The 101,511-nt window shown below is 46.0% G+C and overlaps 8 protein-coding genes across 10 annotated transcripts; 6 read left to right on the forward strand and 2 right to left on the reverse strand.

The window, feature by feature from the left end:
- Positions 1 to 5,062: 5,062 nt before the first annotated feature.
- Positions 5,063 to 29,349, forward strand: baiap2l1b (BAR/IMD domain containing adaptor protein 2 like 1b). Of its 2 annotated transcripts, XM_076024146.1 has the most exons (14): positions 5,063 to 5,435; positions 7,361 to 7,436; positions 7,627 to 7,713; positions 12,209 to 12,270; positions 13,648 to 13,719; positions 14,378 to 14,512; positions 18,540 to 18,692; positions 19,005 to 19,160; positions 19,819 to 19,933; positions 20,747 to 20,963; positions 22,866 to 22,928; positions 23,731 to 23,962; positions 28,392 to 28,438; positions 28,519 to 29,349. In XM_076024146.1, the coding sequence occupies exons 1-14, from the start codon at positions 5,385 to 5,387 to the stop codon at positions 28,589 to 28,591; spliced, it is 1,539 nt and encodes a 512-aa protein (XP_075880261.1). In that variant the 5' UTR covers positions 5,063 to 5,384; the 3' UTR covers positions 28,592 to 29,349. The 2 variants fall into 2 exon arrangements, with proteins under 2 accessions (XP_075880261.1, XP_075880263.1); XM_076024148.1 differs by lacking the exons at positions 7,361 to 7,436; positions 7,627 to 7,713.
- A 50-nt stretch (positions 29,350 to 29,399) lies between these two features.
- Positions 29,400 to 35,462, reverse strand: bri3 (brain protein I3). The gene is made up of 3 exons (XM_076024153.1): positions 34,777 to 35,462; positions 33,105 to 33,216; positions 29,400 to 30,975 (listed from the first exon to the last, which is right to left on the reverse strand). The coding sequence occupies exons 1-3, from the start codon at positions 34,937 to 34,939 to the stop codon at positions 30,843 to 30,845; spliced, it is 408 nt and encodes a 135-aa protein (XP_075880268.1). The 5' UTR covers positions 34,940 to 35,462; the 3' UTR covers positions 29,400 to 30,842.
- Positions 35,463 to 36,597: 1,135 nt separating this feature from the next.
- tecpr1b (tectonin beta-propeller repeat containing 1b) lies at positions 36,598 to 54,289 on the forward strand. The gene is made up of 26 exons (XM_076024131.1): positions 36,598 to 37,113; positions 37,303 to 37,416; positions 38,124 to 38,360; positions 38,804 to 38,983; positions 39,087 to 39,209; positions 39,372 to 39,494; positions 40,028 to 40,202; positions 40,288 to 40,388; positions 40,475 to 40,576; positions 45,265 to 45,392; positions 46,132 to 46,688; positions 47,316 to 47,431; positions 47,530 to 47,685; positions 47,766 to 47,915; positions 48,143 to 48,300; positions 48,480 to 48,607; positions 49,500 to 49,593; positions 49,719 to 49,815; positions 50,093 to 50,172; positions 50,259 to 50,315; positions 50,630 to 50,804; positions 51,175 to 51,310; positions 51,416 to 51,508; positions 51,608 to 51,714; positions 52,033 to 52,152; positions 52,886 to 54,289. The coding sequence occupies exons 3-26, from the start codon at positions 38,136 to 38,138 to the stop codon at positions 53,024 to 53,026; spliced, it is 3,522 nt and encodes a 1,173-aa protein (XP_075880246.1). The 5' UTR covers positions 36,598 to 37,113; positions 37,303 to 37,416; positions 38,124 to 38,135; the 3' UTR covers positions 53,027 to 54,289.
- Positions 54,290 to 54,551: 262 nt separating this feature from the next.
- lmtk2 (lemur tyrosine kinase 2) lies at positions 54,552 to 78,637 on the reverse strand. 2 transcript variants are annotated; one of them, XM_076024129.1, is made up of 14 exons: positions 78,114 to 78,637; positions 72,914 to 73,047; positions 72,585 to 72,738; positions 72,310 to 72,383; positions 72,023 to 72,141; positions 71,824 to 71,911; positions 66,394 to 66,524; positions 63,707 to 63,791; positions 62,994 to 63,115; positions 62,219 to 62,368; positions 58,872 to 61,917; positions 58,095 to 58,224; positions 57,497 to 57,736; positions 54,552 to 57,212 (listed from the first exon to the last, which is right to left on the reverse strand). In XM_076024129.1, exons 1-14 carry the CDS (start codon positions 78,214 to 78,216, stop codon positions 57,184 to 57,186), a joined length of 4,605 nt encoding a protein of 1,534 aa, XP_075880244.1. In that variant the 5' UTR covers positions 78,217 to 78,637; the 3' UTR covers positions 54,552 to 57,183. The 2 variants fall into 2 exon arrangements, with proteins under 2 accessions (XP_075880244.1, XP_075880243.1); XM_076024128.1 differs by having other exon boundaries at positions 72,310 to 72,386.
- Positions 78,638 to 80,399: 1,762 nt separating this feature from the next.
- pvalb5 (parvalbumin 5) lies at positions 80,400 to 83,535 on the forward strand. The gene is made up of 5 exons (XM_076024123.1): positions 80,400 to 80,528; positions 80,981 to 81,057; positions 82,542 to 82,674; positions 82,771 to 82,880; positions 83,119 to 83,535. The coding sequence occupies exons 2-5, from the start codon at positions 80,997 to 80,999 to the stop codon at positions 83,139 to 83,141; spliced, it is 327 nt and encodes a 108-aa protein (XP_075880238.1). The 5' UTR covers positions 80,400 to 80,528; positions 80,981 to 80,996; the 3' UTR covers positions 83,142 to 83,535.
- A 1,422-nt stretch (positions 83,536 to 84,957) lies between these two features.
- LOC142886882 (parvalbumin beta-like) lies at positions 84,958 to 86,941 on the forward strand. The gene is made up of 5 exons (XM_076024124.1): positions 84,958 to 85,035; positions 85,864 to 85,937; positions 86,048 to 86,180; positions 86,265 to 86,374; positions 86,629 to 86,941. Exons 2-5 carry the CDS (start codon positions 85,877 to 85,879, stop codon positions 86,652 to 86,654), a joined length of 330 nt encoding a protein of 109 aa, XP_075880239.1. The 5' UTR covers positions 84,958 to 85,035; positions 85,864 to 85,876; the 3' UTR covers positions 86,655 to 86,941.
- A 1,492-nt stretch (positions 86,942 to 88,433) lies between these two features.
- Positions 88,434 to 90,214, forward strand: LOC142886883 (parvalbumin beta-like). The gene is made up of 5 exons (XM_076024126.1): positions 88,434 to 88,566; positions 89,070 to 89,133; positions 89,236 to 89,368; positions 89,521 to 89,630; positions 89,908 to 90,214. The coding sequence occupies exons 2-5, from the start codon at positions 89,076 to 89,078 to the stop codon at positions 89,931 to 89,933; spliced, it is 327 nt and encodes a 108-aa protein (XP_075880241.1). The 5' UTR covers positions 88,434 to 88,566; positions 89,070 to 89,075; the 3' UTR covers positions 89,934 to 90,214.
- A 4,104-nt stretch (positions 90,215 to 94,318) lies between these two features.
- Positions 94,319 to 96,326, forward strand: pvalb8 (parvalbumin 8). Its single transcript, XM_076024154.1, has 5 exons — positions 94,319 to 94,450; positions 94,805 to 94,872; positions 95,258 to 95,390; positions 95,739 to 95,848; positions 96,022 to 96,326. The coding sequence occupies exons 2-5, from the start codon at positions 94,812 to 94,814 to the stop codon at positions 96,045 to 96,047; spliced, it is 330 nt and encodes a 109-aa protein (XP_075880269.1). The 5' UTR covers positions 94,319 to 94,450; positions 94,805 to 94,811; the 3' UTR covers positions 96,048 to 96,326.
- Positions 96,327 to 101,511: the final 5,185 nt, after the last annotated feature.

The raw sequence follows: 101,511 nt of genomic DNA on the forward strand, positions 1-101,511 counted from the left end.
GCCTCGGGCAAGTGGTGCTCGCCCCCGCCCACCCTCACTCGTGCGTCTCGTGTTAAACATGCGACTGGTGGCAGAAACACAGGTTGTTGTGATCGCGCCGCCAACATCAAAGGTGAGCGACTCTCTTCAGCTGCCGCTCAAGTGTCTGCCCAGCACTGCATGTTAGCGACAATTGTCGCCGTAACATGTTTTTGCAGTCGACTGCCCTCCACACCTGTCAAATCAATAGATTAAAATAAATAAATATATATAAGTCAAAGTGCATGTTGTTGATGTTGAAGGCCGCCGGCTCACCGCCGTTTGCATTTGCGACAGGCGCATGAAGAAGCTCTCGCGTGTTACCTTCCCAGAGACACGGCCGTCTGACATCGACTCACTTATTAAATTTTCACACGCTGACCGACCGCAATATCGCCGAGAGCAAACGCCGGCCGTGTTAACTTGTGCCAGACCGAGAGTGACTGTCATTTTCCCAGAAGTCCAGAGGAAAAGTATTTTCACCTCCAGCGCTGGACGTGCGCTGTGCTGTCTTTTTTTTTTTTTTTTTTTGCCATTTACAAGGTCAGCGCACCATCTCCTGAGAGTGATTAGATTAGATATTTTTCTTACCTAATACAAGATTGGACAAAAGCAGAGGATAGAGTGATGTGTGTGCCTGATGTGTTTGCCTACTGTTTAGAAACCGCTTTTGTTTTTTTGGGTTGACGCCTCCTCAAAATTAACTCAGTTCAGCACTTTTGTCAGAAGATTTTGTATTCAGAATATATTCATCATAAATCCTTGTTCTCACCACTGACTGCACAGCGAGGCTCAGGTCTGCTTCTACCAACTGGTAGACTTGGCATTACATCAGTCTGCAGCCCTTTACAAACCAAACAGTAAAAAAAAAAAAAATTTAAAACAGTGAAATCATTGTGACCCTCTTAAATAATTTGTTTCGGTGCGTTTGTTATATATATGAATACGAAAAGTTTTTCTCTCATTCAATTACTTTCAGCCTCCTCCAGGCAACAGCACATCGTCTATTCAGCTGCTATTTTAGACTGAGATCTGTGTCTGCGCTTCAACTTGGAAACTTCTTCCCGGGAATAATTTGGTGCAGTGAAACTCAAAAAGCTGCTAAAACCTGTTTCTGCAGCCGTCGTGATGAGGCGTTCAAAGCCCGGTGCCGTGTGTTTACTGACAATTTGCACTATAAACGCTGCAACATCGACAAGTGACGAGCCGCTCTCTCGCTACATAGCCAAGGAAATTTCTTCCTGCTGTAGAATATATATATATATATATATATATATATATATATATATATGTATATATATATATACACACAAACATGCAAATATATATATATATATATATATATATATATATACATACACATACAAGGTCATGACGGCAGCATAAACGCTGCTTGGGATAAAACGTCATGTCGTGTTTTGCTGAACTGGTTCCTTTCGCCTTTTAGACATCTAATGTCTTGTGTAAATCGTTTATTTTTATGTATTTTCTCTGTCACAAGTTCGAACCGCCAATTTTTCTGCAACACCATCTGACACTTCTGATGGAGACCGCGGAGATATTGGCAGTCGAAAGTGTTCAGAGCACAAAAAAATAATGCATGAACAAAAAATAAAAATACAAATAGAACCTTGAGAGGAAAAAAGACTTGCGTAGTGCACTCTGCGATTGTAAATCGTGACAGACCAACAGGCTTTAAGAATTAGTCGTTTGGTTTTCGCTCCTCTGTGTGCCCTACAGATTAAGACTAGATTTATGATCTTTCTCTCTAAAAAAATAATGAGGTTCATCTCGCCAGCCCAGTCAGGATATATTAGTGTTTGCGCACATGTGGCCCTGTGCTGGTCATAATGGATGACCGAAGAGGAGATTTGAATCGCCCTCAGTTTGATTCTAACCTTGCTCTGCTACGAGAGCCGCCCGCCTGTGTGATGTCAACAGGGGAGGGAAATAAAGAGTTTCCTGAGAAAGGAGCGCTAAGATGAAAATAATTACAGAAGGAATGTTTTTCACCTCATCTGTCGCTTTTTAAACCGCAAAAAAAAAAAAAGTGTTGTATCTTCAAGGACGCACAGCACATTCTCCAGCCATTGTCTACCTGCCGATCCGGTGACGCACGTCTGCATGAAGGGGGGGGGGGGAGATTGTATGTCTGCTGGCCTTGATGAAGCAGCACCAGCAAGCCGTATTTTGAATACTTTTTTTTTGTCCGTCCTTTCTATTGTGGAGGAAGGGAGGCCATCCTTGTGAGAACATGTAATGCAGATACAAAGAATAGGAAACAAGCCAATGGTGGGAACAGTACGTGCAGAGTGACGGCAAGCCTAACGGGTAGCACTGCCACTTTTAGCTCCGCGTTTCCGTTGCTAACAGCGGTGACACAAAGAAGGGCTATTTTTTCCATTGCAAAGCCTTGCAGCATGCGATTCTTGCATATCGTGATACACTAACATGTTTTCACTTCTTTTTTTTTTTCTGGTTCACGCCCCGCGGCCCACTCTGTCGATGCCAACGACGTCGGTTTCCATCATGCACTGGTTTACAAATCCCACATTAGGGCCAATTTTCGGATACTAGCTTTGCACTCTGAACGCCAGTGGAGCCTTGGCAGTTTGAGCGTGAGGTGGTCTCACCAAGGGCACAAAAAACAGGAAGCCACAAGGTGTAGAGGGATTTCTGCCCCTTGTGACATCACAGAGGGCTGCTTTCCAGAACAGACTTTCTGAAAAAAAAAGACAGTAAGTGAAAGAAGTACATGGTATATGGCTTCATTTCATGAGGTTATACTTCCGGATCACTGGTCAAGTGAGTTTCTTCGTAACTCTGGACCTTTAATACCCCTTATTTCTAATGTTCCGTCTCTATTTACAGCAGCAGCACACAGAAGGATGATCCATTTCATGCAAACCTTGCAGCATGCACGTCTTTCATATTGTGCTTCATTGTGTCAGATTTCCCTTTTTTTTGTTCCCCTCCAGGCTCCCTGCTGGTGATAATAACATCATTTTTTTTCACCGCCGCTTGACATGCTTTGCTTGACTCACAATTACTGTCTGCAAAAGGGGTGGATGATGAGAGACAAGAAGATTTTTTTTATTTTTTTTACCCTGCGCTTGCACGACTTGAAGAAGACGCTCTATGTCGAAAGAATGTAACGGAACCGACATCACCCGCAGAATTTTTTTTTTCCCAACGTGATTATGTAGCCCATCATTACTCTACCCTTCTGTGTCTCTTGCAAAGATGTGATCAAAAGTGTGTTCAGTTTTCCTTTGAAATGCCTAGTGAGCCGTCTGTTCACATACTTTTATATAACGAAAAACCTTTCCACACACAGGTCAGTGAAAACCCTAAGTCATATTCCACACCCTTCCGTACACACACCAGAGAAATGAGAGATTATAATTGACCTTCATATTGCTCTATATTCAGTGCGACATTCTTTATTGATCCCTGCCTACAGAAACATAACTCAGTGGGAGGTTTTCAGGACGGCTGCGATGCAGAAAATAACAGCGAGGGGAAGAGGAAAAAAAGAATATCACTCAGACGGCGGCTTAGGAGACTAATTGTGTGTGTACGTGTGTGTGTGTGTGTGTGTGTGTGTGTGTGTGTGTGTGTGTCACCTCAGAGCATTTCAAGGGATGAAAATGGTGGTTTTTTGCGTTCACAGCCCCAGGGCACAATGTTATTTTACATTCTGCTCTTTCTGTATCCCACAAAAATATTGCCACAGGGACGTTTTCCAAAGTTTAAGCTTAAAATTGCATTTACACAGTCCAAGCCTTCCTCCTATATTGGTCGTCATAAATTATGGTCTGTGGAACTTGCCCTGATGCTTGTCTTAGCCAGTGGTCCAGTGGTAAACTTGTACTATCATTTAAAATTTAGGAACACTACTTGTTGATTTTCTATTATATTTTGATGGGAAAAAAAAGACAACATGAAGACAGGACAGAGGTCACGAACATCCAATTCTTTCATTCATTATTATATCGTCGCAATGGTTCAGAAACTGCCTGACTGAAACAGTCAACTGCTGATGATGAGAGACATCTAGTGGCGAATCGGGAAACACTCGTCGCTGGAGTGGCTGAGAAAGACAACTTTACAATCTGACATCAACGTCTTAATAAAGTGTACATTAAATTTTAAAAATGCAATTTATTTCCTTTAACTTTAGTTGAAAAGTGTTTTTTTTTTTTTTTTTTTTATCGGCGCATTTTTTCTGCCTATGGAAGTGACGCATGTTGCCAGCGTATCGTGGGTCGTTTTGCCTCCAGGGAGCGCCCGACTCCAGATTCTGCCGGGTGTGCACCTTTTCTACCTGCCAGAACCGACTGTCGAGTCAGACAGAGACATACAGAACAATAGGGGAATAGGAACTTCACAATAAAAGCGTGTGAAATTGTTACCACGTCAGTTAGTAAAATAACTACACTAACTTATAGCTCCACTTGAAGCAACAACAACACAGGAAATAAATAAGTGAAGTACTTTTAACAGAACGTGTATCTTTTACACACAAAAGTAACAAATGTTTTTCCAATGTTTAAGAGTTTGTGCACAATTGCAGGGCGTCAAAGTAAAAACTTGTCAGAAAAAGAAATACTTAAGTCAAGTACATATACCTTTAAAATCCACTCAAGTACAGTAATGAAGTACACTTACTTACCACCTCTGGAGGTAGGTAGTGCAATGAAGTATTTACTGAGAGGCAATAGAAAAAGTTATATGCCAATCACAGATTATTGATAATTTAGAACAACAAAAACAGCAAAATGTGTGTGCATGTCGATACAATCAGATTTCTCTATTATAATATTATTATATTTTCTTATTTTTTTGTACGTAGGTTGCTTCTTTGTTTAATATCAAGCTTTCTATCAGACCGCTCCAGTCTACTCGAAGCCAGCGCTAAGTTTAAGTTGAAAGTAGCTGACCGGAAAGTGCTTCCGTTGCGTTTTCCGGTGGACTTGACGGTGTGTCCACCTTTCCGCCAGCCTTCCCTTCCCCTCCCTTGCCCTCCCCTCCCCGCTCGCTCACCACCTACAACAAGTTTGACAGCTCAGCTTTCCAGCACTGACACGCAGCAACAAGCTCCGCCAATCATCTCTCCCTTTTTCCTCCCCCGGTACTTCTCCAATCATTTCCCCCCCCTCCTCAACCGACGATGGACTCGTTTCGCTGCTTAGGCTGGAAATGAGGAATTTCCTGTGCCCGTAGTGTTGGTCACGGATTATTTTCTATTTTTGTTTTAATTTTTTTCTCCCTTCCTTTTTTTTTTTCGCCTACGGGTCGTCGTATCTTCGGCTTTTTCCGTTTTCGGTCGGAGGACTCGTGCAGGGGGGGCAAAACCGCTAAACATGTCGCGCAGCGTGGAGGAAGTGTCCAAGCTGACTGAAAGTACCTACAAGGTGAGTGCTTGTCTGTGTGAATACAACAGGTGCAATGAGAGGAGGGTTAAAAAAAAAAAAAAAAAAGCGAGGGAGAAATGTCAGCAAACACCCATGTGTGCGCTTGAACAGCGACGCCTTCTGCCGGTGAACTTTTCCAGCTATTTTTCTTTTGGTTGTTGCCCCCATCTGGAGGAAGGATAGCAGGTGTTTGTCATTAGCTCGTCTTTAGGGGTTCTTTGGGGGTGGGGGGTCGGTGAGCAGTTTAATGTTCAACCGCTTCCTTGCTAGAGTGAGTGTCAAAAATGCTAAAGGCAGCTCATGTTAAAGCTTAATTTTAATACGTGGTTGTGTCATAGTGGGTTGCACAGTGTTGGGTTGTGACTCAAGGATTCAAAAAGAAAGACAGTACCCCACCCGTGCAGTGTTTCCTCGTCGATTTTAATTTAGAGGAATGTGAATTGCTATTAAAAAAAAAAAAAAAAAAAAATTGTGGCAAGTAAATCTTCATAATCAGTCATCTCAAACACTCATACCTGCTTAATTGCCACCAAAAGACGATTTAATTGATCGTAAACAGAGAGTGAGACGCGTTCCAAGCCTGCAGACAGTTTTCACTTTCCACTCAGCGCAGCCAGGTCTACACTCGATGGGTGGTTTCAAAAAAAAAGAAAGAAAAAAATGAAGGTGAGCCTTGTATGTAATTACGGAAAATGGTAGGCGACGACCTGCTGCTCCTCATCACAGGGCTTAAGTGCTCTTAAATAGCTTGCGTCTGCCGGTGGGCCTTCTCTGGGGGACAGCCGCCCCTCCTGCTCCGTCTCTGTGATGAAATGCAGAGGAAAAAAGACTCCAGGTTTAATAATTTAGCTGGCTGCGTGTTGTGTGGTAAGATTATACAGTCGTCACCTCTGGCTCGCAGCTAGAGTCCCCCTGCACTCGCCCGGAGGCTTCCTTCCACATTGCTGTTTGTTTACATGTGTGCATTCTGCTCTGTCCTGCCCCCCCCCCCCCCCTCCATTGAGCCCTGCAGTCCGAGTAATTACACTTTTGTTTTGTTTTTTGGGTACATTTTACATCAAGTTGTGGCTCAGGTATTGTCGTGTTAAAATAGGGGTTGGGCAAAGTTTTTGACTGGTGGGCCGTGATGGGTTGTGGAAGATTTGACAGAGGGAGCAGGAGCAGATGGATGGAGCGTTTTGGTGACCCACCTCAAAGGAGAGGGGGGGGAAAAAAGTAGAAAACGTGCTTTAATGTCAATTGAAAATTTACAAAAGCATTACAACAAAATATCTTTAAAGCCCTTATTTAGCTCTTTATTGAAATGACTCCTCAAACGCTGAAAAACAATGGATGAAATACATCTATTTTTATGAGTTATTTACTATTATTATAATTTCTTCAAGTTGGGTGGACCGGATTAAAAAGCCTAATGGGCCACATATGGCCCCCAGGCCGTAGTTTGCCCATGCCTGCTTTAGAACAGTTCAAGGCACTCTGGCTCTTGTCAGTGTTTGCCACGTGTGTCTTCAGGTGCTTCTGTGATTCCCTGCATTCTAGACTTGGGTGTGAACTTGTGCAAAGACCTCAAACTCTTTCCGTCATCTTCAGAAGTGGCTCAACAACCGCAGATATTTTCATCTCAAAGACACTTTGCGCCATAGATTGGGAAACATTCCGAGTGGCGCTTGTGCGTTTTGTGTCCTGTGTTGTCTGTGTTTCTTTTCGCTGTATTGTTCATCATCCGTGCGTCTTTGTTCAAGGCTGCTTAACAAGTAAGACTGCCTGCTGCATAGTCAACAGGTGCCTCGTCATCATGAATTGCTTGTCATGGTTGGAGTGCACAGACAGATTGATAATTCGTATATTTTACTTTTCCTCACTCTCATGAGTATTAGGACTTTGAATGTAATAACTGTTTATCTCCCCTGACTCCACCCACACAGAGTGTGATGGATCAGTTCAACCCAGGACTGAGGAATCTGGTCAACCTGGGAAAGAACTATGAGAAATCAGTGACTGGTGAGCATTTTAATGTCATTTTAAGTTGGAAAATCTGGCTTTGGGTTTGTTTTTTTAACTAAATGAACAGAAAAAATACTGAAACTCAAATTGTCACTAATGGGTATTTAGTCTAACCCTAACCCTTTTTTTTTTTGGTCTTTCGAAATATCATGAATGTCACTTCAGTTGAACAATCTAATTTTTCCAGCAATGACCTTGGCGGGGAAGATGTATTTCGATGCAATGTCCAAGATTGGAGAGAGCGCCGCAGTGTCTCCCGTTTCTAGAGAATTGGGTGAGTTGCCGTGTTGCCATTTCTTCTCTCTCTTCCTTCTGAAGCGGTAAATTGCTCTTGCTTGCCTAAAAGACATCGTTTATCATGCAGAGATCAAGCGTAACACACTCTGCTAAGACAAATAATTGCTTGTCGCGTCAGGTAACTCTGAAAATGACTCAAAGCTGCTCGCTCGTCAAACCCCCTCTGATTAGAATTTTAGCGAGGAGAAAATTAAAATCACCAACAAAACCTTCCACGATGATGCAATCGCACAAGCCGGGAATCGCAGTGGCTTGAACGGAGCATCGCCGACACTTTGATTGCTGACAGCGTGGTGTTTGGTCCGTGCATCCTTTATTTTTATTTGTTTGCCAGAAGTATGGCGCGTTTCTGCAGCTCCCCAGGCACCATTTCCCTCAAGCTCATTTGCAGTCCAAAGATGTCTGGCATCCCAAGTCACTGTCACCAGTGACACACGCTTTAAACACTGTATGTCTCTCAGCTCCCCTGCTGATTAGCAGCAGAACTGCTAATTAAATTCAGCACCACACTGGAACACACCTGCTGTTGTTCTGTTAGTTTTCTGACACACTTAAAGGGACACGCAGCCCAAAATACATCACGCGCTAAGGCTTGGATTGGGCTGTGATGTCTGGCTTTTATATTTAAGTGCCTCGTAAGATGGACTTTATGGGCGTCTGTCGAGCTAATTGTTGACAACTTGAATTTTTGCACGGCAGTGTAATTACACATTGGCATCTCAGCTTTCTATCCCGACGTTTGCTTCATCTGCTCAACATTGTTGTGCCTTTGCTGCTTTTGTAGTAAAATTCTGGACAATCTGCAGATTTGTCAACGGCAAGGTTCCGTTAGACTTCAGTTGCGATTATATTTTAGTCACTGTAGCACTTTTGCTTTACCTGTCTGACTTGGAGAAAAGGGTAATAACAGTTATTTCCTATTTCACGGTCGGCAGTGAAGGAGAGATTAGATGATGAGGGACAAACAACTGTTGGTTGCCATGACCGTCCACTTGGGTATTCACAAAACGTCTCGTTCAAAATGCACACCTTTCACTCTTTCTTTTACAACTAAAACCTTGCAACGCTGCTTCATAATAAATTTTGAATATGTCACAAAGCAGATTGTCGCGGGGGAAAGACGCGATGTCCAGTGATGAGTCACCAGTGTCTCTGACCTGACCAGGCTCCATGACAGCCCAGTTTAGTCTGAGTCATCAGGGGATTAGAGAGAGCAGGGGCTGATTAAAAGCGCACAACAGCATAATCTAGAAAACAGCTGTTGAACTTGAATGCATTGTAAATCACGACGCACCGGAGATTCTTTTACCCAACAATGATGTGGGGACCCGAAAACGCAGCAAACTACGCAAAGAATCCGGGGGCAGCGACGACTTTCACCAGCCGGTTTCTCACTGCTTCTTGTGAAAGGACAAGGTAGTGAGCACGGTGACGCCGTCCCAGTGGAAACCTGAGCTTCGGTGACGCTTAACCAGCAAGAAACCCAAAACCCTCAAGAGGCATTGAAGGACCAGTGCACCTTTCTTTAATTCATCTGGCTTGCTACGCCTCCTCTGCCACAGTTCAGATGTCAACCATTGATTCATTCAAGCTCTCTGGTGCCCAAGTTTCTTTCCTCATTCCTCTTAAAACACTATGATCATCATATCATGAGGCTTTAAATGCACTAATGGCAACAGCTCGAGTGTAAAATCTTTTACAATCAAAGTTTGGTCGTCTTCAAGAATGGGAACCTCTTTTAGTTGTGTATCCTGACAGACACACAAGTAACTCCACACACTGCCCTCTGGTTTGGACCCAACTGACTTGTTTAAAAGGCATCAGGCAACTTTACATAATCCAAACACGTTTGTGTGGAATGTCAGGTGGCTGCCGCAGATGTCAGGATTATTATGCCCTCATTTAAACTCACCAGAGGCCAGGCTGAATGTCATCTACTAAATTTTGATGCCTTAATGCGTGTGAGACTTTTCCATTTGTTTATATAGGACAGTTTATATTCTCTTCTTTTTTCGTTTTACCCCCCAACTATACTTTGTCTAGTTATATTTGCTTAAATGAAGCGATCACTGTTCATACACCACTCCTTACTTCAGACTTCCAACCTCGCATAAACACATGCATTGCATCATCAAATCTGAAACAAAAGAATAATCAATCAGTTGTCTTTTCCCTTATCGCATGGTGCAACTGAACAGGCCATGTTGGCTCGTGTGATTTACGCCTCCCCAGAGGCAAAGTTCATGTCATGCAAATCACAGGTGCTGTTTAAACGCCACATTCCACCACTGTGACATGATCTACGTCACCCTATAGAACAAGCACGCATTTGTTTGTTTGTTTGTAGCTGAAGTGAAACGCTAAAGCCTCTTGGTTGTGATTCTTTTTACACTGTGACATCGCTGGATTGAGACTTGAATTTGCTGAATAATCAGGTCGCCACCCTTGTGGTGTTGGCCTCAGGCACCCACGTCATCATAGTAAATGTCAGACGGCTTCACTTTTGTGCGTGCGTACCCAGCCATGACTTCACAAACGTTTCAAGGGCTCCCGGCAGTCGGTAATGTGTTGCGCTCACAATGGTTTGGTTTGCTCCATGATGGCAGATTGCTTTGTTGTGACGCACTTCTTTTCCTTGCACCTCGCACAGCCACGGACACAGGTTGCCCCGCAACACGTCTGTCTGTGCCAGTATTAAATAACTGGACTTGATCTGCCGGACAATATGGATCGAACAGTCATGCAACTGTGGCAACGGCATTTGCGTACCTTCAGAAATATGACACATGCGGTTTGATATTTGATAGTCGTGACGGTGCCGTAATGTTGCCGACTCAAAACGTTTGCGTCTTAATAACAAATGGATTTTGACAGACTGGGTGGAACGCTGGTTGGGTGTATTTACATTGTGTATCTACAATGTATCTCATGTGAGAGAACGCTTGTGCAGCATTGCTGGAAGCCCTCTCAGGTTTTGCCCTGCCTTCACTTCTCATCATTTTGCCCCCCACCATCTTTTTTTTTTCTTTCTCTTTGTCAGCGCTCTGTTGTTGCGTTTAGCACTCAAACACGCCCCTCATGTCAAAACAGCCCCCTCCTGGCCCAGCTGTTGGTCCCCCTCTCTCTTCTCTTAGACTCTTTTCTTTCAGTCTGTCAGAGGTCAGTTTTACTGGGATTATCTGTTGCCCTTTATTTGCAGTTCTGAATGAAAGGGCCACTCTGCTCGTCAGGCAAGGTGGGGCAGTCTAGGCGTAGAAAGACAGAACAGGGAAGGGCCCTGTTTACCTTCTGATGAGTGTAGAGTGGAGTCAGAATAACGGCCCTTGCCTGCACAACCACTTCGGTATTTTAGGAGACTGCTGGGGTCTGGAGAATACAAATCTTTGGGTAATACAAAGTTTTTGAGTGGTTGCAGAATAGTCCTAATCAAGGATGGGGTAAATCTTCTCCATCCAGTATTTGTTATACATTCTCATGGCCAAAAGAGTTGATTTCACTCAACCAGGTGATCATTAAAGTCATTGGTTACAGTTAAATCTACACTTGTTTTTTGCCTTGCAACAGATTTTTTTGTTTCTGCTTGGAACCAAAAAAAAAAAAAAAATCAAGGTTCAAGGTTTCTTAGTAGTAGTAGTACGTGAATGCAGAGGTTTTTACTTATTTTCCACTACTTATAAAACCACTACTTATAAAACCACTGAAGAGAGAAAGTCTTGCTTCGATGTCTGAGGTGACACTCAGTCCACTCAGCCTTTTAAGCGAGAACTGTTGCTCATCAGCGACCAGCCGCCCAGTCATTCTCTTTCTCAGACTCTCCTCTTTGTTTTTACACATATTGTAGGTCACACTCTTGTCTGTGCCAAGATACATTTTGAGAATTGTTTGCCTACGCACTTTGTTGTCGCGAACAGCCCTTTTTGACCGCTGCCTTGAAAATGGTGGTTATCAAGACGTTTTCCAGACCAGCCGAGACATTTTTTTTTTTTTTTTTACTTCTGAGCAGCACTTTTCAAGCTGCACAAAATATGTCGAACAAAACTCGGCGTGAAGGCCATCTGGTTCGCAGCAGTGCAAATCTAACATAATGGTGCAATGCGGTGAAACAGAAATGTTCTCTGTCATTATTTAAAGTGTTGTCTAAGACTTAAAACAGAATACTGAAATCATATGAGTCACATTAATTACAACAGCAGGTTTTCTCTGTTCCAGGCACAGGTGTATTTTCAGAGATCTCGCAGTCTGTAGCTCATTGCAGGAGGGCACTTTTGTGCTTGAACGTTACGTGCATCCTCCTCGCATTGGTTCATACAAAAGCGTGCGCATTACAGAGTTGTCGTTCGTGAACAGTTTCCTGCCGCAGCAGTGGAAGATTGTCTTGAGGCAATCGAATGAAAAGATTAGATTACGGCTGGTCTGCCTATCCTCTCATAATAACCTCTCTCTCCTTCTCTCTTTTTATTTCTCTGTGGCAGGTGCAGCACTGATGGATATCTCGGAGGTGCACAAGAGGGTTCATCTTGAGCTAGACGACAATGTGAGTGCAGAACATGGCGGGAGGGTAAAAGTTGGGACCCTTATTTAAACGGCCATTGAACAATTGCAATGCAGTTGCACCGGCGCCCCTCTAAAACTATTGCTTTGTATGTTTGCGTTTTGGACAGTTTACCCTTTTTTTTTTTGCCTTTCCTTGTCCTCACCTTTATTCAAGTGAAGCAAAGGAGCGGGAACTTGTGCAAAGAAGGGAAAGGAACAGGTTTAGATTGTCGAAGCACCTGCTGCCCTGTCGCCTTCCTGGAAAATAGCAGGCAGGCCTTAACATGCCCTGGGAAAAACAGCTTGAACTGTTACATTACGTGCATCAAGAGTGTATGCTCTGATTAAGGCGCCGTTTACACGAATGCTGGTTTCCCTGAAAACGCGTATGTATTTATGCTGTTCGTCCTTGCGTTTACATGAATCCGGCATTTTTACTGAAACTGCACAGACCGAAACCGCACTTTATTGAAAACGCTCCTCTGGAGGGATGAGTTTGAAAACGCCAAAATTAATATTTTTTGGAAACGCTGATGTTACAGCTCTAAACCCCTCCTCGGCCCTTCAACCTGGGCAGCTGTGAGGTGCAGACGACCACTTGAGTGCGGTTTTCAAAAATGTGCGGTTTCAAAAAAAATTCTCTGTGTGTTTTTGTTTGATCTTTAATGTCTGATTTGAGTGATAATAACAATATAAAAAAAAACATCTATCATACAAAATAATTTTCAACAGTTTAATCTTAAACGAGCACTTAAAGCAGGAAGTAAACAGGATATACTTCGTCATCTTAGAATTGATTTTCTTCCTGGACGTAATAAGCACGGCTTTGTGTTCGCCGGGAGCATCACTGTGTAGGTTGATATGTAAATGAACTTGAGTGGATGAGTCACGGCGTCTCGTCAGGTGGTGAAATTATACAGGAAGACCTCCACCGCACGTTACTCAGGGCCGTCGTTAATGAGACATTGTCGCCGGGGCCAGACGGACTCTCTCAATCCGTCTGTCTGACCCGACGTTGACACTTTGATTGTGCCTCAACAAGGGCTGCGGTGACGGCCAGCGTTTTCCCCACTCTGGCGCTAATGACCGTGAGCAGGACGGAGAGCAGAGGAGTCTTTCCCACGCTTTGTTTCTGACTCATTCATAAGCGCAGCCTCGCACTCGTCTCTCGCCCCGGCGGGCACACAACGATACGCCCCTAATGATCGCTCTCCTGCTGGAGACCCGGCGCCTTTTCACCGCCTGCCCGTTGACAACAATGGCGCGACGGGCTCCATCCCGCATCCTCGCTCTCTGATCATTTGCATGTGTTCTCGTCTCTTTGATCCCCCGCCCTACCCCCCTCCTCCCCCGCCTCCCCCGCCCTCCTCACCTGAAGTTTAAGAGGTTCCACCGGGAGATAATTGCCGAGCTGGAGAGAAAGACTGACATGGATGTCAAATACATGACAGTAAGTGTTTTTTTCTGTCTTTTTTCTGTCTGAGTTTTATTGTAACTGCAGCACTTTGGCCATTTCTTCATGGCACCCCCCAACCCCCTTTTCTTTGGTTCTTTTTGTTTGGTGTTGACTGGAGAAAGAGCTGGAACACATTGTGTCTTCACTTTGATATGTGGCAACACTGATAAAACAATTGGGTGGTGACCTGAGTCAACAGTGCAGTTTGGTGCTGTCATTTCTATGTCATTATGACTAAAGTCCTGGTAATAGTTTTTCTTTTTATTATTTGCTAATGGAGTTACTTCATCATCATAAAAAAGGTTCAGAGGCGTTTATTAAGGATGCTTTTAATGCTCTCATATCCGGTCTACTTGGACATGCTCAGTTATTTCAGTGCATTCAGGGTTACAAAAATGTAGCTGAAAATTCAAGGAATCGTCAAATAAAATGTTCAATAATGTCCTTATATAATAATTTATAATGTTTAAGTCCTTTCAGCTTTACTGTATATCTGAGTATACTTGATATTAGATATAAACACAATTTATAATTTCACAGAAAGGCTTTCACTGAGTGTAGTGCAAACTGATAGGATGAGTAGATCGAGGTGATGTCTGGATGACGTGTGGAACGCGCCATGTAAACAGCAGTGAACTCGCTCTGTTTGTAGGCCACCTTTAAAAGGTACCAAATGGAGCACAAGATGAAGCAGGACTCTCTCGACCGATCCCACTCGGAGTTGAAGAAGCTGAGGAGGAAGAGCCAAGGCAAGAACGCCAACAAGTACGAGCTGAAGGAGAACGAGGTGAGAGGGATGCAGACACTTCACAGATACGGCAAACGCACTGTTGTCTGACACTGCTGTGCCAAAGTGTTCACTGAAAACCTGACTAGCATTCTGTTGGAGGTGACGTAGCGGCAGATGCTGGAGTGCACTGAGGGAGGTATCTGGTCTTTGCAGTCATCCAGGAGAAAGCGTTTCTTCTACGGCCTTCTATTAACTCCACGTAGAATCCTTAGAACCCCAGACCTTGATTGAGAGACATGTTTTATTAGCCGTGATTGTTTCAGAGGAAACATCCTCCTTCGTCAGAGCGTGTTCAACTGACAGACCCTTTGGAACTCTCTGAAGAGGTAGGAAGTTTCCTCCGAAAGAGTCTAGGTGAATAGATAATCTGACTGACTCGACCTACGTTTGACTAGAACGGTGGTGGTGAGCAAACTTTTTGACTGGTGGGGCCACAATGGGTTCTAAAATTTGACAGAGGAGCCGAAGCAGGAGCAGACGGATGGAGTGTTTGGTGAGCCACCTCATAGGAGGAAAAAATGTATCATGGGATATATAGAAAACATGTGCTTTAATGTCTACTGAAAATGAACAACAGCGTTACAACAAAATATTTAGCTCTTAGAACACTGAAAAAAAAAACTGATGAAATACAGCTATTTTATTACTTCCTTACTATTAATATAATTTGTTCTAGTTTGGCGGCCCGGATTAAAAAGCTTAACAGGTCGCATTTGGCCCCCGGGCCGTAGTTTGCCCACGTCTGGGCTAGAAAAAAAACAAACATTCACCATTAGAAAAACAAGACACGAGGAACACCTTGCAACTAATCTGCGATGATTAACCACTGCGCCCCTCAACACGCGTTTACATGACACGGCGCTTGTGGACGGCAACAACACAGAACGTATCAACACCTCATTATTCCTTTGACTTCCGCGCACTTGGCACAAACGCCCTGCGTTTAAAATAAGTCAGTCAATCACGACAAAACGTTGAGTCCTTGAAACCGGTTTCAGTTGTCATTACGCGGTGCCACCACTCCCAAGCAGGAGGGTTTAATCACACAGGCGTGACGCTGAGAGACTCTCATGTTGCATAACTCTCTCTTTGATCCAGTTTCACTGCGCGTGTTTGCGTGTGTGTGAATAAATGTTTACTCTGTCAACATGGTGAACCCACTGTACTGGCAAGTATGGTGTATAGTTGCAGTTTCAGTCAAAGACGGAGAAACAGACAGTCGCATTCACCGTTTTTCCATGAACATCGAATTATTTAGGTCTCTGTTAAAAAAAAAAATATATATATATATATATATATATATATATATATATACATACATACATACATGCATATGTGTGTATGTATGTGTATGTTTATGTTGAGTGTTTAAAAAGTATTTCTATTCTGATATTTTCTTCTCCTTTAATCACTTCTGGTTTGATGCTGAGCAGTTGTACATTTCAAGCCTTTAAATGCATGTTAGGCTTTAAAATAATCCTTAATTTCATTTCAGCACCACATATACGTTATTCTATTTGACCATCTTTACCTCACAATTATTGTTTTTATGAATTATATAATGATTAGGGCGACACGGTGGCGCAGTGGTTAGCGCTGCCGCCTCACAGCAAGAAGGTTGCGAGTTTGATTCCAAGCCTTGGGGCCTTAATTTGTGGAGTTTGCATGTTCTCCCTGTGTCTGCGTGGGTTCTGTCCGGGTTCTCCCGCTTCCTCCAACGGTCCATAAACATGCACGTGAGGTGAATTGGAAACGCTAAATTGTGACATGACAGTTTTTTTCTATAAAAGCAATGCCTTTGAAACCGCTCTCGACGCTTGACACTCTCCACTCACACGAGGCCACGCTTTTCCTGTTGTCGTTTCAGCCGGCATCATTTGCTATTTTTACCAACTGGTGCCCTGGTGTTTGTCAACATCACTCGCATCTCTATCCATTATTTTTGTTTTTCATGTCTTCTTACCCGCTGCATCTGTCCTAAATGCCTTTCAAAATTATCACTCAGCTCGTCCAGGGACTGCCGCGCTCCCCTATTTGATTGAAGACCAGGTATTAGGACTCAGGCACCAGAAAGACGTGGACCAGCAAAGAGTCAGACATGGCGTCAGTGCTTCGGTACAACAGCGAATGATTCACCAGCGCCAAGAGACATTTCTGAGCCAGAGGCAATCCATCAGGGAGTCACAACGTGATGTAAAAACAAATGTTTAGTGGTGCGTTAGATGCCCAAGAGTTGATAGTCTTCTACTAAGAGCCTTCCTCTGTGTGAGCTGGACAAATATGTATACATGTATATATATATATATATATATATATATATATACATATATATATATATATATATATATATACATATACATATATATATACAGACATACAGACATACAGACAGACAGACAGAGAGAGAGAGAGAGAGAGAGAGAGAGAGAGAGAGAGAGAGAGAGAGAGAGAGAGAGAGAGAGAGAGAGAGAGAGAGAGAGAGAGAGAGAGAGAGAGAGAGAGAGAGAGAGCCATGTGTCAGAGGGGTGAAAGTGATTCATCTCGTACACAAGTCTCAAGTTTTTGTTGTTTTTGCTCTTGGTATAATACTTCTCAGGTTAAACAAGGGTTGCCCCTAGCAACAGGGCTTGCTGCAATGTTGACGGATGTTAAAGTGATTAAGAGGGTGTGTATGCGAAAGTGCGTGCGTGTGTGTGCGCAATGTCTGTCGCAATAGCTCTCCACTCTTCTTTTTTCCATTGTTCACCTGTTGGTTGAAATCGTGCTGCCTGCCATTACTGCTCCCGCAGTATGTGCACTCAATTTTCTCTCCTCTGTACTTCTCCGTTTCGTTTACTCTGTCACTCTCGAGAGCTGCAACCTGTGAAACAAAAGTAATAAAATCGCAGTTGTTTTCTTTTTGTTATTAGAGCTTCAAAGCACTGACAATGAATTGAATCATTTGATAAATCATTCAAGGAGAAGTTATGAAGATTGTTTTGCCTTCTGGGGGAAACCGTTGATCTCTCAGTAAACTAAATGGAGATAATGGGGGGGGGGGGGGGGGAGTCAGTCGAAGCTGTCGGCCATATAATCTACAGGGTGTCCCAAAAGATTTGATATCATTTTAAAAGCAATTGTCTGGAAAACGACAAAGTCTACAACAGTGTAGTATACTATGGGGCCGATTTCATAAGTGTTGAATACTGTATGTGCACCACCTGTGACACGGCACACTGGGTCAACTGGGTGTGCCTTGTCACAACTGGGGGACTGTGTGCGAGACACAAAACGACTTCTCTTTGGGAGTGAACGACATGGCACAACCTGAACACTGAACAGAAATAAAACATTAAACATTGATCTGTTTCTATACATTCAGCCAAAATTATTGGCTGTGAAATGATGTCAATATTTTCGGGACACCCTGTATATGTGCCACTGCCACTTGTCTTCGGGAGAGAAGGTTAAGAAAGAGAAGCACCATTTACCATTGGGATGACAACACTGTTGACCATTGGCACCCCCTCCACTTTCTACGTCTCTATACGGACTGAATTTAAAAATGCCGTCAATTACAGAGTTGGCAAGATGAGAGTTTGATTGGAACGGGAGCGATTTATCTCCCATGCAAGGTCATGTTTTCGGAGATAAGGCGCCCTCTCGCTGAAGCTTCTGTGCCCGGTCCTCTCTCTCTCCTGTCGCTGTGTTTTCACCAAACACTCACACGCGGTCTAATCTGCCAGTACAGTGAGTCCTCAGCAGCTGATGCCTTTTCCCTGCAAGACGGAGATTAGGGCACCTAGAAAAGAACACAGGGCCGGCCATTCATAGTGTTTGTCCCCGTCTTGTTTGTGTACGTCCCAGCAATTAGAGGCTTTTAGGGCAGCGAGACCATGTGGTGTCAAAAGATAAGATGGGATTGTTTACCTGAAATAATTGAACGCTCGACCAAAGTTGCGGACTGTTTTCTTATTCGCGCGGGTGTTATTTTCGTTGATTTGCCGCTTTGATGACATAACGCTCCTTCTGTGTTTGTCGCCAGTGCCTGGAAACATTGACGAGCCGTCAGATGGACATGCAGTTGTTCCTCGCAGATGGCTGCAGGGAGGCTCTGTTGGAGGAGAAGAGGCGCTTCTGTTTTCTGGTAGACAAGCACTGCACGTTGTCCTACCAGATCGCAACCTTCCACGATAAGGTACGAGACGGTTGGCCGGCGCAGTTTGTTTGTCGTGGCATCATTAATGTACATGCTGTGCTGGGAACATGCTGGGTGGAGGGGGGGGAGATGGAGAGACACACACGCCGAGAACCCTGCAACAATTTCATATCTGTTTATCACCCCCAGATAGAATCGATTCCAAAAAGCACAATCTCGAGAGTTTTTTTTTTTAATGCGTTGTGTTGCCATGGCGACGAACATCTTTGTTATGCACTCTGATCTTCTAAAAAAGCTCAAGTTTTTCTTTTCAAACGTCTTTTCTCCTGCCTCCGGGCGACCGGCGCACAGGCAAGAGACATTCTGACGTCAAAGCTGAGCAGCTGGCAGGACCAGTGCAACGACGCCACCGACATGCCGGAAAACGTCCTGACCATGATCGAAGGACTGCGCGTGCCCATCCCAATCACGCCCGCGCCCTCCCCCTCGCCGTCACGCCACAGTGTGGTGAGATGGATGCATGTGAAACCGTACACGGATACACGCCTAACGGCACAGATACTGAAAATTGATCCTTGATTTCTTTATTCGAGCATAAAAAATACTAAGTACTATATCAGTTAAATAAGAAACATGAATAAAATAAGAACAAAACATCCCAAAAAAATACAAGCCTTAATATGCAAAGAAAACAAATATCCAGAAAATGAAATATGCTCAAAAAGGAAGAAGTACGAAAGTTTATTTAAACCTTCACATTCTATCTGCATTCCATTGCAGTCTTGATCAACATGTATTAAAGCAAGATATTTTATGCAGCTATTAAACATTATCGACTATTACTTTACTACAATTATATATTGCTATTATATTACAACACCATATTATTTACATATACCTATTATACCTATTTTACATTTACATATTATATCTAGGTACTGCGAGTATTATACACACTAATGCCATACATCACAATATATTAGAGTACAATATTACAGTATCCATATAAACACCAAAAATATACACCATTACAACATTTTCTTCACCGTTAATATTATCCACACTATTACCCATTTTTACAAACATATTCTAGTTTTGATAAGCATCAAAACTATATTATTATAACTAATATAGACACTAACGTTACCATTATGTCTGAATGCAGAGCATCTCTGCGCCGCCGGCGCCCCAGGTGAGGGCTCAGACCAGCCCTCTGGCCAACATGTTCAACCAGGAGATCAACCCCTTGAGTGCAGCCACCATGGCCAACAGCAGCAAAGGTATCAGGCCCTGCAAATGTGGCACCTCTTTTCATTCAGCACCTCCCCTCCTTTGAAGAGACGGGTGGGAATAACCGTATTTTCCCAAGGTTCAACGAGACATTGCAGTGGCTTTTAAAATACAACCAGCCTCGAGCCATTTAGACATTTTTTTATTTGCTGCATTTTGTCTGTGATCACAACAAAAAATACTCCAAAAATACAGCAGCAGTGTCAATTGAATTTTACAAATATTTGGTCCAGATTCAAGTCACTCATGCAATGAGATATATTTTTTTCACCTCATTTAACTCCAGCCCCTGCTCACCTTTTCTATCTGATACACACTAATCTTTAAATTTCACCTAAACATGAGCTGTGAAATAAAACGCAACTGACGTCACCCCCCCGATTCACACCGAAAGCGTCTGGGGCGCGGCCACGGCTCCGTAGCAGACCGCGGCCATTAAAGTCAGTGAGCAAGTTCACATCAGGTGTGCTGGAAAATATGCGGCTGTTCTGTTTTTCACGCATCGCAGTTCAGCGGAGGAAGTTCACGCAGGAAGTCAATGATCGGAAAATACAGTGGATCCAGTTTATTTTCATCATAATATACACTGTGCTGGATTTTGTTTTTATATATTGCTTGATTTTACTGTGAAACGTCAACGTGATGTATTGGCCTCAACGCCGTTCAGTTCGGCTGCCAAACAATACAGCAGATTTCACTTTAAATCTGAAACTGGAGTGAACAAAATGCATGGACGCCCAGCCATTCCAGTTATTGTCATCCTCTTTGCCTTCTCACCCTTCTCTTCCTCCTCCCTCTCCCAGACCTCGCAAACAGTGACGACAGCAGCCTGGCCAGGTCCGTGTCTGTCGCCACGGGCCTCAACAATATCGTGAAGAGGCTGCGCGTGCGCACCATCTTCCCCCACACCGCCGGAAACAACAACACGTTGCTCAGCTTCGACGAGGGCGACGTCATCGTGCTGCTCATCCCCGACGAGAGAGACGGGTGGATGTATGGCGAGCTGGAGAAGAATGGAAAGTGAGTGACGGGAATCGCAAATAAAAGGAAGCCTTGATCGCGCCGCTGACACGGATTACCGTCCATCCGTCTGCCCGCCGGTTTATGCCTTTGATATATTCCGGCCTGCTCCGTCCGCACCGGCCCGACGATCCCTAGGCCGATTGCCATGCCGATCACACGCGCAGCGCTCGGGGGCCTGGCGAGAGCTTCCTGAGCTGCACCGCTAAGAAAATCAAAGTAAAACATGGCCCGAGGGCAGGATGTACAGTAGCGGGCCGGGGGTGAGGCCGAGGGGGAAGAGTTCAGAGAGAAGCACCTGCTCGCCCGTACAGAGAGGCGCTGACCCCGCCCACCCCGCCGCGTCTCAGATGTCCAGCCTTTTACCGGCCATTTGATCTCGAGCCAGCCAAAAGTGTGTTTCTGAATTTGAATCGCTCATCAGGTTTGATCTTTACCACCGTCGAGGGAAATTACCTGGCAAACTCGCTCGTCCACAACCTAATCAAGGGGCGGCGAAAGCAATCATGTTTGAGTGACTTTTTAAAGTGAAACTTTTCAGCCTCGCCGATGCAAAGCCCAACATCCCACCACCACCAGAAAAGCAACTGAGAAAAGCATTTAAATAAAATAAAATTGAAATAAAAAGAAGCTGTCTCCAAAAATATCCAGAAACGCTGGAAAGTACTTACGCCAGCCCTTATGTGACGCTGTGGTTTTACTCCCTGAAGGCGGAAGATATTGTAGCGTTGGTGCAAACGTCAATCACCGGACGTTTGATTTCCAATGGAATACTTTTTTTTTTGCTGTCAAATAACATGCGTTTTGTTTTTCAACCCGAACTCACGCCAAGAAAAGAAAAGAAAAAAAACAGTTGCAAGAGCCTCGGGTCTCCGGCACCCTCCTGAAGAGGCTCCAGGTGAATGTTATTTGATGTCAGATGGGGGCAAGATGGCTCTTTTGATAGTGAAGGTTGCCGAACCCTGGCCTAGTGAGATGTGGGACGATTGTTGCTCTGCGAACTTGTGGATAACATTTCAGACTGGCAGAAAATACTTTTTGCAAAACTTTTGTGGAAATGCATCAAACCAAAAACAGCAGCAGTTAGTTGACCTTTGATTCGGTGTGTTACGCTGCCTGTCTTCCATTCTGTCTCAGTCAGTCAGTTATATTAGATATTACTGCTATTTTTCCTGGCCAGGTGAGTAAGGCTTTGTCAGTGACTGTCCTCCTTTAGTGGGGAAATGACTTGTTCCTTCTGGTAAAGCCTTGAATCAATAGGGTGGGGTGTATTTTCAAATGAAACCATGAAACCTTTTTCCTGGTGCATGACCGCAACACCTTTTGCCATTTGTGTAAACATTAACGATAATCCACATACAGAAGAAAGGTTGGTCACAGCAGCATGTTGACACAATAGTTCTTGGTCTTGGCTCCTTATTTCCATGTTTTCACTCTCATTTTTCCAAACACTTTTATTTAAAACCGGTTTCTCATCCGAGTCAAATACATGAAGTTTGCAGCCCACTGTCTTCGAAAAATAACATAAGTCAGTGATTTGCTTTAGACACGAAAAATCTTTAGTTTGCGGGAGGGCAGCAAAGTCAGGGTGAGGACATCTGAAATGTCTTCTTAACAGTCATGAGAAATTCTCCCCTCTGCGTAATGCTCGCTTGTTGCCATGGTTACCCAAGACACACACATTTCTTAGAGTATTCAGGACAATAGAGAGGCCGAGAACCATTAAAGCTCTTTAACGTCTCAAGTGTGCATTGCTGTCAGTCTCTAGTTTAGTTTTTGAAAATGAGGGCGGGGCCGAAGTTGCTCCAGGTCAGTCGGAGAGGCTCCCGGATTCATCCGACTGTCACCACACTGCACATGTTGCCACCACTCACTCAACCTTGCCTTCTTTGTGTCTGGCAGGAGGGGCTGGTTCCCATCGTCTTACTGCCGCGCACTCGCCGAACCTCTGGTGAATAACAACAGGTAAGGGAAGGCCTCACACACACACATACACGCACACACACACACACACACACACCCCAGCAGGTTGTCTCATGTTACAGCCGGCTGTATTGTTTGCAGCGTGTCCTCCTGTTACTCCGGACAGAATTGATCTTTTCAGTGCTGTCAGGGTCTCACCTTTGATTCGTGACAGCTTCATCTTCCAAATGTCTTCCAACTTCGTCTTTTTATGGAAATCTTGTGCACCTCTAATCCACGCGATTCAAATGACTCTTAAATTTGATTTTTTTTTTTTTTTCTTTCCCCCCCCGACCGAGCTCAGCAAAACACCAGGAAGCCGAATGCTGTGTGCTGATTAATGCGTTTTGCCACTGATGAGGAAGAGAAAAGGTTCAGGCAGTCGACTCCAGCCCTCTCTTCAAAGGGACCGGTCCCTGTTGGATTCATTTTATTAGATCTTAATGTGCTGCACCTCCCACAGAGAGGCTGCCGGCCAACTGCTGCCAGTCGGAGGGGGAAAAAACAGAAAGCTTAAACTTTAACCAGCGCCAGGGGGGAGGGGGGGTACAGCGGCGTTGTTTGCTTGCAAACCCTCACGCAACGTGATTTTCTGAAACATATATTGTGTGATTTTGTTGCATTGGAATCGCTTTTTTGCATTAAGGACAAGATATAGTCCTCTAGGTAAGACGATCCAGGGTCCAAAGCAGCCAATTAGTTACCCCTCCCCTCCCCCCGCCTCTTCTTCTTTCTTTTTTTTTTTTGATGTCTTGTTTTTCCCTCAGAGATTGGTGACTCATCCTTCGGTATTTTGTCTCCCCAGCGTGTCGGCGGCGCCGTACCGCAGCCGCAGCGTGGTCAACCTCCACCACCAGGACACGGAGACGGACGAGGCCACCATGGTGCTGCCCCCCGAGGACTACTGCGACGCCCCGCAGCGCAGCGTCATCAAGGGCAACACGCCGTCCGCCGCCCACGCCACCTCAAACAGCCACCAGCAGCAGCACTCCCCCACGCCCTCGGCCGCCTCCTCCCTGTCGCCCGAGCACAACGTGGTCAGTTTTTTCTTTTCTTTTTTGTCCTTTCATCTGCCGTTTTGCCTTTGTCCCCTTTGAAACTCGGCCAGGTGGGTGGTGGGTGGGCTGTCGGGATGCCTAAAGCGACTTTAAAGGCCACTTTTAAGAACCCGATCCCCTCAAATTTGACCCGCTGTCTGCTGTCAAACCGTTCTGCCGCACAGCATCACCCGAGGCGAACTGCGGGGCAGCCGTGTCTTGACGTGGGAGTTGATTTGGATTTTTCAAGCGCTTTGGTCAAATGCGTTTACCGAGACGTGGGAAGGTTTGACCAGTTGAGAAGGATCTTGCATTTTCTACTTGGCTATGTCAGCAGAGGCTCCGCTGGTATTTTGTAGTCTCTAGCTGCGTTTCCATCAGCCCTAGAATCGCAATGACAAACTGGTAATGCAAACACCTAAACTTCGAAAAGCCTCTCAAATATGATCTAAAAGGTTTTGACGCCCTCGTGAGTTGGTTTTTCAGACATATCGATGTAGAAGTGCATTGCATTTACACGTCAGCGGGGGCGTGACTTACGCGGTCACGTGACCAGTTCACTTCAAGTGAAAATGGTGAGTTATGTTTGGACGGAGGAGGAGACAGAATGTGTTTGTCTATCAGGATTCTGCCCTACCTTGACATGTTTCAGCAGAGCTTCCACCTGAAGAAAAAAGGCAGAGGCGTGCGGGTTGGGTTGGTTATTTGGTTGGTTGGTCGTTTTGTTGTCGTTTTCTTTGGAGTTTTTCACTTCTTGACCTCAATAAAACACCAGTAGTAGTTTGGGGAGCATAGCTGACAATTTTCTTTTTTGAGCTCTGGTTTACACAGTTCCTTCCGTGCAGCAGGTCTTTCTGTATTGAATACCTAATATTTTATTTAGTTTGAATTGGGCAACAAAAAGAGGAGCTTTGGTGAGTGAGAGATTTTTTTTGTGTGTCCAGGAGTCTGTAAGGAAAGATTTCAGCCAGCTTTTACTGAATATGCAGACGGTACACGGCAGCAGCAGCGAAGACACGGAGAACAGACCTCCGTTGCTATGATGAGTTTTCTGCCGCTCCAGGCGTAACTGAAGAGCAAAGTCTGGTCTGGACTGCAGAGCCGTGCACTCCACTGCAGAGCCGTGCACTCAGCAGAAATAACCAAGGAAGTCGTCTGTATCTCAGGAGCTCATCTCTTGGATGGGCTCCAGCATTGTCGAGGCGATTACTGGCTCCGCCTCTGCCGTGCTATACTCGGCCTGCCCGTCATTACTTTACATGTCCCCCCCCCCCCCGGCCCCCGCTTTTGCATTCAATGCAAAGCATTAGCCAAAGTTGCGGTCTCTCCTCTATGAATGCTCGTGTTGTGGCGCCGTGATGGGTCAATGCAAATGTGCTACTCATCGGGGTCAAATGCCAGCGGACGTGCTTCCTTATATCACCTGTGGAGTTCTCAGCAGAGTGACCTGCTGTGTAAACTTGCAACTAACAATCGTTCACGTTAATAAAAAAGCAATATCACTTTTATTTTTATTTTTATCAACATAATTCTCACCAACGATTCCATCTACCACAGCAAGTGGATAAAAAAAATTCTACTTCTTCCGTCTTGCTCATCAGGGAGCTTCTCCCAGCGCTGCCAAACCCTCAGAATCCAAGGTGGCAGCCTATTCATTTCAATCAAGTTGCCCACCCGGCGCTCACGCTGCTAAAGTTTTTGACTTCCGCATTAATGGGCCCAGTGGTGTCACTTCCCATCATGTCTCTGGAACTTACATGATCTATTCGACCAATCAGAATGATGTTGGAGGACGTCACTTACAGACACGGCAGGACGCAGCCAATCAGAACGAGCATGTACGATGTTGTGACGTCACGCTGGGAATAAACTCTTTTCTGTCATTTTTTTATTCGACTGAAAGACCATAACTGAAAAAATCTAAAATAGAAAGATTTGCTATGAATCACGTTTCGGGTCACAGCCGCCCTGTCAGCCGTTTTAAAAGCACATATTTTTGTATTGCTGATTTTTTTTTTTACCTCGAGTGGCCACTGGGAAAATTTGGCGCGCCGCTATATTGCCAGTCTGGTATCCAGTTCTTATGATACATTCATGGGCACTACCCACCTAGCGTTAGCCACCTGTCTAAAACAAGAGGTTATGCAAACAAGACGCACGCACACACCTAGCAGCCGCTGCCTGCCGTTCGACACGCGGTGATACTTGCCCACGCCGGCCTTCCTTCTTTACGCTCGCCATTATTCACCGCGTCACGCTCTACCGGTCGGTCCGGACGGGCTCCGTCCAACTGACCGCTCTGGGTAAACCTGATCCCCACCTTCCCGCTCGCTGCACTCGCTCTCACTTCATTCCCTCTCCCCTTCTTTCAGTTTCTGTCGTCGTTGTTTGTCCATCTGTCCTTTGTGCCTTTTGTGACGTTGTCTTCTCGCCATCGCACCAAACCAGCGCCGCCGCATTTGTCCCCGCCTTCAAATCTTTCCATGATGAGTGCGGGTCACTTCCAAGGAAGTTCCACCTCCGTGCAGTCTCAAACAACTCCTAAACTCTTGCTATAACTCTGCAGAGCGCACACACACACACACACACACACACACACACACACACACACACACGCGCACGCACGGAGGCATAAACTTATCCCAGAATAGAGTGTGTGGGACAAAGGCCTTCACGGCTGCACTGGACTATAATATGTGCTGCTCAGTGTATAAGTGGGTGGCTGAGGTTGTGTGTTGGGCTAGTTACAAGACGGTGCCATCATTATTTTTAGTATGTTTGTGGTGCTGCATCAGTTTCTCCGCCTCCCCTCGCATTGTTTTTCCACTTAAACCGTAATCACCCGGTGCTGTAAATGGGAGTAGACGTACATCCCCAAACGCACTGCATCTCTAATGTATTTATAGCTCCTCGTCTTTCAGTACAATCTCCTGTTGATGTCCTTCAGCAGAGACCCCTTTTTTGTGGGTGATGAAAGTTCGTCCAGGTGAGAGGAAGAGTTAAAGATGAGAGCCGGCGGGGGGAGGAGGGCGGATGCTCACTGTGGTGGGGGGGCGAATGCACCCTCACAGGTTTTGGCGTCACACTGGGCGACCGATACGGCCACTCACACTTGACTGGAGTCAGGACTGGAGAGGTTTGGGCCATCAGGGTGTGAAGCGAGCGACTCACCGGGGCAGAGTTTAAGAGTCAGAGGCGATGTCGGGTCGGTCTGGAGTGGAAAGACTGTGTTAACCGGTCACAGGTGCCTGTTGTCGGGTGGAGAGGGTTGTTTTCCACCAGCCGAGATTGTTGCTATGCACGTCGCAAGCCAGACGTCTGAGGTATGAAGACCGGTATCGGCCACTTGAGGTCCTGTGGGAAATAACAGTTCCCTTGGTGAGAGGAAACGTTGGGCCGCCGTCGGTTATTTTGTACTCTTCTGGCCTCTACTGGACAGTCCCTGAAACTGCAAAATAAAAATATAAATATTTTAACGAGGTGAAATTGAAAAAAGTAATAAAAATATAAAGTAATAAAGATATAAAGTAATAAAAAAACGTATTTCAGTTTTTACATTTACTGTTAAGTTGTAAAAGTTAAAACCTCATTTGGAAAATGAGAGATGAAAGCTGTTTCCTTTCTGGCTGTAAGGAGTGACATCTCACTCTGCTTTGCTCTGTACATCTGTTCTGTATATTCTGTGTTCTCCTTAACTATCCACATTATGCTAATATTCACTTTTTTTTTTTTTTGGTTGTCTTTTATTGTGAAGAAAGACTTTTTTTTCCATTGAGTACAGCCTTGACTTGATTACAGCATTGCACCATCGAGTCGAACAGACGTGTATTTCCAGATGGTCCGGATTCCGCACGCTGTCCCGTGATGCGACACAGCTGCACGTTTCCCACGCTTTCTTTTTTTCCACCGAGCGGCGTGTCATGTTTTTTGTACCAAAAAGGGCCACAAGAAGAGAAAAACTATTCCAGGAAGGAGATTTTTATTCAAGTTTTCATTTTGAGTTTGAAGTTGAAATTTCATGAATAAATCTAAATTTCATTAAAAAAAAAAAAAAAAAAAAAAAGTTGACGTAAAAAAAAGAAAAAATTTCATGAATGAAGTCGATGTAAAAAAAAAAGACTAAAAAGTGAATAAAGTTGAAATCTATTGCGCTCAGAGCCTTTCGGCTTCATTCTCGACATTTTGACTTACTTCATGTTTCAGACTAATTGCAAAATTTTGATTTTATTCATGAAATTTCATCTTTTTATGTCAACTTTATTCTCGGAATCTCAACTTTATTTTCGGATTGTAAACTTGAAAAAAAATTTCTGTCTTCATTTTTCTTCTCCTCGTGACCCCTAATCCTCTTCCGTATTTTCCGTGACGTCTCAGCCACAGTTTGTCGCTCATCTCAGATTTTGTCCTGAAACTTGTCTTCTCTCCTCAGACGGGCCAGACCAACGGCACCTTCAGACCTCCGCCCGCTTTCCTGGCGTAAGTCACCCGCCGCACTCCTTCTCTTCCGACACAAGACGTTCACACGTCACTCACGGTGGCGCCTGTCTCTCCAACAGCGGCGGGAACCCGTTCGCCACGGTCCGGCTGCGTCCCACCGTCACCAACGACCGCTCGGCGCCCGTCGTCTGACCCGCAACTCCAAGTCGTCCGCACGCATCCTGAGCTCACCGCCCGCCCACCCACCTGCCGGCCGGCCTGCTGGGCCGAGCGGCAGCTGCCTCAGCTGATTGACACGTGGGATCCGGCGCCGCTGCTGCCGCCTCTGCTGCCACCGCTGCTCTCTTAGAAGGATGTATTTTAAGACCATTTGATTTTACCCAACAGATACTCATATATTTAAGACATACATATATAAACTAGGAATTTTGACTTTTCCAGACCCGTTCTTGCCCCTCAGATTGTGGTAGCGCCGATGACCACAGTCGTACCTGCACTTGACGAACGGAACAAAACTGGTTAACTTTTTTTGTTTTGTTTTGTTTTGTTGTTTTTTTTTTGCAATGTGTATTTATATTGTCGATGTTGCTTGTTCACCGTCCAAAAAAAGAACTCCCAGAATGCAAAGTTTTCGGTTGCCATAGGACAGTAAAAAGGACATTTCACCCTCAGGTCCCCTTCGACAACGTCATTGTGTCGTCACCCAAAGCGACGCTGCTGCAAGAGGCTTCGGTGTGTGTATGTACAGCAGCCCTCACCTCCCCTCCCCCTCCCCAGCGCTTTGTAGAGCTCAGCTGTCAAAGCATTTGCCTTAAGACGCACTCGGAATGTATCTGTTGCATCCCTCAAATTGCGACTGTGCGTTTGTTCCAGTCACATGACCAACACGCTGACCCGTTATCGTCACACCCTCTTATTTGTTGTATACAAAATAAAGATTTATTTCTTCACCACTTGCTATGTCTTTTTTTGTTGGCAAAAAGGAAGAGAAGAGAGTCGGTTTAAGCAAGAAGTAGCATCTCATTTTAATTACAGTAACTCGTACAACTGCAGTTTCCCCGTATTGGGATGAGTATCTCGTCTTACAGAGTCGGAGCTTCGATCGTAGGAGCACACAGTGTTTTTTTTTTTTGTTGTTTTTTTTAAACTGCAGCCAAAACATTTTCCCTCACGTCCTTTTTCAACCTGCGATGGAAGACATGGAGACGCTGAACTTACATACACATTCTCGATTGTCTGCTCAGGAGGGTCGAGGCCGAGTCCCACCCCCACCCCCTCACAAAGTACGAAGGTAAAAATCAAAGCGATTGTACACAATTCAGAGCGTCTTCGTTCAATTTCATCACTCTGCTTGCTTCCTTTCAAGTGCGTTAAAGGACGAGTCCACACTTTTTTTTTTTTTTTCTTTTTGTCGCCACAGAGAGTCCACTTCGGGTAGAAGTCAAACAGTGATTGAGGTCGCGGGCCGTTCAGATTGTGTGTACCTGAGGTCTGCGTTGGCCCTGCAGAAGCACAACCCAGCAGAATAATCATCCAACAAACCCTCAGTGCAAAATATGGCCCCTCGGAATCAGAACTATAAAACGGTTCCACGGTTCGAGTCCAGTGTTCCAGCTGGGACCCGCTGGTCGTTACATCCCCCGACACGTTGCTGTTGTACATGATTCTCCATTTGACACACTGAGCCAAAAGATTTTGCATTATCAGGGTGGGGGGGTGGCAGGGGGGAGGAAAGCACCAATGATCTACATGGATGCTGTAAGTACAAGGAAAGAATTTAAACATGACGTGACACGAACCTCTGAAGCGATAAAAGATGGAGAGATTCAGTTCAAAGCATGCAAGGGAAAACGGCCATCTCGCCAAAAGGACTCGCGCAAAAAATAGTCCTGCATTTTTTTTTTTTACTGTTTGTCCCTTTATACTTTCAACCAAATGTTTCTTCCATTTCAGCACAATTTTAACCCGGTGATTCAGCACGTCGGCGGGAGGCGATGATGATACGGAGAAGGAAGAAAAAACAAACAACAACACTTGCCTCATTCTGGCTCGTCTAAACAAAGAAACTGACGTAGGTTCTCGGATCACAGAGAAAATCTGCGACTGGCTGAGACCTTGATGATCACCCAGCGTGAAGCGAAGGCACTGACAACAGCTGGCCTCTTTCAAAATGCAAGAACAAAAAATCATCAGCTTTTCATGTGTGAGTCTCACAAAAAAAAAAAACAAAGCTTGTAATTCATGTTCAACGTGTTGATCGTTTGTGACAGACAACATATAATGGCAACAGCAAATATGTGCAATATTATTGTCGAGATAAAAGAAAGAGACAAAAAAAAAAGAAGCTGGATTAACGCATACATGTGTTTATGTGTGTGTGTGTGTGTGTTCATGCATGGGAGCTAGAAGCAGGTAGGTAATAAAAAGGTGCGGTTGTGGCCGTCTAGCCGAAGGTGGCGCCGCAGTTCGGACACCTCCTCTGACGCAGGGCAAAGCAGAACAGAAGGCCCAGGGGGAAGAAGAAGATGGCGCAGAGGATCCCCAGGCAGGTGAAGTCGTCCTCCAGGACACCCACCCTGACAAACACACACACAAAAAAAAAATATTTCAGAAAAATTACGATAATAAATGGTTTTAAGCTGCGTCACAGTAATTGTTGAGTTGATTGACCGGCAGCGGTTAAAGTCCTGAACGTCGAGAATGAACCACCTGCTTTGAGTTCCAAAAGATGAAAAGTTCCAATTTAGGGACGTTAACTGTTATTGTCGATTAAGAATTTAATCGATAAAAATAGATTTAATCGATTAAATTAAATTAGTCACAATTATTTTTATTTTTTTTTACACTGGGTGTTTTTTGTTAAATAGCGTGGTGTATACCTGTATATCTAGAACGGGTTCCTTTTAAACAACTTTTTCGAAAGTAGGTTCTCAGGAAAAATCGCAGCTTATCAATTAATCGTCAATCGATAGTTAAGGTCAATCAACTAACGATTAACAAATTAATCGATAATATGCATCCCTAATCTGGAGGAAGATTTTTTTTTTTTCAATAAATCTCAACATTGACCCGCGACTTTGTCCAAAGTTTTACATGTTGGCCCTTCTATGTATTTGAGTTCGACACCAGTGTCTTAGATCATACGGCACGGCGAAGCACTTGCCCGGGGAAGTTCTCCTGATACTGCCAAAAACCACAGTGAGAGACGTGAAGCCGTTTGGCTCATCGCGGCCGTTCTCGACGCATCAATGGGCCTCATTGTCCCCGACGCCGAGCGGCTCAAGTCCAAGCGGCTTTAATCTCGAGTCACGGTGAACGACACGTCGCCGCCAACCTGGGAGCAGCGTGGCCGCTAAATCTGCCCCAGGGCCCCCGAAGCAGCGGCGAGATAATAAAACGCTTCCAGGCATGCGGGAAATATAAGAAGCTGTTTTGACGCCGAGCCAAAACGGCTGTGCAAAGTTCCTGTTGAACAGCAATAATAAGTTAACAGACTTTAATTCCGCTGTTAGTTTGCCATTGAACGTACATAGCAGAGATTGTATTAGAAAAGACGGAAACAACAGTGTCGATATAGAGAACTATCACGGTTGCATGACAATAGATTTGACTTCTTTTTCTTTTTTTTGCTGATGTTCCTTTTAAGTGGTTGACTTGACCTCAAGAAAAAGGCCCAATATTGTGCAAAAGTGAATATTTTCAAACAGGGAAGTGTCTCTGTGAGACACTCGCCAGAAAGTCCATCCTTGACTTATTTTGTTTACTGTGAATTTTTGTTTTTAGAAAAATGTACCGGAAATCCACCTTTTCATAACACACACTGCCAGTCAAAAGTTTGGACACACCTGTTCCTTCTTTATCTTTACTACTTTCTACACTGTAGGTACATACTGAAGACATCTAATATATATGGCTATTCTAGATCATCTAAAATATAAAACTTGTTTGAGTTATTTCACACTTTTCTGTTTAGTACATATTCCATATGTGCTGATTCATAGTTTTGATGCCTTGAGTGACAATCTACAATGTAAATAGTCAGGAAAATGGAAGAAAAAACAATAAATCACAAGTACGTGTCCAAACTTTTGACTGCTAGTGTACACCACTGGCTATACAGTCATAAAAAAGTCATTAAAAAATAATAAAAACAGTTGAGTTGATGGACTTGATCTGATTTCCTCCAGTGAGTCGGGGCCCCGCCGCAACCTTTGACCTCGGCGGGGCCCCGAGCGGCCCCGGTCACATGCTTCGGCATGAAACCATCTGACTGACAGGATGTTGACTCATGCACAGTGAAACAGCATGAAAGCCAGCTCACAAAACTCAAAGTCACATCCACATGACAACGGGGAAAACTGCAGAGTCAAACAAGCGCACACACGCGCACTTGGGAGACGCAGACAATTACACAGCACGCCGACTGAAAGGCAAATTCGCTGTAGGCCTCCGTGATCAAAGGCCGAATGCAGTCGCGGTAAAAGAGGAACGTCGCCGTGAGAGTGAGAGAGAGAGAGACTCGACACTGTAACTTGTGCAGATGTTCACGTCAGTGACCAAACCGACAGCGTTTCTCAGTGCGATCAGGCTGTTAACTTTTATCACACTTGTTTCATAAATGTAGGCCGGAAAAACATCAGGTGATTTGAATTAACCTTGACTTGTCAGCAGTCTGATAACAGTGTGTGTGCGTGTCCATCCTCACCGGCAGGCTGGGCAGCCACCCACCACCACCACAGAGGGCTGGATGATGGCGTAGGTCTGGCCACCGTAGGGCTGCTGGGCCACAGCCGGGTTCATCTGGGCTGGGTGGTAACCTGCGGTGGAGACAAGCAGGTGGCACGTCAGTTATGACACACACACACACACACACACACACACACACACACACACACACACACACACACACACACACACACACACACACACACACACACACACACACACACACACACACACACACACACACACACGGATCTTCTTTCTCCTTTTCATTTTGAGAGATGTCTGTGTGTGACCGGGGAAATAAAATATGTTTGGCAGTGGCACAATGAAACACAGTCGCTGGTCTCCAGACGGCTGAAGGGAACGAAGAAGAGGACGCTTTAAATGTCTGCGAGGAGTCTCAGTCATCAGGGTCAAAGTCAAATGAATCGGCCCTTTGTGACGTCACAAAGGGCACTGGAAGAGGACGCCCTCGGACTGTATTGACCGAGTTTTGAAAGAATTGCAAAATTCCAGAAATGATTAACAACTACTGTCTCAGACACACACACACACACACACACATTTTCCAACTTCGTTTTTTTTTGTTTTGTTTTTTTTGGGGGTGGGGGGGCGAACAGGCACGGACAGGAAATCACATGCAGTTACAAAGAAATACAAGCTCACTTTTGTGCACTTCCTCATTGTTGCACCTCTACTGTCGGCTCCTAGTCAACACACACACACACGCGCGCACACACACACCTCGAGATATTTCCATGTTCTATTATCCTCCCATAAAGAAATCATTCAAATTCTCCTGCTTCATGCCGAGCACTTGAGGCATCTCACTTTTAAAAGGTCTCAGACTATGCACACAAAGTTCACCTGGCCGTTTTTTTTTAACAACTGCGCTATCACATGATGGAAAGGCTAACAAACAGCAACAACACTTTTTCTAAAAACAGGTCTTGGTTTTGCAGTGTACACATACAGTGTGTCTTCATAGTGGGGGGGGGACCCTCAAAAATACTATTCTGGTTATATTTTTGGTTATTATTGGTGGTGCTTGGTATGATTCATGGTATGGGGGGGGGGCGGGGGGGGATTTCATGGGTCCAGATTGTGGAAAAAATAATTTAAATAATGTTTGTCTGACAAATTACTTTAGATATTAATCTCCTCCTAAACACGAAAAAGTCTCTCCTTAACTTCTTTTGTTTTCTTGACCTTTCGGAAAGTGGGACAGGTCCAAGGGTCAAAACTAAGGAGTTTACCAGGAAACTGTAAACAGAGGGCTAAATGCTAATTTTTAGTTTATTTATGTCAATCAAATCTGCTGAAACTGAAGTTGTGATTTAACAAAAAATAATTATCAGCCATTAAATTGGGCCTTTTCCCTTGCTGTTTTTAAACCACACTTTCTAATTCCAACAATCAAAAGTATTCAAAATACGTGACTGCGCATGCGCCACTTCCAGACGGCGCACCAAATAACAGAGCGTCTTCTCTTTTCCTGCTTTGAAACAAAACAAAACAAGAAATGTCGTTTTCGGCGCCAAATACTGTGTTCTAATTAAAGTCTGCGACCCTTCTTCACGGTCAGGTAGCCGGAAGTGGGACTTGTCCCTCCTTTCTGTCTTCTTCGTGCGTGTGCGTGTGTCGCTACTTGCCTGGGCCGCCGTGGAAGCCGTAGGGCGGCGGGGCGGCCGCAGGTATGGCCCCGTAGCCCTGCTGCGGCTGCGGGCCGTAGTCCTGTGCCGCCGCCGCCGCCGCCGCGGGGACGGCATTGTAGGCTGGGGGTCTGTCCTGCTGGAGCAGCGGCTTGTTGTCCATGTCAGCCGAGCCTCACGGCGTCCTCACAAGTTGTCGACCGGAAGAAGAAGATGAAGAAAAATCTCCGTCCCCAACTAGTCCGAGCTTGAACACCACTAACAAGAACAAGAACAAATAGTCCGCAAAAGAAAAAAAAAAAAAAAAAAAAAGCAAAAACTAGTGCGGCTACTTGTTCCCCGGTGGAACGTAAAGACGCAGCCGCAACACAAACAAAGACAACGAAGGAACGACGCTGCGCCAAAACGAAACTTCGTCCCTCTCCATGCGCCAACTTTGTCCCCCAACCAGTACCACCGTCGGCGCAACAACCCCCGAGTGCTGAGAGTGCAGTCAGTCCGTCTACCAGGGCTCAGTTCGCCTCCATCAGCCGGCGAGCAGTCGGTCTTACAGATGCGGAACAGCCGCAGTCATGCTAGTGCCTCGGAACTCAGCCGCAAGTCCGAAAGGGCTTTTATCTTTGCCCCCTTCTTTCTTTCTGTCTAGATTGTCACAAGAGAAGAATCATGTGATGTGTCGCTGTGGCGCTTCTGCGCATGCGCGGGCGTTCTTAAAGGGACAGTACACCAAAACAGAGAGGCGGCGGGGATGCTGCTGCTGCTGCTGTGCGTATGTGCGCGCGCTGCGGAGGCCAGCAGCACATGTGAGCGATGTACACACAGAGGCCTCCGTGTGTGTGCAATGCGGTCATCCCCATGCCCGTGGTTGTCCTTGTGGGTCATTAGTTCACACTGGAAGGAGCAACTTTTTTTGACGCATTGACTTACATAAGCCTTGTCCTATTTAATGTGTGACTCTGGTTAACGTTACATAAGACAGGGTTTCCATTCAATAGACTAGACGGGAGTAGATTTTTGAAAAATGCCATCAAATATTAATCTCATTTAAAAGCCCTAAAGGTTTTTGCGCTGTTCACTCTACCAGTATCTAATAATAATAATAATAATAATATGCAGCTTTAGTTTGTGAACACGGCAGAAAAAAAAAAAAAAAAGCTGTTCATTCTGCACTGTATTTGCTCCATTCTCGGAAATCAGTCCCTTGTGAACAGCAGAACACCCACTGTCATTTTAACATTCAGGACAAATACAACTCTGTATAGTTTTTATATCAACCTTCTTCAATTTAGTACAGTAATACCAGACTCTGACAATAGGGGGGGAAATAGTAATATAATATTGTCAGGATAAACAACATTATATTTCATGTGCGGGTTTACATATTTTGGACATGTTGAGGTTTTTGCTTTCTCTCACCCTTAATCATGCAAAGCTATGATTGAACAGTCATCTGGGTGCGTTTCAGTTGGAATGGGGATGGACTAAGGTTGAGGTTTGGGTTTGGATTAGGGCTGGTCTGGCTGGAGTAGGCAGGGTTGGGGTCAAGTTGAGGTTTGGGTTTGGGTTAGAGTTATGGTTGAGATTAGGGTTAGGGTTTGTGTAGGGTTGGGGTATCGGGTGCATGTTTTTTTGGACTGTTGGGAGGAAAGCAGAGAGAACCCATGTAGACACAGGGAGAACATGCAAACTCCACACAGAAAGGCCTTACGCCCAGAATCGAACCCACTACTTTGCTGTGAGGCGGCACCGCTATCTACTTTTTTCTTCTTTTTTAAAAAAAAAATTTTTTTTAATCCTCCCTCAATGGAAACACAGCGGTGCTGCGGGACTCCCTCACCAATGTGGTAGTCTAAACAATTGCACTAAAATCACATGTTTATGTATTTCAAACGTCTATGTGTCCGAGCCAACTGAAAACAAATGAAAGTGACTTATTGGTCAGGAAAGTCCAGTCGTGGTGATCCACCACCAGTGGTGCCTCAATGTCAGGCATGCGTTGCAACTTCTGCGGACACATTTGAATACATTAAATATAGTGTGTCCAGAACCAGACGTTCAATAATTCAGCGGACACTGAATAAATTATTGATATCTGCACGTCAACCCGCCGCGGCCGTCAGTAATAGAAGAACGCATCGGAGACGCTGCACCAATGGGAGGAGGAAGGTCCCCTCACTCCCGACCAACCAGCGCTTCTCTCGCCTCCATTTCCGGTTGTGGGCTCCGGAGTTCGGGACCGTGCATTCCTACGGTCCACTAATTCAACATCGTAACCCGGAATGAACTCAACTTTTCCGCCCAAGTTGCGTCGGTTCTGACCGGGGCTGCTGCGTCAGAGTGCGTTTAATCGTGTTTGGTGGATTTATTTTGTTGTATTTTATTTACGCCCAGCTGGTTACATCTCGCCGGGATGTAAACAGCTTACTGCAGACTTTGCGCCATCCATATGCTATCTGCATGATCGCGATGCGTTCGCCACACCTGCTGTCATTTTAAATCAATGATTGTTGTCTTTCTGTCCATCAGCTGTGTGCTAGCATGGCTCTCGCCGTCACAGCAGCTTGTCGGCTGCAACACTTGACGCCCTGACCCTGTCGTCGATATTCCCTTGACGACCGCGGATCGGATACCGACGATCAGGTGAGCCGCCGCTTGATCCCTGCAACGTTCCTCCGTGTGTAGCTCCAGCAAATAGCTACATGACTGGCTAAATTCATTCCAATTTGTATTTTATTATTTACTTTATTTATTTTTTCCCCTCCAAGGAATCGTTGTTTTTTTTTGCGGGTTTAAATTTTAGCAGTCTAATTAAAAAAAAAAAAAAAAAAAAAAAACTAATAATAGCAATGATAATTATTAGAATAATACAATTATGATACAATAATGCTGTTGTTTAACGTGAACAGAAAAATAAGGCCCGGTTGCGGCTCGGCTACTGTCAATATCGTAGCGGATTAGTATCAGTGGGTAGAAGCAAAGGGTCAAGCAGTACAGTCCGAAGAAAACGACGACTTCCGCGGGGATTTTCAAATTAAAACGAACTTTTAGTGGGCGGCGTGCACAGAATTGCAAGGTAAAACAGTGGTAAATGACAGGCAATAACAAATAAGAGGATGTCAACATATCTTAAAAAACAAAATAAATTGTATTGTAAATTGTAAATATAAACCAACTTTTTAACCAACTCAAGTTGCCTGTCCACTTCTTTATGTCTGTGAAGGTTCTAATTCATCCATGTCATCTTAAAGTAGAAGGGTTAAATTAGGGCAACTGGACTTGTTCCTGTGGCTGATAGCTCGCGACAGAACACAGAGTGATACTGTGCACCATTGTGTTGTTTTGCCCAGGGCACCGCCGTCATGCCCATCACGCTGCTGTGGGCCGTGGACGTGTACGGCAGGGTGTACAGCCTCTCCACGGCCGGCCAGCAGTGGGAGCGCTGCGACGACATGCTGCTGGAGCTCAAGCGCATCTCGGCTGGCAAAGGCCGCTGCTGGGGCATCGGCTGTGACCACCACGTTTACCTCAACATGATGCCCAGCGAGGCCTCCATCCGCTACAAGGAGGAGACCTACGAAAACCAGGTGGGACTGTCCTCCCAGTCAGTTTCAGGAAAGATTTTAGGGTGTAAAAATGTTTTCAAAAATTTCAAAAGTTCTTCTTCAGTTCTTTCACTATTTTTTGTGCTCTGCTATTATGCAATAATCAGTACTATCATATAATGGTCCTCCCAGTGAATTTCAGAAAAATCTGAGTCATAAAATTTGGTATTAGTAATTTTTTGAAAAGTTCAGATTTTACGTTCTCTCATTCCTTTTCATACGCTGCCATCATGGAACTGTCTGTGCTATCGTAGAACAGTTCTCCCAGTGAGTTCCAGAAAAATCTTAAATTGGAAAAAAAAAAAAAAAATGTAAAAAGTTGGAAAATCAAACACTGGCCCTGCGTGCGTGTTCTGAAAAAGCCAGGGAATATTTTCCATCCACGCTGATGTGCTGTTCCCCCTCTGCGTGCGCTCGCCTTACAGAGGTGGAACCCGGTGGACAGCTTCACCGACACCCTGCTGCCCACCGACCGCTGGCCGTGGAGCGACGTCACCGGCGCGAACCCCCAGCCGCTGCACGGCTTCCAGCTGCCGTCCCGCAGCTGGGAGTGGGAGGGCGACTGGTACGTGGATCAGAGCTGCGGAGAACCGAGCCAGGCCGGGGTAAGAGAATCCATCCGTGTTGCTGCCTTTCCTCCCTTTGTTGTTGACGTCATTTTGATCCGGCACAGTCTCAGTGTGTGCTGTTTGTGCCGATGCTCCTCAGGCGTGGGAGTACGCGGTGGACTTCCCGGCCAACTTCTCCCCGGACAAGAAGTGGAACTCCTGCGTTCGCCGCAGGCGCTGGATCCGCTACCGCAGATACGTGGCGCAAGGCTCCTGGGCAAAGGTCAGCGCGCTTCTTTTTTTTTGAGTTGTGGTGGGGGCGTTCTGAAGTTTCTGAGGGGATCAATTAATGATACGAAGCTGCTTTGCTGGGTTTGAGTATGAAAAAGTGAAGATCTGAAAGTGGGTCTGGATTAAGCTGTTTAGTCTTTGTCTCTCTCTGCAGATCCCGCTGGAAAGTCCCAGCAAGCAGCTGTTGCCACTGTGTGACATCAGCTGCGGGGGCTGGGAGATGAGCGACCAGTCCGGACGGTATCCCTACCTGTGGGGCGTGTCTCAGCAAGGACAGGTCAGTCGGCTTCCTGTGTGTTCTAGAAATCTAGCCGAATCTAGCTCTATAATCTGTGGACAAATACAATAAAGCACTTGCTGAGACACTAGAGAAAACAGGGCTCAGTATGACGTTAGGATGTGAAAATGATCACGAAATAACGTGAAAATCATCACAAAATAACGTGAAAATCATCACAAAATAACGTGAAAATCATCACGTAAATACGTGATAGTTTCATTTTATAACATAATACTGAACCCTGTTTTGTTTGTTTTTGTGTTTTGTTTTTCGCGGGTGGCAGCAATAAGCTTCCATGCATTCCTGAGAAATGGACAAAAATGAAACAATTGCTCTTTCACTTATTACAACGCCTTTGGTGCGCTTCACGCTTTGACCACCAGAGGGCACCATGGCCTCACCCAATTTTCTCCTCCAAGCTGGACGCACAAACATGCCACCTTTACAGAACGAGCTGATCTCACTTTTTAATTGGCGCTCCACGACTGACCGTTCCAGCCTCTTAAGGTGTCGTGTCCTCTACCCCGCAGGTGTGGTACAGAGAGGGCATCCACCCCCGGGTGCCCGAGGGCTCCACCTGGGAGGAGGTGGAGGTGCCCAAGGAAGTGGCCCAGCTATCGGCCGGCCCCGGTGACCTGCTGTGGGCCGTGCTGTGGGACGGGAACCTGCTGGTCCGCAAAGGCCTCAGCCTGGACAGCCCCAGTGGTCAGCCAGAAACATTTACCTGCAACGCTTATCACTCTCGCTGCTGTAGGAAGAGACCGAATCTAATGGGAAAATAATGTTGCAGGCACGTTGTGGGTCGAGGTGGAGTCGCCGGGAAAAGAGTCGGAAGCTCTTCATGTGGCCGTCGGCGTGGGCGTGGTCTGGGTGGTCACCAAAGACTACAAGGTGCTTAGAAAAATACTATGGAAAAAAAAAACCCTCTGCTGTTAATCCCCCCCGACCTGAACGCTCACGTCCGGCTGTGTGTCCAGGTTTGGTTCAGACGTGGCGTGAACTCGTACAACCCCTGCGGCTCAGGATGGATAAGCATCGGAGGGGAGATGCTGATGGTGGACGTCGGCCTCAATGATCAGGTACTTCTGATACTGTTTCTTTTCAACTGGGAGGGTTGGAATTTTCTGTACATTTATTAATAGCGCAAGAAAAATTGGATGAAACTTATTGATTTAAAATTGATGTCTATTCTTTGCTGATGATTCAAAAATTAGTTTTTTATATTGCTTTTATAGTCTAGAAGTCTAAAGTTTGGACAAACCCTATGAATTTAATGTCTTTTCTTTCATTCTCTTGACTACTAATATTGCAGTTTCTCACTGAAGGCATCAAAACTACGTATGAACACACATGGAATTATGTAGGAAACAATAAAAATGTAAAATAACTCAAACACGTTTTATTTTAAATTCTTCAAAAAAAGCATATTTAGAGTTATTTAACGTGTTTTTCTTTTCTGCATCATTACATATATGTTGCTCAGATATTTGATGTCTTCAGTATCTATCTGCAGTGTTGAAAGTTGTAAAGATAAAAAAGAATTGCACAAGAAGGCGTGTCCAAACTACAAACACTTCCTGAGAATCTAAATTTCACAATGGAAAAACTTGTTCTAGGTATACAGGTATACACCACACCATCTAACAAAAACCCAGTGTAATTTTTTAAAAATTAATTACGACTAATTTAATTTAATCAATTAAATTCTCAATCAACAATTAACCGATTAATTGTTAGCATCCCTAATTTGAATTTAAACATTCCAGCTTTTTCCCCTCCCGTCCTTCCTGCTGTGAGACAGTCAAACTGCGACGCCCTCACAGCCCTGGGTCTGGTTTCAAGTCGCGCCAGTTCAAGGCTGGGCAGCCAGAGTCTTCGCACTCGATCTCACTGCTGAGGACTTTGCTAGCGCTGCAAAGCCGCCTCACTCCCCCGCCCCGCTCCCCCACCGAACCTCCAGCCTTGCAGCCCTGCCCCACCGCTGCCCCTGCTGTAACATGAGCACGGCACCGATGTTCCAGCCAATGTCCCGGCAGAGGTACCTCAGGCCAGCCTTATATATCCCCGTGCCAGCCGGAACATATGGGAGACTCCCTAATTAGAAGCTGGCCAAGCCTTCGTCATCATATCCCATATTTCATATTTCAGGGCTTCAACTATGGATGGGGTGGGGCGGCTGGTGTGAGGCAGAAGGCACAAGTGTGACAGTATATGGCCTTATAAAGTAGCAGCTGCCTGTCGCTGTTGCTGCTGCTGCTGGTCCCTTGTAATGGTCAGAACAAAGAGAAATACATTGAAACGTTGAGTGGAATTCTTTATTTATTGCTGCTGGTTTGCTAATTATCCAGCTTTGCACGTATGACTAGAAAGTTTCCAGGGTCCTGCGAATTATCTCTCCCAAGTTAGACTGGAAATTATTTTTGGGTTAGGGTTTTGTTTTGTTTTTTTTGTTTTGTTTTTTAAACAAAAGATTTAATTCATTCCAACCATTCATTCATTCTGTAACATTTTTCATCCATGACACATTTTTCATCCATGACACATTCACTTGTTTGATTTTGTTTGGGGCTACGACCTGAAGCTTTTGCTTTCAAACCTGGAATATCTTTGGAAATTTATTTATTTATTTATTATCCAATCTTATCATTAATGTCAAATCTTACTATTAAGAGCCGATAGAGAGCGTTTGTAAAAGTAAGGTGAAACTTGGAAGGCGATTGGCTGAACTCTTTGTTGGAGTTGGAGACCAATCACATTTGTGTCTGCCAGTTAATCCAAGTCGCCAAAGCTTGAGGCTTCCTGCCTGTGTGAGAGGCGACTTGAGTGGCAGCCGTGTCGCCAGTCGCTTTGTGCTACAACAGTGGTTCTCAAACTTTCTCTGTCACGCCCCACCTTGGAGGAAGAAAATCTTTCTTGGCACCCCCCCCCCCCAATTTTGGGGGTGGGGGGTGCATATCTGACGTGGCTGTGTCTTGAGGGATCCCGATGAACCTGCAAGTGTCCCCATGTCTCTAGGACAAAGTTGACGTTTGACCCCATAGACTTGCATGGCATTAGGGTTAGCGATAAGGCTGGAATTAGGGTTAGGGTTACTGCTGGAATTAGGGTTAGGGTTTCGAGGTTCCTCATGGGCTAGAAGCCCCAAATTTGACGTGGCTGTGTCTTGAGGGATCCCGATGAACCTGCAAGTGTCCCCATGTCTCTAGGACAAAGTTGACGTTTGACCCCATAGACTTGCATGGCATTAGGGTTAGCAATAAGGCTGGAATTAGGGTTAGGGTTACTGCTGGAATTAGGGTTAGGGTTTCGAGGTTCCTCATGGGCTAGAAGCCCCAAATTTGACGTGGCTGTGTCTTGAGGGATCCCAATGAACCTGCAAGTGTCCCCATGTCTCTAGGACAAAGTTGACGTTTGACCCCATAGACTTGCATGGCATTAGGGTTAGCGATAAGGCTGGAATTAGGGTTAGGGTTACTGCTGGAATTAGGGTTAGGGTTTCGGGGTTCCTCATGGGCTAGAAGCCCCAAATTTGACGTGGCTGTGTCTTGAGGGATCCTGATGAACCTGCAAGTGTCCCCATGTCTCTAGGACAAAGTTGACGTTTGACCCCATAGACTTGCATGGCATTAGGGTTAGCGATAAGGCTGGAATTAGGGTTAGGGTTACTGCTGGAATTAGGGTTAGGGTTTCGGGGTTCCTCATGGGCTAGAAGCCCCAAATTTGACGTGGCTGTGTCTTGAGGGATCCCGATGAACCTGCAAGTGTCCCCATGTCTCTAGGACAAAGTTGACGTTTGACCCCATAGACTTGCATGGCATTAGGGTTAGCGATAAGGCTGGAATTAGGGTTAGGGTTTCGGGGTTCCTCATGGGCTAGAAGCCCCAAATTTGACGTGGCTGTGTCTTGAGGGATCCCGATGAACCTGCAAGTGTCCCCATGTCTCTAGGACAAAGTTGACGTTTGACCCCATAGACTTGCATGGCATTAGGGTTAGCGATAAGGCTGGAATTAGGGTTAGGGTTACTGCTGGAATTAGGGTTAGGGTTTCGGGGTTCCTCATGGGCTAGAAGCCCCAAATTTGACGTGGCTGTGTCTTGAGGGATCCCGATGAACCTGCAAGTGTCCCCATGTCTCTAGGACAAAGTTGACGTTTGACCCCATAGACTTGCATGGCATTAGGGTTAGCGATAAGGCTGGAATTAGGGTTAGGGTTACTGCTGGAATTAGGGTTAGGGTTTCGGGGTTCCTCATGGGCTAGAAGCCCCAAATTTGACGTGGCTGTGTCTTGAGGGATCCTGATGAACCTGCAAGTGTCCCCATGTCTCTAGGACAAAGTTGACGTTTGACCCCATAGACTTGCATGGCATTAGGGTTAGCGATAAGGCTGGAATTAGGGTTAGGGTTACTGCTGGAATTAGGGTTAGGGTTTCGGGGTTCCTCATGGGCTAGAAGCCCCAAATTTGACGTGGCTGTGTCTTGAGGGATCCCGATGAACCTGCAAGTGTCCCCATGTCTCTAGGACAAAGTTGACGTTTGACCCCATAGACTTGCATGGCATTAGGGTTAGCGATAAGGCTGGAATTAGGGTTAGGGTTACTGCTGGAATTAGGGTTAGGGTTTCGGGGTTCCTCATGGGCTAGAAGCCCCAAATTTGACGTGGCTGTGTCTTGAGGGATCCCGATGAACCTGCAAGTGTCCCCATGTCTCTAGGACAAAGTTGACGTTTGACCCCATAGACTTGCATGGCATTAGGGTTAGCGATAAGGCTGGAATTAGGGTTAGGGTTACTGCTGGAATTAGGGTTAGGGTTTCGGGGTTCCTCATGGGCTAGAAGCCCCAAATTTGACGTGGCTGTGTCTTGAGGGATCCCGATGAACCTGCAAGTGTCCCCATGTCTCTAGGACAAAGTTGACGTTTGACCCCATAGACTTGCATGGCATTAGGGTTAGCGATAAGGCTGGAATTAGGGTTAGGGTTACTGCTGGAATTAGGGTTAGGGTTTCGGGGTTCCTCATGGGCTAGAAGCCCCAAATTTGACGTGGCTGTGTCTTGAGGGATCCCGATGAACCTGCAAGTGTCCCCATGTCTCTAGGACAAAGTTGACGTTTGACCCCATCGACTTGCATGGCATTAGGGTTAGCGATAAGGCTGGAATTAGGGTTAGGGTTTCGGGGTTCCTCATGGGCTAGAAGCCCCAAATTTGACGTGGCTGTGTCTTGAGGGATCCTGATGAACCTGCAAGTGTCCCCATGTCTCTAGGACAAAGTTGACGTTTGACCCCATAGACTTGCATGGCATTAGGGTTAGCGATAAGGCTGGAATTAGGGTTAGGGTTACTGCTGGAATTAGGGTTAGGGTTTCGAGGTTCCTCATGGGCTAGAAGCCCCAAATTTGACGTGGCTGTGTCTTGAGGGATCCCGATGAACCTGCAAGTGTCCCCATGTCTCTAGGACAAAGTTGACGTTTGACGCCATAGATTTGCATGGCATTAGGGTTAGCAATAGCCCAACTACTGCTGCCTAAAGTAACTTTTTCTTTCTTTCTCTATTTATTTATTTATTTATTTTTGGGGCAGCTCATCTCACAGCTGCTTTCTGTTTTCTTCTTTGGCTTCTCCTGGGGTTCGGTTACTTCCCTTTTTTCCCTTTATGCTGTCGCCTCAACGCCTCCCCTCGATGTTCTCCAAACTCTCCGTGTTTCAACCTGAGAGATCTTTGTGAAGACTCCAGGCCACGACCTTATTTCCTCCTCCTGTGCTTCCGGTCAGGTGTGGGCAGTGGGCGAGGACCGTGGCCTCTACTTCAGGATGGGCGTGACCCCGGCGGAGCCCAGCGGCAGCGGCTGGATCCCAGTGTTGGCCCAGTGGGGTGGCGGTCGAGAGGCGGCTCTGCCCAGGTCTGTAATTTCCTGACTTCTCCCACTTCAAACAGAGGGAGCCAAAAAAAAGACTCGGATGAAAGGAACGCCGTAGACTCTTACAACAAAAATCCACACATCCCTTGGATACAGAGCAACATTTTATATGCTCTAATCTTTTCTGCCCGACAATCAGGAAGTGAGATATTTTCACTTGTTTGAAATAACCAATAACCGCAGAACTCAACAACCGTAAAAGTTGGAATCTTCAAATTTGTTGCATTACACAGACTAGACCTTCATAAGGACAAATTAAAAAGAATGGTGATAAAATGTTGAACCGTTTTCATTTTATAGCCCATTAAAGTTGCTGTACGCTCAACATTTAGCCAAAATCGCTCAAAACACCACAAAACTAAAAGTCCGCTAGCGCCCTCTAGGAACATCGAACAGAGATGAGACGAGAACCCAGGCGTTCCTCTCTGCGAGACAAACATTTCATACACTGTAATTTCTTCTGCATGACAAACAGGAAGTGAGCTATTTCCACTTGTTTGAACACTGGCCAATGACACGGACGTCATCGGCAGGCGGCCACATAGGCACAGTCCCGCTAACGCTGCTTGCAGCTTTAATTATTCATTTATTATCTTTTTATGTAAAACACATAAAACCCTGTTATTTTGTCTTGCGATCCAATGCTTGACCCATGTCCATCAAGAAGATATGTGAGGCCGGTGACAAAACTCACTTCTTCCCTGCCATGTTGTTTGCCCAGTCGGAGGGCGTGCGATCCGAGTGCCAGGCGGAACGAGGCCCCTCAACCCTCCTCCGTGTTCAGCTGCTCCGACTCCGACTCGGAGTTGGGCCCCGCCGCGTCTAAGGATGCCCCCATGCTGGAGGCGGCGGCCCCCTCCGTGGTCCCCCTGGGCGGGGAGGACACGCCCGCGGCCCCACCCAAGGCGGAGGATGGCCCGCCGGGCCCCAAGCCGCTGATCCCCTCCAGCGACAGCTTCATCAACAGCCTGGTGTCGGACCGCGGAGACAGAACCTCCGCCAGCCCCCAGCCGGCTGTGGTCGAGGAGGGCAAGGAGCCTGCCCCCGTGCTCCCGGCGCCGGAGGCCGGCGGGCACGACGTCCCCTGGATGAACGTGGACCTGGAGGGGGCACAGGCGGCGACCGGGAACTCCGCCGCCGCCGCCGCCTGCTTTGACCTGGGCTCCCTGGAGACATCGCAGGGCATCGGCGAGGAGGACGGCCCCGTGTGGGCGTGGCTGTCCGGGGGAGGCTGTGACGTGGACGCCGCCTCGCAGATCAGCTGGCTTAGCCCCACAGGTAGCCGCCACACACACACACACACACACACACACACACACACACACACACATACAGTGGCGGGCCGGTCAGGGCCAGCTAGGCCTTCTCTGCTGACCTAAACGTACTTAGAAAAGTGCATTTTCCCGTAAACATGATAAGGAAGTTATTCTCCATAGTTTGGTGTTTTCATGTCACTTAATATCCACAGAGTGCAATGCTTCCACTTCTGTATATTACGTGAAAGTTTCTATCCAATCATATTTCAGCAAGCTGTTGTTGTCAGGTTCTATGAAATCTGCCAAATGTATACATATAGAGCGCAGTGAAATATAAAATATATCTTGAATATAAAGACCATATATACAGTGTGTGTGTGTGTGTGTGTGTGTGTGTGTGTGTGTGTGTGTGTGTGTGTGTGTGTGTGTGTGTGTGTGTGTCATAAGGTCCTGCGCTCTATATGCATCCCATCAGCTGCAAGCCTGTAACTATATTTGACTGCATTGTCCCTGTCAATAAATAAAAGCATGTGTGTGTGTCTGTTTCGACGTTTGTGTGTCTTCTTGCCTGTTGTAGCGACGTGTCTCTCTCTCTCTCGCCGTCCGTCCGTCCGTCTAAACGTGTGACCTGTGCGTGTCTCTCCGTCAGGGCCGCTCACCAGCTCGGTCTCGCTGACCCCGGTCCAGTCGAGCGCCTGGAGCGAGCAGCAGCGGCACCAGGAGCAACGAGAGGAGATCAGCAGGAAGCCGCTGGAGAGGAGCAACGTAAGGCTGGAAATGCTGCTGCTGCTGCTGCTGCTGCTTCTACTGCTGCTGCTGCTGCTTCTACTGTCGACTCATCTCTCCTTCACATCCGCGTGCAGTCGGTGTGGGTGCGCCAGGGGGCGCTGCGCTGGTGGAGGGACTGGAGGCCTCAGCGGTGGCTGGACACCGGCGTGGCCCTGGAGCAGTCCACCAGGGCGGACGGCAGGAAGGACAGCATCTTCTTCGTCTACTACACGCAGTACGACGAGAAAAAGGTCGGCGGCTCCCTCTCGACGAGGCCCCGCCCCCTGAACAGCCGACTGACCCCGTGCGTTTTTTCTTGTTTTGCTTTCAGCATCTTCAAGTGTTCATAAACGAAGTGACGGCGCTGGTCCCCGTCCTCAGAGACGGCCTGTACGCCTTCGCCGTGTACACGGTGCAGCGGACCAAGCAGCGGTGGCCCCTGGTGCTGGCGGCGCAGACGGAGAAGGACATGAACGACTGGGTAACGCCCCCTTTTGCGAGGGGAAACACACCTAGTGACAATGCCTCCAACTGTGTTTTGGGTTGTTTGAGCCCCTGGGTACAACCGGTGTGGGCCTTGAAGCAGCAGCAGCAGCAGCAGCTACAGCTGGGCTTTTTTGACAGGAGGCTGCAAACAGAGGGCTAAATCCTAAAACAGACAATCAATCCAACATGATGATGTCTCTGCTCCCCGTCCTGCGTTGCCAGTTGTCCCTGCTGTCCGACTGCTGCTGCGAGTGTCGCGGGATCACGGGTCCGCCGAGCCGACAGGCTCTGTGGTCGACCACGTCCAAGGGCGACGTCATGGTTCACGAGCCGTCCTTCTCCCTGGAGACCACGGCCAACGCTCTCGCCTCCGACCTCATGTGAGACTCAAAGCTTTCTTTCTTTCTTCTTCTCTCTTCCTACTATCGCCCACTCCTCCCTCTGCACGGCATGCTGCTGTCTGTTTTGACAGAACTAACACGTTGCTAACACGCTAACCTCCGCTACTTCTCTCTTCTCTGCGAAAAACCCACCAAACACGACTTTGGGCTTGGTGTAGGTTCTGGCGGCAGGTCCCGGGTCACATGCGCTGCGTAGAGTCCAACTGTTTAGGGCTGGTTTGGGGCATTGGGTGGGACGGCACCGCCTGGGTCTACAGCGGACGCTCTGGGCCACAGGACCACCCTGGTAACCCATTTATCCACCTGACTCTGTTTAGTTTCACACATGTTTTTTTCTTCTGTGTTTCTGGTGCATTCAACAATAACAATAACAGCCACCTGTGACCTGTTGACATTCTTCCTTGAGTATTTGCTAAGTAGTTCAGACTCTCGCATTACAAGCATCTTTTTGCTAATCTGAGATTTGTTGACCCCCCGCCCCCCAAAAAAAGAAACTTAAGTGTATACTAAGACTTTTCTCCATGACCAGAAGTTGTGATGAAAAAGTCAGACTGTACATACACTGTGGGTTTTTTTCAAGGGCCAAAAAATTATAAGACCCTGATCAGCCCAAAAGTCGCCGGGATGACTATTCTATGACAGTTTAGCGCAAAAAAGATAGCACTATAACTACAGTATATCGTTTTTTCTGGAACAAAAAAAATATAAAAAATAATTTAATCTGCCCAAAACTCACCGAAATGACCATCCTGTCATAGTTTAGTTTAGTTTAGGACTGAGTGGTACAATGCAAAATCTCGTCCGAAAATCGGAAAAATCGACATACTATAGTATGCCGATTTTTTTTTTCTGGGACAAAAATGATAATAAAAAAAAATACTTAAATCAGCCCAAAATTCACAGAAATGGCCGTCCTATCATAGTTCAGCATGAGACGGAGTGATACCATGCACAATCTCAACATAATGGAATAAAGGTCATACTATAGTATGTATTATATACTATATAATAGCAATATGCTATCACAGTTTGGCAGGATTTTTTTTGGCACATTTGAAAAAAAAAGTTTTTTGTAGCTTAGCAGGAAGAAGCAGGAAAGAACACAACTGAGCCTTTCTGCCTTTATGCTTCTGGGCCAGGTGCTTCCTTCCCATGTCTGTCTGTGCTCTCTCTCTCAGGGGAAGCGGCCGCCCTGCACCAGCAGACTGATGTGAGAAGCGTTCACGTGTACGAGAACCAAAGATGGAACCCCATGACTGGATACACAGACAAGTAGGAAGGTTTTCTCCTCTTTCTCTCCACTTTATTGGGTCTTTGCAGGATGACTTCTCATCATTCTTATTATTATCATTTATTTTTTGTTTGTTTGTTCTTATTGTGTGTGTTCCTGCTGCAAGGGGACTTCCCACAGACCGCCCCATGTGGAGCGACGAGAGTGGGCTGAAGGAGTGCACCAAGGGCAGCACACACCCGCCCTCCCCTCAGTGGTCCTGGGTGGGTTTTATTCCATTGAGTCCAGTTGGTTTCCTTCAGGTGTTAGGCAGAAGGTTTGAGACCCGATGGAGAAACCACAGAAGAAGACCTGGAATTAAGGAGCTACGCTAAAGGTTTAGCGTAGCCGGTAGCGTGGCGACAGTTTCATTTTTTTGTACATTAAAGGAAAAACAATCAACAGAGACGGAGAAGCCTTCTTGAATGTCCCCATCGTGGGATAAATTTGAATGTGAGATGTGTGAGCGATTCCTCAGCAGCCTGTGTTTCCTCACCCCAGGTGTCGGAGTGGGCGGTGGACCACGCCGTCCCCGGAGGGACGGACAAAGACGGGTGGCAGTACGCAGCAGATTTCCCAGCGTACGTTTCTCCTTTTCATTCCCTTGCAGACATTGTTTCAGAGTAAAAATGAGCGAAATTCATCCCGCCTACTTTTACCTCTGCAGGACTTTCCAGGGCCACAAAACCATGAAGGACTTTGTCCGGCGCAGGAGATGGACGAGGTACCGAGCTAAGGACGCACAGCAGCCAATAGACAAATAACGATGCGTTGCTAATTTATTAAGTAATTAATTAACCCAGAGAACGTTGTGGACAAGAAATTATAATGATCAGCAATGTCTTCCTGTAAGATCCTGTTTTACACCAAGTACAAATTAAAATGTCAGAACAGAACTCGACACAAAAGTTAATTTGCATTTATTTTCATATTAAACAGTGTAATTATAAATCTTTACACTGAGCACGATAAACATGAAGTCAAAATATTTTTTGAAATCCAAACAAATGACGGTGCAATGCTTCACTCTGCCTGCAGGAGGTGCAAGATCACCCTGAGGGGCCCGTGGCTGCAGGTCCCGCCCATCGCCCTGAGTGACATCTCTCTGATGCCGTGCCTGGCCCAGAGCAGGATGGAGCAGGTTCCCGTCTGGGCCCTGAATGACAAGGGCGACGTGCTGTGTCGTCTGGGCGTCAGCGCCGAAAACCCGGCGGTGAGAGGCGAAAATTTGATTCGATTGATACGTCGAGAACGACCGTGAGAGAGAGAGAGAGCGTGAGAGAATTAGGGCCACAAGATGAGAAAAAAAAATTCTTTCAAGTTTCTATTTCGAGAGTGAATTTTGTGAATAAAATTGAAAACTAAAGTCAAAATTTTGAGATTAAAGTCTTTGTGATTGAAGTAGAAATTCTGAGAATCAAGTTGTGAAATTTTGAGAAAGAAATTCATAATTTCACGATTACAGTGGAAATTTTGAGAATAAAGTCAAAATTTTGAGATTAAAGTCAACAAAAAATAATTCTGAAATGTTGAAGAGTTTGACACTGACGCTGTCAAATCTTGACTCTGACGGTGCGTGGCAGGGAGGCTCCTGGCTCCACGTGGGCACCGACCAGCCCTTCAAGTCCATCTCCATCGGCGGAGCCAACCAGGTGTGGGCCATCGCCAGGGACGGGGAGGTGTTCTACCGAGGGTCCGTCTCTCCACAGAACCCAGCAGGTCAGCGCCCGAAAGGGCAAACAAAAAAAAAAAGTGACAAACACCGCTCTAACTTGTCTAACGAAGTGTCTGTGTGACCCCCTCCCCGCTTTTCTCCCCCAACAGGAGAATGCTGGTATCACATCCCGTCGCCCCCCCGGCAGACCCTCCGACAGCTCTCTGTGGGCCGGACGTCCGTTTTCGCCGTGGATGACAACAGTAAATAACTCCAGATTAAAATATTCCGTCGCCGCGACATAAAAAAAGATATTAAAGTCCTTTCCCTCTGCCCCCGACCCTCTCTCCCGCCACCTGCAGGTAACTTGTGGTACAGACAGGGTGTCACCCCCAGCTACCCTCAGGGCTCTAGCTGGGAGCTCATCTCCAACAACGTCACCAAGGTGTCTGTGGGGCCTCTGGACCAGGTCAGTCAGGAAACACTGGGGGAACAAAAGAGATTCTAATCAGCAGCAATAGCATTAGATAAGATTAAGATTAAGATCCTCTTTTACACCGAGCACAAATAAGAATGTCAGAACAGACATTATTTCGTAATTCCGTTGCACTCGGCATGATAAATATGACATACAAAATAAAAAAATAAAAATATTATTTGCAAGTTTTCTACAAGACTTGGTTTCACGCCCACTTTTCTGTGTCTTAATTTAATTTTTTGGACTGCGATATGTTCTTCTGATTAATCTGTCTTTTTTCTAAGTTACATGACTCCCTGTTCTCTCCAGGTGTGGATCATAGCAGACGGAGTGCCGGGATTTCCCACTGAGACCCCCGGCGCCGTGTGCCACCGGCTGGGGGTGGGACCCATGAAACCCAAGGGCCAGTCCTGGGACTACGGCATCGGGGTGAGTTCACAAACTGCCTGCCAGCCCGCCAGGGTAACGCAAACGGAATTTATACACATTGTGCCGCCGCATATTCTGTATGTGGAGTTTCCCCATCTAGTGTTGCAGTACTGGAGAACTGGCCTTGGTCTCGAGATGATGGGACCGAGACCCTGAAAGAGTGCTCTGGAGACCTCTCGTTTCGCCACCTCATCCCCAGAGAGCCAAGCAGAACTTTGAGCTCTTTCACTAGCGAAGCCGAGCTTCTCTGGTCCTATGCCAACGTTATACAACATATATTGCAATTACAAATGATAGAAAATAAAACAATGCTTTTCAGTTTACATTCCGTGGAATAAATCAAGTGAAACGCAGCAGTTCACCTTCTCTTGGATACCTTGAAAAAATGTATACTTTTGTGCATCTTTTTAAATTGGTCTCGGGACACCTTGCTGAAAAGTACTATTGCTGTTCCACTTATGTAGAAGCAAACTTGAATTTGAAAAAAAAAGATACTGCTCTCTGTTCAGTGTTGTAGGGATTTTTCTCTGATACATTCAGTCTCAGCCTTGTGTTGATCTCGACACTCTGTAGTCTTGATAGTGTCTTGGTCTCGGTTGACGCACCCCGACATCACAGCCGGGGAATCGCCACAGCTGTTTCTCATTTTGCTTTTGCAGTGCTGCTTACTCACCACCAGGTGCTGCTAAACTCTCGCCCTGCGTGGAGCTGACGGCTGTGCTTTGTCTTGCAGGGAGGGTGGGAGCACATCAGCGTCAGGGGAAACTCTGTGGAGGCCCCCCGTGTCCCTCACACCCCCGCCCCCGGCCCCGCCCAGAGCCCCCTCCCCCAGAGGGCTGCCACGCAAGCTAACGGGAGCGCGGTGGAAGTCTAGCGCCCCCTCTCTGCTCACCGGACCTATGGTTCTCCTCCTCCTCCTCCTCCTCCTCCCCGTTCTTCCTCCCTCCTGGGGAATGCACAGTCTGCATTTGCACTGCACACTTTGCTTGGACTGGTTTCCACTCCATGGATGAATGTTTCCCCCCCGCCGGGCGTCGCCTTCCAGGCAGAAAGCACATGAACGCTCGCGGGGGGGAGGGGACGGAGAGGTGGCAATGGATTTGTGGGGGTTTGCAAAGCGAGTGCATGCCTCCGCTCTGACTTGGCTTCTGGGTGTTTTTTGTTTTTTCTTTTCTTTCTGGGACCTGGCAACCACAGTGGGAGGGGCTTCCCCAAAGGGCCAAGGTCGCCCGTCCGGACTGCCACACACTGTAGCCTAGACCGGCGTTTCTCAACTGGTGGGTCGTGGCCCACTTTTGGGCCGCACAGTTGTTTTGATTGGGTCGTGGCATCGCGGGCGGATTCAAAAGGATTTTATAAAGTACGCTAGCAGTCAAAGGTTTGGACGCGCCCTATGAATTTAATATCTTTTCTGTCATTCTGGTGACTATTGACATTGCAGTTTCTCACTGAAGGCATCAAAACTACACACAAACACACATGGAATTATTGAGGAAACAATCAAAGTGTAAAACAACTCAAAACGTGTTTTATATTTAAGACTTTTGACTGGTAGTGTTTATATTTATTGCGGGACACACAATTCATTTCAATAATTTATTGACTAGATATAATAGAAAGTGGGCTGGCGTTTTTTGTTTGTTTTTTTAATTTTGTGAAATAAATTTGGATCACGACTTCATGATGAGGGGAAAAAAAATGTCGGTCCTGAGACTCCACCAGTTGAGAACCACTGGTCCAAACCGTCTGGAGTTCTGGAGTTAAGTCTTCTGGTTCGTGGTCTCGTCTGTTCTCTTGTCGATTTGTACGTTTGTTTGTTTGTATTCTCTCTCTCGCTCTATTCTATTTTTATCCTCTTTTGTTTGCAATGAAGTGTTTTTTTGTTTGTTTTTGTTTTGCCTGTGACATCAGAAGTAACATATCCGTTTCTCAGCCCACGATACCAGACGATACCTCGCGATCTTCCTGCAATAAGGAACGCTCCTCCCGTTTGCTGTCCAACGCCCATACAAACAAAACACACGAGTGCTATGACCATGATACCGTGACTGTTTATACCTCGCTGAAGGTCCTAGAAGACACAACGCTGATCTTGCAAAGGCATAGAGAGAGACCTTGAATAAAAGTCTAAAAAGTGTTGGCTTTTCTCTGTTGGATCATTGAACCTTAAAAATCCCGGATCACCAATCACTGAGGCCCCCCCCAAAATATTTGAATCCATTACTATTATTATCTATTAGACTATTAGACTTGTTGCATAGCATGAAGTGTCTAATTGGAGCGCGAAGAAAAAAAATACATAAATTCTAATAATCAGGAATATCATTACTATACACTCATTTCTGTAGGATCCTCTTTTACACAGAGTACAAATGAAACTGTCACAACAGACCACGTCACAAAGTTCATTTGCATTTATTTTCATATTAAACAGTGTAATTATAAACATTTCATTCAATTACACTAAGCATGATAAATATGAAGTAAAAATATTTTTTTGAAATCTACAAGTTTTCTACAAGACTTGATTTCACGTCCGCTTTTCTGTCTTAATTTAATGTTGTTGTTGTTTTTAGCCAACGACTGTGATATGTTCTTCTGATCAAACTCATCTTTTTTTTTTAAGTTACAAAATGAAACCTCATACCAATAACTCAGTTACAACATCATTTCCCATGTACAGACAGACAGAGAGAGATAGAGAGAGAAGGAAAAAAAAGTACATTTACATACAGTTCAACATTAAGTTACGTTTCTCAAATGTGCAAGATTAAGCAAATGTATACTGGAGTCCAAATAAAAAAAAAAAAAAAAAATGACAACAAAGAGGGTTCATTTAAATAAAATGTTCAAGTCTGACTGAAGGGGGCAGGGCTGCTGGTTGGAGGGTCTACGGGACTGTACAGTGTCCTCAGTACGGAGCCAGGCGCTATCTACTACAGGTGGAGTAGAGGTCATGTGACCACACCTTTTAGTGGTCTTGGACATTATAAAAACATACAGTAACTGTATCACTTACAGTTTTTGTTTTTTGAAAGAAAAACTTTTCTATTTTCTTTTTTTTTTTCTTTAAATAGCTGTACATGAAGACTGGAGTTTGTGAAATGCTCAAAAACACAACAGGAGAAGAAGAGAAAAAAAATTCCATCAGAACAGGAATCAAGTTTGACACATTTTCTTTTTCTTTTTTTTTTTTAGATTTTAGAAAAAGGCAAAAACAAAAACTAAAAAAAATCCATGACACCAAAGTGGATGAAAGCAGCAGTGATTACACTGTTTTGTTCTCGTAGTGAAGCTAAAAGTCCCTGCAAGACGCCCGAGAGACGGCGCCACATTCACCACGGCTCCTCCCACCCACTCCCACCACTGAAACTGATTGCACGTCATGTTTCTTCATTCAAACCTTTTTAAAAAATAAAATCTCCCTGTTGCGGTTTTCACCACGATTCAACTTGTCAGTTAAGATTTTGTAGCGTTAAAATCAAACAGTGCAGCTGTCCTATTTTTTCTTTCTTTTTACAGCATCACAGGCACCAAAAGACCAAAGAACAAAAAAACGACCCAGTGTCTCACTTAGTGGGACAAACTACGAAAGAAAATTTGGGGCCACAAGAAGAGAAAAAAATATTACAGGAAGGAGATTTTTATTTAAACTGTCATTTCCGTCAGTTGAAATTTCGTGCATAAAGTAAAAAATTTCGTGAAAAAAGTCGACGTTAAAAATTTTGTGGATAAAGCCAAAGTGGAAATTGGCGAGTAGACTTGATGGAGGCTGGATTAACCCAGTTACCCACTGCCGAAAACAGGTGTATAACACAAGGTTCACACACAGTAAACGGGAAACTGGCGAAAGTGGAAGTGCTCCAATAGACTTGCGCGCAGAGCCTTTCGACTTTATTCTCGACATTTTGACTTACTTTACGTTGACATTAATTGCAAAATTTCGATTTTATTCACAAACTTTCATCTATTTTACGTCTACTTCATTCTCGAAATTTTGACTTTAATCTCAAAATTTCAACTTTATTTTTACCTGAATTTTTTTCTCTTCTTGTGGCCTCCAATTCTCTTCCGTACGAACCCATCTGAGCATCAGATACTAAAAGTTTTGCGGGTTTTTTTTCCTTCCTCGACGACTCCGCCGTGAATGTCGCCGAGCAAACGTCGACTCGACGACACCGAACAGTCTTTACCAAGACGTCTCAAATATACGAAACTGCCGAGTGTAAAAGTTCCTTTGAAACATAAATAATCACACAGCGGCGCAGAACTGCTCTTTAAAATAAAAAGAAGCTGCAACGCTCTCTTGAAAATGTTGCTACGGAAGGACAGCGCAGGCTTGCCGCCATCTCGTCGGGAAACACTGATCGACGCCCGAGGTGTTACGGAAAAAAAAAAAGGCAACCACAGAAATAATCGCACGACATGAAGAAGAAGCACAAAAAAAAAAAAACAAATCAAAGCTTAGATCTTCAGTTTGGCTCAAATTAAAGAGCTTATTCCTATTTGGCTGTAGCCTCACAAGCCAGAGCAATATAATAAGTATGAGAACCATCATTATTATAATCATTATTTTAGGGTCAAAAGGTCAATGCATAATTCCTGGCCAAGGAGAACACTTTGACGCAAACAAACGCTTGCAATGTGCTCGACGGCTCTTCGAAGTGGCTTGGCTCCCCCGCTGCGGGTTGATTGCACTGACCTGGCAACCGAGCTGACGAAGCGTCTCTAGACTCTCCGACTCTAAGACTCTCAGACTGGGCCTTTTGTCCGTCCGTCCGTCCCCCTGAAGCTGGCTGTTGCAGCCGCGGCCGTCTCCTCCAGGCGAAGAGCAGCTCTGCCTGACAGAAGAAGCGTCTGCAGGTTCGTCCCACAGACTCGTCATCTGTCCACTTTCAGCAGTTCCTCCTCCGGGAAAAGTGTGAGCTTAGCTTCATGTTTAGTCAGTTTTTCCGTTTTTTTTTTTTTTTTTTTAAAATGAATATTATTATTACTATTAGTGTTGTCGAGAGGGGCTCCTCGTTGAGAAGGTTAGTCCTTTTCTCCATCTTCGCTGCTTCCTAAGGTGAACAAGAAAACAAAAATTTAATTACATTTTTTGTTTTTGGAGTTTTTGCATACACCAGGCGTGGGCAAACTATGGCCCAGGGGCCATACGTGGCCTGTTGAGTCATAAAATAGCTGCGTTTCAATTTTCTTTTTTTTTTTCACTGTTTTAAGAGTCATTTCAATGAAGAGCTAAATACAGCGGGGCTTCAAAGACTCTGATTCTGTTGTAGTCAAAACGATTGCCCAGCCCTGGCACACAAACCATCTTTTCGAGTGGCGGAGCCGACGTACGCACCTCCTTGCTCGATGTCCGAGTCGGTGAGATGCGTGAGCGAGAAGCTGGCGATGCTGGCCGGCGAGATGGAGAAGCGGGAGTAGCTGGACGAGCTGCTCCAGCTGGGCTCCGACGGCCGGCCGGCGGCCTGCGGCGGGGAGGAGAAAGAGGACGACAAGGACTTGGAGGGGAGGCCGCCGTCCTTGGACAGGAAGGCCGGCGCCGGCGAGGAGAAGTCGTCGTCCCACTCGAAACCACCGCCTGCGGAGATTTTGGAGGACAGGTTCAGCGCACGGCCGACAAAAGACGGCAGAGAGACCACAACTTTGGAGGCCTTGAGTGGTCTGGCACATAATAAGAGCATTCGGTAATAAATAGAGTTCTAAAATTTTGATTTTTTTTTTTTTTTACATTACAGTATGACTAGAGTTTGTGTAATGCTCAAAAAAGGCAAATAAATAAATGAATGAATAAAATTGTTCATGACACCAAAGTGGATGCAAGTCGCTCAAGAAAAGGCGCCACATTCTCCACGGCTCCCTCTGCCGACTGATCAACGACTGAGACGCAACGACGCCGTAACAGCAAGCGGTCGGCATTGAGTGGGTTTTGGCTTCACCTTCTTCATCGGTGGAGCTCTCAGAGTTGGTGAAGCGGTTCAGGTAGCCGGAGGTGGGAGGGCTGCGGTACTCCGGCACCGGACTGTGTGAACCTGTGGAGTGCTCGCCGAGCTCCTTGGTGGGCGTCTCCTAAACGGGAGGAAGTTGTACAGTGGTGATGAGTACTGAGAGGTGAGCTTATTAGATGCATCAAGAAAACAGAAGAACAGTTTATAGGAATAATATTATAAGTGGATAGACTTAAAAGTATACAGAAACATTTTGAAGTTAATTCTGAATTTGACTAGGAGTGAAAATAATTTTTACGTAAAAATACGGCAGTGGGTGAGGGAGGAGGGGGGAAAAGAGGAGTCGGGTTTACCGGACGGATAGACCTGGGTGTCATCTGCGTAGCAGTGAAAACGAATACCAAATTTATGGAAAAAATTGCTGAGTGGGAGTAGGAAGATGATGAAGAGGAAGGGGCCTGGGACACAGCCCTGGGGCACACCTGGAATGCCGGGGGAGAGCTTTGAGGTCATGGATTTAATATGAATGAACTGTCATTTGTCAAGAGTGAAACCACAGCAGGGGCTTGAGAGTGATGCTCGTGGAGGTTGCGGAGGACGAGGATGGAGATTAAACCGGAGTCAGCTGCCAGGAGGAGGTCATTAGTGATTTTAATGAGGGCTGTTTCTGTGCTGTGGCTGGCACGGAAACCGGACCTGAATTGTTTATAGAGACTCGTTTGGTTGAGATAGGAGTGAAGTTGAGAGGAGACAATTTTTGTTTCTTACCTGGTCAAACAAGAAGACGGTGACATCATCAAAGAAGGACACGGCTCTCCTGGCGCCGTTGGCGCCGCCCTGGCCAGGTCCCGCTGAAGTGGCCGTGTCGATGTTGAGGGTGGTGGGTTTCAACAAGCTCTTCAGGTTCTTGGCGCCGCTCTCGTCCGAGACGATGACCGGTACCGGGTGAACCGTGTCGTCCTCGCTGTCCTCACTGGAGCTGCGCAGCCGGTAGGCGTGGACGTCGTCGTCCGAGTCCTCGCTGTTCTCGTCCTCCTCGTCGGCATCCGCACCGTCCTCGGGCCGCTCTGGGCCAGATGCCTCCCGCCTCCCCAAGTAGCGGCCTTCCACGTCTGGCTCTTTGATCTTCTGCCCGTCGTTGGCGTAGGTGCGGGTGAGTTTGGCGTGGCCGGAAGACTCAGGTGGCAGCTTTGAAGGAGGAGGAAGAGGACGAGGAGCAGGGGGCGGGGCCGGCAGTTCGAGATCTATCAGCAAGTCGGGCTGACTTCCTGTCAAAACCTCAGCTGTGTTGCCGTTTTTGATGTGAGACGTATTAAGTCCCACCTCCTCCGCAGATCTCTCTCTCGTTTCACCTGAAGTCTCTCCAGCATGACGATCAGACGACTCTGATCTCTGCTCTTCAGCAGCTAATGATAATTCGGGCAGAGAGAATAATGAATCTATGTCTCTTTCCAACTGTGCTTGGAGAGCAGGAGCTCCGGCATCGTCAGAGTTCCTCATCCAGGCGTCTTCGCCAGAGGTTCCTATTGCGTTGTCTTCTGACTTCTTCTCTGGTTCCGACTCGTTGTCCGAGAAGTACGCAGAATCTCTGTAATTGCTGCCCATGAGCGGCTCTTCCACTGGGGCCACCTGATCTGGTTGAGGACCCTCGTCAGGATCGTCGTGCTGGGCGTTCAGCGCCGCCTCTACTTCTGATATCACTATTTCTGGTGGAACCAAATTGGTTGCTGACATGGTCTCTTCCGTTTCCTCTCCCTCCTCTCTAGCCACCCCTAGGCCATTTTTGACAGGGGAGTGGTCGCCGACGCCGGGCTGAGAGTTCCACTCCGGAGACTCCAGGTTCTCTGTCTCGTAGCCGCTGTCCGATATTTTGTAGGGGGGCTGCAGTTTGTGTTGAGCCGTTTGTGTGCTCAACTCTTCCGCTTGTTCATCTAGTCTGTGGATGTCAAGAGAGTCTAGCGAGTCGGGCGTCTCTGCCGAATTGTCCACGGTGGGTAAATTGGTGGACGCACTGTCCTCCAGCAGACTGTCCTGGCTGATCTGGTCCAAGGATGGCCCAGATACCAGCAGTGAAGACCTGACAGCAGGGCAGCCGTTGGTGTCCAAAAGAGACTCCTCGTGGTCGGACAGAGTGTTTTCCAGGTCGAGGTCAGCTTCCTCTATCAGCTCACTGAAGAGGTTGTTGCTTGTTTGGTCTTCGCCATCACCGTTGTCTGAGGAGAAGGTGGGGACTTCAAAGACTTCAGGCGTTTTGCTATCAAAGGGATTACTGTTTTTGTCTGCTGAGGTTCCAACGTTGTCTTCAAGGCTGGGGATCGTGGCATCTGTACACAGAAAGTCTGAAACGGCACTTTCAGAGATTGTGGGCGCGTTGCTATCAACTTGACCGGTGACGGTGATCTCAAACCTCTCTGAGGTAGAATCGAAACCAGAGTCCTGAACCCTGTCTGTGGACTGCGTCAGACCAAGGTCTTCGTTGGAAGAAATATTTCTAACTGGCAGCTGGATGCTCGAGTTATCATCTGCGACAACCGTGATTGAAGGCACCACTGTTTCACTTCCCGCCCCAGGCTGACACAACTCCACCAGACTGGCACTTGGAGGGTCTACACGCTCCTCTGTGGAAGATATGCTACTGGCTGCAGGCCTCAAATAAGTATCTGTTGTTTTTAAGCTGGTCAGGTTTTCAAGGTCGTCCCAAGAACGCATTCTGAACGTGTCCTCTGGTTCATGGGCCAGACCAGGCAAAAGGAAATTATCCTGTGGACTTGGGAAACTGGATCGATCTCTCAGAAGGTTCTGATCTTTGAGAAACATAAAGTTGTCCTCCAGTTTCTCAGTGTTCAGAAACCGCCTCGCGTCCATGGTTTCCCCCTCCAGCCTCAAAGTATCTGGGAGGTGAGGGGCTTCTGAGCGATCCCCTAAAAAAGAATCCCCATAGTTTTTAAATGCGTCCAAATCCTGGCCTTCGAAAGGCATACCTTCGTGGAAAGAGTTCCCATTGCGCTCAGGAAGCTCCACAAAACCTGTTCTCCAAGAGGGAGAGTCCTCTTGCTTCGGCTCCCCTTCGGTGAAAATGTTATTGTGGTATGGACTGTCGTTCTCAAGAGACGACCATACGTGGCTGTCGGGTAGGTATGAGTCCTTGGAGTCGATGCTTTGGTGGAAGAAATCTGCATCTGTGCTAGACTCATCCAAACGGACATCTTGGAGAACAACAAAGTCTTGGTGACCCGTACTGAAGCCCCGTCTGCCTCCATCTCCCCTGCTCTCCCCTTGTTCCTCCAGCTGTATGTAATAATCACTTCCGTCCGATGGTTTCTGAGCGTCAAAGACTGGAACGATTCCAGGTAAACCCGAAGGAATGTCACCGCTTTCTTTGCCCGCAGCTCTTTGTTGGGGATCGGGGAAATGAGCCTGGATGTCTTCCCTGGAAACAGGGAAGAACATGCTGTGGTAGTTGAGAGTCGTATCCAAGCCTGAGCGGCCGTGGTTGCCTTCGTAGTGGTCGTGTTTGGCCGCCTCCCAAACGTACTCGAAGCTCAATCCTTTGCTGGTTTCCGTGACCGTGAGAATCTCGTCGATCTCCTGTCGTAGGGCGTCGTCAGCAAACTGATCCAGGATTGGGAAGGAGGAGTGGCTGACGGTGGTCTGCCGGGCGGTGGGATTGGGTTTGAGAGCGTCCCAGCGTTGCTCAAAGTCCTCTTCGATGTCCTTCTGGCCTTGCATGCGCAGGTAGGTGAGAAGACGGTGGACTTCCTCTGCTGTCGCCCGCTTGTCTGGAGACAGCCAGCAGAACTGCAACACCTCGTACCTGCAGTTGCAAAGAAGACCCCAAATCAGCTACTGGAACAAGAAGAAGACGATAACCTCACCGGTGTATGCTCTAGACAACTGATGCATTGAGGGGTTCAACAGTTACCTGAAGCTCAATTTCAATGGTGCTGAGTATTTCAGAAAATTAACTGCTTTAAAAATGGTTGTCGCTGCAAAGACGCTTACAAGCAGAAATTATTCTGAGCATCCAGAGAGAAGTTAGCCTATTCTTTTTTGGATATAATGCATGATAGTAATTTCCAATGTTGCTCTAAAAGGCATATTATGAAAATATTTACCATCTTTCAGAGTAAGGAAGCTCAAGCTGTGGTTTGAAGAGTTTGACTTGCTGGTCCTTGATCACATGGTTGAGAACCTCCCGGTCAGACAGATGAGAATATGGCTGCCCGGCGTTCTCAAACAGCTCCCACAGTGTGACCCCGAGGGCCCTGTGGACAATGAGGGAGACAGAGTTGTTGGCACCTATTGCAGAGCTCAAGTGCAACTTGACCTTAACCTCTTGACCCAGCCACCATAAAAGCATCAACAGTATGTTTTATGGCCAGTCAAACAACTTGAAAGCTGTACCGTAACACCAACACGCCACATGATCCACTGCAAGTGAGCTAATTTGACAAAGACATTTTCTGTAGTTCTTGACTTTCCACTTATTTCAGCTATACCTCACACATCACAGATTAGTTGTTCGCAACAACACCTCCCAATCAGGTTTGCATCCACACCTTTGGAGAACACTTTGCTTTTGCTCCTTTCTAAACATGTGAAAGGTCCAATAAAGCATCAGTTTTAGCAGTAAACCTGTTGCAGGAAGCTATAACAAAAGTGCTTGATATGTCATTTTCCGGAGTTCTGTAGATTTTTTTTGGTTAACCGTACCAGGCCTCTTCACTGGCGCCTATAACAAAAAATAATGATCTAAAAAAAAAAAGAAAAAAAAAGGGTATAATATGGGCGTTTATTTTTAATGAGATTTGGTTGGACTTGGACATTGTGATTAATACGTTTTCCAACCTGTCCTGTAATGTCAGTAAGAAGCAGGAATCTGGCACCTACCACACATTGCTGGGCTTGGTCTGCTCCGTCGTAATCACGCCGCCGTGGCGTTCACCCACCAGTTCAGGAGCCAACCAGCGAAGAGGCGCAAACACATCGTCTTCTGTGATGATGTAATCCTCCTATGATCACCGCGTAAAGACATCTCATTTCACATTGAGTGTTATGCTATTTTTAAAAACCTTTTTAAAAAAAACAAGGCACACAACAGTGATTAGTAAGTGCTTCAACAGGTGTTTAGGTTGTTTCTCAGCCACAATTTGCGCTTGCACTCTGCCTCTTGATTTTTGTTTTCCTCAGGAATAGATTTAGTGAATGATCCTACCTTAGAAGTGCTAAATGAAACAGCCACACTGACAGATCAGCAGTATTTGAAGAATTCAGATGAGCAAAGAGGCTCGAGAAATTTGCAATGAGTCAAGTTACTCGACTCAGATCTCTTGGGTGAATATAAAACTAAGCCAAAGGCCAACATTAGCCTGGGATTACTTTGAGGAAGGTTGTCAGACATCACTACTTTCAGGATATTTTAGAGGAAAATAAAGGCTTAAAAAAAAAAAAAAATCAAGCCCGCTCTAACTTCCAAATGTTAAGTTTTAAAACAAAAAGAAATTAGTGGTTGCATTTAATATTTTGTTTCGATACCAAAAACATGATTGATAAAAAAAAAAAAAAAAAATGATGGTAACATGGCTAAATATAAAGATGCTCACTTTGTATCTGTATGGGCCAATTCCATAGTCTCCAACTTTGACAGTGAGGTCTGCGGTCAGGTAGCAGTTCCTGAGGGCCAGATCACTGTAAGAGATTATAGAGGGATATTAAAGTTACACAGCAGAAAACAATTAGCTCCAAATGAGTTTATTCACTGATGATTCCACATTCACAGATACGACCTTGATCTCGCATCATCACCGATATTATACTGATAACCCTTATGTGTTCACATTGTTAAATTGTAGACAAGGAAGAGGTGAGCAGACACACAACCTTGTACAGGCCACGCAATAATTAAGGAGGGGAAAACACAGGAAATTCCTCTAAGTTCATTGGCCTCTGCTCTTCACCTTGAAACCAGACTCGCACACGAGCTATTCCTGACTCGTGCATGCAGCGGGAGGATTTGGTTTCTGGAGGGAAACACGCTACTGTGCGGACCTTCTTGTTGTAAGGCTGCCAGGAGATGGCGTAAGAGGCTCTGAGCGCCTCCCCCCGCCAGCTGATAAAGCAGCCATATGGTCGTCCATTCACGCCGGGGCGAGGGAGGCGAGCTTTGGTTGCAGCCAAACAGCAAACAAGTGCTGACGCCGGCGCTACCCGCACCGACGCGGCCACTGTCAGAACCCCTGAAACCCACGCAAGATGAATGGAGATTTATTTTAAACCCGCCTTCTGCCCCTGGCCCGGGTCCAACATACAGTAGCGCCGCCTCATTTAGCCACTTCTGCCTCCGCGGCGATGTTCGCTCCTTTTCGAATAAGACACCCGCGGCAGTTTCTGCAAAGCGCGTCATTCACACTTCCCAGATCCCGGTAAGGGTTTCGTTGGGATTAAAATCTCTATTTTCTGGAGTCACACGGCAGCTGACGAGCAACTTTCGGTGTGAAGACACGGGTTCAAAAATACACACGCACTATAAGAGTCAAATATTGTATCAGCAAAAACAAGAGCAGGATAAATGTAGGGGAGCAGATTCTTTAGGGAATTAAAACGAGAACACTCGGCGCAGACGTAATTTTCACATTACACCATGATGGTTTTAGGAAGGAGGGGTGGCATGAGTTGGGATTTTTTTTTTTTTTTTTTTTACAGAGTCTCAGTTTCAGACTTGGCAGCCTACCGGACTCTTGCTGGGCGGTTTTATGTCTGAGGTACCAGACCATCGATTGAAATTTGACCGTCGTTGTTGTCATCGCAACATCAACATAGACACACATCACAGAGAAGTGCTTCAACTGCAGCGAGTTTAACGCAACAAAACGGGTACGTTTGGTTCATGCATGTGTGTCCACATAAGTGGACAACTGGGGGAATCTGCTTGCTACCATGCAACAGAGCTGGTTCAATGGGACTGTATCAGTAGTAGGGAGTTGGGTTTCCTCTCTCTCTCTCTCTCTCTCTCTCTCTCTCTCTCTCTCTCTCTCTCTCTCTCTCTCTCTCTCTCTCTCTCTCTCTCTCTCTCTCTCTCTCTCTCTCTCTCTCTCTCTCTCTCTCTCTCTCTCTCTCTGACAGTAAAAACACTTTTTCCCCCTGCGACACCAGCGTCAACTCACACTCTGGGACTTACATTATATGCGGATCATAGGCAAAAAGACACCAGCAGGGTCTTATTGAATATGGATGCTTTCATCACAAATATTTACGTCTTCTTGCGAGTTGCGTCGCCGGGCTCCTGTTTGGTTTTCAAGCAGTATTTCATGACCGGTTCAAAAAGGGCCAAAAGCAGTTTTCCTCCTGAAAACTCTGATTCATTTTTAATACACAGTATGTGAAGCCTGAGGAATCCCTTCAAAATACAAGCGCCATTGAAACAACGCCCAATGTCGGGCTATCCTTTTACACGCAAAGAGCAGCATCATCATATCCCTCTGCAGCAGGGGACAGCTGACACTGTGGCAATGCGTGGGAGCTGTGTAATTGGAACTCCCCGGGCTTATTCTGAGCATGCAAGATGGAGCTGATGAGCTGAGCAGCGTATGTTATTCACAAGCCACGCGTTCCCAGCAGCCACCCACCCCCCCACCCGTGCCCCGACCCCTCCCCTCCCGCCCTCACCCGCTAGTAGCGGAGCATCGAGAGCTGTGCAAGGGTAAAAATGAAAACGAAACGCTGCCTCCCTGCCATGCACGCCTTTTTTGGAGAACAGTCGGCCTCCAGTGACGTTACAGTGCAAGTCACATTCGACCTCGGTCTTTCATATTTTACAAGGTCCGGAGACGCATATTCACCACGATACAACACATGTTGTAAAAAGGTTCCAATTACACCAAATAATATCTACAAAAATACTAATAATCTTAATTGAAATCCATATTAGATATGACAGAGTTCGATATAGCTTAGTAGAAAAATGAGAACTTTCATATTCCAATGTCACCAAATTGAAGGCTTTAAAAAAAAAGAAAAAAAAGACAAAATGCTATAAAACATGAGTCTAAAACTGCAAAACGCATTTTGTGGATCGATCTGTTTTTATTTTGGTTGTTGTTACTCAAGTGTGTTAAATAAATGAATGAATGAATAACGTACTGCTGCTGTAACAATTCAATTTCCTGTGACGGATTAATAAAGTATCTATCATCATCATCATCATCATCATCGAAGGCAAAAAAAATATGTGAGAGTTGTGCGTCCGGCTCATTGGCGAGAAATTAACTGCACGCCGCATGAGCGTTGCTACCTGTGCAGGAAGTTGTGTTTGTGGAGGTGAGTGACACCGGCGGCGATCTCGCAGGCCATCCGCTGCAGCTGCAGCAACTCAGCGGTCCTGAACCTCCAGTCCTGCTGAGACAGGTATCCACGCAGATCCCCCTGGCAAACACACACACACAGAAGCAAAGGCCGTCAGTATGAGGCGGAGGACGTCTGAACAGACGCACACCTATTTCCCTCACGACCAGTCTGATTCATAATTGAAGGTGAGTCGGTGAGATGAGATTCATGCACTGCACAGCGACGACCACACTGGGGCAGCAGACCAGGCTTGCTGTGGCCTCACTGGTGATGTAGAGGACCAAATATGGCTGGCGCAGTCTAACGGACCGCTACACTGTGGTGTCACAAAGACTTATTAATAAATAGTGAGCTCTGCTCAGGAATGACTACATCCTCTGATTGCGATACATGTAAAATAAAATACACACAACAACTCGTTTTGAAATGTGGAAGAGGGTCCCACACCGGCAGATGAGGCATTCCGAGTTGATTTGTCACAGCCCGACATAAATAAACAAATGCACATGGTTGGAGGGTGATATCAGGTCTAATGTTACCCGTCAGACTGATCACACTGAGCGGCCGGGAAGTCAAAACAAAGTCCCGCAGAGCCAAATTGAATAACAGGTGTCTGTCCAGACATAAATCAAATGATACAATTTCACCACATACTAATTTAATGGCTACGCATTCAAGTTGAGTTGGACTCAGTGGTTTGGTTGTTTTGAAGCCTCAGTGGGTCAAACTGGGTGACACTTAAAAGGAGTGGGGTCAGCAGCACTGTAGGGTTTTACAGTGATCGACAAAACTATACAGCAGTTACAAAAACACTCAAATCAATCCATGTACGACAAACAACCAAAGAAGATGTGCAAAAGACAGTCAAACTGTGCAGAGGCAGGGATAAGCAAGGTTTCCTAAGCCATCAGCGCATTATTTGCCATCGAGTCCAAATGATAAAATTATACTATTATACAAATAAATAGATAAACAAATAAATAGAAACTCTTAAGAATACAGAAGGCCGTTCAATCAGTTGGATGACGAATGCAGGTGATTTTTTTTTGGAGGGGATTTTGACACAATAGTTGCTGCTTGCTTTTGATTTAAAATGACTTCTTACATTCTATCGAATGCAAACACAAACACATTACATCTCTGACATCGGTTGACCCGTTTTTTCTAAATACCACAGTGCACCGGCAGCTGAAAGAGCCCACTTGTTATGCATTTCCTCTCAATAGTCTCATTGACTTGTCATCCTAAATGTATCAACCATCCAGCTCCCCGAGTGACCTCCCCCGAGCTTTGACGTCCGCGCACGAACTGAAACCCGATATGAAAATGGACCTCTCGTCCCTCTACCACGCACTTTCAGTTCGAGGGTTCCCTCTAGCAGCTGGAGAGTATTATGACACGATGCGGGGAGCCCAGATTAGTTATTCACATGTCTGCACGAACGCATATGAACGGGGCACGACCACCACAGTGTGGGGGCAAAGAAGAGAGACAAAAGAAGAAAGGACACTGCGAAAAATAATTTTAAATCAACACAGCTTTACAATCCTGATTTGTAACTGTTCCAACTGTAAAACCTTCAGCGCTGCTCCCCCCCTGAATGATGAAACTATGACTTGAACAGTATATATATAATACGGAATAGGGATGCAAGTGATCGATTAATACATTAATCGTTAGTTGATTGACCTTATTGATCAATTAACGGTTAAGTGATGAGTGCCGATTTGTCTTGAGAACCTAAATTTCACAATGAGAAATGTGTGAGAAAGACATTATTGAACCCTTAAATAATGTTGAGGGTCCAATGTGACCCATTTTCACATTAGAGAGCAGTAAAAACACCCCAAACATTGATCCTCTGACTTTGAGTTGACTTCTAATCACATTTCAATGTTTGTTTGTTTTTTAAAAAAGGTGTTTAAAAGTAACTTGTTCTATATTGTGACCATCACAGTGTCTACAGGTGAATTTCTCTCTCCTGCTAGTACACCATTATAATGATATGAACTTGTAAAAAAAAAATTATTGCAATTAATTGCAACTAATTTAATCAATTCAATTCTTAATCAACAATTAATCAATAAGCGATTAACTGTTAACATCTCCAATACGGAACTCATTGGTATGCAGGAGTCCTACACACTCTGTGCAAATACTTTTTGCAGAAAACCCTTTTGTAACATTCTCGTTATTTTCCCGTCTCCCACCGGCTCCCAGCTGCTCGAACACAACGAACCGCGCGGGAGTCACATCACACGGGGGCATGTTTGCTCAAAATGTCAGGTCACATGCAGTCGCCGAGCACGGCGCTCCCCGAGCCCGGGCGCCGGAACAAAGGGCTGGCTTTTCTCTGAGCCACCCGCCCCCCCCCCCCCCCTCCCCTGCGAGCGGGTTTAAAGCGCAGCTCTTACGTAAGGCCGTCCGACGGCCATCGCGTAAACAACAAACATTAAAGGAAGCGCAGCGTGGTAAACAGGCGCGGCTCCGGGAAGCCGTCTTCAAGGAAGGGTTATATTAGAATGTATGGTAAGCGACACCCTGAGCGTCTGTCTGCCTGTGATGGCTCGGCAGCAGGTGATCAGGGCTGAGTTTCGGAGGGGGAGTCGATGGAGCGCGGTGGTGGTTGGTGTTGGTGGTGAAATAACACTCGGTGCACAGGGCTAAAACAATTAGGGCTTGTGTCTGACGGATAAAGAGCCGAGACAGACGCTAACGCTGCAGCCAACACGCGACTTAATAACAGAAAAAAACTCCGCTGAGTTACTTTCTCACGGTTTGTGAGAGTAGAAACGGTTGAAACTTTTAACCATTTCACAAACTCACTGCTCCACCGCTCCACACCGCTCTGACTCGGACTGGGGTGAAACAACAGTTTGACGCCTGCGATGAAAATGCAAACCTGGCAGTGGACAACAATCTGCATGCGAATTGAACATGGTTGTCGGTGCACGACCAGAGCCGCAGCCTCACTGTGAGATGCTCATCCCAAATTCCTGACACTGTCAGAATCTGGTCGCAGTCTATCTTTGGTCGCAAGTCGGTGACAATGGATCATCCTTGAAGCTGTCGCGCAGCGCGGCGCGGACGGGCGGACAGACGGACATCGTTTAAGAGCCAAGACTAAGCAACCAAACTAAGAAGTAGAGGATCGTAAAACAAACCAATGCTGAAAATAAAAAAATGCGATGCCAAATCATTTTGTTGCAAGTTAAGGCTTGAAACAATCTCAATCAGAAAAATGTATTTAAAAATGCAGCAAAACACAGCAGCAGTCATGTAGGTGACCTTCTCCTGTAAACCCCAGTCCCATTGCCAATGGCAACAACACTATGCGTTGACAACAAATCAAAACTCACTTTAATAACAGGGGGAACTGCCGCTTTTAACAACGGTAATAAACAAAGCAGATTAATGACTCTCGACAGCCAGAAGCCAACTGGCTTTAGCCCCCGAGACCCTGAACCAGAGAAGGCTCTGAGGAGGAGGTGCGGGGGTGCATTAGAGGCTGTCACTCACTCAATCTGCGGTATGTGACATTCTGTGGCCCCTGCACCAGTTGCTGCATGTATTCTGATGTCCAAAATGCTTGGAGTCAGGGTTACCCAGCACGGGTGATACAGGACGGAAAAACCGCCATCAATCAGCGGGCTGTCGGGTTAGTGGGGGGGGGGGGGTCGTCGCAGCCGCCGCGTCGGCTTTTTGGGGTTAGACGTGTCCGCCGCGCGGCTGCAGTGTCACGCCTCATGTTACGACATCCAGCCGCTGACTGACAAGCGGCTCGCCGAGGACGACTCTGGCATTCGGGATGAACGGCGAAAAGGCCCGATTTGAAAGACTTGCAACGCGTTTGTAACAACAGGAGTGGGCAGGGGAGGGGAGATAATGACTCCGGGCATCACTCAGTTGTGCGAGGCCGGCGCACATTATCACATTTGACAAACGGGAGGTGGTCTTCATCGGGCTGCTCTCCTCAATGACTCGCAAGTCCTTCCAAGTGACTCACTCTCCTGTCGCAGCTCGGTGTGGGGAGACACCACAGCGACCGCACCGCGGCCGGGCCAAGGGGGTTGCAGACCACCGTAACCTGTTTGGTTACACAACTCCTGGCAGCCGACGCCACCACCGCAACCTCCCACCTCCCCGCTGGACGCTTTGCCGACTCACGGAGACTGAAAGAGACGGCGGCAAAGGTGCTGACGTATTTACAACATCCTGGCTGCAGACGTGCGTTTCCCTTTGCTATGCGCGAGTAAGATGTTGGAGCATCGGCCAGAGAGCGGAAATACACACCGCACCACAGACACAAGCTTCATATAATGTTAAATAACAACCAAACGTAAGCCAGGAGTAGAAGGGAGGGTTGCAGACGACAGTGGTCGGTGACAGGAGAGTGTCAGTCATCAATGACTGTCATCTCCTGTCGGGTTTGAGCTCCCAGTGATCAAGAAACTTTTTTTATTTCTCGAGATCAGAGTTCAAACTAGGGCTGCAACAATTAGAGCAACGTCGTGTTATCGTTATTGTAAAATTGCTGAATGATAAAAATCACACTCCGGCCGCTACATGCTCATTTGCACCTGCAATGCCGTGCTGAGCGCTGAGGGTGGCAGTGTCGCTCGTCGTTTACGTCCTGCAAAAAAACAGAAGAAGAAGAACGACTTCTTCGCTGCGAAGGTGCGAAAAAAATTAGGCCGACGGCTTTGACCGTGAACAGCTAAGCCTCCTTGCAATCAGCAGGAGACAAACTCGGCATGTGTTGGATATCAACACCATTCAATTCCCCAGAGTCCACTTCAGGGCAGACTTTAAACCGGGCTGACTCAAAGGTGTATCTCAGTCTGCTTGTTCTTGCCCACTTGGTTTTCTGTGGTAGAGGGAGCACTTCCCACTCTGTGTGTGCGTCGGCAGGCAACCCCTCGGGTTTATTTAGGAACGGCTGCGTTTGCTTTAGAACCCTACTGCCCCTTACCAACACAGGGACGCTGCGCCATAAAAATGCACAAACACAGCAACTGGCAGCAGCGACACCTGCGGAGCGTAAATGGAGCCAGTCGCTTTAATGGGTGGGAATGTGAGAGGTGCCGGGGCTTTAACTGGCTTAGCGACCGGGGTGAGTGGGTCGTTGGCTGGTGTGAGAGGCTCCCAGTGTCCAGGGATCAGGCGGGACCCGCAGGAGAAGCGGTAAATTGGGGTGATGGAGCCTGGGTCACTCGCTGCGTTTCCATGACAGGTTTTTTGCAAAACAAAAATAATATTTCTAAAATTTTGACCAAGTACAATTGAGAGCTGCAGGCGTTTCAACTGAAAGGTGTGAAGCACATAAGCCGTAATTCGAGATTTCTTTTGAAGCGATTTCCAAAACACATTGACTCACCATCTCACAGTACTCAAAGACAAGCAGGAAGGGGATGGCCTCCACACACTGTCCCAGGCACTGCAGGATGTTTGGGTGCTGCAGAACTCTGAAAGAGAGACGAGCCCAGAACACATTTCAAAAAAGGATAAACACAAAACAGAAAACAACCCACATGATTAAAGACTGAAGGTCAGAGGGGACAGTTTGGGAGGTTTACCGGTACGGGTCTCCCAGCTGGAGGAAATCATTTTGCTCTTTGGCACTGGCATTGGCCTTTAACTCCTTCACCACCGCTCTGGTGCCACCTGGATCTGTGTATATTTCACTCAGGATGACCTGTCAATACACAGACACAGGAGGAGAAAAACTTTGAATATTTTTAAAGTCGTGACAGATTCATAAAATATCTTCCTTCTGCGCTTATTTTGACAAATATAGGTTATCTAGCTTTTAATATCAGTACAAAGTTTATAGACGCTGGATGGTAATAAAAATCAATGTTACCTGGCCGAACCAGCCGTTGCCAATCTCTTGGATGTAACTCAGAGTGTGACGTGGCAACTGAGAACCTGGAGGGCCTTCTGGGAAAAACACACAAAATGTCATGGATGAAACATGGTAATCCGACCATTTACTGTTCATAGATTCCACACCCTTCTTTAAACACTGGGTGAAGTGAAGAAATTACACCAAACCAACCAAACAATTGAAAAAAAAAAGAAAGAAAGAAAGAAAGAAAGAAAGAAACGGATTGACAAAAACAGTGAGGGGCCTCTAACCTGCGATGTGGCCAGGCGGTTGGAGATGCGGGGGTCCGGGAAGGGCCACTGGGGACACAGCAAGCGTGTACACTTCAGCCGGCGACTGGATGGAGGGCGTGTCCTCTGCCGGCGGTGTGAAGTCGATCTCATCGTCGAAGTGGTCTTCAAACTCCTGCATGGATGAGAAGCAGGAAGAGACGGGAAATGAGCAAGAAGACCCCAAAAGCAGAAGAGACGTTGCAGCAGGGACCAATCAAAAGAGTTTGGGGGCGTGGTTATCCCCATTCCCTCCTGGGGAAAAAAAAAAATCTTGCATCCTGGTCACTTGCCGGCCTGGAGACTCTCACCTTGAAGTCGATCTCCCTCTCCTTGCAGCAGGTCACGCAGTTCACCAGCAACACTACCAGAGCCACTAGCGCCGTCAGCGACACCACCAGGGACGTGTAGAGCGACGCCGAGAACGTGTCGCCAGTGCCCGCACCTGGAGTGAGACAAACAAAGAGAGTGCGCTGAGCCGAGCTGGAGTTGGGTGGTGGAGAAGAAGGAAAAAAAAAAAAAGCCTTGTGATGAGCATAAACAGAAATGTGTTTGGCAGAGATACGGCGCTCTGTGAGGCTGCTGGCTCCGCTTTTTGAATCCACCCACAACATAAAAGTTTGACAACAAAAACAAAATGGTGCGGCGCTCCAGCGCGGCTCTCTTATACCTCTGCAGTGGAGGGAGAAAACGCGACGTCACACAAGACAAAGTCGTTATAAAACACTAGGAGGTAAACATCAGTTTCTCTGACGTCAATTAATTCTGAACAACATCCCATTGGGATCCCATCCTGGGTTTTTTTTTTTTGAAAGGCACTAAAGAGATAAACCGCATAAGTGGCAAACAGCAGAGAGCTGCGGATCTCTGTTTTTTTTTATTATTATTATCATTTGCTCGTTCAAGCAATCTAGATGAGCAACTCATGCTGCCTTTTACTGGAGTAATCACTGAAAAAATGGAAAACCACAATATTCCTTCCCATTTGCTTCAGTTCAATGTTGCTAAAAAATGAAGGAAGACACCGTCTCTTAATAACTGTCTCAAATAACTCCTTCACTGTTCAAGGTTGGCCGACAAATGAGCCCCCGTGTTTGAGTTATTTTACACTTTTATTGTTTCCTACATAATTCCATGTGCGTTCATACATATTTTTTTTTTTGAGAATGAAAGAAAAGACACTAAATTCATATAGTGTGTGCAAACCTTTGACTGGTAGTGTATTTAGTAGGGTACATGGCTGCTCGGCGGGAGCTGATTCGCTTCCCGCCTCCAGCTGGCCCGAGCTCTTGCTGCTCTGCCGATGCTGTTGGCCCGCTGCAGCGGGTGCTGTGGTGGACAGCCGCCTTGCAAAAACCTCCCGCTGAGCTTTCTCACCACGACAAGCTGACCAACACACACGGCTATTCTGGGCTCGGTTTTATATGAAAGCCTTCGTTAGCCAACGCCCCACACAATGAATAAGTGTGTCTGACTTGACAAAAGTGGACAGTGGATTTTCTAAAACAGACCTGAGAAAGTTTTGAAAGAGAACAAGAACATTCTTTTTCTCTGTCGTCACAACAACTGCGTGCGAGCGTGCTGAAGGGCGAGTGGCCGTCTTTCCGGTTTGTTCTGTCCCCCCGACGGTCACATGTCTGCTGGCGGGTGAGAATCAACACCTCCAGACCCTCCTTCCGCTCCATTACAAACACCTCTGAGGGGCACATCCTCTGCTCACCTGCACTGCTGTTCTGCCAACAGAGGTTGTTGTGACTGGACTGTTCTGCCGCTCCCCAATTGGAGGGAAACAGAGAGACGATATTGCAGTGAAAAAAATGTGGGAAGCCCTTTGAGAACGAGCAAGGCTGTCCATACTGGACACCTGGTCCACACTGGTCATCACCGTCGGGAGTCACATGGACCTACAGCAGCACTGCATCAAAAGACTCAAACCACATCCACACCAGGGTGTTTAACCAAAGCCTCTGCCAAGCAGGGCCGTGATGATTTATTAACACAGTGCCCAGAGAAACAACAACTGTCCATTTTAGCTGCTAGTGTCAGACACGTACGTGATGTTCAGGTCAACCTAGTCTTGAAACCTTTAAAATGTAATCTACAGCAGAACGGGCTTCATTGACCGTTGAGTGTTGTGATTTCCAGGTTGCCAGATAAGACGCTAATTTAATAAGGTTCAAGGTTTCCAGGGGGAGCAGCCTCACATGAAGCATGCGTAAAACTAGGGTCTTTAACCCACATGACAAAACAGAGAACACCGACAGCGGGCTGTCAAAAGTTCCAATTGTCCCATATTGGATCACTGAGTATCACCCTGTGTGGACCATTAACCTAAAAAACTTGTAAACTTTACGAGGCCTGAATCTAGAGTGAAATCATTTCTTTATGTGTAGACATCCAATAAAGCCTAGTGACTACCCAAAGAACTGCAGGCTGGAAAAATAGGTCAGTCCCAGACACAATGCTGTGACTTGACCACCAGTGGTACTTCGCCAACAGCAAAGCTCAGCAGAGTGGCGGGTAAGACGCTGGGTGACCACCTCATCCAGTCAGATCTATGATTAAAAGAATCGCCAAAGACTGAGAGCCAGTGCTCGACTTCCATTAACCTTCAGCAGCAGCCACAGGCAGGGCTGGTTGACCAAACAGACCCAGGAGTGGAAGCCTTTGATCAGTGCAATGTGCTCGTGTACTTGCGAACGGTAAAAGCGCAGCAACGTTCTACCTCCTAATCTGGCGCCGGCTGCGCACTGCCGCCAACCCCTCTGCAACGAGGATTGCGATAAATAAACAGGTTCTGCGTTTGAAATATGAATGAGAAGAGGAATTAAAGATTAAACCCTAATCAGACACGGTCCAAGTGGCAACGCCGCCCTGTGCAGACACGCACTCCCAACTTTCAAGTCTTTCAAACCGGACAATTAATAATCACCAATTTGAAGGTTGACGCTGCAGGCACCACGACAGGTGACACCTCACGTTTGAAATCTTCCTTAACGCCACACACACATACACACGCACGCATATACGTTCACACGCAACATCGTCCTCTGATTGAATATTGATTTCAGATAAAAACGGTCCTGGTTTTACTTTTCCTCCCACGTCTTTGCATCTGCAATTATAAATGAAACAACATAAGTAAATCCGCTGTGGCAGCGGCTTAACTTGGAGAGTGTTTTTATTGCCTAGTGGAAAAGATTTGGCAGTAATTACAGGTAGCTATTTTAAATCCAAGCGGCACTTGCCGGAGTCCTGCTGGGTGCTGCTGCTGCTGCCGCGCTCAGACAGACAGAATGAACAGCAGACGGGTCGTGGCAGCTCAACATGGAATCGTTCTTGCTCAGTTGGACCTCATCTCAGCCACGGCTGCGTATCATGACTTGGCGGGCGCCACCAAATGACTCAGCTGGTTTTTGGGGACTAATATGGCGGGAGCTGCCAGCTTTTATTTCAGTTCCACTGCATATTTCAATAGGCATTCACGCAAAGGGGGAGGCTGACCCATTTTTACCGATTTCACCCAGCAGCACACGCAGCAGCGGGAGCCTGCGCTTTTACACGCAGGGCGAAGGACGGCAGAGTCTGGCTGAAATAGTCGGGTTCAGCTGAGATGTGACTGTCTGCAGTGGTGGGGAGCGGCATCAAGCTAACAAAGGGGCCTGGGACCTAAAATATTAATTGCAACTGTATTTCAGTGGTCCAACATTGTGCAAAAATAATATGCAACCCCAACAGAGAAGGTTGTAGGCTCGATGCCGGTCAGGGACATAAAAATGGGAGGCCCTGCCTCACTGCTTTGCAATCAGCGACCAAGGTTGAACTGGAGGGTAGGAGGTGGTGTGGTGGACTGGAGTGCACTGATACCTCATCCAAGTTCACCTAACACCCGCCCTCTGAGACACCCATGTTTTGGTCAAATATGCCATCTTCTCTGCAGTGTTTCAGACAACTCATCATTCATGTGATGACGTTCCACCAATGTTCAGGAAGAAAAACAAAGATGGGAACGTAGGAATAATATGGAACCTTCAACAGTTGTAACTGCTGCTTTACGTCGGGAAATGTGAGATAAAGGTGTTCGTACGTTCAATGTCAGGACTTGTTGTAGATATGGTCAAAAAATAATTACTGACATTGGTCCACATTATGTAACAATAGGTGAGATTGAGGTCATTATCCAAAATGACGTAAAAACCAGACATACCGTAAGTTGTTGTATCACCTGAGTGGCACTGCAGTTAGACATCATAAACAGGTTACTTATCCACCTTCACCCGTAATCATATAAAACCCACTTAGCAATTGGCTTTCCAGCTGTCACTCTTTAATACGTCTTCTGTGAAGTATTCCAAAATCTGAATAAAAACACTGTAGCATTAATTCTGCACTGCATCACATGACGGCTACAGAAATTGGGTAAAGAACAAGTTAATGGGTAGCAACAACAAAACACTCTTCCTGGTATTGCAACACCTGCATGCTGCACTATAATAAAGTGAATGTCATCATTGTTAATCATTGACAGGTGTCAATAAGCTTAGAATAGGTTATGGTTACATATTGTGCACTGCAGCGCATTCACCTGCGGGCCTCAATTAACTCAAGCAAGCAGACTATTGAATATAATAAATGTATTAAATAAAAGGTGAAGTAAGAAAACAAACGTTTGTCTTTGACAAAGATGTTTTTGTTTAAACTGAATTGTAGAAGAAATAAATCAGGGATCTCATGATGATAGGATTCAGTGAGACTGTCAGAACAAATATTTAATCCCTTTTGTGCTTTAATCCAAGTATCATGTGATCTACATTTTTCAACTACAAAGGGACCTAATTCACTCAATCTAAAATTAACGTTAACGTCATTAACGTCCCTGTAAAAACAACAGTGGTGAAGGGCAGGTCAGGGTTTTGTTTTTAATTAACAAACAATAAGAAACACTTTCCATGATGATAAACCAAGGTCCATTTCATTGCCCCACAAAGTTGGGCAAATGTCAATGACTGAACCAAACCCCAGTGAAAGATTAAACCACCCTGTTGTACCTGCTGTTGCAACACACTTGTGTTATATCAACACTGACGCACAACTGCTGGTTGGAGGCAGGTTCATGTGTGTGAACTCGAATTAAAATGGGCTGGTTTACATATCATCCGATGTGAAATAAACGAAAGTGACACTTGGGGCTTAAGGCTGGCTAGCGTTTGACGTTGTTATCTATTCGCCGAATCGTGACTGAGACATACGATTTGCTATTATGAGCAATATTTGAAGGGCTGGCGATGCTTTGTAGATATAATGCAGAGCTGCTCGACAATGCATCATAGAATACAGAGTATGTAGAAATATCAATACAGGAAATACCGGTTGTTGTGTTGTTAGCTTTTAGCTTCGGATTGCTAACTGCTAGCCCCGGCGAATGTTAGCTGACACAAGCACCTGCAAGCTGGCTATCTGGGAAATAAACACGAGCTTTTCGGTTTGTCGGCTTCCAGTCGGGTATCTCACCTGGTTTGTGTAGATGGAGAAGAGGGGCACCTTCGCACAGACAGAATGCTGACAGAAAAATCCCAGTGGCCAGCAACAAAACACATCCATGGCCGCTCTTCATTCTTCCAGCTTAGCTGACGAGGTGCTGGCTAATTTGAATCGTCCTTTTAACAGTAAAATGCCAGCAGCTGTCAATTTGACCTTTTAATCATTGACAGTGTGTGCAGCGCCGGTCTAACACACAAGAACGAACATAGTTTGTGCGTATTTAACACGAACGTGAGCCGCTTGCTATTAGCCTCGTCCCTAGCCTCGGTTAGCATCTCGATGCTAATAGTTACAGCTGACGAAAACAAACGCCGCTACGAGTCGTGGTTGCCCGCTGTCCACGGACGCGAAAGCAGCCTTTCGCGACCGTTCATGTCTGCTACGTATAGAGGAATGTTATTCAGAAGCAACGTGTCTAAAATAAGTTAATCAATAGCCCGACTATGAGGAAACACCTCTCCTCCAAAGCGCCATGTTCATTCCACGACGTCACAAAACGGAACGGGGCGTTGAAAAAAAAATATATACCTGAATGTATGACAAGTACCCGAGCCAATCACAACCAAGAAAATCTGTACATCGGAAACACGCAGCGAATCAGCGCTGGGCTTTATTGACTGTCGTGGAAATCCTGTAACAAAGCTGGAGAGTGCTCTGCATGCAGTCATTTGCGAACCATGTGACACAGACTGGGGTGATTACAGAGAGCCACTGATTTGCCTTCTGTCAATTATTCATATTTCCGAGATTAAAACTAACGTGATGGGGTGGAGTGTTGTTCAACATTTCAAGATGGCAACGTGTTTATAACACTATTACCGGGCAGCAGAATACCTTTGACTCCCACTCTTCCCTGTGGTAGCCAAGCCAGAGTTCAGTAACAGTGCTTATGCTTTGTCATTCTCTCGAAATTAGCTATTTATCACATTTTCGATTTATTTATTTATTTATTCATTTATTTATTTATTTATTATTTATTTAGATTCTCATTAGTCTTAGCCTATAAATCTGTCTTATAGGAGAGCACAGGCACTAACTTACTGGTGATAGATATGAAATGATGTAGGGGGGATAAACTACCCCTCTATACCGGTCATCTTATTGCACCTCTCTTGGCTGCATTAAATACAGTAAAACTGTTTTGTTTTGTTGTTTTTTTTAATTTGTGACACGTCCTTCTTATTTGTGGGGGAGAAATCTGGCCTCCCTCTGCTAAACTGGCTGGGTTTTTTTTGTTTTTTTTTTACCCAAACCCCTTTTTTAAAAAATATATTATTACTGTAACTGAGCCATTCATAGTGTTCACACTGTTTGTCTATCTGTGATGATGGTTCAAGTACATACTATAAAGATCTTCAAGCCTTACATCACACACTAATGGGCCAACATTTTCCCCTCAGGATTCCCGGAACTTATGGCTGCCTTAATTAAAACCTGAACAGCGGCAAAGCCCTCCCTGAGCTTCATGTACACCTGTTGTTCTCTTTGCCCAGTGACTTTCTTATAAACATTGTCCCTAAACTAGTCCCCCGTCTGCACTTTTTTAGTTCTTTTTCTGACCTCCTGGATGAGTCATGCAAGCGCTCTTGTGGAACCTGCAGTCGGTGGATTCCTCCTGGGATGGTCCACTGTGCCGGGAGCGTTTCTCCATTTGCGATCGCTCTCGCCATGGTCCAGTGGGCTACTAAAAGCCTTACAAATGGCTTTTGTAAACCTTTGAAGGCTGATGGAATCTACGTGGCTTCATCACGCATCTGTTCCCACATCTGCACTCGTTTTAAAGACCTTTAAGCATGTTTGGCTTTGCTGGAATGATGCAATTAAATAGGTTATGTTTAAATTAAACAGCGGCCTCAGGAAAACGAGTCCAATTATGAACTTAACGCAGGTGCTATAGGAAGAGTGGGCGTAATTATTTTCTCAAGCATGGCCAGGCAGGGTTGGATACATACATACATACATACATAAATTTTTTCCCCCCCATTTTGATAACTCATGCATTTCACCGATGGAGATATTTTTACACGTTTAAGTTCAGGGTTAAAAAACCAAACCCTAATTAATTATTATTTCAACCATAGGTTTGAAATGTATGGCCTTTTTCACTTAATTTTTTTGCTTGTGTGTGCATGTGAGTGAGAAAATTATCTGCTCTGATTAACTGATGAAAGAGGAGGAGGATGCAGAGGATGAGGATGAGGAGGAGGAGGAGGAAGAGAAGGAGGAGGAGGAGGCGGTCGGTGGCGTGGGGTAAAATCTCTGTGGGTTTGAGGACAGACACATCGGGCTGCTCCTCGCACTCTGGATCGCAAAGCTGCGAGAGGTGTGTCGGCAACTCACAGGCTCAAAGCAGGAGAGGTCTTTGCGTATCAGGTCCAAAGCACGGTGAGTAGCAGACTTTGTTTCCAAATTCATGCACATGATGTTTGTGTAATGAAAGCTGGCAGCTGTGTGTGTGTGTGTGTGTGTGCGCCTGCATCCGTGAGTGTGAGTGTTGAAAGAGGGAGGACATTTAAAAAAAACAACAACAAAGAAATAGGGTGTAGTTGCAACATTTTTTTTCTCACTGAGATCTAATTTTGAATATTATTGGGTGAGTAAAGTTATTTTTAAAATTTTTACACAATAGCAGCCTTTTTGCCCATTTTTCAAAATGCTACGACCCCGCCGATGACTCAGATTCATGTTGGGTGACATGGGGGGGGCGGGCGTGAATCCCCCTCACATTATATTAACTGACAAGAAGTTCTACCTGACAGCACAAAACACCTGCACCACTTTCGCAAACTGTCACTTTGCATTCTACCCACTCGCGTGTGTGTGTTTGCATCCCTCAGGCCGCCACAGAGGACCATGGCATTTGCAGAGATGCTGAGCGACGAGGACATCAGGGCTGCAGTCCAGGCTTGTCAAAGTGAGTCAGAAAGCGTGCATGCATGCACGCACATACACACACACGCTTTGGCTCACGCGCTGATGGGATGCAGCTCAAAGTACTTTGCTCTAATATAATATTCAGGTGCTTTGTGTTTCGCCTGAGTAACTCAATAATTTTCTGCTAACTTCTGTTATATTTGCCTGACAAAATATTGACTCCAGCTTGTTTTTTATTTTAGGAATTTGAGCTACTTGGAAGATTTGCATTATTTATACAAACCGCCCAGATACAAATAAATCATGCTGCAGCCTCGTCATGTTATTTTTGAAAAAAAAAAAAAAAAAAAGCATGTCTTTCATTGGGACTTTCAAACTACAATAAATGAAACACATTAGGTTTTGTGTATCAGGAGCCTGCATGCAAGGATGAAGATCATCACAGGAACTGATGATTGTCAGCATCCCATTCGCAGCAGGGGAAAAGATATCCAATTAGATATTTTCAAGATAAGGGAAGAAGGAGGAGCGATATCGAGTGGAAGAGGGAGAAACTCACTCTCACAGGGGACGGCTGTGTTGTTCGCAGTGGGGGCTGGTAGGCTGCAGGTAACCAGGCAGCACCTGGCAGGAGAGCGAGCGACCAGAGTGTTTACGTTGAGCATCGCACGCGCTATACCGCAATCACATCCCCAAGCTCTTCATAATTCATCTCCGGTAATTATGTCTGCCTGACATGGCAAAACCCAGCTGTGCTGCACTGGTACAAATCAAATGTCAGTGATTATGCCCTTAATCTGACACACCCATCCTGTGGCAACGTTCACGGGCAAATGATGTTGTGACTTTGCCGACTTGTTTTGACTTCAGAAGGTTTCAAGTGGGGATAACGGGTAATGGATAACAAGATTGCAAATACTGCAAATACTTTGAATGGGAAAAAAAAAAATTTTTTTTTCTTACCTTCAAAAGGCAAGAGAAGAAGTTAAAACAAGAAAAAGGTGTTTTCAGTGATCTGTAGATCAACTATACTCTGCCTTAATCGCAGTGGGCTCTATGTACTGTATTATCACTGCATAGACTAAAAAAAAAACCAAGTCATTAAGAATAATGGTAAGTTTTACTTGTTTACGAAGTTGAGTTTTTTTTTTTTGTTGCAATATTTAATACACAATGACTGAAGCGAAAATCTTACCAACCAGTGACTTTTTCAGTATCAAGAATTTATATCTATATATCTATATCTATATATCTATATCTATATGCCTAAAAGACTCAGGGGCAAGAATTCCCCTGAGCATTTACTGAACGGCATCATGCCATCATGCGAGTACTGGCAAAAGACTGTGTTGTGCTGCAGGCTGTCTGAGATGGTGAATGTCATCCATTACGGAATGATAATATTTGAAGTGAACTGTGAGCAAGTGCGACTTTTCTTCTTCAATCTCCCGTCGTTCTCTCCAACTGACCCCTCATTCCCACATCTGTGCTCCCTCCGTCTCATCCCCCACTGCCTCTGTGAAGCTCCAGGCACATTCGACTTCAAGACCTTCTTCGGACAAGTGGGACTGACTGGATTATCCGAGGCAGACAGGAAAAAGCTGTTTGCTGTTCTGGACCAAGACAAGAGCGGATACATCGAGGAGGAGGAGCTCAAGTAAGGAGTCAAGGCATGATTTTATGAATAGAGCAAAGTTTCTGCAGCGCTGCATGAACTGTGAGTGGCTGACTGATGGTACCGTGCGCACTTCAGACGCTTCCTCCAGAATTTCTCCTCTGGCGCGAGGGAACTGACCGTGGCTGAGACCAAGGCTCTGATGGCTGCAGGAGATAAGGACGGTGATGGCAGGATCGGGATGGAAGGTGGGTGCAAGTGGGAAAACAGCTTCACTTCTGTGACCAGATGATAAAAAGGAGCCCACCGGGAAGAGGAGCTGTCCACTAGTCAGTGCTGAAACTTCAGCCCAGGATAGCACATTTAAATGTCTAGGCAAATGATAAGAACACCAGCATTAGTTTTTGTGTTATGGCTTATTGTGTTGTTTTTGAGCTCAGTTCCGAACACCGACTGAATGTTTTTGCTTCTGTTTGTCCTCCACAGAATTCTGTGACATCCTCAAATAGGCAAAGAAACCATGGTAATGAATGTCTTTCCCCGCTATCTTGAACTTCTTTTGGAAATCCTGATGCAAAGACCAGAGACCTCAATAAATTTCCTCCTGCCTGCTGCTCTCCCTGTTAATGTGATGAAATAAAATGGAAAATGTTTGGTGGACGTGAAGATTTAAAGGCCCAGTGAGTATGAGTTAGTGACATCTCATGGTGAGAAAGCATATTGCAAACAATGCTAATGATAAGCCCCGTTTTCCAATGTCCCACTTGATCTAACATCTGTATACCAGCTATTATGTCGGGCCCCTGAGTTTGTTTTAACCATCACACATTGGGTCTTTAAGTTGTATATTTGTTGTATGTGTTTGATTAGCAAAAAATAGTTTAATAAATGCATATGATGGGGTGTTAGTGTTTCATTTTTTTCTTATTCTTATTATTACACATTTTTTTTTGTCTTTACTTTTTCGGACGGTTAGTGATAGTTATTTAGATTATGATAAAGTACTAAAGTCACTTCATGATAAAATCATACATTAACTGTACTTATTTACTGTAAATTCTAATGGCCACAATTTAAAAAAAAATGAACTTATGACACATAGGTGTTTTGACACAAATGTTATGTGCAGAGGGACCTGCACTATCTTCTGTTGAAAAAAAAAAATCTGATGAACCACAGTGAAATGTAGAGTCGTATAATGTAAAATAGCTCTGACAGATCGACAGGGCATATAATTCTGACTGCACCTTGCACAATGTGAACATAAAGTGAGGCATATATTCTGGCACATGAAACTCCTCAGTGCCACTAATTGTATTTCAATGTTCAAAAAACACTTTGAATGGTTCCACTCAAGGTTTACGGTGTCGCATATGTTTTGTCAAAACAAAGGTCCTCTGCTGCACATACAGTCTATAAAGAAGCTTGGAGGTTTGTGATACGCATCAAATCAGTGAACTGTAAATAAATATAAGTAAGTTAGTAAGTGAATAAATAAATAAAGTACAAGCATTTGCAGCAGGGGATTATTACGGGGCGTTTTTTTTTTTTTAATCCTCCAGGGTGGAGCCAGGTCTTTGAACTGCTAGTTTGACGGCTGCCGGACTTGTGAAAAATATAGCCTCAACGTACGTCAAAACCACGTGGTTGGAAGATTATCACCTCGTTCAGACCAGAAATATGGTCCTTATCGATTCACATTCACAAAACTCATATGAAAAAAATAAATAAAAAAAACCCTACAGAGAAAAAGGTAAGTAGCAAAACTATGACTTAAAACATGAACACACAATACCGACTGCCGTCCGCGAAGCTCTTAATGAAACAGTTTAAACGCCTACTTTCACTCGGCGGGTATTTTTATGAGATGGTTCATCTTAGGTGTCACTGTAATAAATATTTCCCCCTCGTGCTCGGCAGCGGAGCAGCCCGAGAGGCCCTTTAACTTGGATCGAGTTGTTCACGTAGAATTCGCGAGCGGCGTGTCATCGTCCTCACACATGCCTTCCCGTTTCATTTACGTTTATCGGGGCGAAACGCGGTGCGACGGGCGGCATCAGCAGCATCTTGAATGTTGCCTCGTAAATCAACGTGCGCGCAGCCGCGCCACACTACTACTGCTGCTGCCGCGCGCCGGCTGGGCCCGCTCGGGTTTCCACACGTCCTGAGAGCTATAGGCCTCCTCACACATGGCACCATCCTCATTTGTTCGCCTAAAAATAGTTCCAGACTACTTGACACATTTTTTTCGAAACCCATGCATCTTGGTACCTGATACCGAGAAGACCCCCCAAAGCTCTCTAAATGGTGTTGCTCGGGGGCTATAAAAGAGCGCCGGAACGGGGCTTGTGGCATTCACCCGAGTCCACCCTTGGTTTTCACTCGCCTCAACGCAGCGCAAAGGTGAGTGGGATGCAGCGCAACGCAACTCAACGCAACTCAGCGGCCGCAGCTCTGGCACTTGTGCACCGCGAGGAGACCCGGAGATCCCCGAGGACTAACCAGGGGCTGGGGGGGGACTGAAGCGACGCGTAGCAGCAGCGAGCGCGCACAAGGGACCGCAGGGGACGATGCAGAGGGAGGAACTCAAGGATGTTTTCATTTGGATAAAGAATAATGCTTTACGTCAGCTTCTTGGGGATGGCAAAATTTAAGAAAAAAAAAAAAAAAATGGATCAGACCAAAAGAGAGCGTGAGATCTCGATCCGTTTCTTTGCGCGTTTGTCGTCAGTGCGACGCTGCTTCCGTGATCTGAGCCGAACCTCAGAGGCTCCGTCCTGTTGGGCGTCAAAGCGGGGGTCAAGCCTGCTTTTGACCGTTAAGACGAGAAAAAAAGTGTTGTGGCAGTTGAAGCTGATTTGAAGAACAGCGTCTGCTGCTATCGGGGAAAAAAAACAAACATTTGTGCCATTAAGTGCTTTACTTAGAGTGTTTATGATCCTCGATGTTCCCGTGAAACAGAAGGAGGGCTCAGCCCTGCATGGCTAGCTACTTGGAAGTTGAAATCCGGTGAATGTGCTCTCGGGCGAGCCGAGGCCCTCTTTGATATACGGCCGTCTAAAATGGGAAAGTGGTACAAGATGACAGCAGGCCGAGGGCCCTCGCGATACACCTTAGGTGCCGCTCTAGACTGAAAACATCAGGAAGTCAGCAGTTTTTCAGGAAGATTTCTCAGCTGGGGGAGGAGGGGGTTTGTGATGCTCTTAACCGTGTGCTCTCTCCTTCCTAAAGAAATAAGAAAAAAATGGCCTTCTCCAGTGTCCTCGCTGAAGCCGATGTGAAAGCAGCTCTGGCTGGCTGCTCAGGTGAGTTTGCTTCAACATTTCGAGACTTTTCCCCACCCTGTCATTTCGGCGGCAGGCGCCTCAAAACTTCAAAAGAATCCTGACGGGGTGTCTCCGTTGCGCCTTTTCAGCTGCCGACTCCTTCGAGTACAAGGCATTCTTCAAGGCATGCGGCCTGTCCAGCAAGAGCGCCGATGAAGTGAAGAAGGCCTTCCTCATCATCGACCAGGACAACAGCGGCTTCATTGAGGAGGAGGAGCTGAAGTGAGAAGCACACTTTGCAGGAAGTAAAAAGAGGAGACCTTGCATGCAGGCTTGTCTGAACTTCTCCCCATCTGCATTCCACAGGCTCTTCCTGCAGAACTTCTGCTCCTCTGCCAGAGCACTCACCGACAAGGAGACCAAGGCCTTCCTGGCCGCCGGCGACAGCGACGGTGATGGCAAGATCGGAGTCGATGGTGAGAACCCACTCATTTCATTCCAATTTTCCCCCTATGCCTCCCCGTGTCGGTGAAGACACGCTAAAGTCCTGCTTGACGCCCCCAATGGTGGCAACTGTGAATTATTGAACATCCGATCTTCACCCGTACATTCCTGATGTCAGCATGGGTCCCGGCTACGGCCCACTTAGCCCCAAGCCGACCACACAGCAGCGCCATCTGTGTTTTGGCTCGCCTCCGCTAACCACGATTATCTCATTCTGTCTCCGCAGAGTTTGCTGCCCTCGTCAAGGCATAAATTCCCCACTGACCAAGATCAACCTCTTTTCATGGAAAACTGGGAGGACTCCCTTCAAGACTCAGTAATCACCGGCTGAAAGAATATTTTTTTATACCTTATTTATGAGTTGCCTGCGGATTGTTGTTTCTCGACATGGAACACATGCTTCAACTGTGAATGAATTACTCGGGTGTGTCAAATGTTCTGGAGGAAAAATAATGACAATGTGCAAACTGTACAACGCTGTCTGCACTGTTGAGGAAGAGTGAAAAACCAGGAATAAATACTCTTTTGGTGTAAAGTCATCCTGCCTTCCAGGTCAGTCGTCTTTTCACAGTCACTCCGGTGTCGGTGCGCGGCCTTTTGTCAACACAATTGGGGCTCATCAGCCCCGCCAAGCGTTTTTAAATATCCTCATGTGAGTGCTGAGAGGCGGCTTAAGTGCGCTTGTTTGGGTAATTGGTTAATAAGAAGCGGGGACGGGTGGGGGACAGGTGGGAACGGGGCCACATGGATCCCAGCCACCAGCTTGGCCCCGGGGGGATTTTGCGTGAATGCTTCTTGTATCTGGGGGATTTTTTTTTTTTTTTCTTCTTCTTCTTCTTCTCCCCCCTCTGCAATGGATAGCTGTCAGGCTTAGTTTAATTAACTGGCCTCCCTCAAAGTTGCCTGCTTTCTTTTCCTTTTTCCCCCCCCCTTCCGCCAACTGCTGCATCGTCAATTATACGATGTGCTGTAGCAACAGGGCGGCTATTAACAGCCTTGGTTACATCAGCAGCGCCTCCAGTTGGAGCTGGTGCATAGATGCAGCTCTCGAGTCGGCCCGAGAGGTTCTCGAAAGATCAGATTTACGGTTTTCTTGTCTAAGTGCTGCTCAAAATTTGGTACGTCTTTGGGATCTGGTTGCTCCAAAGCACAAAAGCGCGAGTACATTTTAAAAAGAAAGTATTAAATTTGAGTTAAAGGGCAACTTGTGAAATGCAAGTCAGCAATTTGTGGAGCCTTGGCCGTATCAGGTGGTGCCCTGACCTTGTTACTTACTATAAACCATGCAGGGCTGAAAACGGACAGAGGCGTCCGGCAGGCAGGCAGGAAAATGCTGCCACCTACAGGTCAAGGCTATTCTTAGCACCGTGCTACACATTTAAAATGAGGGGTTCAGATATTTTTCTTTGGCTCATATTTTTTACAAGCACATTCCGAATAATTGTAAACACCAAGACAATGCGTTCCGGAATATCACAGACCTCAAACATCACAAATGGGTATCAAATGAGAGCACAATTGGGGCCTTTGACTCTACAGGTCTACTTTTTTTGTTGCCAATAATCCTGACAATGAAAAAGATCTTTGCACAAAATGAGCTTTTGCTAAAACATAAATTACTACTTCACATAGACATGGACACACAGACAAAATTCCACATTAACGCCTAAAAACAACATTTCCAGCCTCAACTTTACTCCAAACGACCTTAACGTTAAACACTGACACCACAGGTCGCAATAAAGTGTGAGAAAAAACACCCAAAAGCACCACCACTAACGCCTCCTCTCCAAAACTTACTCCACACACGCACCACCATGGCTTTGGCGCCTCTAATTCTCCCTCCTCAGCAGCGCCGGCCTATTCTTAGCAGCACAGGGACAGTCAAGACTTCTCCAAGCACACCTTTTATGCGTCTTCGCTCGACAAACTCAAAATAGACGCGCAGACCCGGCCGCCCTCCTCTGGCTACAGTGCGAACATTTTCACACCCTCACCCCAGCCACCCCACCTTCGGGCGGTGTCAATTTCCTCCAGCCCGGACGGCCGAGAGGAGGGGAAACTATAAAAGGTCACCGGGAGCAGCGAGGAGATCACTGCAGTCGACTCGAGTCGTGTCTGTGTCATCTGTCCGCTTAGACAAAAGCGAACCAAGGAGCCAGAGGTGAGTGTGTGTGTGTAGAGGGGGGCGGCAAAGAGAAGCAGGAGAACCACCATCCCAGCATCACATCTCTCCGCAAAGGGAGCCGGCAGCATCACCACGCATCTCCCACATCTTTGCTCGTGTTCTTTTGAATGGACCCCGGTGTTGCAATGCAGCAGAGCACCACCTGCAGGGAGACATGGATTATACTGGGCAGAGCAGCCGCCGCTCCTCCAATTGGATTTTAATGGGAAAATGCAGCATAATGAGAAATAATGAGTAACTTAAAATCTGAGGCGTCTCTTTTAAATCTGGAATAATGAATTTGTTTGACAGCTTTGACAGGGATTTAAAAAAAAAAAGTTGACACAAGCAGTGTCTTGTGAGAGCTGTCCTGATGTGTTCTTATTCCGAGATGAAAATATAATGCTGTGCACTGAGGATTATTATGGTAGATGCCACCATGCAGAATGCTGACTCGGTTTTAAATCAGAAGTAACGGCTTTTTCATTTGATTTCCGCAGATCAAAATGTCCTTCTCAGGTCTCAAAGATGCTGAAGTCGCTGCAGCCCTGGATGGGTGCAAAGGTGACTCCTCAGACTACATGTGCACATTTCCCTTGTGTTTGTGTGTGTGTCCATGCGTATGCATGTGCAACAGAGTTGTTAAAGAGCCGGCTCTGCTCTCAGACGCTGGCACATTCAACCACAAGAAGTTCTTCAAGGCATGCGGCCTGAGCGCCAAGTCTGAAGCGGAAGTCAAGAGCGCCTTCCACACCATCGACCAGGACAAGAGCGGGTTCATCGAGGAGGAGGAGCTCAAGTGAGACACGTCGCTCAAAGACATACAGCCCTTTTCGGGGGGGGAGGGGTCCAAAAGGCAGCGGACATCATTCTGAAGCGACGCTTCGAGCCTTTTCTGCCCAGCGAGAGTCAGTAGTCTGAGTGAACTAACCAGAGGCTGCTTATGCGCAGGCTGTTCCTGCAGAACTTCAAGGCTGGTGCACGAGCACTGACCGACGCCGAGACAATGACCTTCCTGAAGGCCGGTGACACCGATGGTGATGGCAAGATCGGTGCTGAAGGTAGAAGACTGTAGCTGTTGCATGTTTAGTAGTAGTAGTAGTAGTAGTAATAGTAGTAGTAGAACAGAGTTTATCTTCTGATCGCTCTGCTTTGGTTAAGCCATTAAAAAAAAAGACGTTTAACCAAAAACAACTACTTATTTTACTTTTATATGACTTAGGATTGTTATTTATTTATAATAAATGAAACTAAATGATGTATTAAATGTACTTATAATTTATTATTATGATTATAGTTATATTATATATTATAATTCTTACTTCTGTGTGATTGCAGAGTTCGCTTCTTTGGTTAAGGCATAAGAAAACAAGCCAGCTGACCATCAACACCTGCTCCTAAGGAACAACGAAGCCCACCTCCCGTCTTCTCCTTTTCATCTGAAAACACCACCTTTTTATACATTTGCTGAGGAGACATTATCTTCCACGCAACACACTGTCCAACAATGTTGATTGTGAATGTCGCTCGGTCGTGTCCATGTCTTAAATATGAACTTTGCTTACTGTAAAAATCTATTATGCTCTTTCCAGGAACTAAAAACAATCAAATCTCCATCTAAGAATAAATATTCTTTTGCTACGGATCTTTGTGGGATGCACAGACTTCGTCTCCTTTGTGTCTCCAGCAATACATAAACGCAGAGCCAGAGCCTCTCATGTGTCATTTATGATCTTTAAAAGCCATATTTCACACAAACACGGCAATGCTGATACAGTTAAAGTGCCCCATGATGCACATTTAGAATTTCAACAGTGGCACAAACTGAAACTGAAAAGGTGATGGAACATCAGCAGATACTTTGCTCTACTCAAATTCAAGTGCAACACATATCACTCAGGAAGAGTCCTGAGTTATGAACTATGAATCATCACAATTGTGGACTGAATGTGATACTATGTGCATCAGTGCCATCAGCCCCAGTGTTGAGAGAAACAAGAGCACACAGGCGGTAACAGGAAGAGACCAGAGACAGCTGGGATATACTCCAGCAACCCTGTGACCAAAGTGTTGACAGAAAATGAATGGGCATTATAATTTATATATATATATAAAAAAACCTCTAATATAAAGCTATACTTTACTCTAAACACAAGTGCATTAATGTCCAGTAAAATAATTCACCTTCACCTTGATTTCTTTCTTTTCTTTTCTTTTTTGCGAGGCTTGGAATCATAAAAAATATACATTTGAAGAAGAAGAACAAAAACGTTTGTCTTTTGCGGTTCCTAGTTGTAGCCACTAGATGGCGGCAGGTTTGTTAACAGAAGTTGAAAGAGATGCCCTGACTAGTGGCCGGAGGTTAACGAAAACATACGGAAGTAAGACATTTGACCCCGCGTTTTGTGCCTTTCCAACATAGCGCCAGCCTTTAGCTTTACAAAATAAAATAATTTTGATGCTAAACTCCAAACTAAACACAAATACGGACTCTTTAAAAAAAAAAAATCCCTAAACTAATTCGAAAAAGGTTTTCAGGACTGCGTCAAGAGGTGGGAGTGGTCTTCGGCAACACATTAGCAGATGTAAATGAATAAATGATCGGCAGGTAACAGTATAGTCTGCAAGGTATCAACATGGCTCAAGACATCATGCAACCGGTTGTGGGTGAAGTCATGATCCGGTGTCCTTCCTCTCTGTTTAACACAGTAGCCCGGAGAGATGATTGAGTTTCTGTTTGACGGCGCAGCCCCCAGAGAAGCTTTCGTAGCAGACTGTTGGACATCGCTGTTAACAAGTTGTCACCTGATTAGATTTAGGAAACAATGACAAACCACCAGAGATACAAGCTTTGGCTGAATAATGGGAGGAGACGAGACGCTGAGAGAGTCAGACGGAGAGCTAACCGTGCATTCGAGGCACAGCGCTTAACACAGTGGTTCTCAAACTTTATCTGTCACGCCCCACCTTTTTAACCCCTTTGCATGGCATTAGGGTTAGCGATAAGACTGGAATTAGGGTTAGGGTTAGGGTTACTGCTGAAATTAGGGTTAGGGTTTCGGGGTTCCTCATGGGCTAGAAGACCCAAATTTGACGTGGCTGTGTCTTGAGGGATCCCGATTAACCTGCAAGTGTCCCCATGTCTCTCGGACAAAGTTGACTTTTGACCCCATAGACTTGCATGGCATTAGGGCAGTGTTTTTTTTTTGGCAAACCACTTTTTTAACATCCACCATCCAGGCTTCCCTGTGAACAACAAAGAACACTGGCCACCGCCGGACTCCTGAATTCTTCTTTTCGTCCCTGTCAAATATTTGTCCATCCTGTGTACTTGAGCAGTGTTATTCTTAGCTACAACCTACTGAACACTATTTGTTAATTGTTCCGCCGTGGAAAAAGTTCCGCCGTGAAAACATTAGTTCCCCCGGGCGCCACGTCTCCCTCCCGCCCGGTGTTTCGCGCCCCGCCAGACGTGACTCTGCGCCCCCCAGGGGGAGGCGCGCCGCCCACTTTGAGAAACACTGGCTTAACAGTTTCCCAGGATGTTTACCATTAAAATGGTTGAAAATCAAGTGTTAATTATCTCCCTGAAGAGCAAGTTCGAAGTGCTTAGGAAAGTTAAAAATAAAAAGATGGCGATAGCACAGTAAAATGCTCAAAAACATTAACAACATTAAAACATTTTTGTACAACGAAATTAGAAAAGTTCTGTGAATATTTTTTTTATGGCAATTACTGCATAACGGTGTACAACTATCCCAAATGCTAAAGTAATTAGTCACAGATTGAAGCTATTTCTCAAATAATGACTGACAGCTGCACAACACTTGAGTCCAGTCTGTGAAAGGCTTCAGCTGCCAGCCGATAGTTTTGCTGTTTGCTCAAATGAGATAAATCCTATGGTCAGTTACTGTTTAGACAAGTTTGGCCAAGACGTTATGTCAGCGTACGTATCTGCCAGCGGAGAAGTGGGCGACCTTAGCCTTCGAGCTGACCTTACGGTTTCGACAGGGTCAGTCCGACAGGATTTGAAACCACTAATAAAATCAACCTGCTTTTTTTCAGATATTTTTGCCGCGATTTGTTTGCTCTCCAGTTACTGCGAAAGCTGCTGAGCTTTTAGGGTCAGTCAGGTCACAACACATGATATCAAAGTAGTCCTGCTATTGGCTGAGAGATCCAGCAAACTCACTCAAATGAAAAAATCGTGAACATTTTGGATTCAATAATTGATTCAATTCGATAATTCTCTTAATTATTTGTTAGCCTCTTCAAGCCGATGCACCTCATTTCTGCTCACCCCCAATTGGGGTCATTATGGCTGCTGCTTGCAGATGCCAGCTGATGCGACAGTAACTGTGAGGAAGTTTGACCTGGGGGTGGGGGTGGGAGTGGGGCTGGTGGTGGGGTGGCTGGCCAGGCCGTGTCCCTGCCGTTAGGCACACAGAAGGATATCCCCGAGTTTCAGGTTGCAGGTGTGTCGGCGACGGTGACTCCAGTGGTGTCTCGGTGATTGGTGATTCAACTCTGAGCTTCTAACGTTACAGTCGTCTTTTTCATTTTAGGTGGGGGAGGGCAGACGTCGCTGGATGGAGATCAATTTAAAAATGTCCACCACAGCAGCGTCGCTCATCGCCCCCCCCTGAAAATCTACTCCGAAACCTGCACATGCACACCTTCAGCTAACCCTCAATGCAGGAAGGAGAGGAGAACCTTGGTCCGTGCGCTCTCCCAGGAATGTGCTTAATTGCCCCTGAAATTGTCCGTCACGCCGGCTGGGCAACAAAAAAAAACAAAAGACACAAAAACAAACATAGAAAAATGTATGTATAAAAATAAAAGTGTGCCGCTTTTGTTTTTGCGTCGTAAAAACCCAGCGATCAAACACACTCGTGCCTGACCTTTCGGGTGCTAGACTTCTGTTGGTGGTGGGCGGCGCATGTGACACTGCACATAATGCATCATCATCATCATCACCACCGGGACGGGGACGTCGACAGCAGGAGGGTGACCTCGGTCACCTGCCTCCATAAGCACCGTTGACAAAGCAATTTAAGCGCGACTGTCCACCTGAAGTCTGTCACGGCGACTTTGACAAAACAATGGATGAATAAATGGAATGAGATAAGATTAAAGAAAAAAAAAATATATATACCCGTCCCAACTTAGTCTGATCAAAATCTCAACCTCAAAGAGTTTACACGCGACTCTTGCGCAAATATTAAAAATGAGAGGCAGTGTGCTTATACTTTAACTTTCCAACTTTGCTCACGGACTAGGATGTGGTCGTTAAAACCGACTCCGGCACGACAGCCCGGACGGCGGTCGGGACGGTTGCCTGGAGGAACGAAACGGATAGGAAGCTCGCTGCAAAACACAGTTCCTGCCTCGCGCTGTATAATTCTAGAGGTGAGAAGAGGGGGAGGGGGAGGAGGAGGAGGAGGGGTGAGGGGATGGATGACAGTCGGGAGACTGTGTGTGTGTGCTTGCGCGCGTGCGAGAGAGAGAGAGAGAGAGAGAGAGAGAGAGAGAGAGAGAGAGAGAGAGAGAGAGAGAGAGAGGAAAAGAGAGGAGGGGAGGAATGCGTGTTTTTTTTCTCCTTAATTTGCTATTTACAAGGGCGGTGCTGGTGTCCACGGTCCGGTCTCCGCGCGTCCCTGGGCGTTATAAATAGTACAGGTTAATTAGTTAGCAGGGAAACTGGATCAGGGGCGGGCAGTTAGAATTCGATCCACAGACAGGTAACTCAAGCGATCCCCCATTGTCACCGCAATCGGACCTATATAAATCCCGCTTTGACGGACAAGGCGCACAGACACTCAGCCTCTCCTCTCCGCCGGATCACACGCACACACCGTGGACGAACTCCAGCTCCAACGCGGTGAGTTTCTCTCTGCTCCTGTGCTTTCCCCCCCACCCCCCCTCTCCTCACCTCCAGATTCAACTTTCTTCAGCGCGCCCTCAGAGGCCGCCTGATCGCGTTTGCGTGCGTATAAGTAGACTTTTGCTGGAGGGAAAGCTGGGAAGACGCCGGTGGAGTTGCTGAAGAAAACTGGGAATCTTTTGAACTTTTTTTTTTTTTTTTTTTTTTTAAAGGAGATCAGTGCGCGCGCTCTCTCTCTCCCTCTCTCTCCCTCTGCCACCTTCTGATCTCCATCACATTGCGCCTCACACACAGTTTCTGCCGGCGTACCTGCCACATGTGAATAATTCACTTCGGCTGTTCCCTCCACAGGAATAAAATGTCGCTCTCATCTATCCTCTCCGCTGACGCCATCGACTGCGCTATCAAGGACTGCCAAGGTATCATCTTCTGCCATTATCGCTGCTTTGCTTTTAAAACCCCGAAGCATCTCTGCTGCTTCCCACTGGTTTTTCTTCTGTAAATATGACTACAATGCAGGAATTCATCCGACCAATAAGGTCTTTAAAAAAGGATTCAAAAACATCAAGAATTTCCGTGAGCTTTCCCATTTCAAGGAAAGAATCTCTCAAACGCACCAATAAGAAATATTTTACAAGAAATAGGCTACGATCAACAAAACAATCTATTGAAGTTCTCTTGGAGTTTGCTTAGATCATGTCAAGCATCGCCTAGGACAGAAAGAGATTAAAAAAATAGGAAACTTCTACTTTACTGAAGGGACTTTCTTGCGTTTCTGACTCGACTCTTTGCTCCCTTTCGCAGCACCGGACTCCTTCTGCCCCAAGAAGTTCTTCCAGGCCTGTGGCCTCGCCAAGAAGAGCGCCCAGGAAGTGAAGAAGGTCTTTGGCCTCCTGGACAACGATGACAGCGGCTACATTGAGGAAGAGGAGCTCAAGTGAGTGGAGGCGCCCCAGTTGTTTTGCTGCTCTCTGGATGTGCGTGTGAAGGGGACAACCACTAGTTCACTATAAATTGAAGGGCTGGCTTGACATTTATAAGAAAAAATGTTATGTTTTTTTTTTTTAATTATCATTATTTCTATAGGAATCCACTAGCAGTGGTTCTTATTCACTTCTCGCAAAGCAATAAAACAACACAGACCCTAAAATATCTGGTTTGATTTACAACACGTTTTCTGGCATAATTTAAAAACCTTCTATCTGCGTTCGCGGCCATGGAACTCCTGTATTTCTGGCTAACGCTGCATCCGCCTGCTGGACTGACTTGTGCCCGTCTTCTGCAGGTATTTCCTCCAGAGGTTCTCCCCCGGTGCTCGTGTCTTGACAGATAAAGAGACCAAGGGCTTCCTGTCCGCTGCCGACGACGACAGCGACGGCCGAATTGGAGCAGACGGTGAGCGGCTCTTCCTGAATCCTGAGAACACTTGTTCTCGAGCTCAGTGCCGACACCTGCACAATCATCTCAAGATGTCACAGCTAAACCTAAAATCCACGATCTTGATCATTTCTTAGTTGGGAAATGACCCGGTGTTGCATCTGAATTAACATCATGCCTTTTCTCCACAGAGTTCCAGGCCATGGTCTTGTCCTAAAACGATTGAACTACGCCCCCCCCTCCCCCCCGCACCCTCGCAATGACAAACCCCTGGGATCCTGCTGCTTGAAGGGCTCTGCTAGTTTTAGTCGGTTTCCATCCTCCTTAGATTGGATCTGGGTCCACGGGGCAAACATGTTCTTGTCATCACGTTTTTATTTATTTTAGATTTTTTTTTTTCGGTCATTTGTTTTAGTCAGACCATGACGCTCGCATCCTCTAACAAATGTAAATTGTAACAAATGATTAAGAAAAATAAAACAATAAAATCCCCAAACTGTGCTCTTTGCTTATTGGATGATTTCGAAGGAGATACTGGTGTTCAAATGCGGGAGAGAAAAAAAAGACTTCGGCAGTGAGGTGAAGACAATTGACAAGTGAGAATTTAAACTTCTGACTTCATGAAACCTGGAGGAAAGATGCAGGGAGTGTCACAACCAAGAGAAGGGAGACATTTCCCGAAAGCACGGCGCCTCTGGTGGAGCTTTACATCACCGCACAGGCGTGCCCACTGTGTGTCTCCGTTTGCGAGGCGATGCAGCCATAAAGCCAACGCAGTGAAAATGGGAGGTGACCTTGATGACCACCTGAGTGTCGCCATGGCTGGATCGAGTGACACCTGACCTCAGCTTTTGTAAATAAACCCAGCTAAACCTCAGCGCTGCACAGGCTGGGCAACAATCCACACGCGCACACACACAAACACGCACATGCGCGTGACGAAAAAACCCAAAGCATTTGCAAAAAATCAAATATGAGATCGGACACGGACGGTCGTCCATGCAAACGCTCTGAAACCCTCGGCATGAACACACGCACAGTGGAGGCCCTTTAATATACTGCACGCATCAGTGTGTGTGTGTGTGTGTGTGTGTGTGTGTGTGTGTGCTGCATGCTTGATGCACAGCAGGAGATGCAAACTCTGCAGAACGCCCGGGCCGAGGCTGCTAATGTTACAGGTGCTCCTGCTCGTCGCTCAAAGATCTTTTATTCCGCCGTCTCACTCCCTCGGGCCAAAGCCGTGCGACTTTAAAATAGCGCAACACCATTATCATTCCCCTGCACCTCCAGGATCCGCCGGATTAAAACTAACAACCACCTCACAATCCGCCCGCCGACTCGAGGCGCCCAAGATGCGGAGTCCCGTGCTCCTGTCATTTGAATTACCTGTATATTACAGGGAGAAGGCAGCTATTAGAGCAGACACCTGCTACTCAGAGACTTGAGGCCAACCCTGGCATTATCGTGAAGTCAGGGCTCGCAAGTGTGGTTAGACTCGGGTGATGCCAGGCGATGATGATAGTGGTTTGAAAGGGGGGGCCCCCCCGCAGAAGCTCCCGAGTGTTTGTCCTATCATAAAGTTCTTTCACTATTGAGTCAAATCAACGCGACGGCGCTGTCCCGATGTCATCGTTTAACTGCCGCGTGTGTGTTTCGCAAACTCACTTCCCCCCCATCCGACGCGGACGATACAGCTTTCCAGCCTGACCACACCTCGATGGACGCAATAATGCGACACAACGCATTGAACAAGAGAGTCTACAGGAGACATTGAAACCAGCTTGTGAGACTAAAACAAACAATTTCCAGAAAAGAAGAAGAAAGTCCCCTCCACCCTCCTCCTCTTCAGCTTGTGCCACTTTTCAGACAGTACAAAGGATAAAAGCTCAGCAAAAATATATTTTTTTGTGATGTCACCAAGAGCACAGATACCTCTCTGAGGCTAGTACCAATGCCATGAACCAGAGGTTTGTTGCACCACCTTGTATTCTCCTATCCCTGAGGGTCATTGTTAGGGTTTTGTACTAGAGACCTATAGATTTTTCTATGATTAATTATTCAAAAGTTGCTCCACAGGAGCCTGGTATGAAAAACAAAGATGTAAAAATGAATATGTGGGACTTTTAAAGCATGAACATTAAATAATACTTGATAGCGGCTTCGCCCTGTTTGATGTGTTGCCCTCAGGCAGGTGCTTCAGGTGCATTAGGACAAGAACAAACAGCCTCCAAAACAGTTTCTTCCCCAAGGCCATAACCACCCTAAACTCAAACAGTGCACTGACTTTACAGTCCGACCTCCGGACTGTCTCCACGCACTACTGTACACTGTGAGACTTCATTCATTCTAGTGTAACAGTTGATTTGATGATTATGTGAACGTGCGCGCCAAAAACACATAAGACGGTGTCTCTCGAGGCGAAACACTCCCGACATGCAGGCAGAGAGACAACACTAATTAGATCAATATCAGCTAATATCGCTTCCCCGGGCTGAAAGCGGGACAAGGTTGGGGAAGCCAGCAGGTAACACAAGCTGCGCTGGGGAGGACGCACAATGAAGACTTGACCCCTGTGGGTCAGGGGAGGCGAGCGCCGAACAGGAAGGAAACGTGAGCCAGTGGGGTCAACGCTGGCTGCTGGACGCGCGGCCAGTTGGACATCCAGCGCAAAGTAATGTGACAAGTGACATTGTCCAATGTGAAGGGCGGCGAGGCTCTGTCACCCCCCCCCCGTGCGACAGCCCTGCCGCTGATGATGTCAGGAAAATGACAGACATCAGCCATTATTTGACTACATATGCTATTTTGATCTAGGCTAGGTTAAGAGCTATTATCAGTGAAAACCTGTTATTTACTCATATGATTCAGAGTTAGTTGTATATTTTTGTCTTGCTGCTAGGAACATTATTATTATTATTATTGTTATTACTATTTAAAATATCTTATGTTCAGTTGATCGGAGACAAATTAAATTTACAATTGACCAAACACCAATTGTGACGCTGGTGCAGAGGTAAAAGCTGCACGGGGAGCTAATGTTCACTCTGAAGGAGGAGGGGAAAAAAATGATTGACAAAAATTGTCAACGGCAGTTAAAGTTCACACCTCTGTTCCTCTGTGTATTGCTAGATTAACATTTCAATGAGCCTAAACTGTAACAAGTGGAGAAAACCGCAAAAGTGGTATTGCTGTGTTATTACCATGTTATATGTGTTATATACAGAGGTCAGTGTTGTAACAGCATTGGTAACTCACTAAAAAAAATAACAGATACAGAGAAAGGTAGATGAGCGGGGTTCAAGATGCAGCTTTTTCTTTCATTTTCTTTCTTTTGTCCGACTGGCCGGTCGGGCGCCTTGCAGCGGACACGTCAGGGCCCCGGCCTGCTCGTCTGCTTGTCGCGTCAATAATTGATGAGCTCCCTTCATTGTCACCAAAAACTCATATCAAAAAAAGGAGTGTCAGGCTCACCTTACTGATTAAGGCCGTGTGAAACTTTAATGCGCGCCGCATCTTTAACTGATAACAACCTGCAGCTCTTCAAGCAGCCAGCAGGAAGTTCTGAGCATACAGCGTGTCCAACCTTGATGGATCTTTATATTTTTTTTAAACTCCCAATGTCATAGCCATCCGTGGAGGGAGGGGTGGTGGTTTGTAGATGTTGCCACCTGATAGTTGGGACAGGGAGGAACGTCGTAAAAGATTAAAACGGCGTGTTGGGACGACTGAATAGGCTTTTGAGCCTCGAGCAGGAACTCTATCCATAATGCAGGGGAGGACCGCAACGTCGCTGCTCCTCAATGAGAATTAGTCCCGAGCCTCTACTTATGATGTCTGCGTGCATCTTCCCTTCATTAATGAATTATTGGGCCCCGTGTGTGCGCGCATCGGCAGGCGCCTACAAGGCAATTTTTCTGGAAACATTGCGCGCACGCATATTGTCCATATACGATGGAGCTGTGTCTATTATCTGGGGCTAATGCAAGTTTGCAATTTCAGCACGGTGCCACACCCTACCCGCCTTAAACCCCTTGAGCAGGTGTTGCGTTGTGCTGACTCACTGTCAGACTGAGTAATGGCCATCTCTGATATGTAGACAGGTGCTTTGCAGACTTTTTTTTCCAAATGAGGAGGCACAATCAGATAACGTGGCCTCCGCCAGGGAGACATACAGTACTTTTACTGGCTGGATGGGGGCGACAAAGTAGGGAGGAGGTCAGTAAAGGAGGAAATTTGCTGTGTTTCGAAAGTGTTTTAAGAAGAGAAGCAGCGCTCACAAAAACTGGAGACCTTGACCTCCATCCTCTCCCTGCACTCCTGGGCGACTTCTCACTCCACTTTTTCAACTTGGTCGACATTTCCTGCAGAATTTATTTTCGGAGTTGACGCTGTTATGTTACAGGGGTGGACATTAGTGCTGCTCTGAATCCTGAGGAATTCATCTGAGGAAAGTTCAACCAGGAGAAACCCTGAATTTGTCAGCCCCGTATCTGCACTTTGACTGTTGTTTGAAACGCCCCATAGAGAGTAACAGGTGATTTATCCAGGCTGTTTACTGTGTTCACTGGAGCCAGACTAAGTGCTTGCGTTTGTTTCCGGTGTTTCCGGCGAAGCTAAACTGACCAGCTTGACTGCAACCCCATATTAAACTGACAGACTGGACCATCGTGCCACTGTATCATTACACATCATACACAATTTAATTTTGGCAACAAATACAAACAAAAAAAATCAGACAGCTATAATCCTGTGTACTTGGTGACTTACACTACCAGTCAAACGTTTGGGTACACCCTCTCATTGTAGAATTTTCTTTCATTTTAATGACTACTTACATAGATTCTGACCTCAAAAGAATGAATGAAAGAAGCACACATGGTATTATGTAGTAAACAAAAAAAGTGTGACATAACTGGAAAAAAGGTCACATTTTAATTTCTTCAAAATAGCCATCCTTCATATAAAGCATATAGAGTTATTTAAACATATTTTCTTCGCTACATATTTTCATATATACTGCTCATATGTTTACATATGTCTTCAGTATGTATCTACAATGTAGAAAGGAGTAAAGATAAAGAAAAACCATTGCATGAGAAGGTGTGTCCAAATTTCTGACTGGTAGTGTACATTACACCAACATATTCAAGTCCTTTCACTAGTTTACACGCTTTAGGGAATACTTCATCTGTCTCCACACATAGCACCACAACACAGCAACAACGTACAACTTGGTCCCACATGATTCAGAAAGGACAAGGAACCGTCAGGTTTCTGCTGCTGCCAAAGTCTCAGTGTCTCGCTCAGGTTCTTGGGCCGGCAATCAGATCTGACGATTACCTCAGCAGGACACCGGCACTCAGTTGCCTCATCCCACCCTCCTCCTCCTTCTCCCCTCCTCCGACTTAACTTCAGCCAGTGGTGAATAATGCAGGGCTAACAAGGTGTTGGTACAACAAACCAAGACGCACATTGGCATTAAAGCCACCACGCCGAGCCTCCAATAGATGAGCAGAGGATGTAGCTCGCCTGTGAATGATTGACCATTCAGCTGGATCATCTTTATGGCCATAGGTTAGAACAAAATAAAGGCAAAGAGACAGCTTGAATTAGAGAACTTCTACTACAATTTTACTGCTGTGGTAACACACACATACACTGGTTAACTTACATTAATCCTC

The sequence above is a fragment of the Nelusetta ayraudi genome, unplaced genomic scaffold, assembly GCF_046127955.1.
Source record: "Nelusetta ayraudi isolate G7.1 ecotype Tasmania unplaced genomic scaffold, CSIRO-AGI_Nayr_v1 ptg000016l, whole genome shotgun sequence".
NCBI lineage: Eukaryota > Metazoa > Chordata > Actinopteri > Tetraodontiformes > Monacanthidae > Nelusetta > Nelusetta ayraudi.

Coding starts and splice junctions, on each gene's coding strand:
- LOC142886882 (XM_076024124.1), top strand. CDS start 85,877: ATGGCCTTCTCCAGTGTCCTCGCTGAAGCCGATGTGAAAGCAGCTCTG. Junction 86,181..86,264: donor ATTGAGGAGGAGGAGCTGAA/GTGAGAAGCACA, acceptor TGCATTCCACAG/GCTCTTCCTGCAGAACTTCT. Junction 86,375..86,628: donor TGGCAAGATCGGAGTCGATG/GTGAGAACCCAC, acceptor CTGTCTCCGCAG/AGTTTGCTGCCCTCGTCAAG.
- pvalb5 (XM_076024123.1), top strand. CDS start 80,997: ATGGCATTTGCAGAGATGCTGAGCGACGAGGACATCAGGGCTGCAGTC. Junction 82,675..82,770: donor ATCGAGGAGGAGGAGCTCAA/GTAAGGAGTCAA, acceptor TGCGCACTTCAG/ACGCTTCCTCCAGAATTTCT. Junction 82,881..83,118: donor TGGCAGGATCGGGATGGAAG/GTGGGTGCAAGT, acceptor TGTCCTCCACAG/AATTCTGTGACATCCTCAAA.
- tecpr1b (XM_076024131.1), top strand. CDS start 38,136: ATGCCCATCACGCTGCTGTGGGCCGTGGACGTGTACGGCAGGGTGTAC. Junction 48,301..48,479: donor GCTCTCGCCTCCGACCTCAT/GTGAGACTCAAA, acceptor GGCTTGGTGTAG/GTTCTGGCGGCAGGTCCCGG. Junction 50,173..50,258: donor TACGCAGCAGATTTCCCAGC/GTACGTTTCTCC, acceptor TTACCTCTGCAG/GACTTTCCAGGGCCACAAAA.
- baiap2l1b (XM_076024146.1), top strand. CDS start 5,385: ATGTCGCGCAGCGTGGAGGAAGTGTCCAAGCTGACTGAAAGTACCTAC. Junction 18,693..19,004: donor TCGCAACCTTCCACGATAAG/GTACGAGACGGT, acceptor ACCGGCGCACAG/GCAAGAGACATTCTGACGTC. Junction 23,963..28,391: donor TGTCGCCCGAGCACAACGTG/GTCAGTTTTTTC, acceptor TTCTCTCCTCAG/ACGGGCCAGACCAACGGCAC.
- lmtk2 (XM_076024128.1), bottom strand. CDS start 78,216: ATGAAGAGCGGCCATGGATGTGTTTTGTTGCTGGCCACTGGGATTTTT. Junction 73,048..78,113: donor TCTCCATCTACACAAACCAG/GTGAGATACCCG, acceptor GTCTCACTCCAG/GTGCGGGCACTGGCGACACG. Junction 62,369..62,993: donor ACCAAGCCCAGCAATGTGTG/GTAGGTGCCAGA, acceptor CATTGTCCACAG/GGCCCTCGGGGTCACACTGT.
- pvalb8 (XM_076024154.1), top strand. CDS start 94,812: ATGTCGCTCTCATCTATCCTCTCCGCTGACGCCATCGACTGCGCTATC. Junction 94,873..95,257: donor CGCTATCAAGGACTGCCAAG/GTATCATCTTCT, acceptor TCCCTTTCGCAG/CACCGGACTCCTTCTGCCCC. Junction 95,391..95,738: donor ATTGAGGAAGAGGAGCTCAA/GTGAGTGGAGGC, acceptor CGTCTTCTGCAG/GTATTTCCTCCAGAGGTTCT.
- LOC142886883 (XM_076024126.1), top strand. CDS start 89,076: ATGTCCTTCTCAGGTCTCAAAGATGCTGAAGTCGCTGCAGCCCTGGAT. Junction 89,369..89,520: donor ATCGAGGAGGAGGAGCTCAA/GTGAGACACGTC, acceptor GCTTATGCGCAG/GCTGTTCCTGCAGAACTTCA. Junction 89,631..89,907: donor TGGCAAGATCGGTGCTGAAG/GTAGAAGACTGT, acceptor GTGTGATTGCAG/AGTTCGCTTCTTTGGTTAAG.
- bri3 (XM_076024153.1), bottom strand. CDS start 34,939: ATGGACAACAAGCCGCTGCTCCAGCAGGACAGACCCCCAGCCTACAAT. Junction 33,217..34,776: donor CGGCTTCCACGGCGGCCCAG/GCAAGTAGCGAC, acceptor TCTCCACCGCAG/GTTACCACCCAGCCCAGATG. Junction 30,976..33,104: donor GGTGGCTGCCCAGCCTGCCG/GTGAGGATGGAC, acceptor TGTGTTTGTCAG/GGTGGGTGTCCTGGAGGACG.